Source organism: Mustela putorius, unplaced genomic scaffold (genome assembly GCF_011764305.1).
Source record: "Mustela putorius furo isolate JIRA1106 unplaced genomic scaffold, ASM1176430v1.1 tig00000596_pilon_pilon_pilon, whole genome shotgun sequence".
NCBI lineage: Eukaryota > Metazoa > Chordata > Mammalia > Carnivora > Mustelidae > Mustela > Mustela putorius.
Window position 1 is genome coordinate 8,377,364 of NW_025421428.1, and position 140,926 is coordinate 8,518,289.

A 140,926-nucleotide genomic window follows, 5' to 3' on the forward strand; every position below is an offset into this window, starting at 1 on the left:
CACGTGCAGAGGAATTACTGCATGACTAAAGCCCAGTAATTTTGACTGTCCATCCCTAATAAGATAGTCCCTAAGGGCAAAGCAAAAATAAATAAACGAACTGCAAAAGAAAAAAAAATCCATAATTATATTTGTGGTGGTATTGGTGTTCTTCTCTGAGAATGTTAAGAGGCAGCGGGACTCAGCAAGCAAGTATATCTTTCATTGGGAACTGGAAAAAAAGGACACCCAGCATGTGAGAAAGGATATACAGTTGTAAAATGGATGTGGTTAAGTAGAAACATTGTAGTCTTGGATTTGAAATAGAAGTATCAATATGAGGGGCGCCTGGGTGGCTCAGTTGGTTAAGCATCTGCTTTCTGCTCAGGTCATGATCCCTGGGTCCTGGGATCCCTGGGTCCTGGGATTGAGCCCCCGCATCAGACTCCCTGCTCTGCAGAGAGCCTGCTTCTCCCTTTCCCCCTGTTCCCCCATACACTCACTCTCTTGCCAATAAATAAAATCTTTTTAAAAGAAGTATCAAGATGACCACATGACATATTTTTAATTAAGTAATATTCTTTATTTTTTTTAGCAGTTTTGGTTTACAGGAAGTACAGAGTTCCCCTATCCCCCTTCATCTCCCCTCTCTCCCCCAGTTTCCCCTTTTATTAACATCTTGCATTAGTGGGGCACACTTGTTACAACTGATGAGTCAGCACTGACACATTATTATTAACTAAAGTCCATAGTTTACATCGGGCTTCGCTCTTTGCGTTGTACCTCCTTGGGTTTGCACAAATGCATCAAGGACATGTATCTGCCGCTGTAGCATGGTACAAAATCGTTTCAATGCCCTAAAAATCCTCTGTACTCTGCCTCTTCATCTCTTCCCTTTCCCACCCCCTGGCAGCCACTGATCTTTTTACTGTCTTCACAGTTTTGCCTTTTCCAGAATGTCTTATAGCTAGAATCATACAGCATTTGGCCTTTTCAGATTGGCTTCTTTGACCTAGAAATATGAATTTAAGTTTTCCCTATGTCTTCTCATGGCTTGAGAGTCCATTTCTTTTTAGCGCCAAATACCATTTCACTGTATGGTTGGATCACAGTTTGCCTATTCGCCTACTGAAGGGCATCTTGGTTGCTTTCATATTTTGACAATCATGACTCACAAAACATTCTATCTTTAAAAAAATAAAATGTATTTCCTAGCTCTGTCCCCTAAAAATGCCCAGAAACAGTGACCAACCCAATAGCAATGAGCATCACTTAAACCTCAAGTGTGGTCTCTAAATACCACCCCCCCCCAAAGAAACCAGGGTTTCTTGGAGAAATAGCTGATTCCAGGCAGAAAATAGACAAGGTGAGTCTGGGGCATCTCGCTATTCCAAAAAGCAAGGAAGTTATCAAAGTCTTCTGGGGTCCAAAGGCCTCAGGAGCCAACTAAGAGGCTCTCTCTGGCCACAGGAGCTGATGTGAGCATTAACAAGAATAATTGCAGAGGATTAAAAAAAAAAACAGCAAATAACATTAAATCTGTATGTTCATCATGATACCTTCAAAACTCAGTAACTCCAGAGACGAAGTACGGAGTGATATTCAGGGTATCATGTATCTCAAGTTAAAGACTGGTGAGAAGTTCCTTTTTATAAGTGTTACAGCTAACAAAGGAAGAAGGAAGATAGAATTAGAAGGTCATCATTTTGCCATCCCCAATGAAATAGTGAATCTAGGCAAAGACTATCAACACCTGGTGACATCATAAAGAGAGAGATCGCAGTCATTTATGGACCTCCTGACAGAAGGACACAACACCTCCTGCAAAGGATTATGGTCAAAATTTGAACCTGAGGGGTGCCTGGGTGGCTCAGTGGGTTAAGGCCTCTGCCTTCAGCTCAGGTCATGATCCCAGGGTCCTGGGATCAAGCCCAAAGTCGGGCTCTCTGCTCAGTGGGAAGCCTGCTTCCTCCTCTCTCTCTGCCTACTTGTGATCTCTGTCTGTCAAATAAATAAATAAAATCTTTAAAAAAAAAATTTGAACCTGAATCTGATCAAGCCCTTGGATTTCATTACAGGAAACACAGAGGACAGAGGAACACGTTGAAGGACTCCACAGGGATACAAGCAGCACAACCCACACTGGGGGGGTGGGGGAGGATATATTCCACAGGACAAACAGCCTGAGGGGCTATTTTCTTTGCAACACTCCTGCTTCCTTCTAAGTGCCTGTTGGTGAGTTGGTTCTAACCTGCCTACACAGAGGTGGAGGGACCGTGGGCGATGCCTCCTCCCCACATCAGTGTGCACCCCGGGAATAAGTACCAGTCCTAAGGAAGAGGGAACCAAGCTGGGTTTGGGCTCCAGCACTGCAGCCAACTTTGCATGAGCGAGGTAGGAACATTAGAAACCCAACCTTTCAGGGCAGGCTCCTCTCTGAGTCATGTGTTCCCAGCCAGGTATGAACAAGGTCAGGGGGATACAAGCAAGGTCATGTAATGATTAAGATTCTGGGCTCTGAAAGACACAGGTTCAAATCCTAGCTCCCCCAGCATGGGCCTTTACCTGGATGTGTGTCCATTTCCACACCTGTAGATTGAGAACAGTATGAGCCTCGTGGGGGTTCAGCATGGGAATGTGTCTGAGGCACTAAGCTCGGCGCCAAGCTGGCGTGGTACTCAGCGCACGGTGGTTATTGCTGCTGCTCTTCCTGTTGTTATTTTATATTAATTATTAGATAGCCAGAACATAAAGTAGGACCTTTCCCTGCCAATTGTTCCTTATATTCAGTTCCTTACAGAGTATGTTGTATTATGGGGCACTTTCTCAATTATTTCATTTTGACCAACACAATGCTGTTTGGGAAAGATGCATTATCCTGAAATGACCTCGATTCATGCTCATTTTGGATGTTAATCACAGTAACCTGACAAATGGGCTAAAGGAAATAAAGTAATTTTGCTTTAGAATTTCTCCTGGGAATGTGGCCTTGGACACACAGGGCTGGATGTCATTACAAACAAGCCTTTTACAGTCCAGTTTATCATGCGTTACGGAAGCTGTATAGATTACGAATCTCTGCCGACAAGAAGAGTAAGCATATAATCTCATGGCATAACATTTGGCAAATAGGTATTTGTGGTGTGGGGACAAGTACAACATCATACTTGAACTTGTATGTCAAGCAACTTAGAAGTGGAGACAAGCGCTTTGGGAAATGATGCGGGACATCTTGAAAAGGGAGTTAGTCAAGACAAAGGACACAGATTCAAAACTGCAGGCAAAGCATAGGCAAAAATAAAATAAAGTAAAAGCACAAGCAAAAATAGACAAATTGGATTTGAAGATTAAAAACTTCTGTTCATCTGGGGCGCCTGGGTGGCTCAGTCATTGGGCATCTGTCTGCCTTTGGCTCAGGTCATGATCCCAGAATCCTGCGATCACTGAGCCTCACATCAGGGAGCCTGCTTCTCCCTTTCCAGCTGCCCCCTGCTCGTGTTCCCTCTCTCACTGTCTGTCTCTGTTAAATAAATAAAATCTTTTAAAAAAAAACAACAACTTCTGTTCATCAAAGGACACAATCAACAGAATGAAAAGGCAACTGAACTGCTTGGGAGAAAACATTTGCCAATCATATATCTGATAAGAGGTTAATATCCAGAATATATAAAGAATTCCTACAACTCAACAACACAAAGAACGATGCATGGGCAAAAGACTTGACCAGAGGGGTGCCTGGGCGGCTCAGTGGGTTGAGCCTCTGCCTTCGACTCGGGTCATGATCTCAGGATCCTGGGATCAAGCCCCACATGGGGCTCTCTGCTCAGCGGGGAGCCTGCTTTCCCCTCTCTCTCTCTCTGCCTGCCTCTCTGCCTACTTGTGATCTATTTCTCTCAAATAAATAAATAAAATATTAAAAAAAAAGACTTGACTAGACTTTTCTTCAAAGAAGATACACAAATGGCCAGTGAGCACGTGAAAATATGCACAGCGACACCATTCATCAGGGAAATGCAAATCAAAACTGCAAAGCATTACTTCCTCCTGCTCATTAGGATGCTACTGGCAAAAAAATAAGAGAACATAGAGAAATCAGAACTCCTGTGCCCTGCTAATGGGAATGCGAAATGGTGCAACCACTATGAAACACACCAGGGTGGGTCCTCGGAAAATTGAGCTAGAACTGCCATATTATCCAGTGATCCCACTTCTGGGTATATATTCAAAAGAATGGAAAGCAGGGGTTTGAAGAAATGTTTGTATGCTCGTGCTCATGGTAGCCTTCTTCACCATGGCCAAGGGATGCAAGCAACTCAAGTGTCCACCCACAGATGAATGGAAAAACAGAACGCAGTCCAGATGTATAATGGGATTACGACTCAGTCTTTAAAAATACAGAATTTCCAACAGATGTTGTGACACAGATGAAACTTAAGGACATGATGTTAGGTGAAATAAGCCAGCCAACAGTGAATACATATGTACAACTCCACCTATATGAGATACCAATAGAGACAGAAGTAGGATGGTGGTTGCCAGGGGCTGGGAGGAGGAGAGGGTGGGGAGTGAGTGTTTAATGGGAACAGGGTCTCAGCTTTGCAAGATGCAAAGAGCTCTCAAGATGGGTGGTGCTGATGGCTGCTCAAAAAATGTGACTCTACTTGATGCCACTGAACTGTAGGCTTTGGTTAAGGGCGGGGGGAGCGCCTGGTGTCTCAGCCGGTTGAGTACTGGACTCTTGATCTCAGCTCAGGTCTTGATCTCAGGGTCCTGAGTTCAAGCCCCACTTGAGCTCTGCACTGCATGTGGAGCCTACTTAAAAAGAAAGGTTAATATTAGGCAGCCATCAAAAAAAAAAAAAAAGAAAGAAAGAAAGAAAGAAATCTTGCCATTTAGAATGACATGGATGGAACTAGAGGGTATTATGCTAAGTGAAATGAGTCAATCAGAGAAAGACAATTAACATATGATCTCACTGATAAGAGGAATTTGGGAAAGAAGACACAAGATCATAGGGAAAGGGAGGGAAAAATGAAACAAGATGAAACCAGAGAGGGAGACAAATCACGAGAGACTCTTAATCTCAGGAAACAAACTGAGGGTTGCTGGAGGGGAGGGGTGTGGGAGGGATGGGGTGGCTGGTGATGGACATTGGGGAGGGCATGTGCTATGGGGAGTGCTGTGAAGTGTGTAAGACTGATGAATCACAGTCCTGCACCCCTGCAGCAAATAATACATTATATATTAATTTTTTAAAAAGGTTAAGATAGTAAATATTATGTCATGTGTATCTTATCACAATTAAAAATAATAAAAAGGCAGAAATACAAATAAAGACCTTGAAATTAAACTGTCTCAGAAATTACAAGAAAGATCATTTATTTATATTTATTATCTCTCTCTCTCTCTCTTTTTAGGGGGAGCAGGCAGAGGCAGAGGGAGAGAGAGAGAGAGAGAATCTTAAGCAAGCTTCATGCCCAGTATGGAGCTGTCTCGTGACCCTGAGATCATGACCTGAGCTGAAATCCAGAGTCGGATGCTTAAATGGCCACCCAAGTGCTCCCTGTTTATTACTTCTTTTTAACCCATCTGTGGGGTTACTGTTCTAAACATCCAAAATTAGAATAAAAATTGGGATTATAATTTTGCAGGTAATACCCAACTCATAAATGTAATATTATAAGTAGGCGTGTGACAGTTTCAGCATCTTGAGTTTATGTACTCAAACTGACCAAAAACATTTGGAGGACATCTTTTCACTAGAGAAGTCCAAGGGTGCTTCCCATCCCTTTTCGCGTGTTCAGGGAACATATGGAATCATCTGGCAACAGCACTGTTTCTCCCAGTCAGGCTCTCTTTGGACAGCCCCAGCCCTCTCCAGCCCCTGGACTGTTCCAGGCTCCCCCACAGCCTAGAACCCAGCACTCTGGGCCTCACAACTCCCACAAAGAAGCCTGCCCTACTCACCCTTCCAAATCAGACGGCATTTAGCATCTAAAAGGCTGGTGTTTGTATGCCCCTTTCAGTGTTCTTTTATTAGAAGGAAGGAGCTACTTCAAAAAATGGCTGGAAACAGATTTTTAATTTTTTTAAGTTTATTTTTAATAATCTTTATACCCAACATGGGGCTCAAATTCATGACCTTGAGGTCAAGAGTCACATGCTCTCCCAATTGAGCCAGCTGGGTACCCCAGGAAACAGATTTTTTAAATTGTTCCTGCACCCCAATACCCTGTAAACAGTTTTCCTTTCACAGGGTCCCCTTGGGGCTGTCACCTTCCACTTGGCCCCACAATGAGCTTCCACCAAGGGAAGCTGGCCTGAAGGGCCACTCCTTACCAGTGGCAGACAAGGGGGCCATGAGGGAGGAATTCTGTCACCAGCAGGCCCTGGGAGCTTATGAACAGGACCAGGCCCCTGGCCACATCCACTTGTCTTCCCTTGCACTGAGAGACCATCACAAAGGCCCTAGGAACTGCTGTTACGGTTGCCATCAAGAATCTCCAGAGACCAGCCTCTTCTTTCCTCACCCTCTCTCATCCCCACCTCCAGGCTTCTTTGCTCCTCCCAAGCCCCAAATCCTGGCTGCCTCAGTTTCTCCAGACTGTTCCACGCTCCTCTAGAACCTAGCAGGTGCAAATCTTCCTTTGCATCTTCTCTAGCATGGGCTGTGAATCCAAGCATCTCCAACCCTGTCCTTAGTGCTCCAGGGTAGAAGGGAAGGCCGTGAGGGGAACAAAAGTAATGAGATGATCATTCAGGAAAAATAATCAGACTCATCTTCTGCCATGAGAATCGGTTTCGTGCCTCGAGTCCTCAGCTGTACAAGGGAGAGGCAGATCCCCAACCACCAAGCAATATTTGGTGGATATGTGGACCATGTAATATTTCAAGGGCACAATATGGACCATGTAATATTTCAAGGGCACAATATGGACCATGTAATATTTCAAGGGCACAATATGGACCATGTAATATTTCAAGGGCACTTGTCCTCTCTGCGTCCAGTAGAACCCCTTCCATTGTTTGGCCACTGAGTGGTGCCCTCCCCACCACTCCTTCCTGATCCCTCCTGGGCTTCTCCCTGAGACTGCAGGGTGGGCAGGGGTGGGGGACAGATAATTCCATCTCACTGTGAAGGAGAAACACGTGTTGCTGAAAACGTTAAGGGAAACCTAAGCCGGTCCAGGAGGTGAAAGAAGGCTTCTGGGAGGTGGTGATGTTTACACCTAGGTAGGAAGGATGAATAGGAGGAAGCTAGGAAATGCAGCAGAGAGAACCTTCCAGGCAAAGGGAACAGCCGGTTCAGACCCTACAGGCAGGAGAGAATGTGCACTGCTTGAGAAGCTAAAATAAGCACAGTGCGGTTGGTGAGTGACACAGAGAGTAAGGGGGAAGGAGGTGGACATGGGCCAGGAGGCCTTAGGGGCCACTGGGAGGATTCTAGACTTGGAAGCTTTTCCTGGGTTTGAAAAAGCTCTTCCAGGGAGAGCAACTCTGCCAGGCAGATTGTGTACGCCGAAGGGGAGGTGGAAGCCAGGATGGGAGGGTTGGAATTTTCTGGCTTCTCTGTGCACCGGGAAGAGTTGCAGGGCTGTCCAGGTCCCACAGAGCTCAACACCAGGCCCAGCCCCACTACCCTTCAGAGGCTGCCCAGCACCCACAGGTAGGAGCGTAAGGGCAGTAGCTACGGGCCCAGTTCTGCCACTCGATGACCTTGAGCAAGGCATTTCCCCTGAGCCACACCTTCCCCATCTGCATAATGGGCATCAATGCCAGCTACCTCACAGGCCTGTTTTAGGATTTCATGAGCTCACAGATGTTGCAGGCTTCACAAAGGGTATAGTGAGTCACCGGTAAAGGTGAATTATTATCGTCACTAATATTAGTGTCATTACTGATGCTCACAGCCTGTCCCAATTCCTGAGCGCTGTTCTGTCTGTTGTTTCCTGGACTGTCTCGGGATCAGCCCTGGGACTGCACGCGATGCTCTGCTTCTTTGCACAAATGTGCGTGTTGCACTGAGGAGAGCCCCTCCTTCCGCAGAGGGTCCAGCGGGGTTGCTCGGGGGACACATTCCAGAAAGAATAACTGTGTAACATGAAACCCTGAATCTGGAAACACAACCTCTATGGGAAATTAGAGGATAAGGTCTGCTCTGCGGACCGCCCAACCTCATTCCATACAAAAGGGATATTGAGACCCAAGGGCCTGGTCACTCAGCCTTCTGCCTATGGTCTCACCTCTCACCACAGCCAGAGAGATCTTCCTAAAAGAAATTAAACTTGGCCATGGCATCGTGCTGTTTGAACCCTCCCATGGCTCCCCACGGCCCTCAGGTTCAAGTTTACACTCCTCATCATGACCAACAATGCCATGTGGTCAGGCTCCTGCCCACGCCTGCAGCCACATCCTTGTTCCAACCCAGCCATACATGCTTCCAATGGATCGAGTTCTTTCCTGCCTCAGGATCTTTGCACACCAATGACCCTCTTGCCCTCTCTAACAGCCTACTACCAATCCTTCCAGATTCAAAAGCCCACGGATCTTGTTGAACCTCCATATAGTAATGTGAAGTAGTAATATCATCCCCACTTTCCAACTGAAGAAACTGAGGCCATGGGAACCACCAGGTGGCTCCTGAAACTAAGCCCCAAACCATGCCATCCAGACTCCAGAATCTTTGCTCACCTAAGAGGAAGCACCTGGTTACCCCTCCATCCTAACAGGGGAGTGAAGGTGGTTCAGGTAAGAAGCCCAAGCCAAGGAGCAGAACAGGACCAATGCGGCACAGAGCAAAGACGCTGAAGTCACGATCCATTCAAAACCCCACATAGCCCCTCATACTCCTGTGGTTTAAGGAGAGACACCTGACCTCTCCGAAGCTCAGTTTTCTCATCTGTAAAGTGGGGCGCACTGGGAGTGTTCAGGAGCTACACATGGGAAATGCCCAGCATGTGGTAGATTCCCAATGGAGGGCATGACCGCCTCCCTCCCTGGACGCATCTGGGGAGGCCGGACCAGTCCAGACCAGCCCATCCCAGACGAGACTTGCATCACCCGAGGTTAGGCTGCCGGGGCCTGGGAACCATCCCTGCCCTGTTTTCTGTTTTGGGTTTTGTGTTTCCCAGCGTTTCCTTTGGAAACAGTCCAGCTTCCTCCCTGCTGGAAGGAGGCAGGAGAGGATTGTTCACGCCTGGGCCTGGATGCCCAGGGGAGCTGTGTGGGGAGGTGACAAGAGCCTGGGGTTTGGAGTCCAGCCAGTTCAGGTTTGAATCCAGAATCTGACACTTAAATGCTGTGTGACTCCGGACGAGTGACTTCACCTCTCTGTAGTGCTGATTTCCTCACCTGTTAATAGGTCTCAGGATTTCTACCTCAGCGAGAATTGGATGTGGACGGAGGGACTCAGATGAGAGAAGATTCTGGAGGTATTTGCCCAGTGTATGTACAATGATTCCTTTTGAGGAGGTGTTGAAGGTGGGGAAGGAGCTACAGGCTTACGTGGAGAGTTACCCGCAGAAATGCCCCATGGCAAACAGAAGAGGGTGGGTGTCCCGTGGCAGGAAGGAGGATATATTGGGCGGAAGGAGAAATTTAGCTCTGGATTATCATCACCCTACTGGAATGAGGGTCCGAGGTGATCACACCTCTGGGTTTTCAGGAGAAAAATCTGTATTTTCATCCAAAATCTCATGATCAAGATGGGGTAAGGAGCATATACTATAAGATTCCACTTACACACATTTCAGAAATAAGGCAAAACTCAGGTACAGTGATGGAAACCAGGATGGTGGTGGCTTCCTTGGATGAGAGTTGGGCAGTGCCCCGGGAGGGAGTATATGGAAAGATTCCGGAGAGCTGGAAATATTCTCTTGATCTGGGTGTTGGGGACATGCGTGCGCCCCCTTTGTAACTGCATGCTTTGTGCACTTCTCTAGGTGGATGTTATACTTCAATTAAAATGCTAAAATAATTTTAGAACAAAGCTATCAAGGCTGCAGGTCTGGGAAGAGAGACAGTCAGGAGGGCCAAACCGAGTGCACCTGCAGGCGGTATCCTGCACCCCAGCTGAGACATGGGCACAGGTGCTCTTGGCCCCTGACACCCCAAACTGACCCCTCACCCTTCTGGAGCACCCCTGCTTTCCTAGCCAGCCAGGAGGAGAGAGGATGGGAAGCCCCATGTCCTTTCAACCTGCCCCTTTGGCCAGATTCTGCTGAGCTCCAAGTCTAGAGAAAACAGCATCATCTGCCACTTCCATGATAAAGCAACACCCCCCAAAACACCTTTATTTTTTATCCATCTTACTTTAGGCAGAGTTCTGTTTCCAAAAAAGCCTTTCTAGAATCTGGATGTCACAAAGCCTGCCCCCCAACCCTGAGCAGCTAACCACTGAGTGGCAGCAGACTCTTCTGGCAGCATCCCTGGAGCCCAGGAGCCCCTGCGGTGGTGGCGGGAGAGGGCTGGTGGTTGGCAGGACTGCCCCCGCTTCATCCCTCTGCCTAGTCCGGATATCTTAGTTTTATTTTTATTTTCACTCTTGTTCTTTTCTTTTCTGAGAGCCAACAGAAGACGCACACGCGTCCTATATAAAGCGGCACTCGCCAAAACCAATGCACATCAAATGCATTTGTTTGCACAGACACTCATAAAAACTTTACTAGACACCAAATAATTACAGGAAGGGGCAAACCTCCAACTCCACCTATCCCCAGTGTTTTGAAGTGGATTGAAGATAAGGATCTAGTAGCATGGGCGCTGGCCTCAGCATCACATCCAGCCCCTTCCCCAGCCACGCACCCTCAGGGTGGAGACGCACGAACTTTCTTGCTTTTGCGAATTTGTGTCCAGTTCATATAAAATGTTTTCCTGCAAGTTATTCTTAGTGTCTTAATGGGGCTTTTATGGCTCCAAATACAGTCCCTGGCTTTTTCTTTGTTCTGGCTCAGGTCTTTGGTAGGGGAAGCCCCCGGTTCTAGATGGGTTGCTGAAACAACCCAGCCCATCCATTTGGCAAGAAATGCAAAGATTCTTGAAGAAAGTGCCTTTTAAAAAATAAATATAAATGGCACCTCGAGAGTCCCACACCGTCAGTTTTGATGCACTAGGCTGAGGCCCCTGCTTCTGTTGTCTTCCAAAGCTACTTCCAGACACAGGCTCCACAGCCAGGACAAGTGGAGAAGGCGGACGTTCTCCGGGCAGGACATGTGGGCACTGTCCGGGAACTCTCCTGCACCCAGCCCACAGCTGCCTGGATCTGAGTTTTGCTTGCCCTAAAGGAAGATAAATGCCGGAGCTCAGCATGTCTCTGTTTCTCCGGTCAGGTCCTGGTTGGGAGGGGAGGAGGGAGCTATGTCCCAGGGATGGCTTGTATCCAATTATTCACTGAGTATTTACAGAGGCCTACTCTGCACCAGACACAGTAGTAGGCACTTACATTTCATTCTCTCAGCCATCCTGTGGAATAGATATTATTACTATACCCCCCTTCCAGGAGGAAGCTGAGGTGCAGAGGACAGCACTTTCCAGAGTCCCACAGCCACATCCTGAACCAGACCTGGCCAGGGCCCGGTCCCTCTCCTGTCTTGAGGACTGATAGAAGGCTTCAAATCTGAGCCTGAGCTCCTAACCCACCAGGGAGGAATTCCATGACGCTGGAGCCAAACTTTGCACCGAAAAGCCATGGGCCTGTGGCCAGAGTCCGCCCCCACCCCCCGCCCAGCTGGACGAAGTAGGGCTGGGCTGCATGAGGACAGAAGGACCTCGCTGGGACCACCCTCCGGATCGCAGACAGACATGCACCAGCACACTGCCTCAGAGCCACACACTGTCTCACCAACAAACTCTGCCGAAAACCCTGTCCTCTGCCACCTCCCTCCCACTAGCCTAGAAAACCCCAGAAGGGAAAGAAAGTAAGAACCCACTCTCAGCCCAGAGACTGAGGCACCCCAGCTGGGGCCTTTCTCCCGTCCTTCCTCTTTTTGGACGTCCACCTGACTCTGGGGTTCTGCGAGCTCTCCGCCGGCACAGGAAGACCACAGAAACTTTTCTCTGGGCTGTGGGACGGCCGGTGACTGGGTTACTTATCACACGCATTCTTCTCCCTGCCAGCTGAGAAGGGGCCCAAGCCTTCCTGGCCCAGGACATTTGGGGGTCAAGCACGCTGGGGTTCTCAGAAGAGAGCGTGGTCACCACTGCCTCGGAAAGCCAGGACACTCCACCTCTGGCGTTGCTGTCCTACCCCAGTACCAGAGCTCCTGAATTTCTGGATCCCAGCTGCCACCAGGGAATGGTGGCCCCCAACCCGCAGATCTGAGCACCACGAGGGCCAATGGCGCGAGGGCAGCGTGGGACGGGTCTGAGCACAGCCGGGACTCTCCCGGGCAGGGTGGAATCCGGCATCCACTCAGCCCCTCCTCCGCGCCTTCATGCTCCGCGGCACTCTGCTGCGCATTGCCCAGTACTCCATCCCTGCCCGGGATCCTTGCTTCTCGCTGGGGTTGTAAACTGCGAGGGGACCTGGGTTCGGCTCCGCTCAGAAGCGCAACCCCGGGGAGGATGGACAGGACTCCACTGTGGGGAGGGGTGGTCCCAGGGCTACGTTTGGGAAGAACAGTAGCACAGGCAGGCACAGGGAGTGCAGGGTCCCTAAAGAGTGGAGCAAGAGGGTTACAGGGAAGGGCTCCTCGGAGAGGAGGCATCCGCAGGATTGGGAGAGCCGGGACTGCCGCTGAGCTTCCCTCTCAGTTCTTGCTTCCTTCCAAGCGATTCCAAACAGCCGGCTGGGTCTTTCCTTAGGTGGAGAAAATCTGAAGCTGTTTCTGTGGCTGAAATCCAAGCCACAGAGAATCCCAGATAGGCGGGAGCGCCCGGGTTCGAGCCTCTGGGGGCGTCGTGGGTCCGGGACCACCGAGGGCCGCTGGGGGTGCCGGCGGGTGCCAGATCAGGCGGGCTCCATTGCGCACAGCCAATTGCCGCTAGGCGCCTACGGACGGTACCTGACTCCGGGGGGCCTAGGCCCCCCATTCTACTGTCCAGCTGGCTGTTTCTTCAGCAGGGGAAGTGGTGGGGAGGGCTGGAGCCACGACTGTGCTAGAGACCTGGGTGTTCTGTGCTTCTGTGTGCGAAGGACCCGGGACCTCGGACTCAGCCGCGGAAAGAAGGCCCGGGAGCCGGGACAAAGGGCAAGGAAAAGGACTTATATGGTGATCCGGAGTGTGGGGGTGTGGCGAGGGGGACGAACGGACATGGAGCGGAGAAGATGTGGGGGGGACCGCAGGTTTGTGGACTGAGCTGCCCGGCTCCCAGACCAGAAAGAGCAGCCGGTGCCTGGGTCGGGCATGTACCCGGCAGCCTGCGGTGACTCTGAGCGTCATCCGTGGCCCTCCGAATGTCGGCCCTGGTGGTGCGGGCTGTGACTTGGTCAGGGGTGGGGGGTGAGGGACCAAGATTCTGCGTGCCCCAGCACAGACCAAACCGGAATACCAGAGCCGGGTTGCGGGCACATCCTCTTGCCCTGGGACCTTACCTTTGGGTAGCCCCGGGAACACGACCCTGGGCAGTCTGCTGCCCCGACTCAGCTCTTAGACGCCAGCCTGAGGGTCACAGAAGGCCGGGAGGCCAGGCCACCAGGGCCCCCCCATTTTGGTTGAAGGGGAGAAATGCCAAGAGGAAGAAGCCGGTCACAGGGAAGGTGGGGAGACGGGAGGAGGAGGCTGGAAGGCTGCACCCGGAGTGTGGGGTCTGAGGTGAGTGTGCGGGGCCTGAGACGGGATAGGGTTCCCAAGCGCGCTCTGAAGAAGGCGAGGGTCTGGGCCTGGAATCAGGACCCTCGAGCCCACAGGCAACGTGCAGGGACGCAACGCTGCCAGCAGAGGGCAGAATACGCCCGGTCGGTTTGCCCGTACGGTGCCCGGCTGTGCGCGCCCGAATTTTGCCTGCCGGGCTTCTCCCGCAGCCGCGGCGCCTCCGCCCCAGATGCGGGGGGATGGAGGCCCAGGCCCAGGCCCAGGCGCAGCCTTAGGAGCTCAAGGCCTTCCAGGCTGTGCAAGGACAAGCGACCAAGGGCGTATGAGAGAAGCTACATATCCTCTCATCCACTGTCCTGGATACAGACACACAAAGACGTAGAGAAATACACGGAGTCACAAAACCACGCGCGCACTCGCGCACACACACAGAACCCCAAAAAACTCTGAGAGACAAGCAAGCGCACAGAATCATTCAGAAACCCAAAGATACACTCAGACACAAAGATGACACGAAGACACATAAACAGAAAAGTATCCCAAACACAATAAAGAGGTTGAGAGACACACAAAGACGTTGGCACCCACATACAACGACAGGGACACAAGGACACACACAAAGACCTACAAATGCACAGAAGATACAGAGGCATGTTAAGACCTGCAGATGCACACGCACATGGGCACGGGAAACACACCCAGGTACACAGATTCACATACTCGGAGCCCAGAAAGTCTCAGGCACATAGAAATAATGTATGTGCACAGACACGGGTGCACAGGCATGCAACAGACTCCGAAGCGTGAGCATCGAGGCGCACACGCACACACAGATACCCACCGACACACAAGCAGGTACTGGGATGGGGCGGGAGCCTTCTAATCCTCCACAAAGCCAGGCCCCTCCGCAGGGCCCCGCGGCACAGGGGGCCACTTCTGACCAAGCCTCCGGCAGGCTCCAAATCCGATCCGCCCTCTCGCCTCCAGCGGGGTCAGGGGACCCGCCTCCCGTGCCCTCCGCCCCCGCCCCGCTCCGCGCCGCTGCTCAGGTCCGGGAGGGGCCGGGCCGCCCCGCAGCGGCTCGAGGGGTCAGCCAGCTCCTGCCCCGGGCCCGCACCACCACCACCACCACCACCACCCACCCTCTGCTCCTGGGCGATCCGCGCCTCTGTGGAGACCCGGGACCCGAAGACACAGGCGGCCTAGGCGCGGTGTACCGCAGCCGGACACAGCGGCCTGCGCACGGAGCACGAGTGCGGGTGCCAGGGCGGGTGGGTGCCTGGCCCAGCGGGCGCGAGAGTCTGGGACTCTGTCTTGCCAACCTTTCACTCCCCAGCGTCAAAGCCCACCTTGCCCAGTCTGACCAGGGCGCTGTCCCTGCCAGGTGCGGCCTACAGACCCCTAGCCGGGCCCCTCCGCTACCAAAAGGAGCCTATCCCAGCCACCAATCCCGCTTCCATCGAGCAACTGAACACACATCGTCCTGGGCCGTCAGTTACCGACCCCAGAGCCACCACCCCCTTCCCGTGCATTTACAAATCCTGCGAGGCCAGGTTCTCATCCATTGCCCCCACCTCTGGCCGGGCCCCGTTCTCAGACTGAATCGCCCTCTAAACTCTCCGTGCCTATGCTGGGCCTGACCCTCCTCCTCTGCCCAATGTCCCCCATCCTTGATCCCAGGGCCCTTCCAGGATCTTCGTTCACCCCTCGACCCAATCTCTGCCACGCCTGCTTTTCCGGACCCCTGACCCCAAATCCGGAGCCCAATCCCCTCTCCCAGGGCCAGGACCCCGTTTGGCCAGTCCTGGGCCAACAGCCCTTCCCGCCTGACGGGCCCCGTCCCTCAATCCAGCAGCCAGCCTCTCCGCGGACCAGAAGGGCCCCGGGAAGGCGCCGCCGCCCAGGGGACCGTCAACTCAGCCCGGAGCGACCTACCTTGACCAACAGATGGGGTCCCCGGTCGGCCACTCTCGGCCGGCGCCTTCCCCTGGTGGATCCGCTGCGCTCCCCGCCATCCGCTCAGTCTGGCCTCGCATGGGGCCACTCCTCCTAGCGCCGAAGCTTTACAAAATATTAATAATAAAGAAAGCAAGCAAGAAAAAAGAAAGCCTTCAATCCCCAACTCCCAAATCAATTTTTCAAAGGGGTGGGGCAGAAGGATTTGTTTCGAAGGTGCCCCAAACTTCTACAAGGGGCCAGCCGGCGCTCTGTCTGGCCGGGACGCCGGGGCCTGAGCTCCGGGCCAGGCGCGGAGCGGGGCGCAAGCCGGGGGCGCGGGGAACCCTCCCGCGGGGGGTGGGGGGGAGGCGACGGCACTATTTGACGTGGAGCCGCCGGCTCATCCCGGCGCACGGATACGAGGCGCACCAATGAGTTCAAATGTCAGGAAGTTTGAGGAGGGGTGAGGCGGCTCCCGGCCGGAGTATCCCTCCGCCGCCAGCCCCAGCTCTAAACCCAGCGGCTCCTCGGGCGCACCATGGCACTGGAGTAGTGCGGGGAGCGCGCCTGGAGCCCTGCGGCCCGCTGCGCCCCGCCCGGGACCCCGCTGCGCCGCCCGCGCCCCCCCAGCCCGCGGGGCCGCCCCTGCACCCCCGCCCCCTCCCCCGCCCGCCACCGCCTCCGCCGCCGCTGCCGCCGCCGCCGCCTCCTCCCCGCGGCTCCGTCTGCTGCCGCCGCCGCAGCCCGGCTCCGGGGCTGACAAGCAGGTGACAGAGGAGCCGGCGCGCGTGGCTGCGAGTGCCCGGGAGAACGCGGCGCGGACTGCAGCGCCCCGGCCCGCCCGCACGACGCCGGGGCCCGGGGCCAGCGCGTCGGCGCTCCACGCTCGCCGGGGGCGGCCCGCGGCCCCTGCCGCAGCCCCAACCCCGCGGGGGCCGCGCCTCCCCGGCTCCGGGGACGCGGCGGCGGCGAGCGGGCAGGCGGGCGGGCGGGCGAGCACCCTGGCCGGCGGGGCCCAAGGCGCGCCCCGCGTCCCATGGATATAGCAACAGGTCCCGAGTCGCTGGAGAGGTGCTTCCCCCGCGGGCAAACGGACTGCGCCAAGATGCTGGACGGCATCAAGATGGAGGAGCACGCCCTGCGCCCCGGGCCCGCCACTCTGGGGGTGCTGCTGGGTGAGTGCGGCGTCAGACGCCCAAGTGGTCATGGGCAGGGGACAGGGGCATCCTTCCGAGATGGACTCAGGCGGCCAGACCAACGGAATAGGACATGGTTTGCAGGACGTAGGGGTGCGGGAGGACACAGACTAGTCTCTTGCAGTGATCACTGGAGGGTCAACAGGCACCCCTAAACAGGCATCGTGAGGAGACAGAGCTTTGCAGGGACACCACCTAGGAGGAGGGAGGCCAGGACCGCTCCAGCTGCCACCCACCACCATCCTCACTGGGCCTTGGTGCTAGAGCTGCCACTCCCGAGGGGATAGGAGGTGGGAGGCCGGAGTGATGGAGACCCAAGTAGTCACCTTAGCAAGCTTGCGAGCAGTGCCAGGTCACTTGGTGGGGGGAGCTTTTAAGAGAAAAATGTCCCCTGGGCCACCCAAACTACAGGTTTTGGGGAGACTGGGGACAGAAGACCACGAACGCCGCCGTGGGGCGTGTCAGCCAGCGAGCGCCCCAGCCTCACCTCGCCAGTCTTGGTTCCAGCCGGCTACCCCGCGCCGTGCCGGTTCTCATACGTAGTAACACCAAGCGCCGGATCTCCGGAGAAGGGGAGAGTGCAGCGCCGAGCCAGGGCTCTCGAGACCCGCGGCCTCTCCGCGCGGGAGTCCGTGGACTGGGACCAACCAGCTGAGGCTGCCCGGGCCCTGGTGCGGCGGCCAGGGGAGCGCAGGCGGCGGGCGGCGCTCCCGGCTTGCCCTCGCCCTTGGGGCCCGGGCTGCGGGCAGCGCGCGGCCGGGACGCTGGGGCCACGCTGGTCGGGGCTGACCGCCCGGCTCTCGCCCTGTGCGCTGCAGGCTCCGACTGCCCGCATCCCGCCGTCTGCGAGGGCTGCCAGCGGCCCATCTCCGACCGCTTCCTGATGCGAGTCAATGAGTCGTCCTGGCACGAGGAGTGTTTGCAGTGCGCGGCGTGTCAGCAAGCCCTCACCACCAGCTGCTACTTCCGGGATCGGAAACTGTACTGCAAACAAGACTACCAACAGTAAGCGCCTCTCTCGTTCTCCTCCTTCCCTGCCGCCGCCCGGGCACTCGAGCCCCGCCACCCCCCACTGCCAGGCCCGCGTCTGCCCAACGGCTGGCTCCGCGCACGGCTGGGCCCATCAGTTCTGAGGGCTGTGTGGGCTGTGCGACTCCTGACAGGGGCTAACCATCCCAGCCAGGCTGCCACTGGTGAGGTGGCCGGGAGCCTCTGGCGGTCCCTAGTTGGCCATCTTTTGTCCGGAAACCTGCACTGGTTGGGGTACAGGACAAGGCCCTTGGCCAGTTAGGAGATACCATCCCTCTGTCCAGGGACAGGGCCTGACCTCACTGAGACCTCAACTGGGGACCAGTGATTGATTTCCAAATGAAAACAGTGCTTTAGGGAGCCAGGCCCTGGTGGTGTGCTTCCCCAAAAGTAGAGTTTTATGGAGGTCTGGGATTCCTGGAGCAAGGAAGTGGAGTTTGGGGGGCTGCTGAGTTGCCCGGGCAGCTCAGGATGCCTCCTTCCTGCCATGCTCTCTGTTGTCCTATCAGTCCCTGATAGAAAAGAGTGTCCGTTCTCTCCAGACCGTTCCATGCGGGAATTTTGCACTTAACAGTTTTTGCTGGCTGGAGGAACTGTCTAGGAAGAGGACCTCAAGAGGTGGCAAACCACAGTCTGGGGCTCCTGGGGGTGGGGATGAAGAGCTGCCCAAGTCAGCCTTCCCCAGCAGGCCCTCTTTCTTGCACAGTGTTTGTGTTGGAGTCGGGGTGGCTTGCTTTGCCCTGGTGTAGCCTAAATCTCAAGGTTGAGTCTGGAGACTATGGGTTGAGCCCTACCTGCAAACTTTTGTTTTTAAATGAGACTATAGATTTGTTTGGCAAGGTTCTGGGACAGTTAAGAGCAGATTCGGGCTTTTTCTTTTCATCCTCTGCGTTTTGTGCCTGGCAGTGTGATTGGGGGGGAGGCAGAGAGGAGCAATAGCCAAAAGAAAGGTGTCGGCACCCCCAGGGAGGACAGAACTTTCTAGTGAAGTCCAAAAGACCCTTTTAGATGGGGCTGCAGGATGAGGAGGCTCTCAGGTGTTTGGGGGCTCGGGGGGAGCTGTGTGTGCCCAAGCCTCCAGGAAAAGTGTGGGCCGCCAATGCCTGGTGATGACTGCAGCCTACCTGTCTGCCCAGGGACTGTTCCTAGATCCAGGCCCTGGTGGAAGTGGAGCATCTGGGGTACACCATCTCCATCTCTCTAGCTGCTTGACTGAGGCCTGGAAATGGTGGGACTGTAGGCTAAAGCCCTGGAGAGGGTGTTAGATTCTGCTCTGAAGGGTTCTGGCTGAGGCCCACAACAGCACTTTATCTGACTGTGCTCCCCTGGTCTGGAAGGTCCGATAGGACCTGCTCTCTGCACCTGGCTCTTCCTGCGCACTGGGGGCTCTGCGGGCAGGAATTGGGGTCCATTTCAGAGAGTCAGCTCTTTTGCTGATCCCAGAGTCTTGCTGAGACCTCTCCCTCTGTCTGGAGCACCCCAAATTAGGCACCTTGCCGTTGATAGTATTGGGGCTATGCCCTGGACTGACAGGATTCTAGTTCCAGGAGAAAGTGTGGCCGCCAGTCAGTTCGGCCACAAGCAGGCATAGAGCAGGACAAATAAAATGGGGAAAGTAGTCGGGATAGATGTGGTTGGGGGCTTTGGTCTGGCCAAAGGGCAGGGTTCACCAACTTCCAGTCCACCCATGTCCTGCCGGCCTTGCACCTCTGCCTGCCTGACCCTTAGCTCAGCTCTGGCACTGCCACTTCCAACTTAGCTCAGCCACCGGCCTGGGTGACTCAACATGTGGGGGCGGGAGGCCCAGGAAACTGGAAATGGGCCTCCAAGTTACTGGAGCAGATTTTGGGGGGGGGGGATTTTTTTTACATGTTGGAAGGACCCTTTCCAACCTCTTGCGTGCATCTGCCAGGTCTCTCCCCCTACCCTTCAGTCCTCTATGGAGCTTCTGTTTAAAACTAGGAGAGGATGCTCCCTGGTTCTTCGGAGCACAGAAGTATAAAGTCACAAAATTTGAGCAGATGTTACCACGCGGAGCGGCTAGCTCCCTAATTTTACAAAACAATTAAGCATTAAATGTTTGTGTTGCCTTTGTTGAAAGCCTATTTGTTTTCTAAAAAGAGAAAAAAGGCGCCTCTCGGAGAGCTTGATGCTTCAGTGTAGTTGGGATGTGTCTGCGGGTGAATTCGGGCTCCAGAAGAATCTCGGGTCCCTAGTTCCGAGTCTGGGTCCCGCAAGGCGGCAGGCTTCAGGCGGGCATTATTCACGCCCCTCACGGTGCCCTCCTCCTCCCTCGCCCCCTCTTTCTTCTAATAAGGCCAATTAGGTATCTGCACTAGGCCGGCCGGTTGGGGGCTGAGGAGAGGTTCTTAAGACAGTCCTATGGACAAATACCCCGGCAGGTCTCGCCTCAGCGTTTCGCAGGGAGAGCAGGCGCAGCGAGGCAGGCAGGGGCTCACGGAAGAAGCGATGTTCTTTTTCACAATAAAAGTTTATTTCACGATTTATTTTTTTCTTTGAGGATCGCAGATGCATATTTATTGCATCTGCGCGTAAATGCTTTTCAGACGAGAATCCAGGCTAGTGGGTGCAGAGACGTGCCTTCTCAATTTGGTCGAACCTTTGTGTCCGCGGTACAGGGAAATTAACAACCACCACCCCCCTCCCCGCAATAACTTGTGAAAAATGTGGCCTCGCCCCATCGAGGAGCTTGCGGGGCTTGGTCCTTAGAAAGAGGTTGCTGTTTTTATTAAGCGTCTCTTCTTCCTTTCGATTTGTTTTAAAGATCTGGGACACCCAGAAGCGCAGCGTTATTTTACGCACCATGGGGGATATTAATTGACGATCGGGCACATTTAATAGCATTTGATAAAATCCATCCGCACGTCCTGGACGGACGAAGCGGAGCGCGGGGCCGCAGCATTTGGGTATTTTCACGCACAACTCGAGAAGTTTACTTTTTCTCCTTATATGCTTTTGGGGGGGGGGGGTCCTTCCAAAAAAAAAAAAAAAAAGCGGTCGGATTGTTCTGCGCCTAAGGCTCTGGCCCCTCCGCCGCCAGAGCTCCTCCTCGGACTCACAACCCGGTTAGAAACCGGGAGGAAACGGGGTTTCCTGCAAACGCAAAATCGCGAACACCTTTCTCTCCTTCCTCCACCGGAGAACACATAGAAAAAAGAAAATGACAACATAATTCCCCCCACCCCCGCCCCATTTTTTTTTTTCTTGGTGGCTTGGCCAAATAGAATTATGTAAGTCTTTTTTCTTGCCGTCTGTCGCTCGTCTGGAAAGCGTTTCTATCCTGAGGAGGTGGCGAATTCCTGGAGGAGGCTCCGGAAGGGGGGAGGGTCGGTGGGAGAGTCCAAAAATCTGTCACAAAATGGAGTCTAATCGCTTGTAAGACAGCTCCCAGGCCTGGCGACCCGAGATCCGTTGGTGCACAAGCGGGAGCCTGCGTGCGCCGAAGGACCCGGCGCTCCAGCTCGGGCCGGGCTCCCACCTCGGCATCCCGGGCCGCCGGAGCCCTTCCGCCCGCAGGGCCTGCCCGGGCGGCCTCGCCCCTTCTCGAGCAGAGTTACAGGGCTCCGCTGAGCCTGCGAGGGTCCCCTTGGGCTCGCCTGCCCAGGTAGGATGCGCCCACCCGCGGAAGGGGGGGAGCAGGGAGACTTTGATTGAGTTTCAGGAAAAAAACACTGTCTGAGTCCTGGGGTGATGTTTTTTTCTTTTCTTTTCTTTTCTTTTTTCTTTTCTTTTCCTTTCTTTCTTTTTTTTTTTTTTTTTTTTTTTTGGTGGGGGGGCGTAAATCTACCCCAGCTGGCTCCAGCTCCAGTGGCCCAACCTGGCTCTTCCCAGCACATTCCTTTCCTTCTTTCCTTGGAAGTGTTTACACCGGGAAAGGCCTACCAAGGAGGCTCACCTCTCTCCTCGGAGCACCAGCTCTGGCAGAGTAGGGGTGTGGTGCTCGGAGAGCAAAGCCGGGCTCCAGGCTCTTCTGCCTGCCGTTTCTCCCAGCTTGGAAGGCCTCATCCCATAAGGCCTCCCTGTGGGGTGCCAGTTACCAGCATGCCTCCCCTACCAGTAGGGTATCCCAGCTAGCACTGGCCGCATCTGTCTCATTCAGAACTGCAGACATTCCTGCCCACAGCCTGAGGTAGAGGGTCTGTTCTGGAACTGGATCCGCTTGGAAGGAAAAGCCCGAGCTTGGCTTTATAGAAAGGCCTCGGTAGTGCTCTCCCTGGGGGTTTGAGGGCTGAAGGGCTCTGCTTTGCCAGCCCAAGTCTGGGGACCCTCTGGCTCTTGCAACGGCACCCTCCTTTTAACCCCAGCACCTCGACGGCAGGTAGAAGGTAAGCAAAGGCCTTCCTAAAGCTGCAGTCATCAGCAGCTGAAGGGAGGCATTATTCACAGCTGACTCCTGGCTCACCCTGTATTCCCCAGGCTCTGGGCTAGTGCAGCCTAATTTGTTTGCTGGATTTTTCTAGAGTTGGAGAAGAAGGCTGTGAGGATTTCCTCTGGAGTAGGTGATTGTGCGCCCTCAGCAACCTCCTACCCTGCGCCCTGGAACCAGGCTTAGGCCCTGGCATCTACCTGAGCCTCCTCTGTAAAATGGGGACATAGCCCCCTGGGGGAAAGGATTCTAATATGGATTCAAGATAACATGTCCCCCAAGGACCTGGCATCTCACCTGGCATGTTGTTAATACTTTGGAAATTATTGTTGTTACCATTATCATCAGCAGTGTGGCAAGGAATGTCCTGTCCCCAAGGAGACACCAAACTTCCCATGGGTTCCTTGCCAGAGAAAGGGACAGCTGGCATGGTAGGCTTGCCATGAGCCTCTCTGTGCAGGGAAAATGAGGGGCACCCCTGGGAAAGTCATTCCCTTTGCCTGAGTGGGGCACTGTATGGGCCGTTCCTCCTTCAGTGAGGAGAAGAGCTGTGGACTCTGAGAGCTGGGTTCGCCTCCCAGCCCCATTCAGCAGCCGTCGGATCTTAGCCAACTGACGACCTGTTTCAGAGCCCCAGGTTCTCCAACAGCAAATTAGAGGTGATGATACAATTTACCAGGGTGGTTGTAAGGTTGACACAAGGTATCTGGTGGGGTTTCAGTCCATGTTCCATACTCCGTGGGATCCAGTATCCTCTTAACTACCTTTAGAGAAGCAGAAAAACTTCTGATTATATAGATAAGAACAGTTGCCAACTGTGCATTACCAGGAAGGGCCGGTAGCAGGATGGGCCTGGTGTGCTGGCCTTTTTCTCCTTGGGGGCCGTGAGAGGGAGTTGAATGGGTCCAGAGCAAAGATCTTAACACTGGGGAGCAATTAGACTCTTCAGGGTCTGAGAATAGCTTGGAAAATCCTACTCGATAATATAATTTCATATTTGGAAAAAACTTGGTGCTTGCTGTTTTTGTGATTCAGATGACAAGGGGGAAAAAATCTCAACCCAGCATCTCTAAGGTTCAAGGATAAGGGAGAGATTGGGGTGGGGGGTGATAAGGTAGAGAGATCCAGGGATCTGTTTGTTTCTCCAAAAGCTGGGGTTTAAAAGGTGGAGAAACACAGGCTCCGGTGGTCAGATGAAAGCCCACAGAGGTTTGTCCTGTCCAGGATGGGCTGCCTGTGTGTCCCCCAGGGAATCTCCTCTGTCCTGTGGCTATGAGATTTTTAAAACAGAAAAAGAAAAAAAAAATTCCCAGCCCTACTGCCCTACTTTTTTGGCATTAGTTAGCTGAGGAATGGAGGCGACATTCAACGACATGAGTTATAACTTCCAATTTGTTGGGCACCACCATCAGGCCTCAGCTTCAAGGGAGGAGGAAGAAAGGGATGGTCCACTCATCCCAGGAGCCCGTATGAGCTGTCAGTCAACCCTGGGCTGCAGGAGGACCCAAAGCCCTTGGCTTTCTGGCTGACCCAGCCCTCTCCAACTCTCACAGTCTGTGCTGATGGCAGCAGAGAGCAAAACCAAAATTATATATATTTATTGCTACTGCAGTCAGAAGTGGGGAGGCGGTGGGAGTGAAGGGAGGGTAAGGCTGAAAACCATATTTGAAAAAGTTGATTCACGAAAGCAGAGGAAGCAAAGTGGCAGACGGTTGCCATTTCATCGACCGGCTGGTGTTCTCCATTCATGTCATAAATGTCTCCTGTCATTTGAAGCCAAAAGCAACATGATTTGGTTCCCCGGTGGCCTATAGGGTTTTTCTCTTTTTTTTTGCAGTAAATGTTTATTTGTTAATAATATACTTTAAACAGCCTAGCTTTGACCTCAAGTCTCCTGAAGCATCCATCTTCTCTCAGAAAAATCTTTCAAAGTTTGTGTAATTTTGGGGGGAAGGTGTAACTGACGGGGCAGTGAAGGGTCTGTGTTTGCTTTAACTACCGCTGTGTTGTGGAGTGGTGGGGTATAAGGGGCCACTGTGCTCCGAATGGCAACTTTCTTGGGTTTCAGGCCTGGCTGACAGCACTTCCTCGCTGCCCCTTACCTTTGCTTCGCCTGATCAGAACAAATAAATTTCTGCGTGGGCCCTTCCTTTGTTATTCCCGGGGCAATATTGTATCCATTTCTGTTCAGCTTCTTGACTGACGGCCTTTGGACCTGCCTTGTCGACCCTGGGGCCCCCGAAGGGGGGTTGGGGAGTGTAGGGGTCCCAGGGATATGTGAGTACGTTGAGCGGGGGTGGTGCTTTGTCTCCCTCGGGAGCCTGGCTCAGACTGGCCCGGTCCGAGTGTGCTGGCTGATGGCAGAGCACCAGGCTTGCCCCGGCACTTGGGGAACTGGGGGAAGTATTGCTGAAGGAAAAACCTAGTTCCTGGAGTTTGGTTCCAGAAGAAACAAAGATGTTTGCTTCCTGGCAGGCCCCTGCTTAAGAGGTTTCCCTGGGAACTGGGAGGTGGTTGCCAGGTGGGGAGGGTTCTGAGGGCTGCCCTGAACAACAGAGGTGCCCACCAGGGCTGGCAGGAGTGAGGAGCCCACCGAGCTGCTGGCTGGACGCAGAAAGCTAAGTGAGCATGCTGGAACACAGGACAGCCAGCCGACCCCCAGGCGGCTCTGTTGGGTGCTGCAGCAGCAGGGACAGGAGAGGAGGATAGCAGCCCTGGGTCAGGATGAGCTGGGTGTGACTGCTGTCCCCCCTTCTCCCACCTCCTGCTTTCCTCTGGGACTCAGGGACTGTTGTCATGTGATTCCTGAATTGCCATAGTTACAGGGCTGTCAGGGTATGGGCGCCTGCCCAGGCCTGGAGCTGCCCAGAGCCTGCGGAGATAGAGAGGACCAAGGTGCTCTGGAAACCACCTCCTGCAGACGGATGGCCTCCTGGGCGGGGCACGTTCTCTCAAAGGACAAAGAACAAAACTCCAAGTACAGACCAGGGATCAAGAATGTCTCTGGCTCTTGTGGCACAAGCCACGGGCCTTTAGGGAAGGGCTCGTTGTTCTTCTTGGGTCTCGGTTTCCTCCTCTGTGAAACAGGGATGCTGGTTACAATCTCACAGGATAAAATGACTCGATCTCTAAGGATAAAGTGAAACAAACCCAGAGGTGCCAGCCTGCATTGGGCATTTCGTCAATGGATGTTTCCTTCCTGCCTGCCTGCCTGGGAAGTGAGCTGGAGACACGCTGCCTGGCAGGAATGCATTGTCGGCCTTTCGCACAGGCACGGAACCTGGAACCTCCCAAACGGGCCTCCCCGAGTGCCCTAGCCCACCCCCCTGCTCTGTGCCCTGAGCTGGGGCCTGTGTTCTGAATTTTCCCCTTGGAAGGGGAATGGGGCAGGTCTTGCTGTCAGAAACCGGTCCTCGGAGGCAGGCAGGCAGCAGCCTATAGATGCCCGCCCCCCCATGACTTCTGAGGGACATAGGTCCTGCTGTTATCCAGCCTACTCTTGAGCGTGGCCAGTGCAGACAGGAACTCATAGGAACAGAGTCTTACTGACCCAGAGGGGCGGGCGCAATAGTAGGCCCTCTAGAAAGCAAAGGAATTGACATTTCTGGAGTGTATTGGTCTTTATTGCTTTAGGTCCCTGTATAGGTGAGAAAACGGAGGTGGAGGGAGTTAAGTCACTCCTCTCAGACCCAGAATGACTCCCGCAGATTTCCCTGTAGGTGGGTCTAACTCCTAAAGCAGATGGGATCCCTCAGTCCTCGATTCCTGCTCTTCCCAAAGCCCCAGAGTCTGCTCCCGGGCAGCTGTGATTCACCTGAGTGCCCAGCCTGAAAGGGGTGTGTGTGGTGGGGGTTACTGCCCAGGGTTGGAAGGGGTGGGGGCGGGGGTCACTGCCCTCTTCGCACCAGAATGTTCGTGTAGGGCCAACCCTTGCCAGAAAAGGAAAAAAAGGTTAGAATAACTGCCTTTCCCCCCAGCGGTGAGCTTCCTTCAGGGCTCGAGGGCGCGGGCGGGGCGGCTCGCGGGCGGGGCGGCTCTCGGAGGTCTCCACCCGTGCCCCCGCCAGGCCCACCTCTCCCGTGGTTCCTGCTCCTCGTTCCTTTCCCCTCAGTGGGGCAGCGTGGTGCACAGGCTCCTCGGCTCTGGGGCTCCTCAGCCGCGCCACGGGCGCCGGCAGCGGTTGATGAATTTCGGTGTCACCAGGGGTTTAGCCCGGATTTGGGAACCGCGCGCTCTAATACGCACACACGGTCCTGCCCCTTCTAAAGCGCAGCCCTTTCACCCAGCCGCTGATTTATGAAGGAATCCGATCCCAGGACGGGCTGGGCTGGAGCCGGGAACCGGGGCCCCGCCGCAACCTTCGGACTCCTCTGCGTTGCGGGGGCCCTTGGCGGCTCCCGGTGCAATCCTGGGCCGGACTCGGGGCGCCCTGCTGGGTCGCATCTACTGCGACCCAGGAGGAGTGAGTCCTCTCGGAGCCACTTAAACCTACTGGAAAGGGAGCGAAGCGGAGAGAGGGAATTTTCTTTTGGAATTGAGCAAAGCCTTCGCCCCTCCCCAAGCCCTCCTGCCGACCCCCTCGGGCAGGCCCAAAAGAGGCGCGTTTGGGAGGTTTGTTTATCGAGAGCACAGAAAATTGAAAAAAGAGTCTAAGAGCTTTCTCCCGCCTGAGAAATGTGCACAGTCCCTCGGCTCCTGGAGGCAAAGAGGCGACCCCAATGCAGGGTTCCCGGTGCAGACGCTGGGGCTGACCCCAGCCCCCTCCCTCCTGCGCGGGGCCGGAGCGCGGCGGGAGGGCAGATTTTTTTTCAGATTTGGTTTGTAGGGGGGAAATGTGGTTGTATCAATCCACAAATATTTACTCTTAACAGACTTGTATCTGTGGAGATTTCGAACAAAGACAGTTTAGGGGGATTACAAAAACCCTAAACCCCGTTTTTCTCTCGGACTTGGTGCTTTAAATGCCAATTACAGGCGAGCCATATCCAACAGCAACGGGAGGAGGCGGGCAGGGTCGGGAGGGGCTGGGGGGCGAGTCCAGCCATTAAATGTAACTTTTCATTATGGAAAGGATTTCGCTGGTTTTATCTTCTAATAAGATTATGTCACGAACACAAGTACCTAGGACGGTGCTGAGTGACAGGGCTCTGTCGTTTAATCAGAGACTGTGCCGCTCTGACCGCGGGGCCCTTTGTCCGTCCGAGTGAGCGACGGAAACTTGCCGTCCTAATCCCCTTATTCATGTCAAGCAGAGAAAAGAAGCCAAGCACCTTACAACCGTGTCCCCTCCACCCCTTCCGAGGGCGGCGGGAGGAGGGGAGCTCCGGCCCTGTCGCCCCCCGGGCGACTTTCGTTTGGAGGGCGCTTGGGTCTCCTGAGCCCGCGATGCGTTGCAGCAGGGGTGGGGGAAGGGGTTGCTTTTGGGGAGCCTCAATTGTCAGCTTCTGGAAAATGGGGGCAACGGCCCCACGCCCAGAGGATGCCGATTGGGAGGGGTGGGGGACTTTTCGCCTCCACTGACGGAAAGCACGGCCGCTCTGTCCCCTCTTCCCAGGAAAGGTGGCGCTGGGGGGTGCACACCCACCATCCCCATGAAAGCGGGATTGACAAGAAGGGAGAGGCCAAACGGAGATGCCAGGCTGGGGTCCTGCGCGGGGCGGATTTCGTTGGATCCCTAGGACTGATGTCGCAACGCTTGTACTCCTGCGAGTCTCCGGGGTTGACCATTCCCGGCTGCTCGTTGGGCCCCTTTCTTCTGAGGGCGAATTCCTTTGTTCGACCCCCGCGGAAACCAGCTTCTCCGCCGGGCCCGTGGCGCCTTTATTCTCGCCACTGCTGCTGCCGCCACCCCTGTCCCACAATGTGCAGATCTGTCGTGCGGCCGGCCCCCGCCCCCCCCCGGACTCTCCCCCACTCCCTGTCCGGGCCGCGCAGACCCAGCTGGGTCGGCCGACCGGTCCCCTCGACGTCGCCGCCGTCGCCGCCTTGCCCCTGCCCCCGCCCCGGCCGCCGGCTCCGACCACTAGACCTCCAGCCCGCACAGCGGGCGCCGCGGCGCGGACTTTAGCCGCCGGCGTTCACCTCCGGGCACAGTCGGAAGCCGCGGGCGTCGGAGAAACGGCCAGGCGCGGTTCCGGGTCGCTGCACCGGCTGAAAAAACCAAAAGCAAAACCAACACCTAGCAAATGAAACCTGCGTGCCTCCAGGGCTCCACTCTGCACCGCTGCAGAGGACCAGGCCGGCTACCTCTCGGCCAGTTTCTAGGCTCTCAGGCCGGAGGCCCCAGAGTCAATAGAGCAGGAGAGGACACTTTGGAGGAATCTGTCTCTAATGTACCTGGCTCCTTAGCCTCCTTTTAAAGCTCTTAGTCTGTGCTCTAGGGCAGTCTCCCAGGCACCCCAGTGCGTCCTGGGAACTCTCTGGAGACGCCTGACTGCTCAGTCTCCTCCCTCCAGAGTCCAGGCTCCGGTGCGGTGCGGGGAGGATCGGCCGAGAGCAGGGTGTCACCTCGTAAAAGCGACAGGCAGGGGCTGTTTTATGGGGAGGGAGAAGGGGCAGGAAGTGATGCTTCCATCTGTGGCCCCACAGGGATGGAGAGCCAGGATGGAAAGAGCACTGTCTGGGCAGGGGACCAGGGACAGGGGGACAGAGCTGGGTCAGAGACAGCTGGGTGTGCGACATTAACCACGGGACGCGGACCTACAGAGCTGGGAGCTGGGAGCTCACCTCCCACGGGTTCCCTCCCAGAGCCCCCTCTGCAGTCCCCCACTCAGCCAACAGCTCCGGCCCTTCCTCCCAAGTTGGGGCGGGGGAGAGACTTTCTCCCTCGAAACACTTGATACCAACTTCGGTTTTTTGGCAAGAAAAATAAGCCTTGTTTGGAAAGGGGGGGGGGTGGTCGAGTGAGCAAGGGAAGGAGTGAGCTGGCGGCAGAGCAAACTTTGCGGATTAGGTTTCAGCGCCTCCGCCCCACCCCCAGCCCCGCGGCGGTGATTTGTGTGCGGGGGTCTGTGACCCTACGAGGCATCAAACGGCCCGCGGGAACCGGCCGAGTTCAGAGGGACAGTGGGCAGAGGGGCGGCCTAAGACAACGCAGATGGTTCATATCAGCCCGGCCGGGCCAAGCCCTAGGCCCGCGGGCCTGGGCTGCTCGACAGGGAAGAGGTCTGGGGGTATTCCGGGGAGACGGGGGGCCTGAGCACTAAGAGGAGCCCAGAAATGCGGCTGTAGATGCCCAGTGGGTCCCAGGTGAAGGGGGGTGAGGGGGGCTATGACAGAGTTCCTCCTCCAGGTGGTCCTGACCCCATCCAGGTCAGGGGGGACCTGACCCTCCTCGTCTCCCCAGAGTAGTCTCTGGTCTAGAAGGCAGACCCTTCCGCCTCTGCCAAGTGGCCAGAGCTTACCCCACCGGTGCCCTGCAGGCAGCTGGGGCTCATCCAGGTCCTAATACCCCTTCCCCAGGGACCCCTAGTGGACTTTTTCTTCTGGGAAGGTGCCCTGCCCTCAGCTTGCCTGCTGCAGTGGGCTTGGGAGGCCCTCACCTCCCTCGGACATACATTCATGCTTCCGTTCGTTTGTTCTGCAATCCTTCCTTCCTTCTGCCGCTGTGGTAGAATACCCTTCCCCTTTCTGCCGGCTTCAGCCCTTCTGCCTGGCCTCAGCTAACTCTGAGGGACTCCTCCTTTCCCCAGGGTAAAGCCGAGAGGTAGGCTCATTCATACCTTCACCCAGAGCTTTGCTTCTGCGGGGTGGGGGGAGGTGGGGAGAGTCCTGCTTGGTCAGGCTGGGAGGGGCTCTTGTCTCCCAGGGGCTGCCCCCTCTCCCTAGAGCTGGAGCTTGGCTGGTTGTCAACACCAACAGGCCCAGGCTTCCCTGCCCTATTTCCAGGGCCTGGTTTTCCCTGCGGCCTCCAAGAACCCTCTTCAGTGATCACAGAGAGGGTGCACTGGAAGGACACCCACCACCCAGACCTTGGGCTGCTTTAGCAGGGTCTCAGCTGAAGAGATCCTTGTAGAAACAGGAAAACCGAGGCTCAGGTGTGGCTAGTATTTGCCCTAAAGCTCACTCAGTTGTGGCAGAACGGAGACAGAACCCCCAGTTTACCCATGGTCAAGTTAGGGGCCTATGTGGCAACTCCACAATTCTTTCTAAAACCTGCTCCCAGACTCTGACTTTAGCCCTGGCCTACCCTTTTCTCCTGAGGCTCAGGTCACTGGAGGGGAAGGCCCTTCAGTCCTGGTTCCTGAGGGGTGTAACAGGCTTGTCTCCATGATGGAATGAATTTGAGAACTTTCTGGATAGCATGGAGCCATGTACATTTGGCAATTTTGTCTTCTAAACTGGGACATTGAAAGACAAGAGCCAGGTGACCACATCCCTCTGTCCTTCTTGGGTCTGACTCCCAAACACCCTAGGCTTGGCCCTTCTTCTCTACAGTGGGTCACGGGGAGGCCAGTGGCCTGGCCAGGGCCACAGAGGGCCAGGGGACTGCCAGGACGTCTCGGGGTTTCGTCTCCCAGGATCCCTGCCTCAGGGGAGCAGCCGGCTGGGTCATCTGTACACAGAAGACACATCTGTACTCCACATGTTAGAGGCTGAGCAGAGGACATGTGGTTTGGGATGTGTTATCTTAATCATATTTATTAGTCAATCCTAAAATTTAAAAAAAAAAAAAAGAGTTTGATATTGTTAGCATTGGGAAAAGATCCCCAAATCTACACAGTGACAGATCAGCGGAGGTTGCCGGCAGCAGCCAGCTTTCTTTCAGCTGGGATCAGGATGCAACTTTGGAAGTTCTTAGGGTTGTTCTAGTGTGATGGAGTCTCTATGCCATGAAACAACACTGACTGCTTTCATTTTCCCAAGCAGAGATCTGAAGCAAAATTAATTACCCCGCCTTGACTGATAGTTGTTCTGTTGGAGTATGGTTCTAATCCTTATTAACATTCTCTAAAGTCAGGCATGAAATATGACTTTTACACCACACTCTTTGGCATATGTTTTTCTTTTCCAGGATATTTTTCAGACTATCTCCAAGCCTCACTGCTGTTCATTATTTTTGCCGTAGGTCTAAAGTTGCCAGCCCCAAAACCAGCCCCGCGCAGAGCACAGCCAAGGGGGTGGGGAATGGGAGCGACATCCCCGCTCACGATGCAAATTGCTTCTGATTATTGAGCTTTGAATGTTTTCCTCCATCATGTTTTTATTAAAAACTCCGGCATATTTACGCTTGATGGTGTCTTCAATTAAGTTAAAAAAAAAAAAAAAAAAAAAAAGCAAGGGGTTCCCCTTTCCATAGCAGTATGTAAAGAAAATAGTTGTTATGACCGCAGAATTATCGTCCAAAGCTGGTTCTAGTAAAGCTAGCCCGGCTTTGACAAGCCCAGCAGGCTGGGAGCTTTTTTCTAAGTGTTCCAGCTGCTGGGGAAACAGACCCGAGAGGAAGCCCACAGAAGCCTCCGTTCTGCAGGGTACTCAGGCCGCCTCACAGGAGCTAACACATCCCGAGTTTCCGGGCTGCAGAAGGGGGCCAGGCTGGCTGCAGGGGGCTTGGTGATGGGCAGGTCTGGCCCCCGAGAGAGAATATCACCCCCAGCCCCACCAAGAATCACACAGCTGATGCTTGCTGAGTGAGTGCACATGGTTTGTGAAGCACTTTACAGTGTTTGAAGGTGCTGTGGCTGTGATGTGGGTGTTGTGATCGTTTATGGAGCAGACGAGCAGGGCAGAGAGGTTGAGTAACTTGCCCAAGGTCACACAGCTAGTTAAGTGGAACTGGGTTTGGACCCCAGGCGTTTGGTCAGGAGAAAACTTCCAGGGATCCTTTGCGAGGGCAGAATCTGGCCCTCTGCTGGGTTCAGTGTCAGTGGCCAGGCACCAGAGCTCAGTGTTACTTGTTGAATGAATGCCTCATAATTAATGACCAGTGTTTATTGCACACTGCCTGTGGGTTTGATGGGAATTAGCTCATTGAATCTTCTCACTGCCTGGGGGCAGGCATTCTTATTACTGTTTCCCATTCTGCAACAGTGAAGCTTGACCTGAGAGGTGCCGTGATTTCCCTAAGGTCACACAGCATAAGGTAGCAATGATAAGCTACCATATACTGGGCACACATTACGTCTAAGCTCAGGGCTAAGCCCTCGGCACCCCAGACCTCGGTGAAAGTTCGTAAAAGGACCATTGTTTGTTTACCCAGGCTTCCAAGTGACAGAACTGGGGCTCAGAGAGGTAAAGCCACACACCCAGGATCACACAGCCCGTGGGGAGCTCCACCAGAATGCTTCCTTGCTCTGCAGGTGTGAAGACTTGTCCTCTTGACCACTTCTCAGCCTGGCTGTGTTGGGGGTTGGGAGAAGTCCCTGAATGGTACCTTCTCAGTGGGTCTCACTTGGCCTGAAGGACGATCATGGCAGTAGGTGGGCATAGTCTGGCATTGAGGAGATGGGTGTGTCTGTGGCTATGTGGCATGGATGTGGAAACTAAAGCACAGAGAGTTTAAGTGACTTGCCCGGGGTCACATAACTAGAAACAGCTGATGGGACTCATGCTCAGGTGTTCTGGCTTTGGGGCATTGTTTCTCTGAGAGACTGAGTCATCATCTTTATTGTCAGCATCACGTATGACCGTGCCTGAGTGCCTTCTGAGTGCTCTGCAAATACACAGTGACGGCAGGGATGTTCAGAGAGGGAAGGCAGTTTTCCCAGGATCGCATTGCAAGTTCTAGCCGCTGGTGTGGGGCCTGTTCACGACAGGGCCCTGGGAAGCAGGCCCAGCCCACGGCTGGGAGTTGACCGGCCCTGAGAGGGCCACCTTTACCCCTGCCCTGCGGGTACAGCAGCTCAGGGCAGGCGCTGTCCGCCCTTTGAAGGGGACAGCGCCTGAGTGTGTCACTTTGAACTGCAAAGGGGCCTGTGGTGAGGGCTTGGCCCCCTCCCACAGGCCCCCGCCTGCCCACCCCTCCAGGTCTGGTTCCAGTCGGCAGGCCTGGAGCCGGAGGGGCGGGCAGGGCGGCGGCCCCCCTGTGGGATGTCAGCCTGATAAGTGAGGAGCCGCGGAGCCCTGAAGGAGGACGGAGCTGGCCGCCCACTGGTCCGGCCATCCCACGTGGCAAGAGTTCAGGCCAGTCACCGAAGTGCCAACCTCCCCCAGACATGCCCTTGTGGCTGCAGAGAAACATCTCCCTGAATGTCAGAGGTTTAAATTAAAATAGCAGTAATGATCGTAATAACAAGAACTTGTAAAAGGAAATATCTCGCCCTGGGGCACAGGGAGTATCATGGCACCAAGCATGTGCTCTACTTGGTGCGTGCTCCTGGCACGAGGTCACAAGGGGGGTTCGGTAAGAGACGGGGGCGTCTGTGCAGCTAATTACCAGGAACCCAGCTGGGGGACTTTCAGTTGTTCAGCCAAGTCCTGGCTAAGCCGGCCTAGGACCGGTAGCCCATGGGCAAAGTGAGTGGGGTGACGTGGCAGAGTTAAGCAGAAATCATGTCAGCTCTGTCCCCATACCTGGGCATGTTGACCTCTTCCCTGATTTTTTGACCCCAGAACTGGTTCCTTGGGAGGCCAAGAACCTAACCAGGTTCTTTACCAAGTGGGCAAAGAAAAGACGCCAGTGCTTTGGAACCTGGGGGTTCAGAGTATGATCTAGCTCTGTCACTTCCTGGCTGTGTGACCTTGGGTTTGATGCTTTACCTCTCTGTGGCACAGCTCTCTTTCAGTCTGTTAAGGACCAGCACCTGCCTGAGAGCAGTGATGAGACTGGAAAGAGAAAGCAGATGCAACGTCTTCTGATGAGCTATGTGGCTCTTGCCAATACTGCTGCCGGTGCTCCCACCGTCCTTTGTGTTGGGCCTGAGCAGGTGTCTGGCTTTGGTTACACGCGTCAGGCAGTATTTTCATTACGGTTCTCTGTGTGCGCCACGCCTTGGCGAGTAGGGCATGATACATAGTAGTTGCTCAGTTAGTATTGAAAAGAAAAGTATAGAGGAGTAGCTCAGGAGCCTGACTGGCTGGGCTGGACACCAGGTTCAGCCTCTTTCTAGCTGGGCATCCCTTGGAAAGTTCCTTAGCCTCTCTGAGCCTCTGAGCCTCTGTTCCCTCATTGGTAAAATGGAGGTACTCGAAAAACCTGGCTTCTGGGGTTGTCCTGAGGACTAAATGAAATAGCACACTCCAGGAGCTGTACCAGTTTGTGGGAGCTTTTCTGTTCGTGGGAAGGGCAGCGGGCAGGGGTCTGGTTAATAACATGACAGCAGGAGTCTGTGCTGGGCTCCCAGGGCAGGTACCTGAGAGGTGGGAGGTGGGAGCTAAGAAGATCTGGGGAGGGCATTCCAGGTAGGGGCACAGGAAGCAGGGATATTAGGGGTTAAATTGGTGGGCTGAGAAAGTGGGCTGGGACAGTGAGTCTGGCTGGAGAGGCTGCCTAGGGGCTGCTGGGATGCAGGGCTGTAGAGGGGGGCGGGGGCCGGTCGCTATGCAACGGGCTTTGGCTTTTATTCTGTGGGCAGAAGGGAGCTATCGAAGATTATTGTACAGGTGGGTGACAGGGCAGGAGAGGCACTTTATGGAGCTGACACTGGCAGCCAATGCGTGGGATTGGGGACTGGAGACCCGCAGGAGGGGGCAACTGCCTCCTCAGAGGTGGGGACAGTGGAGGGGCTAGAGAAGGGACAGGGTCAAGGCAAAGTTAGGAGGCAGTTCTGAGGGTTAAGGGGAGGGGATGGGACAGATGGAGAGTCTGAGAGACCTGGGCTTAGAGCTGGGAGGACTGGAAGCCCCAGGCCTGGGCTGCCTGGCTAAAGCCTTGGAGTCCTGAGCTCTCTGGGCTGGTCCCAGCAAGAGTGACCCGCTTGTCTGTGTCATTCACAGGCCTGGTTTCGTGGGCATGTGACCTGGGCAGTCCCACAGGATCTCACACTCAGAAAGGCCCTGTGCTTGGTTTGATGCTCAGCTCTCGCCCTCTTGAAATCCCTAAGATGGTCTGAACGAGCACCCTGCATTTTCATTTTGTCCTGGGCACTTCAAACCACGTAGCCAGCCCCAGTCCCTGAGTCTCTTGCCTGGGGGCCTGGGCTTGGAATGGAGGCCTGGGAGGCTTGAGCTAGAACCAGGTCTGCTGGGATTAAGGAGATCTCCCTGCTCTACTGTTGACCTGAGGCTTGTCCTCAGAAGCTTCTTGCTCCTGGCTCCCAGATTCCTTGGTCAGGGCCTGCCCCCTCCTCCTGTGTGCTCAGCCACCAGCGCACCTGCTGTTCCCCCCACACTCAGACGTTTGTCCATGTCTGGCTCAGGCTGTGACAGTCGTGCAGGACCTGCTCACTGGCCTCCAGCATCCCTCCTTCGTGTAAAGTCGTCTTCCTTTGAAGTTTGGCATAAAAATCATCAGCTCATCAAATCTCTCTGGCTCCGTATTCCCTCCTGCCTGCCCTCTGAGCTTGGGTCTGTCTCACAATGCTTATCAAACACGCAGATTCCTAGCTTTGCAGAAGGTGTGAATCCTCATTCCTCCGCTCCTGGAAGAGCTGCGTACCCTGAGATCTGAGAATTTCTGCCCGGCGTACACCCTGGACTGGCACAGGGCCTTGTACTGGGCCGGTGTTCGGTTGGCTTGAACTGAGTGAAAGAGTGAACCGTGGTTGTCTGTCTGTCTGGGTGCACGCAGCCTCCCTACAGGGGGCCCAGAGCCTGGCATGGCGTGGCATCATTGGGTGGGTGCCGGATGGATGGCAGGTTCTCAGTGCATGAGGACTTGGGGGGGGTGGTCAGTGTTCTTCTGTCCCTGAAACCCCAGGATGTAAGGGCCAGGCTGCCTACAATGGGGGCCAGAATGGGGGATAGGGGGCAAAATTAGTACCCTCTAGGAGGCAGGAAGTGGCCAAAGTGGCACACCCTCTCTCCTGCTTTCTCCCTCTCTTTGCTCATGAGGGGCTGCCTGCTCCAAATGGGGATTTCCCTGAACACAGTTGTAACAGCACAGGGGAAGCAAAGGGTGTTATGTTTTATTTCTTAGACTGTGTAGGCACTGAGTCAAGGAGTTATCTCATTAAGCCCATAGAAGTCTGCGAGGCAGGGTCTGTTATCATCCCCATTTCAGAGATGTGGAAACCGAGGTGCAGGAAGGGGAAGTCAGCTGTCCAAGGTCACATAGCTTAGCTCAGCCACTCCACCAGGTGGCCCCTGAGATGCTCATCCTCCCGTGGCCCCTGCTCATAAGGCCCCAGGTGAGTGTCAGTGTGCTCTGAAGGCAGGAGGGAGGGAATGAGGAAGCCCAGCCCAGCCCTGCGACCAGAAGGACCCCTGCTTCAGGCAGTGCTGGCCGGACACCGACAGGCCAAGATGAGCAGGATTGTTCCAGCCCTCTATGGCTGGGGACGAAGAGCAGGCCGAGGACCTCAGAGGAGAAGCTGCTGACCCTTGCAGAATAGGCTGGGGAGGGGCATCTGGAAAGCTCCATGGTGGAGACCAGGAACGCCTGCAATGATGGAGCTGTCTGAGAATCCTGGAGGGGCCAGTCTCCAAAGGTGACATCCCAGAGTTACGTGGGGAGCGCCCTCTGTCAGGCCCTGTGTGGGCAGTAGGCCTGGGGAACAAGACGGAATGCAGGGAATACAGGCCTTGCCCTCGGGGAGCTCTTGATAACAGCTGCCTGGAGGAAACCCAGCCAGGTGGGCCCTGGGGCGCTGAACCGAGCGGTGTCTAGTCAAGGGAAGCCAGATGCCAGGAGCAGGCCTGGCACATACTAGGGGCTCAGGGACTGTCCCCATCATGGGCTCTAGTTGCCCACCCACTGCAGCACCCCAGAGTGCCAGGCTCTGAGCACAGCCTAATGTTGTCTGTGAGCTGCTCTCTTAGAAGAAGAGTCCCTTGACCTCTCTGATTCTCAGTTTCCTCATCTGTAAAATGGGTACAGCTGTTCCTTCTCTTCAGGTCATTGGAAGGGTTAACAGTAGAAGGACATGAAGAATTTAGCACAAAGCTCATTATTCAAAAAACAACAGAAAGAAATGTGTCCCGTAACAGCTATCATTACTATAGTGTGGTCATTAGTATTTTTGTTATAAAAAGAATTGTTTTTTCTTTTTTAAAGATTTCATTTATTATTTATTTGACAGATGGAGTTCACAAGTAGGCAGAGAGAGAGGAGGAAGCAGACTCCCCAGTGAGCAGAGAGCCCAATGTGGGGCTTGATCCCAGTCCTGGGATCATGACCTGAGCCGAAAGCAGAGGCTTTACCCCACTGAGCCACCCAGGCGCCCTATAAAAAGAACTCTGACAGAATAAACCCTAGACAGCACCCCCAGGCCTCTAGAGCCCAACTTGCCCCTTTTTTTCCCTCTCACCCACCTCCTTGGGGCCAGCCCCCACCTCGACCCTCCTGAACCCACTCCACAGGGAGCGAGGAGCAGAGGCGACTCCACTGGTCCGATCTTGCTGGAGCTTCAGCCTCAGAGGACAGAAGCAGGGAAAGGCCAGGGTGGTGAGGATAATCCTGGGGGAGTAAAGGGTTGTGATGGAGGGAGGGGATGCCTGGGGAAAGGGGTATTGAAGGCGACCTGGGAAGGTTGAAAGGCTTGTATCAGGCAGGGGTTGTTTAGGCAGAGTCAGAGAAGGGAGGAGGAGGGTGCGGCAAGCCCAGAGTCCTGGAAGACAGTGGCCTGCGAGGAGAAAGCGTGTTCCCTCCGTCCCCTTCCCGCCCAGCTCAGTCCCTGCCCATGCTCTCCTCAGGCCACCACAGCTCAGCAGATGTGCTCAATGTCCAAGCACCTGCTACGTGCCAAGCCCTGGCCAAGCTTGTCACGGGCACCGCACCCTGTGAAGCCCCCTGATAGGCCTAAGAATTAGAAGTGATCATCATTCCCATTTTACAGATAGGGAGACTGGGGCTCAGAATTGGGTGCTGCCCAAGGCCACGCAGCCACCTCGCAGCCAGGTCTGACTCGAGCCTGTGTCCCCCGGCCCCCCTGCCACGACTCCTCTTCCAGGCACTTGCTTGTCATCTTCCCACCGCCGGTCGCTCCCGGCAGAGCATCCTAGGGCTCACACAAAAGGCAAGGGAGGGGGTGGATCGCTGAGTCCTGGGGAGACTGGGCAAAGGTACAAGGAGGAGGTGGGCACGAGAAGATTTTGGAAACCCTGGGTAATGGGAGGAGGCGCCCTGGCCGGCACACTCCAGGCTTAGAGGCAGACTCGCCCAGAGGGTCCTAGACATTCTCTACACGTGACTTGTAACTCTGAACACAACACACAGTCACACCCAGGACCTTGGAGGCTCAGAGGAATAAGTGTGTTTCAGAGACTGGTGGTACCAGTCTTGTTTCTATCACTTTCTGCCACTTAACCTCAATTTCTTCCCCTATAAATTGGGCCGTCGAGAAACCCCAACCAAGATCACTAGCAAATGAAGAAATGGAAGCTAGCATTTGTCCTGATTGCTCTTACTGGTATTAAAGCCTCATGAGAGTGCATCTGAGGAACCTGGAGCCCAGAGAGGCTGCTGGGAGGTCACCCAGCTGGGAAGTGGGTGGGTTAGACTCTTTGGGCCTGCCTGCTGGAAGGTCGCAGTGCTGCACTGCTTGGTGCTGTGGGCTGCTGCTCCTGGGGGAAAGGAGAGAGGCTGAGCCTGCCCTGTGGGCTGCCAGCCCTTCAGTGCCGGGTAGCGGGGAGACACCCCACTCCACAGCCCAGGGACAGATACTGGGGATGGTGAGTGATGGAGTGACAGCCACTGCCTGCAGAAGAGCAGCCTCGTGATGGCCCGAGGGTTCTCTGGGTGTCCTTGACGCCAGCCCCTTTCAGCCCCAGCCCTTCTCAGGCCTCAGTCACACACAGGAGTTAGGACCACCCTCGGGGCTTCCTCCCTCCTTTCTGGTGTTTAGTGCAAGTGTCCTGAGGTACTGATGTACTGAGGACACAAGTCAGACACAGTCCTGTTCCCAGAGAGCTCACTGTCCAGTGGGAGACAGGCATGTCCCTGGCGGTACCAATGGAGAAAACCCGGCAGAGCATTGTAGATCACAGAACGGGGCTCCTCTCCCAGACCCAAGGGTGTGGAGGAGGGCTTTCTGGAGGAATAGCTATCCACGCTGAGGGCAGGGGCATTTTCCTGGTAAAGAGGGGGAGTGGAGCAGCTTTTAGGGCACACGGACCAGCATGTGCAAGGCCTGGAAGTGGGCCGTAGTGGGTGTGCAGAGAGAGATCAGATCACGCAAGGTCTTGAACATTCAGCTGGGGAGTCTGGCTTTTACTCCGGGGGGCCACTGGAAGCCAAGGAAGAATTCTAAGCAGGAGAGTGTCAAGGTCAGATTTGAGCCTGAAATTCACTCTGCTGTGTGAATTACAAGAGGAGCAGGGCAGCACCAAAGGGAAAGGGGCCCTGCGAGGCTGGGTTGAGGCGCGTGTACCCGAGCGCAGATGGCTCTTAGTACAGGTGTGCGTGGGTGTGTGTGTGTGTGGCCCACGGTGGAGACTCAGTGAGTATGTATGGGACTTAGGTCAGTGCGCACTGGGCGTATTGTGTCTGTGGCTCTGTTGGGCGCACGTGGGCACGCATCTGCATGGGTCCGTCAGCGATGGTGCTGTGTTTGCCCGTGTGGCTCTCTATTTTCAGGGGTGCGTGTGTGTGCACGCGTCTATGGCACGTTGTGAGGCAGCCCCTCTCTGTCCAGCCGTGCTGCTGAGGAGAAGCCCAGAGAGCCCTGAGCCAGAGTACAGGGACCTGCTGGCCTCAGTGGGACCATCAGGCCTAGTTATTGCCCAGTCTGGCCACCCCGTCTGCCTAGTCCCCACCTCTGCCTAGCATGGGCCATGCTGGCAGGGACTGGGGTGGGGGGGATGTCCCTGCTGTAAATCGTCCCCAATAGTTCAATCACTGTGGTACCTGCCCTGCTCACTGCGTTGGAGCTGATGGCGGTTGGGAGGTGGGCGCCGCACTGGGAACAGGAGGCATCTGGAGAGGCAGGTTCTGCGCCTCCTGTGGGACTGTGGCTTCTCCTGTGGCATCTGAACAGCATCTGGATGCTGGTGCAGCCGCTGGAGGGCTGCTGGTGGGAGGGACGCCTGTGCTGGTCGGTGTGTGGGTCCTGGCGGACGTCACCGTGTGCGTGCTGCACTGTGGGTGTGTCCGCGTGTCTGCCTGTCACCCTTTACCTAAGACAGGGCGCCTGTCTGTCTGTCCCAGAGGTCACATCTTGGTGTACACGCATGTTTGTACCATCTGCCTGTGTCTGTGGGGGGAGTGCTGTGTGTGTGTGTGGACATGGGTAATTGTGTGGTATGTGGTGTGTGCTTGTGTCCCTGGTAGGGTCACCATGTGTGCTCGTGTCAGCCATTGTGCGATGATATGGCTGGGTGGGGAGGGTGCACATGTGTGTGTGGGTGTGTGCGGGCAGGGACCCAGGGGTTGGGTATGACGAGCGGAGCTTCAGATGGCTCCTCCTGGACTGTGACGTGTGTGGCCACAGCTCCAAGAGCCCAGCCCAGGTTCCAGCAGGAATCGCCTCTCACCTTTACTGGAGAATGGGGGGGGGGGGTGGAGGGCAGGCTGGGACCGTTGAAGACTGCTCTCAGGAGCCCCCTCCCCACTCCCTCTCAGAGGTGGGAGCAGGTGACAGTCCCTCCCCCATCTCTCTGTCCCCTTCCCCTCCTCTGCCACCTCCTCTTCTGCCTCTGTCTTTTCAGGTGCTGGGCCCAGGTTTAGTTTTATGGTCAAGGGTGTGGACACTTGGGTACTTAGGACGCCCCCCAGAACCCAGACCCTGGGAAGAGACAGACACCCTCCTCTCATCTTCTGTGGCCCCTACTGGGGGTCTTTTGGGGCCTGCAGTCACGGAGCCTCATCAGTGTGCCCTAGCTGGGGTCTCAGGGGTCTCAGGGCCTGGAAGCTTACAGAGAGGGGCCAAGCTGGCTCAGTGCCGGGTCAGGGGGCAGGTTCCTGAAAGCCGGAGGAGCCCCCAGCCCAGGTGAGCCCCCGCTGGTATCCCTGGCAGGTGGGTCAGGACAGGTGCGTTCCAGTGGGTGTGCCCTGCCTGGGGTGTCCTCACAGGTGCGCCCCAACCCACAGCCCCCAACAGGTGTGCCAGTTTTCCTGGGAGGGATGAGCGGAGCTGGCTCACTGGGCCCAACAGGGGGCGAGTGCCGGGACTCCAGGGTCCCCGCGGGGCTCCCTGCCGGCTGCACGCACCCCTGACCCCCTGGAGGCCAGTGCCCAGTCGCCACCACCCCTGCGCTGCCCGGGGCCCTGCTACCGGAGGGAGCTGACCTCGACCCCACCCGGCCCCCCACATCCCCGCTTGGGGGCTCACAAAGGGAGAGGAGGGAAGAGAAAAATCGCAGAGATTTGTCTTGTCTCGGGCTGACAGCGGAGCGAGTGATTGCCAGGCCCGCTTGGCAGTTTTTAATCATTTTATCTCTGTTCTCGGCTCTCCGGGGAGACAGCCAGTGCTTAGCAGTCTGCTCAGAAAGACCTCGGGGCGCGTGGCGCAGCGGCGGCTCCGAGCTCCCATTATTAGCTGTGCTCTTCGGAGCGCGCTCCGATCTCTCCCGGGGGAGCCGGTGAAAAATTAACACGGGCCGGCGGCGCGGGCGCCCGATGTAACTGTAATTACTCCATTGATATTCCTCACACAATAGCGCTGTCATCAGTCATTTACATAAACTTTCTCTTGCGAAGACGGGTGGAGGTGCCTAATCCTATTGGGTGCTTCCACGGCATGCATTATACATGGCGCGGGGCTCCTAGGTGAGGAGGGAGGGGATGGGGAAGAGTGAGGGGAGGAGGCAGGAGGGAGGGGAGGGGAAGAGGTGGGAAGGGGAATCGGAGAGGGAAGGAGTGAGGGGGAAAGGAGAGGAGCTAAGGGGCGAGCCCGGGACCAGCTGGCTGGGGCAGGGGGCCAGAGCCAGCAGCCACCCTACAGAGAGAGGGTGGGCTACCCCTGGGCTGGGGTCCCACAGAATTGGGGCCAGCTTGCCCCTCCATCCTTGTCTGTCGTCCTGGGGCAGGTGAGCCTGATGCTTGATCCTTGGGATGGGGGTGGGGGTTCCAACAAAGCCTTGCCCCGCCCACTCTGCCCCTTTACCCACGGGGGAGGGAGGGTGGGTGCCAGTCCCTAGCCCCACAGGGCATCTGGGCTCTGGCTTGAGGCTCTTCAGCTGCTAAGGAGTTAAAACCTCTCTGGAAATTACCCCCGTAATGACCTAATTAAAGACTTCAGGGCCACCTACTCCAGGGCGAATGCTAATAACAGCCGCCCAACAATAATAACCCGCTGGAGCCCCCCTGTTATTATAGCAGCCCCCCCTTCCCACCACCCTCCCCTGACCCCCTCCTCCGGCCCTGCCTGCTGCAAGCTGCTGGGGGCTGGGGCAGGCCAGGGTCTGAGCCCCCAGCTGGGCCAAGAAGGGCTCAGGATGGGACCAAGGGGAGAGGCCTGGGATAGTCAAATTTCCGTTGCTGAATATTTAATGAAGCCTGCGCGGTTTATTTGGTTGGCCTGTCGATTTTTATTCCTCTGTCAATAGCTTCTCATATGTGGGGCTGTGATGATCTTTAGCAGGGCCTCTCCAGGGACGGCTGCCACTAAATGCAATTATGGATTTTATACCTCAATGTGTTTGATATTTCCACTGATCTAATTTGCAGCCTGGTAGTTTATTGTTTGGCATTTTAATGGCGTTCAAATGCTATGGGAAATTTGATTTCTTTTTATAATTCCTCCTTAACGCAGTTAATGTGGGTGGCGGGATGGCCCAGATTTCAGAGCCCAATGTATAGAAAGAAGAGGGGGGAAAGAGAACGCACCCTTGTACATATTTAAGGATGTGTCCATTGAAGGATGTGTCCACTGAAGCTCTCCCTCTGTGCCGTGGGGCCCAGGTGCCTATCTGCCTGCCTCCGGGTCAGGGATCTCGGAAGGCTGGTGTTGGAACTGTTGCCAAGGTGTGGGGAAGCTGACTGCGGCACCCAGGGCAAGGCAGAGGGGCCAGCAGACGGTCCGGTCTGTTGCTCCCACTATCTTGAGCTCCGTGGCCTGTAGTCCGAGTCACAGGACCTCTCCAAGTGGCATTTAGGTTCCTGCCATGTCCTGTTTGAGCAGCTGCAGAATCGGGGCGGCCAGCCCTCCCACCGCCCTCTCGTTTTTGTGGCCTGCAGCTGAGGGCGCGGGCAACATCAGATGTGGGCCTTTGAGACTAGGGGTGACTCTGACATGTCTGTCATCGGAGTGACAAGTCTTTGCGGGACCCTCGGCCACATTTACCAAATGTATCCACTTCCAAGTTCCAGGTCAGGGTTAGGGCCCTGCCTGTACGTCTCTTTCCCCTTCTGTCCTACTTGGAAAGGCTAAGCTTGGGGATACGGCCAGGGCAGGCCTTGGCTGTTCCATATCCCAGACCTGGGTTCCTGGAGGCTGTGCTGGTACTTTTCTAGGCCTGACTAGAGAACACAGAGTGACCCGAAGTCCACAGGGTCCCCCACCTGCTTGGGCAGCTGCCCTGAGCTGAGCCACCTCCTTCTCTGACAGCGAGCGCATGGGCCAGGCAGCCAGCCAGGAGTGGCCCTCTGCCCTTGGTTAGCAGGGTGGGCCCACAGAGGACACTGGGAGAGCCTGTTCCCAGGACATCCCTGCCTATGGCAAGACAACCTAGGTCTGACTACCAGCACTTGTTCTGGATTTTCTAAAACATCTTCTGGGGAAAAGGGGTCCAGAAAAGCTCAGGAAAGGGGCACCTGGGTGGCTCAGCGGGTTAAAGCCTCTGCCTTCAGCTCAGGTCATGATCCCAAGGTTCTGGGATCGAGCCCCACATCAGGCTTTCTGCTCTGCAGGGAGCCTGCTTCCTTCTCTCTCTCTCTGCCTGCCTCTCTGCCTACTTGTGATCTCTGTCAAGTAAATAAATAAAATCTTAAAAAAAAAAAAAAGAAAGAAAGAAAAAGAAAAGCTCAGGAAACTCTTCCAAGTGGCCTTCCTGGAAATGAGTAGGGAAAATGGTCCTAGGTCCCAGGGCTCCAACTGGGCAGGCAGCCTGGCATGAGGTACAAAAGGGAGGTCATCCTCAGGCCTTCCAGGGCGGGTCTATCCAGGCTCCCCACGGCCTGCAGACCCCGGGTTCTGGTTTGCAAGTTCACCTCTTCGGAACACGAGGGAGCCTGGAGTCCGGGACTCTGGGGATGCAGAAATAATTCTGACTGCTCTTCCCTGGACCCTCACTATGTGCTCAGCGGCATACCACATGCTTTGAACACACTATCTTGTATTCTCAGGAAGCACGGGTGCATTTTTGTTCCCATTGCACAGGTTGAGGCTCTGAGAGATTGACAGCACTTGCCTTGGGTCAAAGCTAATGGCAGGGCCAAGACATGAACCCAAGTGTGTGTTGTTTCCAAGTTCCTGCTCTTAACCTTGGTCCCTGATAGTATGGTCTTCCTGGAGCTGGGCTGGGCGTGCCTGCTCAGGGAGAGATAGTCACCCCTTAGCTGGGACACCCCCTCCTTCCCCTCCCCTACCCCTCCTCAGTATCACTGGCCCTAGTTTCTGTCCCTGGGCCCGTCCACTGCATAGCTCCCAGGCTGCCGGCTTAGTCGCAATGGGTGGCTTCAGTTTTGGAGGGAATTTCGCTGCTCTTGGGCAGGAATGGCCGGCCTTTCCATCTCCTGGGGGATTTTCACCCTGCCGTGTTTCCCAGCGTGTCCAGTCCGTTTTCCACCGGGCTGCTGTTTTCAGTACAAGTGCCACCAGCTCCTTGCCCCCTGAAATGTCAGCAGTTGTGGTGGCCACTCACACTCCCAGGCCAGGCCCTGGGCGAGCACTGCTCTCCCCAATCTACGAGGTAGGGCGCACAGCCACTATCCCCATTTTACAGATTAGGAAGCTGAGGCTCAGAGAGCGCACATTCTTGCTCGGCTCACAGTGAGACTCTAGAGCTTCCCCTTGACATCCCCCGCTCGCCCTCCGACTCGAGCTGTTCTAGTATCCCTCGTGCCGCCTGTCTCCATGGCAGTGTACGTTCCTGTGTGTCCCCGGCCAGCGCAGGGCGCCCAGCGGGGCAGGGGCTAGGACTGTCCTACTATAGCCCATCTCCTGCTGCAACAGGGCCTGGCACAGTCCGGATCCCAGAAAGACTGTTGAACAAATAATGACTGAGTGAATAAGTGAAGCCCCAAAGACCATGCTTGGGCTGCTCCTTACCGCCATTCTGAGATCTTCTGGCCCCTTCAGGAGAGATCCTGGGCCGGAGGCCAGCTGCACAGGCTGTTCACGGCTTTCCTTCTTTTCCTCTCAAGTCCCATCACCAGACGCCCAGTTTCCCTGATTCACTTTCCCTGGACACTCAGCGGTCTTCCCTGCCTCCCTGTTCCTGTCCACACCGCCCCCTCCACCAAGAATAGCCTTCCCTTCCCTTCACTAGGCAAACTCCGCTCACCCTTGTAGAACCCAGCCCTGGGGTCCATCCCCTGGCAGCCTCTGCCATCACTCTGCGGGACTGGTCCTGCCCGCTCCCCCCCCCGGGTGTCCCAGCCACCCCAGCCCTCCTCACACTGCCTCACCACCATCTCCCCGCCCCTGAGCCCGGCAGTACCTGGAGATGAGCTGTCCTGTTACAGACAGACACTGGGGAGGATCTGTTGGGCGGGTGAACGAGCCAGGGAGTGAAGGAAGGAAACAAGGAGAAGGAACACCCCTCCTGGTCCTCTCAAGGAATTGCCCTGTCCATCCTGGGGGTTTGAGACAAACTGGCCTCTGGCTGATTCAGAAACTCCGACCCGGGGGTGGTAGGGACAACGCAGTGAGACGTTCGGCCCCAGTGCGGACGGGACACTGTCAGCAGGTGATGGATAAGTGGCCCCCTTGGGTGGCCTCACCCTGTCCTGAGAGCTGTCAGAGTATGAAGTGCTCGCCTCACACCCCCCTTGCAATCAGCAGTGAAATCAGACCTGAGTAATCTGATGTTCCACTTAGGAAAGAAAACAGGATTCCCCAGGCTGGGAGGAGGCTGAGGATGTGGCGGGCAGGGGGACAGCCTGCTAGCATTGGTGTCAGCCACCGGGGGCCTGATAAGATCTTCACAGCTTGTTATCCTGGGGAAGGCTGGCTTGTGTGCCCGGCTGTGGGGGAGCTCTCCCGGTAGCGGGGTCTGCTCTCTGGAACCTGCCTGTGCAGAGGTGTGTGTGGAGACAGATGCAGGAGGGACTTTGTTCCCAAGGCTTCTGGCTGCCCCCAGGGGCACCAACTTTCCATCCTTGAGCCTTCCCCTGCATGTCCCAACAGAGCCGAGGAGAACAGATAAATGTGGGCCATAAAGCGGGGCCGCACAGACCTGGGATCAGCCTGAGCCTAGCTCAGACACTTCCTGGCTGTGTACCCTTGGGCAAATCACACACCCTCTCTGAACCTCAGTTGCCTCCTTTGAAACTAGGGAGCACAACCCCTACTCCTGGACTGTTGACAAGATTTAGTGACATCCCATTCGTCCATAAGCAGCTCAACAAGTTAGGTGACCGTGTCATTCACTGTCCAAACCAGGGGTATTTTCAGAGTAAAAGGGGATGTTATTCTTAATTATGCTGGGGTCACAGGTATAAACCAGGATTGTCCCAGGCATCCTGGGATCTTTAGTCACCTGCCTGCAGATCAGGGACAATATGACAAAGTGTTTCGTGGGTGCTCCCTTATCCTTCCCCAGTGCTTGTTGGTAGGCAAGGGCTCCTGGGGACTTAAAAAAGGGATTAGCTAGGGGTGCCTGGGTGGCTCCGATGGTTAAGTGGCTGCATTTGGCTCAGGTCATGATCTCTGGGGCCTGGGATCGAGCCCCGCATCAGGCTCCCACCTCAGCGAGGAGTTTGCTTCTCCCCCTCTCCCTCATGCTCTCTGTCTCTCTCTTGGTCTCAAATGAATTTAAAAAAAAAAAATCTTTTAAAAAAGGGATTGGCTAGAAATAATACGGCATAACAATTATGGAGCATTTACTTCATACCAGTTACTGTGTTTCCTCTTGGAGTCGTCAACAATAGTTCTGTGACATAGACATCACTACACAGTTGAGGAAATACGCTCAGAGGGGACAAGTGACTCGCCAACGTCTCACAGCCAGGAAAGGGCAGAAGTGGGACTCGGAGGCAGGTCTGCTGGACTGCAAAGCAGTGACTGCTGACACACTCTGCCCACTTCCCTCCAGGGCAGGCCAGGCCTGCGGTCCCCACCGCACAGAGGGGACCCGCTCACCTTGCCAGGTCGCAGGGCTGCCGGCTCTTGGGGGGATCCCCCAGACCTGCTGTGTGTCCTGCGTCCCATGGGCAGGGCATCGCACTCAATCAGTCTCCCAGGCTGGAGAGTCTCCCCCATCCGCTCAGCAGCTGTCAGGATTAAAGAATGAGATGGGGAGAGAAATCCATAAACTGCGGGTTTCAAAAAACCTGTTTGTTGGGTGAGCTATTGATTGAAGGCTCCTCCCAAGTTACCATTTAAGCTTAATGGCAGACAGAGGATGGTGAGGTCAGGCATGGAAAAGGGAGCGGGAAGATGTGTGTCTCCCCCCACCACCCCCCCACGACCCCACCCCCACCACCGCCTCCTGCCTCCCGCCCTCCCAGAATTCCCAGAATAACTTGGCTTGGGCCTCCCATGGCAGTTCCCTTCCCCTGTACTTTGCTAATCAGCTTTTCCCTAAACCTGGAACTACCTCCTCATGGCGAGATGGTGGTGTGAAATGCACAGAGTCGTGCCCTTGATGAAGCATGGTGGGGGCGGGGGGGAGTGGCTTTGCCCCCCAGTTGAACAGAGTGAGGCTCCTCCCCTGCCCCTTCCTAGCCATAGGAGCCTGGGCATGCAACTGCCCCTCCCTGAGCTTCCGCTTCCTCTGTAAAATGGGACTACTCACCCCCTTGCAGGGTTGGAAGAGACTCAGATTTCCCCTTGGCTGGCCTTGACACTGAGGGAGGTTCTGGGTGCATCTGAGTCAGGTGCCCATGGGGACGGGCATGTTTCACTTGGGATTCTCTGGAGCAAGACAGGCCCCTTCAGTGATTATGCTGAGTTCCTCAGAATCCCTGCCAAGAGCTGTCAGGTACCCGTGGGGCCTGAGGGCTTCTCCTGCCCTCCCAGCCCACCTGCTGTCAGTCTTACCCCACAGAGGCCCTCTGCTCCCCTCTCCCACCTTGCCGCAGCAGCAGCAAGCATCCTACCTCACTGCGTTCTTCCAGCTCGCTCGTTCATCTGACCGGGTCCCCTGCACCCTGCCAGAGGTCCCCGGTGAGGAGCCTTCCTTAGAGCAAGGAGCCCACCTCTCAAATAGACACCCCCTCCACATCATGTGGGCATTTTTCCCCAGAACTCTGCCTTTGGCCCTTGACAGACCCTTCACGGCACCTCCTCTGGGCCTGCCAGCCCTCTGGAAGGGCACCGGGAGGATTCATACGTGGATCCTGTCTCTCATAAGAGAGACAGATAGGGATACCAGGGATACAAACCCAGGGAGATCCCTACTGTGCTTGAGGGAAGTCCTAGGGCCAAGTGGGGAGTAGAAACACTTTATCTCAGCCCTCCCCACAGGGTACATGGCTTGGCAAGCTGAGCATGGACTGAATTTCAACCTATTTACAGCCTGGAAGGAAGCATGGTCCATGATGAGGACTATCCTGTGGATCGTTTGAGTCAGAGATGGTACTCACAAGGCTGGAGGCAGAAGATCTGCCCTGCAGGGCCCTTGAGCACACAAGGAGAGGGCGGGGGACAATGTCACTGGAGAGTGGCTCCAAGTACAGTTAGAAAGGAAGTGGGGCTTATCCTCAGAATTCTTAAATTCCGTGTTTAAGAGTTTCGAGTGACACTAGAGTCCAAAGGGAGCCACAGCAAGGTTTTAAGCAAGGGAGCAGTGGCACCCCAACTGCTTCTTGGAGGGTGGGTTGGTGGGAAGAAGCTGATGAGGGAGGATGTTTGGGAAACAGTCCTGCTATTCTCTGGGATGGAAGAGCAGGAGAGGTCGGGCCTGCCCTGGCTCCCTCAGCACGCTTAGGACAGTACCTGGTGCCCAGTCGTCACTCAGTTAAATACTTTGTGAGTGGATTATTGACCCAGGGCCCAGAGGGTTAGAATCTTGGCTCAGTTCTCCTTCTTGGAGACCTGAGACCCCTGGCTTCTTACCCAGGGGGCAAAACGTTGGGCTCACCTAGTTTCTTCCTTTTGAGAAGAGAAAGAGACCCTCAGTTTGCTTCCATGTGACATGGGGTGATGCCCCGGAGTAGAATGTGAATGACAGAAGGAATGTCTGAGTGCCTAGAAAGGCAGAGAGGGTGCTGACCCCTCTTACCCATTTATATACCCCCAGTGCCCTTTCCATCCCCCCCATCCACCCGCCCAGTCATCTAGCCATCCGTCTGTCCATGCATCCACTTATCTACCCGTCCATCCGTCTGTCTCTCTGCCACCTGCGACTTACCTACCCTTCATTTGTCCATCCATCTATCCACCTATCCACCCGTCCATCTGTTCAGCTACCACCCGGCCTCCTATCTCCCTCTCCATCTACCCATCCACCTGTGTATCTGTCTGTCCATCCATCCACCCACTCATCCAGCCAGCCAGCTGGTAGTCACTGAGGGTCTCCTCTTTACGAGACCCCATGTTGGACAAATGGAGACCTAATAGTGAAACGTATATAGCCCACCCTCGTGGGCTCACAGCCTGGCACAGGAGACGGACAAGTAGTCAGGTAACTAGGTCCAGTGCAGTCCACTCCAACGGCACCAGGGCCAGTTTGCACATTTGTAAGATAAGCCTCTTAGCTCCTGGGTTCCGTTTTTGAGGGATGAACAGAGTCTAGCTCTTAGAGACAGTGTTCCCAGGTCCTTGCCCTGGGAGGCAGGGTGCCCGCTCACACAGTGTGCTGGCTTTAGAGTTGCTGAGGTGAACTAAGCAAAGTCATGGCCGAAAGGGTAGGGTGGGAGGTGGGAGAGGGAGTAGGGGGATAGACACAGAGCATGGTAGATGCCCTAAAAGCTCTAGAGTCAAGTTCAGGGGTATGCGGAAAGGAAGGACTAACATATTTTGCTTTGGTGGGTCAGGGAAGGTCTTACTTAGGTAAGAGGCAACAAATGAAGCCCTCTTTAAAAAAAAAAAAAAAGATTTTATTTATTTATTTGACAGACGGAGATCACAAGTAGGCAGAGAAGCAGGCAGAGAGGAGGAAGCAGGCTCCCTGCTGAGCAGAGAGCCCCATGCAATGCGGGGCTTGATCCCAGAAACCTGGGATCATGACCTGAGCCAAAGGCAGAGGCTTTAACCCACTGAGCCACCCACCCTGAAGCCCTCTTTTAAATAACTATCCTTTTTATTATTATTATTACCAAAGCAATGCATGCTAGGAAGATTTCAGATGATGGACAATATAAAATGTATAAACTAAAATGGGAAACATCCCTTCCCTCCCCATCCCCCAGCCAGGACCAGTCCCTGGAGCTAGGCTCCTGCAGGGGATGGGATAGATTCCTCCAGACATGGTCCCGCACATTCACTTTCATTTCTCCACGCACAACTTTTGGACAGAATGGGATTATCCCGCACGTGCTGTTTGGCAACTTGCAGTTCCCAGACAGTGCTCTTCATGTCAGGGTATCAGCGCCGCCTCACTGTCCACTGGCCCCGGCCCCCCTTGATGGACAGGGGGTTTTCATCAGATTTTCACTATGACACCCACTTGCACGGTGAACAGCCTTGCACAACAGCTTTGCACAGATGCACCAGAACTGAGTTAGGATGTGGATCGGAAGGAAGCCCACAGGATGGGGAGCAAGGCACTGGTGGTAGACAGCAGACACAAACACCCAGAAATGCGGAGCCCCTTCTGCCTGGTGTGGGGAGCAGTCAGTGGCCCCGGGGGGAGCTGAAGCATTCATTGTGTGCCCGGAGGACCCTCTGGGAAGCCTTGCGGGGGGGGGGGCAGGGGAGGCAGCTCTCCAGCATGTGGCCCTGACTCTATGCAGTATGCATTTATATTTTTTCAGCACGTTGTGAAATTCATAACACTCGGTAATGACTTCCTCACTGTACTGGGTAAAGAGAAGGAAAGGCGAAAAAAAAAAAAAAGGCCCTTGAAGAAAAATGAACCGTGGCGGGCGTGGACTCCATTTGTAACAATATGGAAATTGATTGTTGAGTCCGAGGAATATTTTGTAGTTTGCTTAGCTGTGCTCAGCACTAATAGCAGGGAACATTAGTGAACCCAGGGAATGAGTTATGGGCACATTAAGGAGGCCTCCAGGCAGGCCCCAGCCCCTTGGGTCTGCCTGCCGCGGGCACCAGCCCCTTCCTGCCCGGGGAGAACCGGGTAGGGCTACAGCCCTGCAGCTGGAGAACACAGGTGCCATCCCAGCAGAGTGGTGGGGACAGGACTTGGGTTCAGATCTCAACCCTCTCACGTGCTTACTGAACATCCCCCACCCAGGGGAGTTTGGGAATACTGGGGGAAACAAGGGGTATCAAGTATGGAGCGCAGGGGTGGGCACAGTGGTGCTCAGCGAGCCAGAGGGATCGGTGACCAAACGGACGCGTGGCTGGTTATCTCTCCAGCCAAAGATAGTGGATGGAATCCAGGTGATTGATGCTGGGCTCCGGTGGGAAGCATTAGGACGGAGTAACAAGCTGCCGGGTCACCAGGACCTAGGAGGCTGCAATAGTAGGGACCCTAGATTGGGACCAAGTAACTGGGTGGAGGGAGGCAATGATTCCAGCGTGTCTACACTGGGGCACCTTCCAGACTCCGAGTTCCCCTGGGTGGGGCATCAACTACTGTCTGCCCTGACTGGCTCCTGCAGGGGCTCAGCAGACCCTTTGGGCTCTGCTGCCTGGAAGCCTTGGTCCGCACCCATCCAGAACCGTACTTCTTCTTTGGGGAGAGGCATGCATCATCCTCCTGAGTGTTTAGGTCAGATTCCTCGATGCCTCTCTGTCCCTCACCTCCTACGTCTTGCCTGTTTGACCCCTTGACGGTCACTCAGATCTGTCCCCTCCTCTCCGAACCCTCAGCCATCCCCCAGTCCAGATCTCTCCGTCCTTGCCCTGAACGACTGCACGGACCTGCTCGTACTCTGGGGGGCCAGCCTGCCTGCCAGCAGCCTCTCCCCACGAAAGTCAGAGTGCACTTCGGAAAATGTCAATCTGACCACGTCACTTTCTTGCTCAAAGGCCTCCCAAGTTCTTCAGCACCCTTCAAGGGATTCAAGACCTTCTAGGAGATTCCCAGAGGCAGCTCCCATGCCGACTGTCCTGCATCCTCGAGCCCCCCCCCCCATGGATGCACTAGCCCCAGAGTCCTCAAAGCCAAGCAGCCATGGGAAACCCCAGAGGGCTTGTTAAACTATAGATTGCTACCTCCACTTCCCCAGAGTTCCTGGTTTTGTAAACCTGAGGAAGAGCCCGAGGACTTGCATTTCTAATAAGATTCTTGCTGATGCTGAGGTCACTATTCCAGGGAACCTCACTTTGAGAACCACTGTTCTAAGCGCACAGAATGGTTTTATTATTCTCAAACATCCGTTTTACCCCTGCTTCCAAAGCTTTGCACCCTGCCCTACCTGCGGATAAGAACTTTCTCCCTTCCTTTTCTCAACCTGGGGACCTCCTATTCAGCGTCTCCCCGCGTCCCCAGGCACAGGCCCACCAGGAGCCCTCTGTTACAAGGCACCTTTGTCCCTGTGGGTCCTGCTGTCTGACCACCTCTGCCTCTCCTCGCCCAGACAGCAAACGCAGGTGTCGGATAGAGGGCTTTGGGCAGTCAAGCACGAGCCTGGCTGCCCGCCCGGGGCATGGGCCCTTTGTAGGGATGCAGACCCAGGCAGTGCCGCTGGAGGCCGGAGGGAGCAGAGGCCTCTGGGAAGACACACCAGAGCAGCTCTGACGGGTCAGCTGAAAGACAGGCGGGGCTCTGAGGGGGCAGCCGGGTGTTTTGTTTTAATCACGAGTGAGATGCTGACGTGGGCCTCCCTGGGGATGACGAGGGGGAGACCAGCCCCATGGGACGGTGGAGGCATTTCTGCAAACAGTGAGGAAAGCCCCAGTCAGCAGCCGCGGGGGAGGGGGGCCGGCAGTCTGGGGAAGAGGACCTGCCTTGTGCCAGCAGAGAGCCCCGTGATAGCTTCTGCGGCCCCTCCCTGGCTGCCGGGCCCGCCCCGCACTGCCCTGCCCTGCCCTGCCGGAGGACCGTGTGCCCAGGGCCTCGCAGGAGCCCCATTAGGAGCCTCCCAGCAGCTGGAAGTTGTTGGCCGCAGCAAAACTTCGAGCGCATGCTTTCCGTGGGTGCCCTGGGCGGCCCTCCGTGGGCCGGGAAACTGCTCGCCATACCTATTTTAAACACCAGTGTAATGGTTTATGGCCCATAGAGGGATAATTACGGAGTGCAGAACCCGGCTTTTATGGCCCCTCCTCCCCGGGGCGCACTTAGAGAACAGTATGTGTCATGTAGCCAATTTAGGTAATGATTCTGATAAAGATAAACGGAATTGTTTATTATAAGTAATTGGGTCTGCTAAGGCCCAGATGAGGCAGTGATGGGGAAAGATGCCCTTGGATATGGGGACGTGGGGACAGGGGCCTGGATGGGGCTCCAGGGTGGAGTCAGGCTTGCGGCCTTCTCACTGTGTGTTTGTCTCTCTTCCCTCTCCCCCGTCTCCCTCTCTTCCCTGGGACTGAATGGATCCTCCTCCATCTGCATCCTGGGCAGAGGCTGCTCCTGGGCATAAATAAATCATGGGGTTTTCTGTTGAGTCAGCTGAGTGGCGGGGAGGCACCTGGAAGGAGGGCTGGGAGGAGCTGGAGGGGGTTCTGACTGGCACTGGGCTCCAGGGCAGCCTGGCCTCTCGGCTGCAGACCCCATGCAGGTCCCTAGACCCCTGAGGGCTGCTGTCCTGACAGGCTGCCGGCAGGTGCAAGGGGGTGGGGTGGGGTGCCGGGAACTGGGGCAGCCCAGAGCTCAGAGGCAGAGCAGTCTCAAGGGGGGGGGGGGACAGTGGCCCCCTGTTGGGGGTCTTTGTGAAGGATAAACAATACCTAGGCCCTCAGAACCCACCCCCTCTCCACAACACACACACCTGAGACCTCTAATTATGCCTCAGCCCCAGGCAAGGCCGTGGGAACCCTGCCCCTTTAACCTACCCGCCTGACCCCTCTCCCCCAGGTCCCAGGTCCCTCTTCTGAAGCCTCCTGGGTCTCAGCGCCTGGCTCTTTGGGGAGAAAATGGATCCTGAAGTCCTGGATTCTGAACTCCAGAGCCAGGATCTATAGGGTTCCCCAGAAGCCAGGCCCTCAGCTGGGGATTCAACAAGCAGGGGTGTGCACCCACAGATCCATCCTCTAAACCAGTGCCTTTGAGGGGGGTGGGGACCTACAAGCCAGGATCTTAGATGGAAGCTGCCACATACTGGTTTGAAATGGAGCCCCACAACCAAGGTTTGGGCTCAGGTGATCCCACAAAATAGGGGAAGCCTATAAACCAGGGTTCTTGGGGGTAGAGGACCCCAAATACCGGGGCTATTGAGACTCACTGCCTGAGGTAGGTTAGGTGGATACCCCATGAGGCTCGGGGGTCCACAAGCCAGGACCTTTAAGGCAGTGTCACCACAACAGAGGCCCCCCAGCTGGCCCATCAGACCCAGGTGTAAGGGCTCCAGCTTGGCTGCCTGCAGCTGCAGCTCCCCTGGGTTGAAACCCAAACCGGAGGAGCGACCTGTCACTGTGCCTGTGATCCCCGGTGTGATTGAGAGGGGGCGCGGCAGGGCGGGGCGGGGCGCAGGCCCCCAGGCAGCCCCTCTGCCTGGAGCGGCAACACAGCAGGAGTCTGAGGAGGAGAAAAAGCGGGGATTTTCTCTTTCTTCCTTGCCTGCTTATCTGATCACAGCAGAGGGACGGGCTCCGGTTCAAAGGCAGTGTCCTTATCAGCTGGGATTTGTTTGGGGCGTGATCGCTGCACCTGGCAGGGAAGCCTTCCCGCAGGTGGGGGGCGGGGCTCCAGATCTGTGCCTGCGCGCGCATCTCTGCGCACAGCCACGGTCTCCGCACAGCCACGGTGCGCGCGGGGCTCTGCGCCTGTGTCTGTCCACGTGTGCAGGTCACTGTATCAGCGTGCCAGTCCACGCACAGCGCCCACCCGTGCGTGACTTGGTCCCTTTGGGTGGGCTCAAAACAGAACTGCTCTGTGCGGTGGTGGAGTAGGGGGAGGGACAGGAGGAAAGGACTCAGGTTTGAAGACCTCACTGGCCTGTGGGAACAAGGGGATGGGGATGGTTAAGTGAGGTCACAGGTCACTCGTGGGTACAGCAGGGACAGGGGGAGGAAGATGCGGCAGGACGTTGAGGTAGGACCCTGGTGATGTTTATAGAGAAGAAAGAACCTGTGGGAGAGGCCAAATTAAGTGAGCAAGGCTAGTCCAGTCCAGGGCTGGGCAGCACAGAAGAGGGACACCAGCTAGAGGGCTAGGGTGCCCAAAGGCAGGGACCTGGCAGTGGGCCGCAGAGTGCCACGGGGCCTCTTTTTGTGCTGGGAGTGGCCTTAGCTTAAGACCCTTCCCCTACCCCAAACCCATGCCCCCCCCCCCCCCCCCCCCCGCCAGGGGCTTTTTTCCCCCAAGTAGCTGTTGTTGTTTTAAAGATTTTATTTATTTATTTATTTGAGAGAGAGAGAGTGAGAGAGAGCATGAGAGGGAGAAGTTCAGAGGGAAAAGCCGACTCCACAGGAAGCAGGAAGCCAGATGCGGGATTCGATTCTGGGACTCAGGAATCATGACCTGAGCCGAAGGCAGTCGCTTAACCAACTGAGCCACCCAAGTGCCCCAAGTAGCTGTTTTTTTTTTTTTCATTCAACTTTTTATTTTGAGAGAACTGTAGATTTTTGTGCAGTTGTAAGGCAGGATACAGAAAGATCCCTGTACCACTGACCCGGTTTCTCCCAATGGAAACGTGTCCTATAACTCAAGTACAACATCACAACCAGGACGTCGGCTTCCGTCCTGTGTCCCCGTCGTATTCACGTTCTCCTGCATTACATGCGTGTGCACGTGTACCTGTAGGTCTCCCGCGCGGGCTCCTGTATCCGCCACCGCAGACAGGGAACAGTACTCTCAGATATGCCTCCTGGGGCCCTTTTATAGCCATGCCCCTCTGCCCCCCCCCTCCACGACCCACATCCCTAACTGCTTGGGGTTTTGTTTTCTCTTGTTTAATGTTACTGAATGACACCTTTCTCTACCAGGATCCCAAGCTGAAAGTCAGGACATGGTCCTGGTACCTCTCCTCTCTATTCCTAACTCCCAAGCATTCAATCATCACTTAATTCATTTTTTTTTTTTTCTTTTGAGAGACAGATTGAGAGAGAAAGAGGAAAGGGAGTGGGGAGGGGGAGAGGGAGGGAGAGAATCTCAAGCAGACTCCCTGCTGAGCCCGGAGCCCGATGCCTGTACTGACCTCAGTACAGGCCCTGACATCATGACCTGAGCCAAAATCAAGAGTCAGACACCTAACGAACTGAGTCACCCAGGCATCCCTCCCCTAATCCTAATCATTTCTGGAACTCTCTCCTCTCCCTCCTCCCATCACTGCCCTGGCTCCTGTCTCCATTGTACCTGGGTTCTCCCCATCCAGGCTTGGCCGTTCCAACCCACCCACTGTGCTGGAACCTTCTCAAATGCAGCCTTGGCCACATCACCGCAGACCCCAGCTCCACCGTTAGGACAAGAACACAAAGCATACTGCTGGCTCTGCCTTGCCCACCTCCTTGGCCCCCACTTCCTTTCCCTCTGCACTCCAGCCATTCCGGGCTATATGCTGGCTCTGGGATGCATCTCCATCACTGGGGTCCAGCACCCACTCCTGCTTCTTCCTCTAGGGTAACTCCTGCCCCCCTCCTGCAGGTTTCAGCTGGACTACAGTATCTGGGGGGCCTTCCCCAACCCTCTGTCTGCGTTTGCTGCCTCTTGGCTAGGCTCCCGCAGCCTGCTGTGCTTCCCCCCTCCCAGCCCCTTCTCATGTACTGTCACAGTCTGTTTACTCACTAGTCTTCCCCAGAGACGGCAAATAACTCGAAGGCAGGGGCTGTGTCTGGTTCAGCACTGCGAGCCTTGTGTCTACATGGCAGGAAGCAGGCGCCCAAATCTAGTTTGCATGAATGACGACCACACGGGTGCGTGGGTGCTGGGTACGCAGGTTGGCCTGATGTACCCACTTGGGGTGCTTGACAGACGGCTGGGGACTGGGGCTGGTGGAGAAAGAGATGGCTTCGCTCTTGCCAAACCACAACCACGTGTCCCAGTTTTAGAGCCTTCCCCCTGTGACCTCTGCCTTCTCCCCCATGACCTGAGTGCCAAGGCCTGAGCCGGTGACTCTAGAGAGGGAAACAAAGGAACGACTGTTGGGTGGCTTCTGAAGGCCAGGCCCAGAGCGTGCCATAGGGAACAGGGTGAGCCAGTGGGAAGAGTAGGGACAGATGTGACACAGTCGTGGGTCTGTTTTTTGCCAGCTGTGTGACCTTGGGCAAGTCCCTTTACCCTGCGGAATGGGGATGTGAGGATGGCATTTTCCACATGCAGCTCCTGGGAGGAGACAGGGAAGCAGCGGGTGTGAAAGCGGAAGAGCCGTGGTTCTGTGGTGAGGGAACTACCCTTTGGGGAGGCCTTCCAAGGCGCCCTGGTCTGGAGCTGAAGCCAGAAGGGCCCTCTAGCTCTGTCTTTCGGCCCTCCTGTGGCAGTGCCCTTGGATGAGAATATCTAAGTGTCTTCACTGTGCAGGAGAGTGGGGACATGCTGGTTCTCCTGAGGGGACAAGCCAGATGGGCCGCTGGTGGATGAGGCCGAGGGAGCTCACCAGAGTGCTAGAAGTTGGGGGCCCTGCCCAATGCAGAGTTGTTCTGTCCTAAGAGGGAAGACAGGCAGGCAGCCAGGAGGAGGGGGCCTCAAGATGACTGGTGTCCTCCAGTGGAGTCCTGGCTCTGTCTCCTACCAACTGAGAAGCTCTCCACAAAAGAAGAAGCACAGAGCCAGAGGTCTTTGCTGTGTGTGTCCCCCAGCTCCTGGTTTCAAACAGACAAGGATGCAGGGCCCAGGAGCTGCTTGGGGAAGGCATATCTGGGGTAATATACCGAGGAAGGAAGGGATGTGATGCTCTGGGGACCTAAAGGGACATGGGGGCCGGTAGGACTTAGGAGCCCAGCAGGAGGGAGGTGGCAGGTTGCTCCTGTCCATGCTCCATGTGCCTTCTGCTGCTTAGAGCTGAGCTCTGGCCAGAGTCATCACGGGAGATGGCCGTGTTGCCCCGGCGCTATTGACCTGGCCTGAGTCATCCTGTTCTGTGGGGGGCATCTCAGCGTCTACCCACGAGATACCACTGGCACCCCACCCACACTCAGGACACCCAGAAATGCCTTCCTCTGCTACTGGCGTTCTCCAGGGCTGGGGTGTAGGAGTGTCCCTGGGTGAGAACCACTGAGTTGGGGGGGGGGGGGTGGCGGGGGGGGACGCCAGGCCTCTTCTGACCTTACACTTGAGTGTGGCTGCGTTTGGAGATGTTATGACCCCATCCCCCCCAGACTGTCCTCCATCCTGGAGTCAGCATTTGCCCATCACCCGCTTTCTGAAGAGACACTGGCACTTGCCAGCCCCTCAGCTGGCCCCGCTCTTACCTTTGAAGCGACATGAATGCATGTTTTTGAGTGTTTTGATTACATTTTCTTCTGAGCTTTTAAAAAAGTAAAATAGGGACACCTGGGTGGCTCAGTTGGTTAAGAGGCTGCCTTTGGCTCAGGTCATGATCCCAGCATCCTGGGATGGAGTCCCACATCGGGCTCCTTGCTTGGCAGGGAGCCTGCTTCTCCCTCTGCCTCTGCCTACCACTGTCTGCCTGTGCTTGCTCACTCTCTCTCTCTAACAAATAAATAATTTTCTTTAAATCTTAAAAAAAAAATAAAAAATAAAAAAGTAAAATAAGTGGGAAATCAGTAAGCAAAAGCACTGGAACAAAAGACTCTTCCTGCTGAGGAAAGCATCACCAGCCTGACGAGGTGGAAATAAGACTGTCTCTGGAAAGGAAGATGAGGAAATGGGAAAGCATGAGCATGGTAGTGTGCAAAAAACACTTGGGGGGGGTCATTTTTAGAGACAGGTTGGGTGTTTTCTATGACACACAAAATACACAGAACAGTCAAAGCATTTTTGGGAATCTGATCATACTTTTAGTTCTCTGCAAACAGAACTCTGCTTATAATGTATAAGTTGCTACCCCAAAGTGACTTATTTCCAGGTTTGCCTTTGCCTAAGCAAGGCTTAGCCCACCTGCACTGGGGGTAGGGGGAGGGAAAGGCCTATGGGCTTTGGATCCCAGAAGCCCCCGGAGAAAGGATGGCAGGGCATCCTTACCACAGAGCCTTTGACACTGCTACAATGACATGAATGCCCTAGTCCTGCCGTTCCCAGGACAGAGTTTTTGAAATGGGGCGATCTTGATGCTTTTGTCCATTCAATCAGGCAAGCATTCAGCAAGCAAATAGTGAGGATGTACTGTGGACCAGCCACCTTATCAGGCAGGGAACATACAAAGGTAAGTAAGGGAACCCCAGGGAGCTTCCAGTTTTGTGAGGGCACCTACGACTGTTTGTGTACTGTTGTTCAGGTTGTTCACTGCACAAGGGCACCCAACCAAGGGAGTGAGTAGGAGGCTGAAATCTAGCTTGTATTTTGTTCACCTGGTGCAGAGTTATGTCTGGGTCAGAAGGGATGCTGCCTTCATTTAGCATCAAGGTCCAGCATGGGCTAGCAATCCGGCGGCGAAGGGATGAACAAGGGGCCTTGGGGCCTCACTTGGGGGAAGTAGCAGTAAGATGGGAGACGTCTTCTCAAAAGAGGGGCTAAGTTGGAGATTCCTAGTTACGGAGGGCAGAGAGAATTCTCAGGGAGGCATGGAAAAGGATGCCGTTTTTTGGAAGGAGTAGTGCCTGAGATGTAGATTTGGGAGAGAGATAAGAGATAAGACCAGTGAGGCAGGAGGGATTGAGCCTGCAAAGGGTACCAACTGCCAGGTTTGGAGTTTGGGAGACGAGAGTGAGGAAGAACCTACAGCCAGGGAAGGACTTGTCAGCTCTAGATCTCCCTGGCTAGGGCACGGGAAGTGGGCCAGAAGCCATCCGGTCTCCCAGTTTGGGCTGCCTCCTCACCCAGGCAGCCCGGCCTCCAGGGGCCTGGGGGCACCCCGCCTGCTGACCCTCTGCCCTCCGTGCTGCCTGCCAGCCCCTCCCTCTGGTCCAAATTCCCACCTCCTGATTAGATTTGGGAAGGTCTAATTAGATATAATTCATTATCCTCAAAAATGAGATCAGAAATCAGGAGCTCTCCTCAGAAGAAGGTGGCCTCGCCCCTCATCCATCATGCCTCTAAGTAACCAATTTAAAGTCAGGCGGACGCGCACAGCAGCATTATTACCTTGTCATAAATAGTTAGGAGAAGGCCCCCGAACGAGGCAGCTTTATAAATGGTTTTTATCACATTAGTTTGCGGTTATTTGTCATCTACTTTGCTTAAGATAAATGCCGAACAAATAATCAAATTATCAAGCCAAAACCTTGGAAAATCATTTGCATTAATTGCAGCAGAAGAGGCCAGGCGTTCCCGTCCAAAGAGCCCCGTGCCCACTTCAGGCCTTGGTTTGGTGGGTGGGGAGAGAGGACTTCCTGGCAGAGGTGGGAGGTCTGTCCTGGGGGCCAGAGGCATTCAGAAGCCTCACCATGGGATGAGCCAGGCCAGACCTGGGGCTGGGGGGCAGGATGGGGAGGACCTTTCCAGAGGCTAAGAGGCTGTGCCTTCCTGGGGCTGGGACCGGCATGTTTGAGGGAGGGTCTGCTGGGGCCTCTTCTTCCTTCTATGCACACAGACAGACACACAGAGATGCACGCAAGATACACATACACACACACACACTTACTCACTCACAGAGGCACACTCCTTACTCTCTGTTGCTGGGAGCTGGTACCTTTTGTCTGCCCCAGAAGGGCCCTGTCACAGGCCTGAATGGACCCCCTGCCCCACAGAGCATGACAGTTTTAGGCAACTCATGCCTCAGGCTGGTCTGGTTCCTGTGCTGGCCACCAGTGCTGGGCAGGTGGTGAGGAGGGTCCTGGGCCTGGGCTGAACATGTCCAGGGGCGCCCACTGAGCCCCCTCCCAGCTGGGCCCGGAAGCCTCCCTCCAGCAGCAGCCCCTCAGTAGAGAATGGCAATTTCACGCCTCCCCCAGGAGGCCCTCCTCTGCCCCAGCTGGGCCAAGGATGGGCCAGCCCTGCAGGCTCTTACCCCCCTTCTCACCAGCAGGACTGGCCCTGACCCATCCAACCCCCTCCACATCCAGGTCAGGATAGGGTCTCTGCGCCATCTTCTAGCTGTGGACACTGGCCTGCTTTCAGAGATTGTCCTGTATGTCTACACTGACCTTAGAGGTTGTCCTAGAAGGAAGGGGCTATTGATATTGGCTGCACCAGTTGTCCTATGGGGGGTGGTCTACACTAGCTTCAGAGGCTGTTCCATGTGTGTCTCCACTAACCTTAGAGGTTGTCCTGGTATAGCCAAGGCAATATAAGCTTTCTGGGGCCAGTGTAGACCCTCTTGGCACTGCCTAAGAAGTTAATTTCTGAGGCCAGTGTAATAGTGCAGCAATTAGTGTGGACATAGGAGACAGGTGGCCTGGGTCAAACCCAAACTCTCCCACTGAGACTTTGGGCAACTAGTGTAATTTCGAAACACAGTAGGTCAGCTCGATCGCAGGGGTGCTGTGAGACGGGGGACGCTCACTCAACCGTACTGTCTGTTCCTTCCTTCTTCGGACGCTAGTGTCTCCGAAGCACCTGTACCCCAGTCAGCCCCAGTCCATGCCTGCTGTGGCTCTTTGGGAGGACTGAGGACTCAAACAACAAAACGGTGGCCGTTGGGGCCTTCGGTAGGCCCTTCATCACGATGAGGGACCCACGGGCAGCTGGTGGAGAGGCAGAGCCAGGGCGTTTAACCCGCAGAAGGTGTCCCCAGAAAACCAGGATCTAAGATCCAGGACGAGAAAGAGGTAGCCTGGGGGAGAAGCGTGGAAGAACTTGTCCACGCAGACCCTCCGAGGCCACGGGGTGGACAGCCCACACAGGGCGACCTGGGAGGGCAGTGTGGACACACCAGTGGAGGGCGACCTGAGGCCAGTGTAGAAGACACCGATGCAGCCGTGCCTCCAGGCCCCTTTGGCCCCTCAGCGGGAGCTTGTGAGCAGCACAGGAGAGACAGCCCGGGCAGCTGCTCCTGGTGGTGGTGGGCGGAGGGCTGGCGTGTGGGGGGCACTGAAGCTGAGCCGAAGCACATGGTTGCTGTCTATTTATTGGGCAGTGGGGCAGGCTTAATGGGCCAGCCCCAAGGCCATGGAGAGGCAGCCCTCAGAGGAGCCCTAGACCAGGGAGGCCCCTCCCCCCCATTCCAACTGCGCCGCTCAGCTGGGCAGGCCAGAAGCCTGGGGCTCTGTGGGGCCGGGTGGGGTCCCGGCCTGCCCCTCCCCACCCACCAGCCCGCCGGGGAGCTGTGGCCCCAGCCTCGTCTGGCAGACACCTGGAAATGCCAGCCCCCCCACTCCCCGCCGCAGAGGGTCTGGGCCTGCCCCTCACTGTCCTCGGAGCCCCCGGGGGTCCCTGCAAGGTGCAGCCATCATGGCAGGGAGGGAGGACACCTGGCCAGGCATGACCTTTGGCCCAGCCCGGGCAGGCTGCGGCGCCCCCTGCCCAGTGGCCCCCACAGCCCCCCTCACGGCCTCAATCAGTCATCTCCCCACCCTCCGAACAGCTGGTGCTTCCAGGGAAATTACCTAATGAATCAACAATGCGGGGGTTGTGGAGGCGGAATGGCTGCGGAGCGGGCTTTTCTCCCAGCGCTAGGCCCACCGGGCACAGAGGGCACCTGTGGGGCAGCAGAGCCCCCTGCTCGCCTCCTCCTCCCACAGGCTCATACCCCCAGCACCCTGAGGGTTAAAGAAACCTGCAGTCCAAAGACCTGGGTGACTGCCAGCCCCTGCCTGCTCTGGCACTTGCCAGCTGTGTGGCCTTACAAAAGTCACTTTTCCTCCCCTGGCTGGCGTTTTTCTTATCTGAATAAATGGGTGAATATGGCACCTGTCCTCAGAGATTGTGCTGCCTGAGTGATGGCCCGGATGCAGTGCTTCGCGTGGGCCTGGCACATGTGACCGCTCAGTACCTGGAAGCCAGGAGTTCCCTTCCAGCCTCAGTTGCCCTTGCTGTAAAATGGGGCCAGGAGCCTCTTTGCTTGAGGGCGATGGCAGAGACTGAAATGTCACAGCCTGTGCATGGCATCCGGCCTGGTTCCTGCCCCTGGAGACCTCCTGGCTCCCTGCCTGGGAGCACAGCCCAGGGAACTCTGCAGAACCAGTTCCCTGGTCTAGCTGCGTGTGACTCCCACGCCCTGCCCTCGGGGGGACGGGGAAGGATGCCTGCTCCCAGGGTGGGCACAGGAGCCTGGGGAGGTATGGCGGAAATGTGTGGGGCTGGCTGGGGCTGGGGCTGGCCTGGGAACTGGTGGGCGGCCTGTTGAAGCAGGCCCCGAGCTGGGCACAGAGGGCCCATTGTTGCCAGGCCCAGCCAAGCCGGGCCCTTGAGAGCGGCCGGGTTTCGAGAAGTGTCTAGACAGGGCAGCCCCAGGCCCTGGCCTGGCCTTCCTCTGGGCGGGGCTCTGCCACAGGGGACAGGCAGGGAGGCTGGTACCCTCAGTTCAGACAGACAGACAGAGGAGGCTGGAGTGGGGGCAGGGCTGCCAAGTGGAAAGAACAAAAGGGCACAGTCCAGACACTTTTGGCGAGGAGGATGGCATCTGCTGTGGTGACTCACTAGGGACCTGGAGAGGGGCCTAGGACCTGAAAGTCAGAAAACCCTGGGTTCCAGTCCTTGCTTCATTGCTGTGTGACCTGGGGCAGGTGAATATCCCTCTCTGAGCCTTGCCAGCCTCAGCTAAACAGCCTAAGGTTTAAAAATAACTCTGGAGTCAGAGAGACTTGACTTCAAATCCCAGCTCTGCCACTTCCCAGAGCTGTGTGACTTTGACAAGGGACCTCTGTGAGCCTCAGTTTCCTCATCTGGGAAGTGAGGGTGATTATCATTTCTTCCCCATTTCTGAAACGAGATGGAACGCGTGAGATGTTTAGAATGGTACCTGGCAGAGGACGAGTGTGCAGTAAGCCTTCACAACTGTAGCTATTGTTACTACCAGAGTCATCATCCCCATCCGTTTTGGAAGAAACTAAAGCTGCTTTTCATGCGCCAAGCGGTACCTGGCTTGGAGCCGGCCCGCGCGCTTGAGAGTGCCTTTTCCGACACAGCCTGTGAGTGCCCTTGCCCTGTCCTTGGCCTCGGTTGCCCTGCCCATGAGATGGGCTCATCCCTGAGAGGGCCACCCATGGCGCAGGGGCAGCAGGGGCAGCGGGCCAGCTTTCGGTGGGGAATCCCCACCCCTCCCAGCACGGGGCTATTTTTAGCACGGTGGGTAGGAGCTGCCGCTCTTATCTCTGCCTGGTATTTTTGGCGTGTCCTGACCGACAGGGCTCCCCTGCTCTCCTGTGCCAACAGTGTGCACGGAGCCCGGCCCAAGCTTTGTGCCAGGGTCTTGCCTCCCACCCCAACCCAGGGAGACACCAGGTGGAAGGGACGCCTGTCCAGCCACCCTTCATTCGCCTCCAGTGGCCTCCAGGCCACCCACAGCCGGCCCCAGGTCTGAGGCTCTGGGGGTCTTACATCTGTAAAGGGGAGCCTAGCACCAGGCTCCCCTCCCCCCCCACGCTCTGTGTGGTTTCCATGGCAATGAGCACAAATCCCCCAGCCCTTCACAGAGGAGCCTTGTTTGTTTTGCCTGCATAACTCCGGAGACCAAGTCACAGGCCCTGGCCCCCCAAGTCCCCCTGAGCAGCCCAGCACACTGCCCAACCTGATCAGATGGACAGGCTTGGGGCAGGGAATGGCACCCTCCCCCTTCTCTGGCCCCGGCCCAGGGGCCATCAACAGGGAGCCGGGATAGACCCCTGATCCAGCCTTGTACGAGGCGCTTAATAAATGCCCAAGTTGTGCAAAATCCCTCCTGTCCTTGACGAAAGCAGTGCCCCTCCCGGCTCCTCGGGTCCTCTGCCTGCAAAATGGGGATCAAGGTCTCTACCTGAGAGGAGGAAACGTTAAATAAGATGTCGGGGCGCAGTACTTAGCCCCGTGCTTGGCACCAAGCACGTGCCCATTCAGCGGGGACTGCTTTCTCCTTCCGGCTAGTGTCACTGTTGTTATAGCTGTTGTCCTTGGTGTTGTCCCCACGTGGGGGTGGGCTGTTCCCACCATGCCCGCCTGTCTCTCTGGCTTTCTCTGGCTCCAGGGAGCTGTGGGCTGAGTCCAGCCCCCCCAACCCCCACCGGTAACCTGATTTGGGGGGAGGGGTGGCGCAGCCTGGCATGGCCCTTTGTTCCGCCTCCCCCTTTGAGCTGGGGCTGGGGCCACGGGGGCGGGGCTGCCAGCTGTGCGGTGACATTCCGCAGCCCTGCTAACCGCTGCTCCTGACTCTGGTGGCTAAATTGAGTCTCGGTTTCCTTAAAATGACTATTTATTGCTTTAATGCAGTATTGAGTATTTACTGAGTGTTGGCAAAGAGGCTCGTCCAGCGTGGGGCTTGCAGTGGCCGCCGGCCAGCAGGGCTGCTGCAGGAGGGCTCCTCCAGGGAAGGGAGGCAGCCCCTCTTTTCCAGAGAAACAAAGGCCCCTCCAGCACTTCCAGTGCTGGGCCACGGGGTGGAGGTGGGGGGGGGTCACGGTGTCTCTGATCAGACCACCTCCCTCCCCTGGGTGGTGAGTGTTTGGGAGGAGGGAGCCTTTCTGACCCCCTACCCGCCCTTCGCCAGCCGTGGAGAATTGCTGGCCTTTGAACAGAGCAGGCACCAGCTGCCCCTCACCCGCCCCCGGGGATGCCAGCCTGGGGCATCTCAGCTGTGTCCCCCTGCACAGACACCCCCCTCCCTAAGGAGGGGAGCACAGGCCCTCCCTGAGGGCTGCACCATTGTCTCCAGGGTTAATGCAAAAGCTGACCAAAACCCAGAGAGAACTTGCCTTGAGAGGCTGCCTCGTGCCCCAGGTCTGGCTGCTCGGCTCCCTACCTTCCGGGGCCCAGGAATGGCAGCCCACAGGGAGATAGCGGGCGTAGGCAGGCTCCGTAGAGGAAGCACATGGTTGAATCTAGCCCCTGAAGGATGGAAAGCGTTCACAGACAGCCCTTTGGGGTGGGAGGGAGGAGGCCTGGGTGGGAACAGAGGCGCAGAGTAGCTGAGCCCTTGTGTGAGGCCGATCAGCCGTGGGGCCAGATCAGGGGGAGCCTGCCTTTGTGTGGCTGGAGACTCAGATGCACCTCTGGAAAGAGGGAGGGAGGCGCCAAGAGAGAAAGGGGGTATTGAGGGGAGAGCGAGAAGGCAGCTGGTAGGGGCTGTCAAGGTACCAGGCCTAATGACAGCAGACGTGTCTGGGTCCCTCCCCTGGCTGGCACCCTCTCGGGGCTTTCGGCAGACACAACTGTGAAAGGGAGGCTCTGGCTAGAGGACTGTGAGCCCGCATAGAAGACGGCCCAGAGGACATACTCTGTCATTCCCAGAGAGCCAGGAAGCAGGCAGAGGGGCCAGGAGGCCAGAGGAAGGGCCCCCAGGGAAGGGGGTGCCACGTGGGGAGAGCAGGAGAGGAAGCCGGTGGGGAGCAGGCCTGCATTTCAGCCTGGGGGCACAGCACAGGGATTGTCACGTCCAGAAAAGCTGGTCACAAGGAGCTCAGCTGAGGGAAGTGACAAACCGAGGTTGGGCCATTCTCTCTCTCTCTTTTTATTATAGAAGTCACTCTTGCTCGTGGTGAGATAAATTCAGACGCAGCAGAAGTAAGACATGCAAAATGGGACAGTCCTCACCCCTTCCCCTAACTCCTTCCTAGAGGCAGTCTGTGGGCCGAGGGATAACCTTCCAGACCTTTCTTACATGTATGTGAATGTGTTCTGCGCACATGCAATCAATTTTTGTTTTTATGGGATCCGTGTTTGCTCGGCTCCACCCTGCACATGCTTGCCCCTCTGAGCCACACGCTGGGGACATCTGCCCATGGCCACGCCCGTGGATCTCGCTCTGTGTCTGCAGCCGCGGTGTAGCGGTCCAGGAAATGGGCGAGCTGTGTTTTATTAACCCCTCCACACTTACCCCCCACTGACAGCCCTTTGAGTGGGAGCTAGGGCCTCACTGTCACATGCACACACCACCTCAGCAAATGTCCCATATGTACACATATATCTCTGTGTACATGTGCTGAGGGACCTGAACAGGGCCGTGAGCACGCTGGGCTGCGCTGCCCAGGCGGCGCCCACTCAGAACAGCCCAGGAAGCAGGTGGGTGAAGGGGTCTGGAGCCCAGGAGAGGAAGACGAGGGCAACAGAACAACAGAATGGGACGGAGGTGGCATGAGAGGACAGAGCCCTGGGGAGTCCTGGCGTTTAAGAGGTAGAGAACCTGGAACGTGTGAATATGCCAGGGCAGAGGCCAAGACCACGTCCCTTCACAGTTTCCAGAAGGGAGGGATGGCTGAATGTGGCGAATGGCCAAGGAGGGTCTGAGCTTAAACGTCCAGCCCCTTCCACAGTCCTGGCATGTAGTAGCTGCTCAGAAAAACTGGGATGGTTGAATGGATGGATGGGTGGGTGGGTGGGTGGTAGCCTTGCGTCTGGAAGGTGCTGGATACTTTCAGCTGAATGGTGGTTTGGGGAAGTAAAGGAAACACAGATGAACATGTGGCAGCAGTGGGTAAGGACAGAGTCTCCTCAGCATGGCTGGCCAGAAGGCCAGGGGTGGGCAAGCTGAGGAGGTGAAGGGGAGCTCAATGTGCTAGCAGGTTAGGGGACGGAGGGGGGTGGGAGCTCCCCCAAGGAAGGGGTCCTGAGGGAATACTTTGGAGTCTGGGGTTCAGGGACAGAACTTCATGGGCCAAGAGCCTGCAGGGACCTCAGTATTGGGGGATGCTCAGGCTTTGGAGGGCAGATGAGAATCGCCCTCCGCGGTCGCCACATTCACTTCTCATCGGATCTTCACCAGAGCCCTGCAGACGCAGAGAGTAACCTCCCATTTTTTTAAAAAAGATTTCATTTATTTCTTTGACACAGAGAGAGAGATCACAAGCAGGCGGAGAGGCAGGCAGAGAGAGAGAGAGAGAGAGGAGAAGAGGAAGCAGGCTCCCCACTGAGCAGAGAGCCCGACGCGGGGCTCGATCCGGGGACCCTGGGGTCAAGACCTGAGCCAAAGGCAGAGGCCTTAACCCACTGAGCCACCCAGGCGCCCACCTCTCATTTTACAGATGACAAAACTGAGGCTCAGGAAGTGAAGTCATGGGCCTGCCGTCACAACCCTGAGATGAATCCACATCTTCCAGACACCTAAGAAGCCCCACCACTCTGGGTACTTAGCAAGGGGGGAGCCTCAAACAGGTGGCCAGAAGCCTGCAGGTGGCTGGATCCTTTTGCTCAGTGTGGGGAAAGCATTTCCTTACTTCCTTCTCTGTTAAACCGCCACTGATGCTTCACTGGGTTAGGACACCGAGATGTGGTCAGACTTGTGCCGCCACTTAGAATGGGACATGGAGACTGTGAGGCCTGGGTCCAGCCCAGTCAAGGGCCTCTCTGAACACTGGAGCTCTGAGCAGCCCTGGTCCCGGCAACCAGAGGTGGAGAGGAAGGGCAGGCGGGCAGTGGGGGTGGGGGGGGGGGCGGTAGGGAGTTAGAATCTGGTTTGCACTAGCAGTGAAGATGGGAGGGTATTGCAGAGGGCAGACCTGCGGGAGTAAAGAGGGACAGTGTCCATGCCTTTGTTTTCCTGGGTGAGTAGATGGCATTGCCGTCATCTTATACATGTGTCACATGTGTGTCCACAGGTAGACATGTGTTACAGGCACATCCCTGTGTCTGTGTGCTTGTGAGGCCATGTGGCTCTGGGGCTAGAGGTCAGTTGTATTTCTGGCAGGGTGGAAAGGAATGTCATTGGAGCCCAAACTCCCTTCAAATCCAGGGATCCCACTCCCTGCCCCTGTCCCAGGATGACTCCCCACCCAGGCATCCTAGGCCATGAGGCCGGATGGGAACCACAGTGACCATGGAACAGGTTGGGGGAGGGGGCACTAGGAGAGTGAGGATTCCTTCAGAGGAAGCTAAAGGCCGGGCTCCTGGGCCAGGGATTGAGGAAACCTGGGGGCGGAGTGGCCAGGCCCCCAGCCATGCCCTGGACCTCAGCCTGGCAGCTTTTCTAGAAACTCGGCTCTGAGAGGTCTCCCAAATCTGAGTTCCCGAGAGTATCTCTGGCCGTGGGAGCCTTAGCCTCCCAAGATGTAGGCCACCAGGACTGGGTTCCCCAAACAGTCACCTGCCCCTGGATCTGGGTGACATCCCTCTAAGGGGCGGGCCATGACCTCGCCCCAGCAGCCTCCCAAGCCCAGATACATGCCTATGTGAGTAGGGGCAGTGGGTGTCCTCCCCAGGTGGAAACGTTTGTGACTGTGTGTGTGCTCATGGGTAGGTCAGCTGTCCTATGTGGGTATAAATGTGGGAACTTGCTGCGAATGAGCCTGTAGATAAGGTTCTACCCATGCGCAGTCGGTGGCATGTGTTAGTGTGCACGTGAGAGTGTGGACAGCGTGTGCGCGCACGGATGCAGCCCTCACATTTGTATGTTTGTGTCAACAGTGGGTACAGCAGAAACAGGCGTTCAGGTAGGTATGAGGGGCTACCCGTGTATGTGTGGGTGGTGTGTCCCCATACAGGGCCAACATGCTCGTAAGTATTGACAGGCATGCGTGGGTGGCTGTGGGGGGGCCTGGAGACTGTTGGCATGTGCAGTCCAGGGGTACACGCAGGCATGTGTAGAGAGGTGTTGATGGGCGGTGTCTGTGTACCGTGGTGGAAGTCACGCTTGTGAGCACAGGTGAACTCACATGCGGGGTGAGTAGGCAAGACAACCAGGAAGCTGGTACACACAGACCTCTTCTCCCTAACCGCTGGCTGCTCCCATTCAGGTTGCGCGAAGGGGTGTGTGCGGGACAGCCAGCCAGAAGCCATGGGAGGTGGCAGAGTGGGGGGCCAGGGAAGCATGAGGTGAGGGGACCTGCTCAGCTGTCCTAGCTCACCCATACCATCCGCAGGATCCAGTCCCACACCCAGTGAACCCAGCCCTGCTCCGCCATGCCACGGCTGCCTGCCCTGAGCTGGGGGGAGGGGCCTTGCTCGGAAATCGGCCATAAATTTCTTGAGATGCTTTAATTTTTTAAAAGCCCCACGTAGATGCTTTGCATTGCAAAAACCCACAAATATTGGCTAAATGAGGTGCGCCAGCAGAAGGCCTGGCCAGGCCCGCAGCCCTCCCCTTCCAGCAGCTGGGCCCGGGCTCAGCTGGGGCCCCTGGCCTGGCCAGTGGGGCCGAGGGGCCCATCTTTGTTCCGAGCAGGCTCAGACTGCAGAGTGCTTGGGTAAATAGTCGTCGCGGTAATCGCAGGCTGATTCCAACTAATTAAATCCTGCGCCAAGAGCCCACTCCAGCCAGTATCCCGAGAGGCCAGGAAAACACAGACACCCCAGACGGGGCTTTGCTCCAGGTCGGGTCTGGCTCTCTAATCCCGTATCTTTTGAAAGATAGGCGCGTCCCAGGATGAGGGGTCAGCGGGCCTGCCCTGCACCGAGCGGTGGAATTTTTCAATAACCAGCAGCTGGGTCACCAGGCACACAAAGGCAGTGTAATATCCTGTGGGCTTACGTGGGGAGAGAGCGCAGGCCGTGCAGAGCCAGCTCCCTCCAGGCCTGGGGCGGTGGCCCCCCACAGCCCAGGCCCCCAGCAGCCAGCGGAGAGGCCACTGGGCCAGGCCTCTGCTCCACTCCCACCAGAGGGGCAGAGAGAGCCTGTCAGGCAGCCTCTGCAGCCCCCTCACATACACACCCCCTGCCGAACCAGGGGCTTCCAAGAAAATTCGTCTTCCTTATTAAAAACCAGACTTGGTACTCTCGGGGCCCAGCTGTGCTGGTGGGGGGACCTGCCCAGGGCGGGGCTGCTGGGGCCAGGCCCCTTGCAAGGAGCAGCGGATGGTCCTCTCATGGGGGAGGCCACACTGCATAGGGCAAAGGCCTCCAGCTGTGGAGTCAGAAGGGCTGGGGTTCAAATCCCACAGGGCCTATGTGCCCCAGGAGATCCTGGCTGGTGACCCTGAGCAAGGCACTCACTTGTCCCCTCTGTGAAATGGAATCATCAGTCAGTGTGAGGTGATGGGGGAAGTAAATGAGACGCGGTGTCTGGCATGAAATGGGTGGGGGACCAGGGCATGTAGCTCTCCATTCTCTCCCCCCAGCCTCAGTATCTTTCTCTGTATAATGGGGATCCGGGGCCTCCTTCCCAGGCTCTGGGGAGAAGCAGGGCCTGTGCCCAGGAGGGGCTCCTACACTGTAGAGGGCTGTCCTCGGGGGAACCACACAGCACATGTGAGAGTGATTAGAAGTTGCAGAGACCCGGTTTATTTTATTTTATTTTATTTTTTTCCCAGAGAAACAATAGTTGCCCCCTCTCCCAAGTCTGGAATGCTTTACGCCCAGGGTCTGGGACCCCTCATTTAAATTGACTGCGAAGGGACAGGCGCTGTGAGCCCCGAGAGGAGGTTGTTAGGGATGGAAAACCGGGGCCCAGGAATTTACAATCCGTTACTTGAGAGGTGTCCTGCCTCCCCCTCACCCCATCCAGGCCTTCACAGACCCAGCATGTGCCGTAAAGATGTCACATTGGGTGGGGGTTGCTGAGGAGAGGTCCAAGACCTGGCCTCCAGGGCTGGGGGTGGGAGTACACAGCCCAGGACAGAATCCTGGCTGCGCTGTGTCCCCCCGGGTGAGTGTGGACAGAGCTGCCCTCTCTGAGCCCCAGTACCCCTACGTAAAGCAGGACACAGAAAGCCCCAGGGAATGGGGAGCGGTTGTTTCTGTTGCCTCCTCCCCAGTAATGCCAGCCGCTCCCTGAGGCAGGTGATGGCCTGGTCTTGGTGAGGTCCACAGATCCGTGGGACACTTTGCAACAGGGACTCCATCAAACTTGTGCCCCTCCCACTGCCCACCTGTGTGAGGCACCACACTGGGAACTCCGCTCACGTACCAAGCAAGAGGCTCTGTTCCTTGACCAAATCACACAAGGCCCTTCTCTCTTATTTGGGGTTCTGACACTTCGTAGCTGTGAGGCATGACACAAGACATGGGGCCTCTCGGAGCCTCAGTTTTCTCATCTGTGAAATGGCTCATCATTTCCCCTGCTTTACAGGGCTGAGGGGAAAAAAGGTAGACAATGCGTGAGCTCTGCCCAGAGCCAGGCACACAGCCGTCGCTCACTGCACAGTACCAGAGCTGGTGGAGAGCCTGACTTGGATGGGGAGTTCTCCCAAGGGAAGGGGCATCTGAAGGCACCTGGGGAAGTGAGTAGGGACACTGATAAAGGGGAAGGGCACCATGGGCACCTCACACACCCCAGCCCCCAGGCATCTCCACCATTGGGGACGGTCAGATCTGAGAGCTGCTTAGAAGCCTGATGATGGGTCAAATGTGAGGACAGGTGTCAAGGGAGAGGGGGACCGCGGCCTCACTCAGGCAGAGGGGAGGGTGGTTATTGGTGGCCTCAGGCAGATGGAGACAGAGGAGGAGACACCTGTCTGGAGGCCGGTTGAGGTCAGCTTCTCTTGAGGCAGGAGTATGGGCCCGCGGATGTGGAGCTGTCCCGGGGGGTCTGGCACAGGGCCTTGAAGCCCTGAGAGTCCCCCACCGGGAGCCATGTCCTCCCTGAACAGACCTTCCTGGGATGTGATTTTGAGGTGGTGATGCTCCAGGTGCCCCAATTTCACCAGGTCCCCCAGCTTCAAGGTGCTCAGTTCTTGCTCTTCGCAGGGAGTGGCTTGGGGAAGCACTGCCCGCCGGCCTGCCACCATCTCAGCCCCCAACCCTTAGAGACCACCCAAGCCCAGAGCCCTGAGCAAGGACGTTTCCTAGTCTCCCAGAGGAGCATTTAGGAACCTTCTGACTCAGGAGTGGAGGGTACATCCTCAAGGCAAGATTGCAGGGAAGTGCCCTGCCGGGGGGGGGGGGGGGGGGGGGGGGGGGGGGGGGGGGGGGGGGGGGGGCTTGCGAGCCTGCCAGCGTGTGACAGTGGGGGAGGGGAGCAGAGTAAACAGCCACTGCCCTGTCCTCTCTGCGCCTGTGGCCAGGTACACAGGCCTGTTTGGACAGCTGCCTTGTCTGTCCGTCTGTTTGGGAGATGCCGGCTGATAGATGGGGGTGGGCGGGCTGTTAACCCCTCCCTGCCCGCGGCGCCGCGTGCACACTGCCTCCCGCAACAGAGTCAGGGTGCTCCTCTCTGGGAGGACACCTCTAGCTCTGAGCCAGGGGAGGTGGCTAAGTGACAAGGTGAGGGGAGTTCAGGGCATGGACAGTCCGCTCCCCACCCCCACCAGGGAACTGGGGAGCCAAGAGCAGCGAAGGGCATCTGTTTCGGTGGTGACCAGGAGCAAAATCTGTCCCTCTATCCAGAGCCATCCTCCTCACCCCAACATCCATGCCCCGGGGAGCCTCCTCTATATTTATTAAAGAGCCAGCTGCCAGCGTTTCTCGGGGTTGCCCCTCTTCACAAACACCAGCTCAGCCTGGAGAGAAGGAAGGGAGGTTCGGCGCCACTGGCCGTGGGCCCCTCTGAAGAGTGACCGGGCGGAGATGGGGCTTGGGGCCAGCTGGGGCAGAGCAAGGCTCAGATCCGGAGAGCCTGACTTGGGGGGAGATCCCAGACCCAGTGATGAGCTAGATGGCCGCGCAGGCTGAAGTGCAGTGGGATGGGGCTTCCCGGGGACCTGGAGTCTCCACGTGGTCCCCAGCCCCCCAGCTGCTACCGTGTGTCCTCATCTCCGTCACTGCTCGCCCATCCGGCACCCACCCAGGGCTCCCGCCACCCACCCCAGTGCTCCGACCATCGACCATCACTACTCCGCTCCCAGATAACCCACCCCTTCTCCCACTCCTGCAGCCCCTCCCAGCCCCTCTGCCCCCCTCCCCGCCTCTCCCCTGCAGGGCACCACCCGAGATCCGCTTATCTGGTCCCGCTTAGCTGGTCTTCCAGATTCGGCTCGGTGCTTCCCCCACCCCCGGTCCCGGCTCTGCAGCCAAAGTGATCTTTTAAAAATGTAAATCGCTCAAGCTACTCCCCACTTAAAACGTTTCAATGGCTTCCCATGGCTCTTGAGATTAAGACAAAAATCCTTTAAACGGCCCACAAGGCTATCAACAGGGCACGGGTTAAATAAATTAGGGTTCACCCGTACAATAGAATGTCGGGCTGCTGGAAAAGGAGGTGGTCCAGGCCAAGATGTGGAACCCTCTCCCCCAGTTATGCGGTGGGAAGGGGGTGCATGCAGAACAGTTTTAGAGTAAATGTGTGTTTCTGCAAAAAAAAAAAAATGGATAAAACCCCAACTAGTTCTTATTTAAAAGAAAAGTCGGGGGGAGGGCATTCCGATATACACGCGGGTCATGGGTTCCCATATGTGTTACGTAGGTATCGCGTGCCTGTAGGGGGCTCCCATGGAAGACACTGGTTGTCCTGGGTCGGGGCCGGAACGGCTAGGGATGGGACTGGGGAGACCGAAGCCAACACCTTTGGGTACATTTGAATATTAAACCATGCAGTGCATTACCTATTCAAAAATAATTCAATTATTTTCTTTAAAATAACACACTTTTTAAGTAGGTGGTCTGGAAGGAGACCCTGTGCTGTCAAGCTGGTTCGTGCCCTTCTTCAGCCTCCTGTTCCACACACACACACACACACACACCCTCTGCATCTTTTATTTCTGATTAATTCTGATCCCGTCTCTGGGCCTTTGCGTTCACCGTGTCCCCCGCTGCCTGTGGTCTGTCCCCCACTTCCCAGCCCAGCCTGGCTGATTATCCCTCCTCTGTCTAGGCCCAAACCTGTCTTCAGGAAAGTCTTCCCAGATGCGCCCTGCAGCCTGACCTATCTTCACCTTCACATGTCCGCACCTAAGTCCCTGTGCGCGGCGCCTGTTTTCTGGCTTGGGCGCTGCTTCCCCAGGGCCCAGCCCTGAGCCTGACATAGAGTATTTGGGGCATGGGTGCATCCACAGGGAGGAGAGGAAATGCCCTGAGAATGCCCAAGGGGTTGTTGCCTTGGGCAGGGAGGTACCCACCTGGGTCTTGAAGCGCAAGGAGGATTTTGCCCCCTCACAGGGTGGACAGTGCTCCAAGCAGAGCTCAAGCAGCTGGATTTCTCTAGCAATGTGTCTGCCAACCCCTGCTCCCCATGCTCAAGCCGTGCGTCTCGGGCAAGTTACCTCCCCTCTCTGTGCCTCAGTTTGCTCCTCGGCAAAGTGGAGGCAGGAGCAGAGACCTCTCCAGGTTGCCAGAGGCGGGGTCTGCAAAGCCACAGGGCAGGCACGCACACCGTCGGCGCTGGATAAATGCTGGGGGAACTGCTGCGGGCGCCGGAAAGGGTTAAAGCCGGGCGCTTTTTAATTGTCAAATGACTGCGGGCGATTAGCGCTGGCAGCTTCCTCAATAATCGCTCTTCTCTGTACCTGCTGGGAGCTTAATTAAAAAACAAAGAGGCTCAATTTAAAGGCCATTACTATGCTAATGCGGCCGGGCGGGCGGTGATTAAGCGGCTCCGGCGGGCGGCGGGTGGCTGGGGCGGGGCGCGGGGCGATCAGTTACCCACTAAACGGCCGGGCGGGCGGGCGGCGGTGGCCCCGAGACTGGCGGTGCGCGGCAGTGCCCAGCCTGGGTGCCGGGCCCCGATCTGCCCGGCTCGTCCCTTTCCCGCCCTCCGCTGGCGCAGCCCAGGGCAGAGACCCCGGGAGGCGGTCTCCCAGAGCCTCTTCTTCCTCCCGAGCAAAGGGTCAGGCTGTGGGTAGGAAATCATGCCAGCCACACCTCAAGGGGCTTCCTCCAGAAATTCCCTCCTGCCTCCACCGGCACTGAGTCCTGTTGGCTCTGGTGCCCCCACTTGTCGGCTTACTGTCCCAGACCCCTCAGCTGGGAAACGTGTTCTGCCCATGCAGTCTGAGTCCTGGCACCCACAGGTCTCAGGCTCCCACACCCCTGGAGCATTTGCTCCCCTGTCCCCAACCACCTTCACAACCTCCAGGAAGGCAGGAGACGTGGTGGTCGCCAGCCAGGCTCACCTGGGTTGAGGCCTGGCTCTGCCTGACCTGCTGCGGGACCTGTGTAAGGAAGGGACTCCTACCTGCTAGGTTGGTCATGAAATCCACCTACCTGTGAGGCCCCTACAGGTGGGGAGGGGGTACATGAGAAGCCCTGAGTAGAGGGCTAGTCTGGTTCCTGTGAGTTTGACATTTAGTATCAAAATCTGCCAGGGTGGGGCTCAAAAACTTGACAACAAGAGCACAGATTGGGGGTGGGTTGGGGAGGGGTACTTAGTCCAGATCTCACTAGAAGACTGGGCGGTGAGGTCCTCACTGTTGGGCTGACAAAGTTAATGTTATCTCTGGTTACATTAAGAGGAGTATAGGGTGGAGAATAAGGGAGGAGATGGCTCTTCTTGTCCCTGGAGGCCCAAGCTGCTGGATGCCAGGCTGTCAGGACTGTTTGGACAAACCCAGGCTTGTAACTGGAGTATGGAAAACCAGCACCAGAACCTGGGGGAGGGGCAGAGGTAACCATGAGAGGGAGATGTCAGTGGAGGGGTCACTGTCTTGCCTCTGAAGGGCAAGAAGAGTACACTTACCCTACAGCATCCCAGCAGAGGCTGGACATTTGCACCCAACCTAGGACACCCAAAGGCTGTCTTGACCCCATGGTTCTGACCCTGAGCATGTTTTCATCGACTGCCTGATAAAATGTGTGATCATGAACCTTGGTGACTTCGTTGGTAACACGGGAAATCCACCCACCCTACCTGGGGGATAGTTTAACTTGGTAAACTAACCAGTACTAAATACAGTTGACAACTGGGAAACTACCCTTGGTAAAGCCTGTGCAAATTAACTCTAGAGTCAGATCTCTGTAATTGGTAAGATGCAATTCAAACACAGACGTGATGGTAGAGCAAAACTTTATTGAAAATTTTTCATAGAAAATAATTTATCTCAATGAAAATAATTTCAGTAAAATAAAAATGGAAATGGAAAAAAGTTGTAAATTATTTAACTGCACTAGAAAGAAAATTGATCAAAAAATTAAATTGCCTTAATGGAGGTTGTTCCAGAAAACACTTACTCAAAGGAAGTGTATCACTGTCACTATAACCCTAATTAAAATGCTGTGGTCTGTCTAGGGAGTTTAGATCCTTGGGGTCAGAATGATGAGGCCAAAATGTCAGCTGGTCAGCGTTAGGCTCTCTAGTGCTGCCTTGGGGTTCTCCTTCTGAGACCTCCTTTCTCCTGGAAAACCTTCTTCCCAGTCATACCAGGAGCTCATGAAGGAGAAGTGACCCAGTGTCTTGTCCCCCACGGATTCCTCATCACCTAGCACAGTGCATGGTCATGGCGGGTGTCTGGTCAATGCCTACAAAATCAACAAGTCTTATAGCCAAAGCCTTAAAAGGCAGTTTCTGCCTTTTTTTAAAGATTTTATTTATTTGACAGAGAGAGAGATCACAAGTAGGCAGAGAGGCAGGCAGAGAGAGGGGGAAGCAGACTCCCCACTGAACAGAGAGCCCAATGTGGGGCTCAATCCCAGGTCCCTGGGATGATGACCTGAGCCTAAGGCAGAGGCTTAATCCACTGAGCCACCCAGGTGCCCCAGGCAGTTTCTGCTTTTAAGAGGAGTCCTGGCACAGGGTTTGGCACTGAGCGAGTGCCTGAGTGCCTGAGTGTGAGTGCAGGGGATGGACGGGTGTGTGGCTGAGAGGGTGGCTGTGTGGACGGTGGGTGGATAGTGGGGCAGGGGCTGGCTGGCTGGATAGGCGGATAGACAGAGGGTAGCAGGCCGAGTGGGTGCGTGGGTGGATGGACAAGTAGGTGGAAACAAAAGAAACTGGATTTGTCTTCTTTAGCCCAGCATTCAAGGCTTCCAGCCTGACCCTTCCCCTTTCTCACTTCCAACATGACTGACCCACTGTCTCCCTATGCCTGAAAATGGCCTCTCTGCTTCTCTGGCCCTCCACAGAGCCCAGACTCCGGAATCAGACCCCCCCCCCCCACTCAGTTCCTATCCCAGCCCTACCACTACCCCCTTTCAATCCTTTGCCCTCTTTACGACCCCTTCCTCCAGGAAGTCTTCCAAGACTCCTCCCCACCCCTCCCTACCCCAGTGCACTTTGTACCTCAGCAGGCCCTGCCCTGGATCTGGCAGCCCTTCTTGGACACACAGGTGTGGGTCTGGCCCATTCTGACCAGTCAGGACCCTGGAGAGAAAACCAGAGGCCTCTGCTTCCTGTGGCATAAGAGTTTCTCCTCCAGCACCTGCAGGTCAGCCCCTCACCACTTTGTAACCTCCCAGCCAGGTCACGGGCCCAACAGCTCTGAGCTGACAGCAAATGCACTCCAAGTGGTGGGCAGGGGAGGAGGAGGCTGGGGCAGGAAAGGGCTTCAAGCACAGGGAGGTCCAGGAAACGGTGTGGCAAGGCAGCGAGAACATGCAGGAGCTCTGGAGCCCAACATGCCAGCTGTGACACCAGCTCTGACGCTGAGTGGTTGTGTCACCCTCTCTGAGCACCACTTTCCTCCTGTCTGAGAAGAGAGGGGCAGTGCCTACCTGGGAGGGGTCTTATGGTAGAAGGGTCTGTGTGCAAATAAGGCACAGGGCCTGCTATGTAAGAGACAGTACATTTTAGTAAGTAATAATAACAGGAACAGTGGCTGCTGGACTTGGCCACCAGGAGCTGGTGACTCAGTGAGAATGGGGGACAGGAACCTGGGATCAGCTCAGAGCAGTCCGATGAGCCGGTGGGAGGAGAAGGCTCCTACTGTGAGCTCAGCATAGGGCCTGGCGCATAGTAGGTACCCAATGAATGCTAGGTGGATGAACGATTAAAAGCATCCTCAAATGAATTCATCAATGAAGGGCAGAAAAAAGAGGGAAGAACTTCACCCCAAGGGTTAATAAAGTAATACAGGGAGAGCCCTTAGTTTGGGGCCTGGCCTGGAACCCACAGTCCCTCTGATTGCTGCCCAGGCTAGAGGGCAGGAAGGAGCCTGTGGGAGCATGCTTGGAGGTGATGCCCCGCCCTCCACCTGCCCCGTCGTCTCTCCCTGATGTCACTGGGCAAGGTCTGATCCCCAGAGAAACCCCAGTATCCTCCCCCCTAAAAGAGCCTCCTGAGGCAGAGGCTGGGCCTTGCCTACACCCACTGCAGGGGTCATAGCCCCAAAGAGGAGAGGCTACTTATCAGGTGCCAAGCTGTGTGCACACAGCAGCTTGCTCTTAGGAGTATGTTTGTGTATGTGTGTGTATGTCCTGGCAGCTCTTAGTGTCTCCAGCCTGGGTCTCTCTCTCACTGCAGACTCCCATATGCAGCTGCCCCTGCACGCATCCCCATGGCTAGTGAAGGCACCTCACACATCATGTGCACAACCGCACCCCATTCTCTCCCCTCCTCCACCTGGCCTTGCTCTCTGTTTCATTGAATGGCAGCTCTATCCTGCCCCCTGTCCAGGCCCCCAAATCACGTGTCTAGCCTCTGTCTGGCATCCCCTGGTTTCCCTGTCCGCCTGCAAAACGCGTCCCTGCTCGGACCTCTTCTCAGCACCTCCCTGGGTCTGAGCAGACAGTATCTTTTGCCTGGATTATTGAGATAATCTCCCAACCCAACTCCCTGCTCCCACCCTCACTGCTACCCAGCTGCCTGAGGAGCCCCGTTAAGATGTCAGATCAGGGGCACCCAGGTGGCTCAGTGGGTTAAAGCCTCTGCCTTCGGCTCAGGTCATGATCCCAGAGTTCTGGGATTGAGCCCCCTATTGGGCCCTCTGCTCAGTGGGGAGCCTGCTTCCCCCTCTCTATCTGCCTGCCTCTCTGCCTACTTGTGATCTCTGTCTGTCAAATAAATAAATAAAATCTTTAAAAAAAAAAAAAAAAGATGTCAGATCAGATACCCCCTCTGCCCAGAACCCTTCCACAAAGCGGAAGCCCCACAAGACCTGCCCCCTCCTTCTATTTGCACACCCTACACCCCTCTACCTGGTCCGTGCTGCTCACCTGCTTTAGCAACAAGGGGCTGCAACACCCCAGATCCACTTGGCCTCAGGCCCTTTGCACTTGCTGTTCCCTCAGTGGAGAACCTCCTCCCCATCATAGATCTCAGTAAGGCCTCTGACTGTTCTTTATAAAACCCTTGGCCACCCACATCGTGCTTCCCCTCCATTTTTCTTTATCACATGTCATCAGTTTTTACCCTCTGTGTGCTAGGGATTTAATTTGCCTGTCCTCTCACCCTATTAGAATGGAAGGTGGGGGGTGGGGGTGGGCGGGACTGTCCATTTGCCTCACTGCTCTATCCCCAGCCTCCAGACAGGGCCTGGCACATAGTAGGCACTTGCTAAATGTGTAGAGTCACCGAAAGTGCGCCTGCCAAGCCAGGCTGGCCCCTGGATGGTACCCGGGGCTCCCGGCTGTGCCCGTCCCTCCCTGCCCCTGGCGCGTGACCTCCAGCCCCGGCCACGGGCTCCCGACAGCGCCCCCGGGCCGGGATCAAAGGGCCTCGGAGCCGGCGGCCCCGCACAGCTGGGTCTGTGCGCCCGCAGGAAGCTCCGGGGCAGCCCTCGCTGCAGGCCCGGCCCCGGCACGGCGAGGCGGCGGAGAGGCCCTGCGAGGCCCGCGCTCTGGCTGCCGCGGTTCGAGCGCCCGGCCACGCCGCGCATTCCAGCCGCGTGATTGACGCGCGCACCGGGGCCCCCGCCTGCGGCTCCCGCCGCCCGCCTGGCCCGCCGCCGCCGCCGCATCAAAGCAGATGTTTGCAGCTGGTTTGAGTTGGATCCCCATCAACAGGCCCCTTTTTGTCTCAAAATAAAAAACAGCTACGCCCGGAATGATAAGGACGCGGCAGGCACGTGGGGGAGATGTCAGCGAGTCTCGGGGAGGGAGGAGGCCGGGCAGCTCCCTCTGCCTGCCCTCACCCCATCGGCTCCTCCAAGTGACAGGCAAACTCTCACAGCAGCAGCTGGACCCCCAGGGGTGTCCAGGGTCCTGTCCCCTGGGCCCCTGTGAACTCCAGCTCATCTCTCACTGGCATCGTCACAGACAGCTGGGCCCCCTAGACAGTAATAGTGTCGGCTGCCGGGGAGCCTGCCTCAAGTGCTCTGCGGCCATGCCCTCCTGGGCTCCTGGGCTCCTGGCCACCAGCCTAGGAAAGCTGGGGCCGGAGAGGCTCAGCACATCACAGTGAATACCTGTACCTGGGGGACAGTGGTCCTAGCCCCGAGGTCGGTTAGTGAGCCGCGGAGCCAGGATGGCACTCTTAACACTGTTCTTTCTGGCTCCAGAACCAGCTTCGGAATTACGTGTCCTGTCAGCTTCCCCAGCAAGTCCCCAGCTCTCTTCCAGACTGACTGTCATGGTTTTCCGTGTCCCCCAGGTGTAGCCTCTCAAAGCACATGTCATGCATTTCCAGTCCTCGTGGGGCCAGATGATGTGACCTCACTCTCGGGCACCTTGCACGAGCCTGTTCCAGTCCGCCTCTCTGGGTGTTGGCTGTGTGAACAGGGGAAGGTATAGCCAGTGGGACGGAGGGCTTCGGTTCCCTCCCCATGGAGGGAGTGTTTCTAAGAACTGAGAGACTTGGGCCTAGAGAGACCCAAATCTGCCTCGTCCCCAGTGTGGCCCGGAAACTTGTGCCTCCGAGGCACAGCCAGACCCCGTGATGTTGACTGGAGGCTTCATACTGAAACTGGAGGTGAGGAGAGAAGGTTCCAGAGCCTGTGTCCCAGCACCATGGTGAGACTCAGACTGCAGAGAGACTGGGATGCACACCCGCCAAGGTGCCCTCTGCGCCAGGCAGTGGGCTAGACCCTCTCACACAGGTTAAAACTCCCCAGCGGATTCTCAATCACCAGGTGAGGGAGGGTCAACACCCCCTTTTTACGGAAGAGGAAACCGAGGCTCAAAAAAAGGATGTGAGGGGCGCCTGGGTGGCTCAGTTGCTTGAGCAGCCAACTCTTGATTTCAGCTCAGGTCATGATCTCAGGGTCCTGGGATCGAGCCCCACGTCAGGCTCTGGGCTCATCGGGAAATCTGCTTGAGATTCTCTCTCTTCTTCTCCCTCCGCCCACTCACTCACAAATAAATAAATCTTTAAAAGGGGGGGATGTCAATGACCCAGGGCTACATAGCTGGTGTTGGAGATGCGGAAAGTGCCTCTCTAAGCACAGGGGGCTGACAAAAAGCTCTCGATGAGCGGGAGAAAGGACAGAGGATGGACTGGTCCACCTTGAGGCAGGTGTCCAGGCCTGACCCAACCACATGTGCCCAGGGAGTCACTGAATACCAGCGAGGCCCTCCTACCCCAGGGCCTTTCCCCGGGTACTAGAGATGAGGGTACAATTGGAGCCCAGCCCGACAGGAGGGGTGTAAAGACTGTAGGTGATGTAAGAAGTTAGGAATCGGCCTCCAGGTTGTATCGCCGTGAAGGCCGAGAGCAGTGAGTTCACTTACCTTGCTACCTGGTGGCATTCGCAAACTCCCAGAAGCAGAGTGGCCAATGTTCTTTTGTCCAACCCGGCCGCCTATTTCATTTAGCACAAGGTTATTCACTCATTCATCGGACACTCACTGGCCACCTCCTCAATGCCAGAACCCCGCGTGGGAGGGGTGTGTGTGAATCAGACCCAGTTTCTGATTTCTAGGTCAGTGAGGGCTTCAGACACACAAACATCTGGGTGTCACGGAAGGCTTCGCGGAGGAGGTTCCGCTTGAATCGGGTCTGGAAGGATGAAGAGTAGTCCAACAAGAAGCAAAAGGAAGGGGGCGAGAGGACAGCCTTTCAGGGCAGGTGAAATTTTTTTTTAAAAGAGGATTTTATTTATTTATTTGACAGACGGAGATCACAAGCAGGCAGAGCGGCAGGCAGAGAGAGAGGAGGAAGCAGGCTCCTTGCTGAGCAGAGAGCCCGATGCGGCGCTTGATCCCAGGACCCTGGGATCATGACCTGAGCCCAAGGCAGAAGCTTTAACCTGTCACCCAGGTGCCCCGGCAGGTGGAATTTTAAGGAAGAAGGCAGGAAGGGCTGGCGGTTTTCCGGGAGCAGTGAGGAGCCTGGCGGCTGGTGTTGGGGGATCTGAGGCTGGGTGTGTCGGCGCTGGTGTAAGTGACATGATGAGGTCTTTGGGCTTATCCTGAAATTGGTGGGCACCCTTGGGCTGAGGCCCCAGTGAGTGGCTACATGAACTGTAAGATGCTGCCGTGGGGTATGGGAATCGCAGTACAGTGAGGAGGAGATACCGGAGCTTCCACTCAACGAGGATAGGGAACAGGTGCCAGAAATCTTAAAGAGATGGTGACAGCAATCACGGTGCCTCCTTACTGAGCCTGCCTCCTGGTGCCCAGCCATTATCCCCACTGAACAGATGGGGCCACTGAGGCCCAGAAAGAAGGGACCTGTGTATGGTTCCTGTGCCAGGAAGGGACAGAGCAAAGATTCCAAGCCTAGTGCATGCTTATGGTCTCGAAGACCTGGGGTGAAATCCCACAGGGAGAGGCTGGAGGGTCCCCAGGATGTTACGAAGCTAATTTTATTGGAGGTAAAAGAATCAGACCTACAGCATTGCCTCTCCGCAGTTGTCAGTGGCTTAAGAGAAAGTAATTAATCAGATTTGTAATCCATGTTCAAATGCTCCAGAAAAAAATTGGTTTTCAGAGTTTTGTTTATTAGCTTTATGAGTTTAATAAATTGAGCGTTTAACAAATAAACCAGTAAAAACTCAGAGGAGACAGAGATGTGTTCTCATAGACAGGAACTCTTCACGGGAGGGACGTCCCTAAAAAAAGGGAATTTCTTACTCTGAAATCACAGATGATCCTGGGGGAGGATGGATATGTTTGTGACAGGGACATATTCAGTTTTGTTTAAGAAAAATAGCTCAGCTACACCTGCTGGGTGCTGGGCTTATGCTGAGTGATCAGAACTTGGGTGTTCAGAGCCTGGACGGCAAACAGACCTGGGCATGGTACCCCCAGCAAAGGACAAGGGGGACTGGTGGGCAGAGAAGTATTTGGAGGCACAGAGCAGGGAGGGAGTATAGAGTAGTGCTGCCAGATGACCTTGACCCTGCCTTCTGAGCCTTGGTGTCCTCATCTGTAAAAAGGGGATGGAAACAGTGTCTTTTCTTAAGGGTTCTTAGAGGACTTAATGAAGTGACGCAAGCGATGATAATTGAGCTCAGTAACGTTAGTTAGACAGACAGACAAATACACACAGAGCTGAGCCAGGAGTGCTTTGTCTAGCTCAAGCCAGATCGAAGCTAGAAGGACCCAGAACCCAGGGTGGTCATGAGGGGGAAGTTTGGTTGGGACTTGTAAACCTGAAGTCAGGAAGGCCACTCCCCGGAGTGATGGAGATCCCATTGAGGGTGACCAAGAAGGACAACAAGAGAACAAAAGAAAGGCAGCTCTTTGGGGTGCCTTCTTCATGCCTGGCACTGTGCCAAGGGCTTTGCATGCAGTAGCCCCTTCCAACAGCCCTGTAGGAAGGTACCACCAGTCCCATTTCATAGATGAAGAAACTGAGCTTCGGAGAGGTTAAATGTCTTGAGCAAAGTCACCCAGGGACAAAGTTAGAGTCAGGCTGGAACCCTGGGCTGCCGGCTCCATCACCCCCCCACCCCCACACTGCTCTCCTGCAGGCAGCTCGTCTTCTCAGGGCAGGTGGTGGGTGCTCGCACCAGACCAGGCTCGGGGTCGGACCCACCCGCCCTACCTCACAGGCAGAATGGGACTGTATTGGTTCATTCAGCATTCATTGCATAAATATTTGCCCCTCACCTTCATGTGTCTGGGGTCTTGTATTCAGCTCCAAAGAGAGGGGTGACCCCGGGAAAAGTGGACCCGGAAGTAGGGAAAGTGGATTCCTTCTAGTAAATACCATAGTGGGGAGGAGCCGTGAGGATGGGAAACTCAGCAAGGAAGACATCTACGACTGGAGAGGAGAAGGGGGGCTTCCTGGAGGAAGGGATATCCAAGCTGAATCCTTCAGAATAAGCAGGTGTTTGGCTGTCAAAGGGTAGGAGAAGTGGTGTTCTGGACGTTAAAGATAGCAGGGGGAAAGGCTTGGCGGTTTACATGGAGAATGGGGGTGGGTTGTGTGGGTTGCTGCAAGTCTGGGTGCCTGTGCTGTGGTCATGAAGCTGCCCTCTGGCTTGGAGCTCCTGGACTGGGGAGGAGCCTGGGCCAGGGGACTGGCACCGAGAGGCAGGTGTCACAGGTGGCCTCCCCGCCCACCATCCCTCCACCCCAAGTGTGGGAAGCAGAAACACACACATCTGGAACCCCCAGCACAATTCTGGAGAGTCTGGACTCTTGTCCCCATCTCACAGATGAGGACCCAGACTCAGACTTGCCCAAGGTTACATAGGCGGTGAGTGGCTAAGTCAAGATTGAGATCATGACCTGGGCGTCAAATCCAGTGCCTTGGATGCTGGCAGGGCTTTTTGCCCTCAGGTTCCAGGGCCCCCACTGGGCGGGAAGGCTCAGAGTTCCTCAGCCTGAGCAACTTTGTCTCTGGTTAGTATGTGTGGCTTCTGCGCACCGTTCCTGGAGAGGCTCATTCCAGGCCTCAAAAGGCCTGCCCAGCCCTCTGACCTCTCCCTCTGTGCTCACTGCTCGACACTGACAACTCACTGCACCTTCACATGAAGAAGCTGGCAGTGTTGTTGAGCCCATTATACAGATCAGTAAGCTGAGGCTCAGAAAGACGAAATCACTTGTCCAGTCACTGGCCAGGAAGTGGTGGAACCAGGCATTGAATGCACGTCCATCCAGTCCCAGTGCCACTCGCCTGCCTGCTTGCTTCTCAGCAGCCGGTTCCACCACCCCTTCACGATGGGAGGGGTTGAGGGAGGGAGGGGGTCCAGGGAAAGGAGGGGACCCCGCTGGCACCCCAGCCCCTCCCGCACGTGCGTTAGTCGTGCTCACCCTGGCTCCGTAGACAAAGGCAGCCCCATAATTGGGAGTGAGTATTTCATGCATTCCCCCCCGATGTTTTATTGGGTGGAGAGATGCTTGGAGACCAAGCGGATGGCACATTCCGTTTATAAAGTGTGCGCAGTTTGTTTTATATCCCGAGTTTTTGCAATCTAGATAACAGATGACGCCCCGAGTGGCTGGCGCTGCCTCGGTAATGGCGGCACGGAGCCTTTGGAGAAGTATTAATAATAGATTGTGTTGATGAGTTTGGAGAAAGTAGCAATCGACCCCCTGCTGCCAAGGCATTAGCACGGCTGTTTTGAATGCAGCCTGCATGGTGGTGGTGCCTGCAAATGCGGGTCACCCCTCCTGCTGCCACCCTCCCCTACCTAAGAGGGCCTCCTCTCCAGGAGCCGCAGCCCCTAGGCTGACCCCAGCCTGGGCCCCTGGCCCCACCAGGCCAGCCCAGAGATGCAACCAGTGCCTGTCTGCTCATGGGCTGCTGAGGCCGGGCTGCAGACCTTAGCGTGGTGCCTAGATCAGGAGGTATAAGTGTGGGAAGGAGACAGAGGGGTGATGGGGGTGGGGTGGGGTTGGGGGACAGGGCAGAATCAGCCCCCACGTCAGAGCATCAAGTTCTGGCAGCCTGGTTCCTCTCCCTTGGAAGAGCCGGACAGCCAGCCAGATTCCTAGGGGCCTCTGCCAAAGATGACCATGGACAGTTGGGTAGGTTGTGCCTTGAACAAAACTATCCAGCCCAAGGGCCAAATCGGAGCTGAAATCTATCCCATGTTCCCCTCCCAAAGCCACGCACTCTGTGGGTTAGCAGGGTCCTATATGCCTGAACCTCAGCCCACCCCAAGCCTTCACTCACCCGCTTTGCAAACACTCATCAAGGCCTTTTTGAGGATGGGGTAGAGCCAGGCCCACCTTGTGGAACCCCTGCTGACAGAGCGAAGCTGACAGAGGCATGTGCTGTCCCTGATGTGATTCTTACATACCAAGTTACAAGCTCAGTATCATCGAATCCCCACAACAGCCCTTTGAGGAAGGTCCTGTTGACATCCCCATTTCACAGCAGAAGGAGGGCCGAGGGAAGCTCAGGTGAGCATACGGGGGGGGGGGGCACTCCCCAACAGGGGCATCAAAGAAGGCTCTCCAGAGGAGGTGGCATTGGAGTGGGGCACTGCAGGATGAGTAGGAGCCTGTTCAGTCGAATAGCGGCGGATGGCAGGGGTTGCTGGGGATGCCCCTACCCATTTGAGTGCCCCCGCCCATGCCAGGGCAGCAGGCAGAGCACAGATCGGCCCCATCCACCACACCCCGCTAGCTCGTCGTGGGCGGCGCTGACGGCAGCCCCGGGAAGGGAGGCAGGCCGAGTGCCTCGCATTTATGGCCATTTCTGTTCCGGAACCGATTAGTAGAGAATTGCTGCTGTAATCTGCGCCTGTGATGGCGGGCCATAAAGAGAGATGGGATGCGCACAGCGCTCCCAAGGTGGCGCCCGCAGACGTGGCCCAGGGACGTGGGGAATGAAAAATGGTTTTAATTCCCTCCCAGCAGCAATAATTTGATTCTTCATAAATTTTTCCATCAAAGTGTTGTTGAGGCTGAGTTCCCACAGAGCAGGCCACGTGACTGGGATGGGGGGAGCCGGGAGGAGCGGTCAGTGGGTGAGGGCAGAGGAGCGGCCACACAGCGCGGACCCTCCTGCAAACGCACGCAGGAGGCGGGGGACACCCCCGCCCGGCTTTGTCTCCAGAGATGGGAGATGGATCCGGTTTGTCATGGAGGGGCTGGGGCAGGCCCAGGCTCCCGGTGGGCCTCGTCCCTTATGACCATGTGACCCCCAAGCCAGCGACGCCCCCTCTGGGCACCCCGGTTTCCTGATCTCTGAGATGGGGCTAATGTGCATTCTTGCCTCATCGGGTTGCAGATTGCATGCATTTCTGTGTGCAGAGCGCTTAGAGCAGCAGCCGCCACACTGGGCTCAGTAGACATCTGCACGTGGTGAAGATGCTCAAGCCAAAATGAGGGATAGGCAGGGGTTAGCCCAGCCGAGAACCAAGAAAGAACATGCTGACAGGCCAGTGGGAAGGTGCCCTGGAGAAGCCGCAGATTGTTCCATCGGGGCCGCAGAAAGAGGCAGGGTGTGAAGGGCCTTGAGGCCCCAGGGAGTCCCGGAAGAGTCTGGAGCAGGGAAGCAGCAGGAGCAGATGTGGGTTTTAGACAGCTTTCTCTGGCTGTCATCCTGGAGGGTGTATCGAAGGGTTTGGAGGAGCCTGGAGCCCAGGAAGGGGACTGAGGCAGGCACTCGGGCAGGAGAGGAGCAGCCCAGCCTGGGTGGTGGGCCGGACAGGGCTCAGGATCTCATGGATGTGGGAGAGAGAGGGGAGATCAGAGAGGAGGCAGAGCAGGTCCCGGAGTGAGGGGACAGGGGACCAGGAGGCTGCCCGCCCTTCTCAGGCGCAGAACCCGCCTGGCTCTTGAGGAAGGTTGAGGCTGACCATGTGCTCTGCCCTCTAGTGGCCATGGTGTCTCGGAGCAAGCAGGGCCCTGAGCTGATATGCCCAGGAGAGGGCACCTCAGGGCAGGATGCCCAGAGCCCACCCTTAGGCCACCCAGGGCCCTGGGGAGCCAGAAGAATGGGGCCACGGGGCCCTCCCACTGTCTGGCTCTGTGCCCGGGTGGGGCCTCTCCTATCTGGGGTGGGGGGAGTCAGGGTGGCAGGAGGGAGAGGCCCTGGTGGACAGCAGCCTCGGGGAGGGCCCCCAACCCCAAGCCAAATCAGTGAGCCCACCCTGTGCACCTGCAGGCTCTTCGCAGCCAAGTGCAGCGGCTGCATGGAGAAGATCGCCCCCACGGAGTTTGTGATGCGGGCGCTGGAATGCGTGTACCACCTGGGCTGCTTCTGCTGCTGCGTGTGTGAGCGGCAGCTGCGCAAGGGCGACGAGTTTGTGCTCAAGGAGGGCCAGCTGCTGTGCAAGGGGGACTACGAGAAGGAGAAGGACCTGCTCAGCTCCGTGAGTCCCGACGAGTCCGACTCTGGTGAGCCGTGGCTGGAGCTGGTGGGGGAGGGGGGCAGCTGGGGAGAAGCTGTGATGGGGGCGCTGCCGGAGAAGCCCAATCCTGACCCCAGGACCCGAGCTACGTACAGACAGTGCGCCCCCATCAGACGCCCGTGGACACCGGTGTGCATGCCCCCAGGCCCACAAACGCATGTGCGGACACTACCACTGGGGCACACGTGCTCATGCACCGGCATACCTGCATGGGACCACACGTGTCCACACACACGTGCATTCGATGCCGAGGGGCACATAAGCACGGACACAGGAACATCTGTAGATGTGCGCTGAGATGCCCAAGCACGTGCAAACCTGCACCCAGGAACACGCACTGTGCGTCCACTTAAACACACCCATGTGCACACATGACCCAGCTCACACGTCACCCGTGCACGGAGCAGTGACGCATACGGCTGCACACACATTTGTCCACCCGCTTACCCGGACTGCGGTTTAGACACAAGCACACGCACACATACCCTGCTCTCTGAACCCCCTTCCTGTTCCTCCCTTTCCCTTGCTGTGGCCCCCACCGTGGCACGGCACCACAGGTGTCCCTGCCTGCCCCGGTCTGCAGGCTGCTGGTGGCCACGAAGCAGGGCTCTGACACAGCCTTCAGCAGCGGGGGGCAGCAGCCTGAGCTCTTCAGTTTCCTGGCTGGGTGGGGGGACAGGGGCATTCTATGGTGGAAGCAAAGACCCCCTTTCTCAGGATGAAGGCACCTCTTTATTCTGTTCCAGCCCTCAGAAGGGCTGTGCCAGCTTAGAGCCCTCCTGCCAGAAGGGCGGGTACAACCAGGAGTGAGTTTTGGAAGGGAAGAGCCAGAGAGAAGGCTGGGGCCCTGTCACTCCCAGGGAGTGGGAAGGACGGCAGCCGAGGGCTTGGCGAGGAGATGGCCTGGTCTTCAGAGCCCTTAGGGGTAACTTAGAGCCCTCAGTCACAGGGCCTTCCGGAAGAGCTTTGTCCTGTCGGTGTCCTTGGAGGAAGTAGTGAGCTCCCCATCCATCTGTCCCTCTGTCCACCCATGGGCAGGGCACCGTGGTGGCTTCCTGGGCTCTTAGAGCAGAGCAGACACTAGCCAGGAGCCGTTGGCCCATTCCTATCAGGCCTGGGCTGGGGGTCTTGGAGGGAGACGACCCAGCCCCGGGGCTCATGGTCTGAGGAAGGTGGGCCTGGAAATAAGAGACCAGCTTAGACTTGGGGACAGTGGGAGGCGCATGGTGTCCGCCTGGGGCTGGCATCTCTGAGACCCACAATTCTGGGACATGGAAGTGGCCGTGTGTGCATGGTGGGTATGGGTGTGTCTCTGGGTGAACACACAGGCTTCTGTGTGCGTGCATGCGTGTGTGTGTGTGTGTGTGTGTGTGTTCGGGTGTGTGCTTACCTGTATGTCTCCACCTGTGAGCACAGGCCTGTGTGTGTGTGTGTGTGTGTCCGTGAGCTGTGTATGCCCCGTGCTCTGTGGACCCACGTGCCAGTGTGCGTGCGCACACGTCAGTGGTTGAGTGTGTAACTGTGTGTGTGGCGTGCGTGCTGTCGTCATGAATACTTGGATGTGACCATGTCTGGGGTATGGCTTTGCCTGACAGTTCTTAGTCTCTGGAAGCTTCCAAGAAAGAAGGCTCCCCGGAGTCTCCTCGCTGGGTTGTGGGACCCACTGGCCCTGGGCTGGGACAGTGGGAACCAGTTTTTCAGAGGTTGACCAGCTGCCGTGGGGTCTCCAGAGTACAGGGGGCTGGTGTTGGCGGTCCCGCCAGGCGACAGATGGCCTCCGGGTACCAATCTGAGACCCTCGTACAAGACTGATGGGCTGGTTGTGTCCCCCACAGTGAAGAGCGAGGACGAGGACGGGGACATGAAGCCAGCCAAGGGGCAGGGCAGCCAGAGTAAAGGCAGTGGGGACGACGGGAAAGACCCCCGGAGGCCCAAGCGACCCCGGACCATCCTCACCACGCAGCAGCGAAGAGCCTTCAAGGCCTCCTTCGAGGTGTCCTCCAAGCCCTGCCGAAAGGTGAGGGGCTGCTGGGGTGGGGCGGGGCCGACACCCCACACCCGCCGCCTTCCCAGACAGTGGCCTACCACTCCTGCCGGGGATGGGGACGTCCCTCCACCTCCCCTGCCCGTCCCTCAGGTCCCCCAAACCACCGCCTCCCTGGCCTGCTGCCCCGGCCCCCCCGCCCCCAGGCCTGATCCTTGTCCCTCCCCCCGGGCAGGTCCGAGAGACGCTGGCGGCAGAGACAGGCCTCAGCGTGCGTGTGGTCCAGGTGTGGTTTCAGAACCAAAGAGCCAAGGTGAGAGGCCACCTGTTGCCCCCACTGGGCAGGGCCGGAGTGGGGGTGCAGGCAGAAGACACGGTCCTGCTGGGAGGGGCCGGGACTGAACGGGGACGGGGAGGTGGGGACTGGCACGACCTGTGTCCCCTGCAGATGAAGAAGTTGGCGCGGCGGCACCAGCAGCAGCAGGAGCAGCAGAACTCGCAGCGGCTGGGCCAAGGTGAGCCGGGACCAGGGCGACAGGGCCCAGGCTCAGCCTCTGGTAACAGCACTCTTCCCTCACCCCCTGGATCCTGGACCCCGGACCCCTTCCACCAGGGCCGTGAGGGCTGTGGGAGCTGGCGCCCCGGAACCTGCTGGGATCGAGAGAGCCGGTGGGGACCACGGGGGCCCCCAGGAGAGATGGCAGCATGGGCTGCGCCAAGGGGTAGCAGAATTTTTGCCCCTGGGACACCGGGCTGGCTCAGTCCGTGGAAGGTGTGACTCTCGATCTCAGAGTCATGAGTTCAAGCCTGTGTCTGGCCTAGAGCTTACTTAAAAATGAACAAAACCCCCAAAATACCTGCAACCATCTCCCACCCTCAGCGTGTGCTAGGCACAGCTGTCACCACTGGCCATGCTCAGCCTCTCGGAATGCCCCCCGATCCCGGAGGGGAAGGGCACTGTCACAGCCCATGTCACAGCCGAGGAGGCGGAGACGCAGACCAGAGGACTTACTGGGATCGCTCAGTGAGTGAGGGGCAAAGCTGGCCTTGGCCCCACATGTGGCATCCCAAAGCTGTGGTTTTCACGTGACCATACACCCCACGACCCACGACAGAATTCAGCAGAAATCTCAAGAGAGACTCTGCGGGGTGTTGAGTTCAGTGTGGGTTCCTGCTGGGTGGTAAGGAGCCAGCTGGAGGGGCAGCGGCCAGACCCCCGAACACTGGGCTTTGCCAAAATGTTACCACTTCTTGGACTGGGGTGGGGGCGGTGGCCTCCCCAGCCATGGGGACATTGAACCTTGTAGGGACTGCCCAAGAGGAGTGGGGGCCCCAGGGCTGCCTGCTCCCAGGTGAGACGGAGGCTTTGGGGCAGATGCCAGGGCACTGATGGACGGCCCCTGCTGTCAGGGCTCAGGGCCAGGCCCTGATCCCCAGCTGCACTGGAGCCTTGGAACCCAGTTCTTGCTCTCTGCCCCTGCCTCCCCCCTCCCCCAAGACAGCCTGGCCTCCTTGGGGCTGTGGCCACTGGCTCCGGTCTCCCGGCCACCACCTCCTGTGTTCCCAGCTGCCTCTGAGAGGCAGCTTCCCCCAGATTGTTCCATGGTCCCGCTTGAGCTCCTCAGGGCCCCTGCTGCACTGCACACAGCAGCCCCTGCCGCCACATTCGCACGGACCCTCTGCCCCTCCTCACCCCACCTCAGCAGACAGCACCACCCTCCACCCAGTGCCCACACCAGGAACCTGGGAGTCGCCCCTGACCGTCCTGTCCACGCCCCACATCCACTGGGTTGCCAGGCAGGGCCATGGAGGCTGCTCCTGGGGCCCTCCCGCCCCCTTCACACCCACCTTGACAGGAGCCCAGCCCCTCCCTCAATTGCCTCAGTGGTCCCGGCCTCCAGCCTCCACCCTGCCAGGCTTTCTCCGCAGCCCCTCCCACAGCAGACTTCCTACAGCCTCAGGGGGCACACTGAGCTCTGGGGTTGATGGGGGGGCGCCCCGAAGACCATCTTCCTCCCCACTCCTGGCCTCTCTCCTCCTGGCACTATCGCCCCATGCACAGGGCCCTCTGCTCCCACTGGCTAGTTTCTCCCCTCCCTGCCTTTGCTGCCTGCCCCTGGCATGGTTGAACCCCTGCTGATTCTTTAAGTGAGGTGGAGTTAGGGGTCCCTTCCTCCAGGAAGCCTTCCCTGAGCTCCTTTGGCCTGGGCCCCACCTTGATGCTCCCAGATGCAGGGCGCTCACGCACCCACATGTTGAATCGTGACTGCCTGCGTAGTGTCTGTGTCCCCCAAGCGGTGAGCTGCTTCTGGAGGGCAGGGCCACTGGAGGAAGGGGAGGAGGTGGGGAGGGGAGATCCCTGGCTTGCGATAAACCGATTCCTGTGTTTATCTATGTGTTTATTCCTATGTGTCTGGGGAGAAGGGGTCAGGGGTCAGATACCTGGGTTCAGTGGCCCTGGGTCACCAGGGCAACCCGGGGAAGTGCAGAAGAGGTCAGAGTCAGGGGGACTGCAGTGGGCCCCGTGGCCTTGGGGAGTCATATGGGAGGTCAGTGGGAAGGCCTGAGGTGTATCTGGGAGGGCTCCCCCGGGGCGGCGTGGGCTCTGGGATGAGGTGGACAGGGCGGGTGGGTGAAAGTGTGCTCTCTCCCCAGAGGTCCTGTCCAGTCGCATGGAGGGCATGATGGCCTCCTACACGCCATTGGCCCCACCCCAGCAGCAGATTGTGGCCATGGAGCAGAGTCCCTACGGCAGCAGCGACCCCTTCCAGCAGGGCCTCACGCCGCCCCAAATGCCAGGTGACCACATGAACCCCTATGGTAAGCCGCCCCGCCCCCTGCCCACCCCAGCACCGCCCCCGCCCACCACCCCCGGGCCGGCAGGCCCCCGCCGACACAGCCTGCCTGCCTGCCGCCTCCCATCGGAAGGGGGTGCCCGCGAGGCCCCACCTGCGGCCCTCGGCGCCTCAGGCCCCCCGCCGCCGCCACAGGTCACCCCGTCCCTCCTCACCTCTGGCCACACAGGCTGCAGGGCCGAAAGGGCCCCCGGGAGCTCACGCCTGCCCGGCTCCTGACGCCCCCTCTGCCCCCAGGGAACGACTCCATCTTCCATGACATCGACAGCGATACCTCCTTAACCAGCCTCAGCGACTGCTTCCTCGGCTCCTCGGACGTGGGCTCCCTGCAGGCCCGCGTGGGGAACCCCATCGACCGGCTCTACTCCATGCAGAGTTCCTACTTCGCCTCCTGAGAGCCAGCCGGCCGCTTGGACGCTTGGGCCAGGGCCTGGGAGGGGGGGGCCTGCGGCCGCCAGGGCCAGCCCCACCGCCCGCACAGACTCTACACACAGCCATACGGTGCCCTTCCCCGGGCCGGCCGGGCAGGCAGACGGGCGCAGCCTGGGCAGAGACCGTGTCGCCCCAGGGACCCAGAGTCTCGGAAAGTCGCTCGCCTCCCAGCCCCACCTCGGCCTCCATCGCCTCCTTCCCCATACCCATCTCTTTTTTGGGAAGCTTAAATTCTCTCTATTTTTTTAAACGTCCTCTCTGTGTCCAGCCAACTTCCAGGGGCCGGGCCTAGGTCCAGGCAAGCCCCCCCTACCCCCCTGCCACCGCCCCAGCATGCCCCAAGGCGACCATGTTGTGTGCGGCGCGTGTCACCTGCGAGGGCGTGTCCCTGTGCGCGGGGGTCATGCCCAGCTCCCCCACCTCCGAGAGCCAGCCCGCCAGCCTGGGTTCACCCGTCCCAGTCCGAATCTGGAACAGGAGTGGGGAAGAGCCTGGCAGGTGTGCGCAGCCCACCTCGGCTCCGCCCTGAGGGGGAGTCCCCGGGGAGGGTAGATGAGCCTCACTTGCAGACGTGCACACAGCCCCGACGGCCATGCGGATCCGTGCGCGCAGGTACACAGACAAGCTCAAGAGACACAGAGGCTCTCTGGGGGCCAGCCCTGCCACGTCAGGAAGGGGACAGAGGCCAGACCGGGGCAGGGACCCCATCTTCTTACAGCAATAGGGGGGAAGGAAGGCGGGTGTGGGAGGGAGGGGGGAGTTTGGGGCTTGAAACACGCAGACGCAGGTGTATCCTAGCCTCAGCCTACACGGGGGGCTGCCTGGGCAGGCAGGGCAGAGACGGGGCCCCCAGAAGCAGGTGGGACAAATGGCAGAACCTCCAGGCGGAAAGGGACCTCCTGAGTCACCCACTTGGCCCATCATCTACCCGAAGCTTGGCTCCCTCTGCCTCTCACATACCTCCCGAGGCAGAGAGCCCGCTGCTTCATCCCGCCCCGGGCCAGCTGCCCTTCTCTGTGGCTTTGGCCTCTGCCTCTTTGAGCCCCAAGTCTTCACTTCTCAAAGCCAGGCTCTCCCAGTCTCTCCGGCTCTCTCTCCTAAAACTGTACCCTCAACTGGGCTCCAGCTTTCAATCTAAAGGTGGAACAGATGTAACCCAATCTCCTCACAGTATCAGCCAGCTACCTCCCCCACTTTAGGTGCCCTGCCTCCGTTAATGTGGCCCCAAATGAGACCACATTACCTGGAAACTCACTGTAACTGGATCCCTGACCCTCACACACACGACTGAAGGGCCACAGGGCCCTCCGGTGTGTATGTGGGGGAGCGGCACTTCTTGTTTAGATCCCGCAAAGGACCTTGGCTTTTTCACTTGCCACATTTCTTCTTCCTTAATTCAGTCTGGCCTGTGGAGTTTCTCTGCACCCCCAGCTCTGTGACCCTGGCTTTCTGTCCCTGTCATGTCAGGAGTTAGCCCTGCGCTTCGCACCCAAGGCACATGACTGCCTGCACCTCTCCTGTCCGGTGTGGGCCCGTGAACCAGTCCTCCTTGGAGGCCACGTCCTAGGGCACATCCAGCCCCATTTTGTCAGATGCCCCGCGGGAAGCCAGACGGGCTGCCTCAGCCCCCAGCCCGGATCCACTCAGCTCCGACCCTGCCAAAAGAGGGAGTGAGGTCGGGCTGATGGGTCCTGTTCTCGATGACCCCTCTCTGGCCTCTGGTGGCCGCTGTGTCCTCCACCAGGTGCTCAGAGCCCTGCCTGTAATTCTGACACCAAGCCCTAGGCCGCCACCCTGAGATCTGCCTGGCCCAGTTTCTGAGCGAATAGGACAGTGGGCATCTCTCTCCGCCTTTGGTCCCCTCCGCCCGGCCCCCTCTGGGTTTCTCCACGCTCGCCAGCCTGCTCCGTGCGTTGGCTCCTCTGTCTAGTGGAGAGCCCGAGGCTGCCCCAAAGTGTCCTGTGCTCTTCCCCAGGGCTGTCAGCGGGGCGAGGCGGCTCAGCCTGGCCCTGCCTCCGTGTACCACACGAAGTCCCACAGGGATCTCAGCCGCTGTTCTCGGTTTTCTGCAACCTTAGCCCACCTGGGCGCTGTACCATCTCTTGTCCTGGGCCACCAGGGGTCCCTTAAGCAGCCACGCTGGTGTCTTGAGAGATGCTCCCCTTCCTCCTCTTGTGCTCACATGGTCCAAGTCATTCTGGGGGTGCTTGGGGCGGGCCTGGGGCAGCACCCACCCCCCAGCCACCAGGGGCCCTGGTCCTTCTCTATCAGACTCTTTCAGTCAGAAGGAAGCTCAGAAATGGGCATCTGGTCCACTCTCTTTATCCCAGCCTGGAAAGCCCGGCCTAGGGAGGAGAGGGAGAAGGGACACCATGCCACCCCCTCATCTTCTTGGTCTGGTGAATGGCCTCGAGGTCGGGGGGCATCATCTGTCTTGCCAGCCCACCTGGGGCCTCACAACCTCCCAAGTCCAGCCCAGGCTCTGCCCTCACTGTGCACTGCTCCTTGCGGGGCGCTGGTTCATAGACGCCCACACTCATGTCCCACGGATGGTCAAAGCCGGAGAGACTTCGGAGTGTCCGGTCGGCCAGAGACGCCCCATCAGCCGTGGTCAGGTGACGGCCGTGTGCTGCGGCTCACTGTCCTCTGTTCCCTCAGGCTCCCCCAAACATCCGCTGTCCACCCTGCCCAGCCCCGGATGGGCCGTGGAGACACAGTTGAACAAGATGTAGGGCTCACCCTGGAGGGGCTTTCCTCTAGAAGGAGAGACATTCACACTCTGACCCAGCTCTGTCCAAATGTTAGTGGGGACCCATTTCTCCGATGAGGAACCCGAGGCTCAGAGAGAGGTGGCCAGCGGTCAGGGTCGCCCCGCAGAAGCGTGCGGAGGCAAGCGGGCTCGCTGGAGTCTGGGGTGAGGTGGGGTAAGCAGGCTCTTCCGGTGTGGGGGGTGAGGAGTGCAGCCTTGACCGGGGCGGGGGGGCGCAGTGAGCAGCCAGGAGCACTCCCCACCCTGACCGTCATCACCCGTGGTGGCAGGGATGGGAAGCCCAAGGGAGGAGGGAGGTCAAGTTCTGGTCCGGAGGAAGAGGCAGACCGCGTGAGGTGGGCATGGGGAGGGCTAGAGAAAACCGAGTTCCGTTTCCCTGCTGCGGAGGGCGAGGCTCAGAGGGAGGAAGGATTCTGCCCCAAGTGACACGGCAAAGAGGGCAGAGGAGGGACAAGAAGGTGGGGTCCTGCCCCCAGCCAGAGCCTCATCTGCCTGCTCCACGGAGCCTCCTGGGGGGCCGCACAGACAAAGGGACCCTATGGTCCCAAAGGCCCCACTGTAGGGCAGGCAGAGCCTGTCGGGAAAGAGGTCAGGGCAAGCGGGCTGGGCATGTGGGGAGGAATCCCAGGACGGGCAGGCGAGGAGTCCACTGTCTCCGGGCGAGCAGGGCGCAAGCGAGGTCAGGCCCCTGTCGCAGGGCTGGGGGGAGGCCTCTTCTCCTTTAGGGGGCTCCGCTGCCCCCCAGCAGCGAGGCTGCCTCACCCACCCCTGTGGGGCCTGCATCCCTCTCTCCACTCCCGGGGAGGGCAAACCGGCTGACCCCTGCTTGGCCTGAGCTCTGGGCACCGCCTGAGCTCTGGGAGAACCTGCAGCTCTGGGGCTTGCTCTGTCCTGCGGGGAAGAGGGTCCACACGCACACGCACAGACACACACTCACGCCGGACGCACACGGAGGCTCACGTACCTACTCACACTCCCGGGCACACGAGGCCTGAGGGCTGGGGGAGCAGGAAGGACCCTCCACCATTTGGCCCTTGGAAGGTGCGGTTTGCCACGAGCCTGTCTGCCGGTGCCCAACCCCCACCCCGACCCAGGGCCCCACGGGAGCCCGGCCCAGCTGGGCGTGGGCACCGGCCATCGGCCATTCCTCTGTTTTCCTTGTACAGACTCTCACTGCCCACCCGCCATCCCCAGACACATTTTATTTAATAACTTGTCATTGTTAAATTATTTATTAGCGTCTACCACATCACTCCCCCCGCCCTGCCCTCCACGCTCACCTTCTGCCTCTTCCCACAAAAGCAGAAAATGGAAACACCAACAAAAGATGAGACATCAGTATATTTGTAAATAAATCAACCTGTACACGCCTGTGCTGCCTCTCCTTGGGCGGAGGGGGGGGGGAGGGCGGCCGGAGCCAGTCCTGCGCGAGGCGTGGTGGGGGGGGGCTTCTCCATGGGCGCCAGGGACAGCAGGTCAAGGAGGAAAGAGAGCTCGGGGTCCCCGTTCTCAGCCCAGCCCATTCCTTGTCGCATCCCATAATCCCCACCGCCGTATCCTTGGTCCACCCCAACCCCGAACCACCTCCATGCTTAAGACAGATGCATCCATCCCATCCGACTCTCTCCTGTTTCCCAACACATTCTTTCATTCAACCAACCAGCATGAGGGGACCTTTAAGTGGCAGCTACCAGGCTGAGAACCAGGCCTCAGTGGTCTGTGCCTCAAGGACGTAGACTGTGGCATAAGCTCAGCTGAGGTTCAGAGAGGCCTTGTGGCGGGCGTACCCAACCTCACCTGGAGGGGTGAAGCATCATGGAAGGCTTCCTGGAAGAGGCTACATATTAAGCCAAGATCAGAAGTCCGCTAGCATGGAGAAAACTAGGTGGGGAGGAGTGTCTGCCAGTGCTTCAGTCTTGTGCAAAATCTCAGGGGCAGGCAAAATCCTGCTACACTCCTAAACTTGAAGCGCTCAGTCTGGGGGTGGGGAAAAAGCAGTGAGACTGGGGGCAGGGCCTCACATCCACAGATCGGATGTTCTAATGCCCCCCCTTTCCCCAGCCTCTCTGGTTGCTCCTTCTCAGCCTCCTGTCCCCACTCCTGTGGCAGGGGTTACCTGGAAGCCACTTCCAGCCGCTCTCCCAGGCACTAGCGCCCCCTAGGGGGCATGCGCCACCCCGCACCCTCTTCTGCAGCCTCTGGGTGATTCTCACCCTGGAGGTTTCCTGAAGTCTAGACAAGTTGAGGCACTCCTGCTCATTTCTTCCTCTGCACCCCACAACACCCGGAGCAGCAAGTACTAAGGTCTCATTTTTCAGAAGAGAACCTAAGGCTCAGAAGGAGGTAGTGACCGGCTTGATATGATAAAGGTAACAAGGGGCGGCAGAACCAAGGTTCAAAATCAGCTTTGGCCGCAAATCCATGGTCTCGCCAGCACCCCAGCTGTCCCCTCTAGCCCACCCTCTCTGGCCCTATGATCTGGTCCTCCAAGGTGAAGCTCAGGGACCCAGGGATCAAGGAGACTCTCCTACCTTCAGAGTGGCCTCATGGAGGCCCAGAGAAATTAAGTCACTCACCCCAGCTGCACAGCACGGAGACAGGACTCAACCGAGTCTTCACGTCCAAGCCCCAGGCCCAGGATCCTGAAAGAGGGGCCTCCAAGCTCCACCCCCCCACCTCCAGCAGTGGGCTGCCAACTCTCTTGCCTACAGCAACCATTTAAAATCCTGTCACTAAAAAATGTGTGGGAGGTGGAGAGGAGAGGCTGTGCTCATCCAGGGCTCCCCTGTCTCCTGTCTTCTCCCCCCAGCCCAGAAGGTGAAGGCACTGGAGGTGGGGGAAACACAGGCTGGGTTCCTGGGGAGAAAGACGGCATGGAAGGAGGGATCCCTCTAGGCCTCCCTTTCTGGGGACAGATTCAAACAGCATAAACACCAGCCATTGCCACCACTGCCGGTCACAGACTTCAGCCCACTGATCTTCACAACCCAGAACCGCTCTCATCCCACTGCACAGATGAGAAAACCAAGGCTTAGAGAGAAGCAACGAGCTCCGGGGTGATTTCTCCCAGGAACCTGGGGTGGGAGGGGTCCTTGAGAAGGGGGTGGTCTCAGGAGAACGTGATCGTGAACCCATCCTAAAAACCTTGTCCTCAAGGTGTCTGAGCCCCTGTGCCGTCCTGCCTCCGGAATTCCCCACGACTCCCCGGCCCCTATTTCCTCGAAAATCCTGCCGGGCTATGAGCCCTGGACTGGAGAAGGCGAGGGATGAGCGCTGCTACACGGAACGAGCAACCTCCAGGACAGACGGGCAGTTGGGTGGGTGGTCCAGCAGGCATTAAGAGGGAGCCTCAGATGCCCTCTTTGCCTCTAGTGTCCTGGGACCCCCATACCAGGCAGATCTTGATCCCGGGCACTGTCAGACAGACACGGGGATTCTATTTATGGCTTTGACTTCAGAGCAAGCCCTGGGGCTTGACAGGAGAAGGGGGCTAGCCCCCTGATTGCTCCTTCCTTTTGATCTTCATCTCTCACCTGGCAGGTCTCTCGGGACGCATGTCCGTCTGGGCAGAGCGAAAGCAGGAGCTACATGGAGAGGCATCAAGCGGGGATGGGCGGGCGCAGGAAGGGTGGTGGTGGGGTGCTTGTCAGCTGTAGCTGAAAATTTAGGGAAAACCTCGCAGGGGAGGGAACAGCCAGAGCAAGCGCTCAGAGGCGGGAGTGGCAGGGCACCAGGGAGGTGGGGCACACTCAGGTTGAATTCAGGATCCAGAAGCCTGAGATGGTAGGAGCCGAGATACCTGGTGCTGGACATGCTGACGGCTGTCACTTGGGCCCTTGGCGTTGGAAGAACACCCAACACAAACCGTTCTCTGCCTTAGCTGAGAAGTCAACACAATGAGATTTTGAATAACACAGAAGAGTATATGCAACGTATCAATTTGTGGCCTAAAGAGAAGTAATAAAAAAAAACCCTGTACCCACCCTACAGATAAAGCCACGTTGATGTCGAAGCACATGTCGATGCCTTGGAACCTTTGATGTGACCACGGTGACTCCAGGAACCTTTATTTGTTCCTTTGGAAAACTCTGATCCAAACCAGAGCCCGATCAGTAACAACATGATGCACAGAAAGTTCTTAGCACAGACTCTAGTTGGAATGGGCCCAGTGGTAGGCAGCCCCTCGTGCATCTTTCCTCTGGGACAGAACACCTAGGACCTTTCTGCAAGAGAAGAAAGCTGGGGCTCTTTTGCTTTTAAATCTGGGAAACCAGAAGCTAGTTTGAATTTCACTTCTGAACGTGCAGTCACCTGTCAGGCCACAAGGTGGCGGTCGGGAGTCAGGCAGGTGCGAGCCGATGCAGCGGCTTGGCTGGGTGGTGATGTGGGGATGGCTTCAGATTAAGGCCAGAAAATAAAGAAGGAAGGAAGAAATCCTCCACCTCGGAGGCTCCTATGTGCCAGCCTTGTGTGGGAGCTTTACAGGGATGACGCCCTGGATTCTTCATCACAACCCTGAGAAGCAGGTGGGAGCGTTCCCATCTTACAGAACAGCAACATGAGCTCAGAGATGTCAAGTAACCTGCCTGAGGCCACACAGCTAGGAAATAGCAGATCTGGGATTTGAACTAGAGCTGGGGCAGCGGCAAAGACACAGGAGGAGGAAAACAAGGAAAGGTGGAAAGGCGTAAAAATATCAACGTCTTCCTGGGTGCTTTAGCCACTCCCAGCCGTGCTGTGCCCATCTCACCGACTCCTCACACTGACCCGTGAGGCAGGTACTGTTACTACCCCCATTTTATGGATAAGGAAACAAAGGCTCAGGGAGGCTAAAAAAAGAGAAAGACTACTCACTGTCAGTGCCCTAGGTCCCAGGGAATCAGCCCTCCCTGAACCCTGCAGGAGAATCACAGGGGTGAGTGCAGAGCTTCGGAGCTCCCCTGCCCGCCCCCCATATGCACAGCCCGTCCCTTCTCTTCCTCTCCTCCTCACAGAAGCAGAGGGGGCTCAGGCCCTGCCCAGGACCCAGGGCAGCCTCAGCTTCTTCAGGGACAAGAGGGGTGCTCCCTCACTGGGCAGGATCCAGGTCTACCCCGATAGAGCTCTGGTCCCTATGGGTGTTTCCAGAACAGGGGATTCGAATCCTAGTTGGAAGGCTCTGATTAGGAGCTAGTGGTTCATTTTGATCATTTCAGTCACTAGGGCTCTGGGGTGTGGAGGTGCTCTGTCCTCTTCCAGCTTCGGGGGTAAACAGCACAGTGGTATCAAACTCCAATCCCAACTGCTCTTCACGGGCCATGTGACCTTGGGCAAGTCACTTAACCATCCCAAGCCTTGGTTTCTTTATAAACTGAGGGGTGAGCCCAGGGCCATCATGAGGGCCACACGAGCAAGTGAGCCAGTCACAGGGTTCAGCCAAACCCAGGCATTCAAATAATGGGGCTAAGATTATTTGTGGGTGCCCCTCATTTCTGCTTACCCAGGAAGCTGACTCTCAGCCCAGAACATTGAGCCAGGAGGAGCCCAAGAGCCCTGGAGGGAGTGTTCGGGGCTGTCCTTGGCACTGGCAATGACAACTCTTTCAGGCCAGGGAAGCTTCTGGGAGCTGTGTTCCCTGAGACACCAGCTTGCTTTCTCCGTGCTCTGAGGCTGACAGGCTCCTGGCCTTCCCAGGACCTCAGGGGCCGTGTCAGAAGGAGGTATCGTAGCATGGGCAGTGGGAGCTTGTCTCTGCCAGTCAGCCTGAGTCTTGTGGCCTAGGCCTCCAGGCCAGGGTACTCCATTACCTGTGACTGGACCAGCCATGATCTTGGGGCACCTTCTTGGATCCCAAGTTACAGGGACCCTGGCAGCTCTGCTTCGTACCACTTGGGGGAGCCCTAGAGACTGTGGCCAGTTCACAGACCAGGTAAAAGACCTGGGGCAAGACCCACAGAGCAAGACCCACCAAGGCTTCAGTTACAGAGGCATTAAGGGGTTAACAAATAAATGGTTAATAGAGCCCTTTACTGCTCGAACTAGTTTGAGTGACATCTCTGTCACCTGCCACCAAAGAGTCCCAACTAAAACCCATACCATCTCACAGGGTCCTTGGGCAAATCAAGGAGGTCACGTTTCCAAGTTTTCCAAGTTTCTGGCATGAAAGTCAGTGCTCAAAAATAAAGAGCTAAGATGATTCGCAACAGGACACAAGAAGGACCCCCGGACCTCCTCCACGCCCAGGTTTGCACGTTGTCCCACTTGGTTTATACAAATATAGTTCGTGAGAACTCCCTACATGTGCACTGATTGTGACATTTAGGAGGAGACATTGTTTGGGGGGCATTTTTTTCCTGCAGATTCTGTCCAACTGGACATCGTCCGAGGTTCCTGAGAACAAATGAAACCGATCGTCGTTGGCATAAAATACACAGATGGTTGCAGTGAGAGCTGTTCCGCCATCAGGGTTCTTGTGGCCGTGAGCACCTGCCGGGTGTGGGTCCCCTTGGGCTCCTCCACACATGGAACTTGGGGCAGGGTGGTGGGGCACACTGGAAGCCACAGAGCTCACCTGGAAAACCGAATGACTGGTGCTGAGCTGCTAATGAGGTTAGACTCATGAGGGTAGATCCACCCCCAAAATGTCCAGCAACAGAGTGCTAGTGACAACAGCAGAAAACTGCAGTCATGCTCTGTTGAAACAAAGGGAAGCAGCAGCTCCAGAAGGGGTCAGCTCCCTGCAAAGGATCTTTTGGTTTGTAAAATGCCTGGCCAACACCTAGACCAGGACAGTTATAAAAAATAGCTGCTCCTCACGGGGCCTTACGCCAGGCCAGCGCCTGTAGGCATGACCTCATGTCCTTGTCACTCGAAGTGTTATTATCATCCCCATTCCACAGGTGAGAACACTGAGGCTCTGAGGGGTAAAGGAGCTTGTTCAGTGAGTGGCAGATCCCGAGGGAGCTGGTTACCAGTATAAACAAGCGGCTCTGCCCAGAAGGAAGGTTGGGACAGACAGGAAAATCTCCCAATTTTTTGCAACTCTGCCCTTCTGAGGGGTGGAGCCGGCTTCACCAGACTAGGCTCCAGGCCAAGGAGGGAGTTGGAATGGCCCAAGGGACCAAGGCTGGCCTCTTCCCCTGGGGAGGAGCCAGGCTTCAAAGGCAAGGCGGAGGGGTGCGGTCTATCCTAAGCTGCCTTCCAGGCTTGGACCAGCAGGTCGGCTTCTCAGAACAAGAGAAGCAGAGAAAGGGAGACTGAGGGCCAGAAAGCCACCCTCCCTCTCCCGAGCCAGCCCAGCCCTCTGGCAGGCACCACCTGCGCCCCTCCCATCATTGCCTGGCGCTGTCTGGAGGGGAAGGCAGAGTTCAGAGTGGTTAGCGGCTTGCCAAGTTCACACAGCCAGTCGGTCCCAATGAAAACATGGGAAACAGGGCGGAGGAGAATGGGTTCATTTTCCCACATTAGAGCCCCCCCTCACCTCCACCACATCCCCTCCCCCACACCCCCACCTAGAAGAAATCAGTAGATTAGAAACCCAGAATGTTGAGAAAGCGCGCCCAGGAAAGGATGAGCTCAGGGAGGCTGATCTAGGAGCAGGTGCGGAAGCTGCGGCTCGGAGACTGGACAAGGCCAGACTGGGACGCCTGGGAGCCCAGCCACACCCCCTGAGCCCTTTCCAAGTCACCGGAGAAGGTGGGTGCCAGTGGTGACCCCCTAAAGCCAGGGCAGTGCTCAGGAGGCGGCCCGGCCAGCAGCACCCTCGTGGGGGAGGACTGTCAGAGCACCGCTGGGGAGGAGTTGGGCAAGTGATTGTGTTTCTCCTGGAGTTTTTGCTTTATTACAGGTGGCTGCTGTGCTGTTGGGTACGGACGGTTTATGACTGTTCTAGCCTCCTCGGGGAACGTGCCTTCCTTCATTAAGTAAGGTTCCTCTTTGTCCCGTGTCATGCTTTTAGACTTGAATTCTACTTGGATGGCAAGGTTGCTACTCCCATATCCTGTTTCGTTTTGCCTTTGCCCTATTATCTTTATCTTTGTCAGGCCTTTTATTTTCCTGTCTTTCCTTTTTGGTTATTTCTTGTTTTTTGGTTTTTTTTTAATTTTAATTTTTATTTATTTATTTTAAAGATTTTATTTATTTATTTGACAGAGATAGCAAGAGAGCACAAGCAGGGAGAGCAGAAGAGGGAGAGGGAGAAGCAGGCTCTCCGCTGAGCAGGGAGCCCCATGTGGGGCTCAATCCCAGGACCCCGGGATCATGACTTGAGCCGAAGACATACGCTTAACCAACCGAGCTACCCAGGTGCCCCATTTCTTGTTTTTTAAAAAAGCATGTAAGTGGGACTCGTTTTTATGTTCATTATGTTTCATTTGCTACATACACCCGGCGAACGTATGACTGATCAAACTTACGCAGCACAAGATGAACGCCGATGAACGTGACCCAAGATAAGAACTAGAACATTACCAAAACCCCTGAATCTTCTTCTGTATTCTACCCCATGCCCCTCCCCTACCTCACTCCTGAAGATAACCACTATCTTGTATTTTGTGTTTGTTACTGCTTTACTTAAAAAAAAAAAATCTTAGGCGTGCCCAGGCGGCTCAGTTGGTTGAACTTCGGACTTTTGATTTCAGCTCAGATCACGATCTTGGGGTCCTGGGATCCAGCCCCCAGGGGGGTGGCGTCCCCCGACCCTGCACTCAGCAGGGGGTCAGCTTGAGGAATCCCTCAGCCTCTCCCCTCGCTGCCCCACCCCGTTCACGCTCAATCCCTCTCTCAAATAAATAAATAAATATATATTTTTTTAAAAAATCCCAATTCCCCAAATTATGTATCCTTCCATTTTTGCTTGTTTTTGAGCTTTTTACAAGAGCTATCATACCATGCGTAGCCTTCTACTAGTTTCTTTATAAAAATCGTTATCATTGTCAGCCTTCATCCGTGGTGTTGCACAGAAACACTGCTGGTTGCAATATAACAGTCCATTTATGTATTAATTGCGGATATTTGGGTTTTGTCAGCTTTTCACCAAAATGAACGACGCTGCAGTGAGTGTCCAGCCACAGGGCTGCTCATACTCACATGCCAGGCAGAGTCTTTCCAGAACATAAGCAGCTAGGGGTGCGGCTGGGTTGGTGGGATATGCGCAGAGTCCGCTTTACAAGACGAAGCCGGTGTTTTCCAAAGAGAATTTACTATTCACATTCCTACCAGCCGTGAACTAGAGTTCCTGTTACTCTCTACCCTTGACAGCACTTGCCAATTTTGACTTGCCCCAAAGGACTTGAATTTGCTACTTACTCCCTTACTGCTAATGAGATGGACCATCTTTCCATATGTATATTCTCCAATGGTGAATCCTCTTTTGGGAAATGCTTATTTATTGTGTCTTTTGCTCATGTTTCTTTCGGGGTTTTTTTGTCTTTTTCTCATTTACTTTTAGGGTTGTTACTTTTTTTTTTTTTTTTTTTGGTATGTTCTGGATACAAATCCTTTGTTAATTATATGTGTTATAGTAATTTCTTCCAGTATATGAAATACAAGTTCTTCATTTTAATGTAGACTAATTTAATATATATTTTATGGTTTGACTTTTTTTGTTTTTTGTCTTATTTACAAAATCCTTCCCTACCCAAGTCATTAAAAATATTCCCTTATGTATTTCATCTTAAATTTTTAACTTCTCGGGGCACCTGGGTGGCTCAGTGAGTTAAAGCCTCTGCCTTTGGCTTGGGTCATGATCTTGTGGTCCTGGGATCGAGCCCCACATCAGGCTCTCTGCTCAGCGGAGAGCCTGCTTCCTCCTCTCTCTCTCTGCCTGCTGCTCTGCCTACTTGTGATCTCTTGTCTGTCAAATAAATAAATAAAATCTAAAAAAAAAAAATTTTTTTTTGAACTTCTCACTTTCACATTTAGAATTTTTAATCCATTAAGAATTTATTTTGGAGAGGGTTCCTGGGTGGCTCAGCCATTAAGCAGCTGCCTTTGGCTCAGGTCATGCCCAGAGCCCTGGGATCGAGCCCTGCATCCAGCTCCCTGCTCAGTGGTGGATCGGCTTCTCCCTGTCCCTGCTCCTTCTTTCTCTCTCTCGCTCACTCTCAATCTCTCTCTCGATCATTCTCAATCTCTCTCAAATACATAAATAAAAGCTTTAAGAAAAAATTTTTAGAAATGAAAAATCTTTAAAAAATTTATTTTGGGTACAGGTGGGATAAAGGTCCAATTTCATACTTTCTCATATGGGTAACCAATTATTCAGGCACTTGCCTTGAATAGTTAGTTAATCCTTTCCCAGTGGTCTGAAGAGCTGGGTCTATTGTATGTCAGGTTTTCGTGTGTGTGAGCGTTTATTAATGTCACATTGTTCTGTTGGGCTAATCTTACCAGGACTGCGCTATCTTAAGGACGAATACTTTGTGTTAGTCTGTATTGCATTTAGGACATGTTTTACCACCACTTCCTCTTCAAGATTGTATGAGTTTTTCTTGGCCTTTTGTTATTGCACATAGATTTTAGAATCAGCTTGCAAAGTACTTTTCAAAGTCTCGTTGGGATTTTTACTAGAATTATAATCATATAGATTAATATAGGGAGAATTGATAAAATACAGATAATGTGTCTTTCCCTCCTTGAACAGGACCAACCTCCCTGTTTATTTAGGTCTTCTTTAATATCTTTCAACACAGCTGTAGGACTTTCTGAGTATCAGGTCGTAGACACCTTTTATTAGCTTTAGTTTTAGAGTCCTTACTTTCTGTCAATTACCTAAATGTTGTCTTTTTCTGAATCGTTTTATAAGCAAGCATAGAGAAGGCAATTTAGTTTTAAATATTATCCTATATCTTGCCATCTTGATAAGCTCTTACTAATTCTAATAATCTCTCAGTATATTATTTTGGTTTTTGTTCTGTTTTGTGTTTTCAGAGATTTTATTTATTTGACAGAGAGAAAAAGGGAGAGAGCGCACAAGCAGGGGGAACAGCAATCAGAAGGAGGGGGAGGGGGCGCCTGGGTGGTTCAGTGGGTTGAAGCCTTTGCATTTGGCTCAGGTCGTGATCTCAGGGTCCTGGGATGGAGCCCTGCATCGGGGAGCCTGCTTCCTCCAATCTCTCTCTCTGCCTACTTGTGATTTCTGTCTGTCAAATAAATAAATAAAAATCTTTAAACAAAAAAAAAAGGGGGGGGGAGAAGCAGACTCCCCTCAGAGCAGGGAACTGCAATGAGTGTCCAGCTGGCAGCTGGGCTCGATCCCAGGACCCTGAGATCATGACCTGACCTGAAGGCAGATGCCTAACTGACTGAGCCACCCAGGAGCCCCTTATTTTGGTTTTTTAATGTAAATAAATGTATCTGGAAATGATGTTTCATCTCTTCCTAATAACAATATATGATATTCTGATGGGTAATATAAGATATATATATATATAATTATTATATATGGTATTATAAAATTTATTAATGATACCGGTATTATATTCATATATATATTCATGTTAAACCACCCTTGCATTCATGGTATAAAGCCAGTTTGGTCATGATTTTAAATATTTTGTTGGATTCAGTTTTCTCCTATTCTTTTTTGTTGTTGTTAAGATTTTACTTATTATTTGACACACAGAGAGAGAGCACAAGCAGGAGGAGCTGACAGGCAGAAGCAGACGCCCCACTGGGGAGGGAGCCTGATGTGGGGCTTGATCCCAGGACCCTGAGATCATGACCTGAGCTGAAGGCAGCTGTTTAACCAACTGAGCCACCCAGGTGCACCCAGTCTTCTATTCTTTCTTGATTTTTGAATGTAGGCACATCAAATTGTCCTGATTTGGGTATTAAAGTTAGACGGGATTCTCAAAGTGAGATGAGTAGGGCTTCCTCTTTTCTGTCCTCTGGGTGAGTTTGTATAAAATTATAATATCTGTTCTTTGGATGTTTGGAATCATTTGGGCTTGATATTTTCTATGTGGAACTATTTCAGCTGTATATTCAATTATGTATGGTAGTTATGGGATTATTCAAGGTTTTTATTTCTTCTTGAGTCATTTCTTATTAGTTCTGTGTTTCAAGGAATTTGTGCACTTTGCCTGTTTTAAAATTTATTACTAAAGGACAAATTAGTAATTTATTATTAATAGAACATTCTCTTTTTTATCTTTTTTTTTAACTTTCATTTATGCAATCTCCATACCCCACCTGGGACTCAAACTCACGACCCTGAGATCAAGAATCACATGCTCTTCTGACTAAGCCAACCAGGTGCCCCTCATTTTTATCTTTTTAATTTCTGCTTATTGCTAAATTCTGTAGCAATATTTCCTTTCTCAGTCTTAATATGACTGATTTATGCCCGTGTCTTTTTACTTCTTACATTTTGCCAATATTTATCTGTGTTATTAGTCTTTCAAAGAACCAATTTGGTCCTTGTTGCTTCTATGTATCTTTATTTTTCCAATTTATTAATTTATGGTATTCTTCACTTTCACCAAATTCTGTTCTTGTTTTCCTAACTTTGTGAGATGGATGCTTAACTCAATGTCAGCCTTTTTTTTATTCTAACATAAGTATTTTGGGCTCTACATTTCCGTCAAACTAGCACTTTTGCTGCATTCCACATGTATGGATATGTAATTTTTTCATTCAGTTCTAAGTACTTTAAAAAGTACCTTAGGTGGGGGCACCTGGGTGACTCAGTCATTAAGCATCTGCCTTCAGTTCAGGTCATGATCCCAGGGTCCTAGGATCAAGCCCCACATCCAAGTAGGCTCCCTGCTCAATGGGAAGCCTGCTTCTCCCTCTCCCACTCCCCCTGCTTGTGTTCCCTCTCTCCCTGCACCTCTCCCTGTCAAATCAATAAATAAAATAGTTAAAAAAAAAAGATATTTGGGGCACCTAGGTGGCTCAGTGGGTTAAGCTTCTGCCTTCAGCTCAGGTCCTGGTCTCAAGGTCCTGGGATCAAGTCCCACATCGGGCTCTCTGCTCAGCAGGAAGCCTGCTTCCCCTCTCTCTCTGTGCCTGCCTCTCTGCCTACTTGTGATCTCTCTCTGTCAAATAAATAAATAAAATCTTTAAAAAAAAAAAAAAAGTAAGAAAGGAGAAATGAGAACCATGGAAAAGATGGTGAGTCAAACTTGCTCAGGTTTGTTAATTGTTTAAATCCTCTATATTGGGGTGCCTGGGTGGCTCAGTGGGTTAAAGCCTCTGCCTTTGGCTCAGGTCATATCTCCGAGTCCTGGGATCAAGCTCCTTATTGGGCTCTCTGCTCAGCAGGGAGCCTGCTTCCTCCTCTCTCTGCCTGCCTCTCTGCCTACTTGTGGTCTCTGTCTGTCAAATAAATAAATAAAGTCTTTTTAAAAATACTAATTAATAATTATTTTAAAATCCTGTATATCTTACTGTTTTTCATTACTTGACATTCCAATAATTGCAAGAGATTTGTTGAAATCTTTCATAAAAATCACAGATTTATCAATTTTTCTCTGTAGTTCTTCCATTCTGGCTTTGTATATTTTGAGGCTGTTTTATTCATTCAATTGTTTTATCATCCAGATGCATTAAAACCTTTATTATCTTTATCTCTTACAATAATATTTAATTTAATCTCTATTTTTTTATACTAATAAAGCCACTCCAACTTTCCTTTGGTTGGTATTTTTCTGCTGTATCATTATGAATACTTTTACTTTCAGCCTTTCAGTGTCCTCATGTTTTAGGAGTGGGTCTTGTAGACCACACATGGCTGGTTTAAATATTCAATGTGGGGGGTGCCTGGGTGGCTCTGTGAGAAGAGCATGTTGTTGATCTGTGGGTCATGAGTCTGAGCTCCATGTTGAGTGTAGAGATTACTTTAAAATAAATACATACATAAACTTTAAAAAATAAAAAATATTTCTGATAATTTCTAGTCTTTTAACTAGAGAATGTAGCACATTTGCATTTTTTAAAGATCAGTGATAAATTTGAACTTGTATCTGCCATCTAATTTTGTGCTTTTTTTGACTCACCATCTTTTCCATGGTTCTCATTTCTCCTTTCTTACTTTTTTAAAAATTGAGGATTTTCCCCCTTTCTTTCATTTCCTTTCCTCTACAGTTGGTAAATGCATTCTCCTTTTCTATTCTTTCAATAATTGCCCTTAAAATTATATCTTTCAAACTTAAAAAAGTCTAAAGTTAATAATTATCTTATTCCACCACCCCCCAAATGATTCAAGGACCTTCAACCACATTAATTCCAATTACTTCTCCGAACTGTATACAACTGATGTTCAGTATTTGAGATTTGCCCTTTTTCTGTCCACAAAGGAGACACATGGGGCTCCTTGATCAGCGGGGAGCCTGCTTCTCCCTCTCTCTCTGCCACTCCCCCTGCTTGTGCTCTCTCTCTCTCTCTCTCTGCCAAATAAATAAGTAATAGAAATAAAAATTAAAAAACATTGCTTAAAATTCTGCCCTGTTTATATTCAGGAAGTTGTAAGCTTTAAAAACAAATAAATAATAGCCAAAGTATTTAGGAAAGGTATCTAAGTATAGGGTTTATAATATTGCTGACTCTCACTCATAGTGGCTTGTTTCCTTGTAGTTTGATAATCGCTGATTGGGAGCTCATGCTTGTTAATTAATTTATTTGAGAGAGAGAGAGAGAGCACGCATGCAAACAGGGAGGGATATGGCAACAGTGGGGAGTAGAGGGAGGCAAAGAGAGAATCTTAAGCAGGCTCTGTGGTCAGCACAGAGCCAGAGGTGGGGCTTGATCTCAATCAAGACCCTGAGATCATAACCCAAGCAGAAACCAGGAGTCAGATGCTTAACTGACTGAGCCTCCCAGGTGCCCCATGTTTTGTTGATCTGAATCTGAGAGAATCCTGGGGGCCTAAGTTGAAGGTGCCTTCCTCCTGAGACACACTTATTTCTGCTGGGAGCCTGGGGCTGATATTAACCTGGAGCTACTTCAACCACCTGTAAGGGACCCTGACTCAGTGTACGAGTCTCATGCTGAGTTTTCTCACCTTGCCTCTGGCTGTGACTTAATTTGCCTATCATGGCACTTATTTCAACATTCAGCATAATTTCCCCATTAACCTGTTATTCACCACTCTAATGCTTTAGTTTCAGTTCCACCTTGTGTTTTTCCTGGCAGAAGATGTTGAGTGGAGATTTTCCTTACTTCCTAACAAACCCAGCAATGCATTAAAAAGGCTAGTTTATTCATTTTGTTTTAATAATTCATGCAGAATCTTGTTGAATTTTAATGGGAGGGCCTTTCAGAGCACTAGTTCACCATCTCGCCAAAAGTGGAAATCCCAGGATGCTACTATTATCCCCATTTTATAAATGAGGAAACTGAGGCTCAGAACATGGAATGTCTTGCTCAAGAATACACAGCCATCCAGTGGCAGAGTCCAGACTAGAAGCCATCCTCTCTGACTCCAGACCCCAAGCGTGAGTATTTGACCAGAGGGTTGCTGGTTCCCCAAAGGAAAAGAAATGTATTTACAGGGTTGTCACCTTGGAGCAGGAGGTGCAGGCCAGGCCAACACTCTGGGATGAGCTCCCAAGCTTCTGCTGGGGAAAGAATGAAGAGACCCAGTCTCGCTCAGAGTGGGTGGGCCCCAGCCATCCAGCACCATCCAGCACCAGGTGAGCCTGGCTCACCCAGGGCCTTTGTAATGGGGCACTCAGCCTGCTGCTCCCATCCTGGGAAGGGAGCCAGCAGGCACTTCCTGCACTTTGGTTGCCATGACAACCGGTCATCCTAGGAGATGCGAAAGCCATAGGCAGCAAGTGAACGGGTTTCTGAATCTTGAGACCTCATTACAGGTAGATCCTCTGCAGCCTTGAGAGCCAGTGTGAGGGGGGCTCGGAGGAAAGATCATTTGTGTGGAACAGTAATGTTCAAACAAGCCATTCACCAGCCCACACCCCCGTTATGGGGGCCGCAGAGCCCCAAGCCCAAGCAAGTCTAGAAACAGGCTGGGGTCCCAAACAATATCAGGTTCCCCTTTCTCACTCAACAGCAGTCATCTCATACACTCCTCAGCCAGACACTCGGGCCCCTGCGATAAACGAGGACTCCTGCCCTCAGTGAGCCATCTGTCTAGTGGCCTAGTGCAAGGGCCAGACAAGCCTTAACAGTGCATCATAACCAGGGGACAAGGGAGCACCGCGGTCACAAGAGTACAGGAAAGGGCTTCATTCTAGGAACGCGTCCCTGAGCAGAAGGATGCATTTGAGCCGGGCCTCAAATGGTGATGAGAAGCCAAGCCCTGGAGAGAGAGGAGGGAACGACACATGGCGGGCAGAGGAAATCACGTGCAATGGTTTCAGAAGCACGCAAGAGCAAAGTGACTTTGGGGAAGCCAGGCGAGGAAAGCAGGGAAGGCGGCCGGAGAGGGGGGACAGGCCAGAGCCTGAAGACCTTGAGCGAGATGCTATGGACTCTGGCTTTATCCTGGGAGCAGCCGGCGGCCCTTAAAGAGTTTTATGAGGCTATGACGGGGCCCAACTGTCATCACAGTATGGAGGATGGATAGGAGCTGCGGACCAGACTGCAGGGATGAGGGGGAAGGGGACAGATCTGAGAGATGTTTAGAAGGGTAAATCAACAGGATACAGTGAGAGATTGTACGTGAGGAGCGTGAAAAGATGGGAGCATTAACCAGGAGAAGGAGGGAACGCAGGAGCAGGGGTGGGAACAGGGGAGGGGCGGCCATAGCGGGCCTTGGCTGGGTCATGTGGAGGTGACCAATTTTCCTCATAAAAATGCCGGTGGTTGAGCTCCCTAGAGTGTGATATCCAGGACATTTCCTCTCCAGGTCAATGGAGAGAAAAAAAAAAATGTTTCGGGGCCTTCTTCAGGCTGGAGGCTTCCAGCAGACTTTAGCCACAAGGTGGGGAGCTCCAGCTGCTGTTCTGCCCCCACTGTCTTCCCCACACACCCTTGCTCTGAACTACAGCAGTCCTGGTGTCCCCCAGTCCTGGCAAGGGGCTTTCTGGGGAGCTGGTGTCTCCCACTGCTGCGCCAAAGGGCGCATCTCCCAGGCCGGTGGGGCCAAATTTCTGTTTTGTGCCTTGTTTCCTTCTGGTTATGTACTTGTCACAGTTGTGTGGGTGGCGGCTTGGTGGTGCAGACCGGGGATCTGTTAATAAGGAGTGAGTTGTCAAGAAGTCAAGGTGATGACTGCAGGTCTGAGAAAGGCGGCTCTGGAGTCAGACAGAACTATGGGTAAATCCTGGCTGTACCCGAATTGACTGTTTCTGTGGGCAGTGTCTCCCCCACTTAATGGGATCCACAGATACTCCACGTCCTCACACATCCTGCTCACACTTCTCTCTCCCTCGCACCCCCTCACAGGTTCACAGTCACCTGCTGTTCATGCTCCCCTCTCAGGGCAAGGCCACACTCCCTCCCCGTCCCTCCGAATGATCTCGGTAGGGAGTCCTCTCAGGCTCCTGAGGGAATCCTTTGGGGGCCAGTGGCCTCTTCCCTCTTCTCCCTTCATCTCCAGCCCCCAGTTTGATCTCCAAGCAGGTGCCAGGCCTGGCCATCAGCGACCGGAGGTTTCTGTACCTGACCCTGCCTCTGGACTTGAGGGCACCACCCCGCCTCCAGGGGAAGCTGACCGAGGCGAGGGGGGTGGGTTTGGCAACGCGACTGGGTCCCCAAGACTGGTATCTGTCTCTGCTGCTCTTATTCCCTCTTCCAGCAGTGCCCCCACCACACCGCCCCGCAACACTCCCGGAGCAGGAGGAGGGAGGTGCGGCGCGCCCTGGAGTCTGGGAAAGGGGCGGGGCCGGGCGCGCCGAAGCAAACCCCGCCCTTTGGGCCGGGACAGCCCAGAACCCCTTCCCGCAAGGTCCCGCGGGTCGGGGGGGTTCGCAGGCCGGGCGCCCTTGCAGACTCTGGGCGCCCCGGGCCTGACCCGCGCCCTGCCTGCTGGGGCCACCCCTCGGCCGGGGCAGGCTCCCAGACCCCAGCACCCGCTTCCTCCCCGGGGCGGAGCCCGGCGGCCGCAAGCCAAGCGCCGTAAAATTTAAAGAGGTGAGAGAGACACTGCGCAGAAACCTCAGCGGCGCGGGGAAATGAAATAAGGCCTCCCTTCGGGGAGCCCGCCCCCGCCCGCGCGGCCCGGGCCCCGGGTCGCCCCGCGGGGTCCAGGTGCGGGCCCCGCGCCCAGCAGACCCTCCTCGGGCCTGGGGTACAGACAAGCTCCCCACGTTGCCCACCCCCCACCCAGCGTGGGGGAGAGAGTCCAGGCACCCAGGGATCCGGACCCCAACAACCTGCCGAGGGTCCCAGGTTAGGGCCCCGGCTGGTTCCTGCCCTTCGTCCGCCCCGGGGCAGAGAGCGTCCCCTCCCCCACGTGAAAGAGCGAACTCCGAAGTACCCCCCCCCCCAGTCCCCACTTGTCCTTCCTCAGGTGTCGGGCGGTGCTTCTGGTTCCCGCTGCCCCTCCCTCACCGCGCCGTCTGAGTCCCCCCCCAAGCCCGTGCAACCCCCCGCGTTCCCCCATGATGGATGGAGCCTTCGGGGAGCCGGCGCGGGCGGGCTGGGCTCAGGCGGAAATGAAGAGGATAAGATCTGCGAGCCGAGTCGCCCGTGACACCGTGATATCCGCCTTGCTCGCTGCTCTCCGGGTGATGGATGGGGCGGAGCACCCCCACCCCCAGCCGCGCGGGCGGTGCGGCCAAGGGTCCCCGCCCCGCGGCCCCGGAACCCCGCCCCCCACGACCGAGCTCCGGCGCGCGCGGAGAGACACACACACACACACACACACACACACACACACACACACACACCACCCCACCCCCCGCGTCGCTCCTCCCCAAAACACCGCACTGCGGCCACACTCTAGACGGACCGATCCCTTCCCTCCCTACACACCACGCCCACGTCTCTGGCGCTGCCCCACACTCATGCAGGGGCTGTCCCTCTTCCCCTAATACACTTGGAGCGACCCTTCCCCTGCACTCGCAAGAACAAGACTAGCTTGAGCGCGAACTACACCTTACACATTTGCCCATCCAGCTGCCTCTTGCCTGCGCTCATATACACACATGCAGGCAGACTGTACCCACTGGTCCCCAACACGGTTTTCCAGGAGTCTCCTGAACCACTCAGAAAAAAGATAGGACCACTTTGAGACTCAGCCCTTGGGTGGTGGGGGGAGTCTCGGGGTCAGGACAGCAGTTGCTGCTTGCGTCCATCATCTTGTTTGGCCACTGATCAGGTCAGGCTCGGCATGGACAGGCAGTGGGCAGCGCTAGTACGGTCCAAACAGGCCTCACTGTCTGTGTTGCCATGGTTACCAACCTCTAGCACTATCACACAGCAACATCATTACCATGGTTACAGGCACGCATCCCCCTCCACCAAGTGCCATTTGCTTGTTGTGCCCATTACCTTTTATTCGTTCAGTCATTCGTGTATTCACCCATCCCCTGGCTTTGCTCATCACTGGGGGTTCAGAGATGAGCGAGTCGAAGCCTGCTGTGGGGAGTGCACAGCGAGTGGGGGACAGAGGTAAGCAACCATTGGCGTTGTACATTCCGCAGAGCCCTGAAGAACAATTACGACTTGCCTCATAGATGTTTTGGTGGAAGGGATACTCGGGGGACACCAGGCAGGAAAGCAACAATAAGAACATGAGGGCAGATGTTGGCGAGGATGTGGAGAAAGGGGAACCCTCCTATATTGGTGGGAATGCAAGCTGGTGCAGCCACTCTGGAAAACAGCATGGAGGTTCCTCAAAAAGTTGAAAATAGAGCTACCCTACAACCCAGCATTCGCACTACTGGGTATTTACTCTAAAGATCCCAATGTAGTGATCTGAAGGGGTACGTGCACCCCAATGTTTATAGCAGCAATGTCCACAATAGCCAAACTATGGAAAGAGCCCAAATGTCCATCAAAAGATGAATGGATAAAGAAGATGTGGTGTATACACACAATGGAATACTATGCAGCCATCAAAATAAATGAAATCTTGCCATTTGCAACGAAGTGGATGGAACTAGAGGGTATTATGTGGAATGAAATAAGTCAATCAGAGAAAGACAATTACCACATGATCTCTCTGATATGAGGAATTTGAGAGGCAGGGCACGGGGTTGTGGAGAGTAAGGAAGGAAAAAAACAAGATGTGATCGGGAGGGAGACAAACCATAAGAGACTCTTAATCTCTCGAAACAAATTGAGGGTTGCTGGGGGATGAGGGATAGGGATGGGGTGTCTGGGTGATGGACATTGGGGAGGGCATGTGCTATGGTGAGTGCTGTGAAGTGTGTAAGCCTGACAATTCACAGACCTGTACCCCTGGGACAAATAATACATTATATGTTAAAAACAAAAACAAAAACAAAAACCACCAAACCATGAGGGTGCCAACAGCATCACCGCCCCCACGTGGTGCTCCGTGTGCTTGGATAAGAGTAGAGGCTAGGGTGTCACTAAGGCAGGTGTAAGGGCTGGTTGCTGCCACACTACTGAGGATCTTTAATGACCCAAGATTTCCCATGCTACAGCTCTGGGAGTCTGACAGACCTGGGTTCGAATCCTGAATTTGCCACCCGCTAGTTTAGGTACTTTAAGCACACCACTTCTCCACAGTGTCTGGCATTTATTTAGTAAGTGCCGGGGAAGCAGTTTTTGTTTTTGTTTTTGTTTTTTTGTTTTTTTAAATTGTTATTTTTAACCCCGCAAGAGCTTTGGAGAGTCATCAACATTAACACTTTTGGCCTCTAGGGGGAGCTCAAGCTCCTCTCTTCCTGATGTGCCTCCTAATGCTAAATTCCAGAAGAACCAGGGTGGCTGGTTAAGGCCAAGGGTATCATTGGAGGATGAAGTCTGGAAATGGGGCGCTCCTAGAAACTAGTCCCCCTATGTGTGTCCTTTCCTTTGTCCACAGGCTGTCTCTCAAAGGGAAGGAGTCCCTACCCAGGCATATGGCAGGTGGGTATAAGCTTGGGTCTTGCTCACCTGAGCTAGGGATTCAACACAGTGGTTTGAACCCAAGGCCTTAGATGATTATGCTTTAACTAGGGTTTCCCATCAGAACCAACCAGCAGGCTTTTTTGAAATGTGAATGGCTGGAAAATTCTGACTCAGCAGGTTTGGGTTTGATTCCTGAAGGAAGCTCCTTGGGGATTCTAATGGGCTCCCTGGTTAATTTCCCAGATATCCTGGCTGCGTATGCCCTGGGGACCAGCTCAGAGTACACACCTTTGGTACTGTCTGTGCTACTTCTCTTCCTTCTCAAGGACACTGCATCCCCAGAATTCTGCATATGTATAGCTATGGCCAGAGCTGCCATTTTCTTCCAACTGACGGCTTCGTAAATGAGCAACTGACCCAGGATATGCCAACTGGAATCCTTCCCTAAGATGTTTAGAAATTAGTTTATTAAAATTTTAAACATAAAATATTTCACATGTATGGAAGAATAGGGGATAATATAATAAAATCCTTCTGCTCATCACCCTTATTTAAGCAACTGTGAACATTTTGCCATATTACTTCTGTCTGATTTTGCTCTCATCCTGATTCCTTTTCATTACTCTCTTCTCTAAACTGGTGTGTGTCCTGCCCATCCACATTTTGATATGCTCACTATGTAGCTATCCATAAAAATTTAGTATTATTTTGTACATGTTTAATTTTTAAATGTTCATGTTGCTACATGTAGCCCAGGTTCATTCCTTTTACCTGAGGAGGAGTAGCCCATTGCACAAAAACACCACACTGTCTTTCTGTCTTTTTTTTTTTTTTTTTAAAGATTTTATTTTTTTATTTGACAGAGAGAAATTACAAGTACACTGAGAGGCAGGCAGAGAGAGAGAGAAGGAAGCAGGCTCCCTGCTGAGCAGAGAGCCCGATGCGGGACTCGATCCCAGGACCCTGAGATCATGACCTGAGCCGAAGGCAGCGGCTTAACCCACTGAGCCACCCAGGCGCCCAACACACTGTCTTAATTTCCTCTGCTATTGGTAGACAAACAGATTGTTGCTGAATTTTGTTGCAACTGTAGATAAGCCTCCAGTGAGCTGCTTCCAGCCTGTCTCCTTATGTCTAGAAGCAAAATGTTTCTGGGGCATAATACCAAGGGGAGGAATTGCTGGGTCCCGGGATGTGTATATTGTCAAGCTGTATTTCCAAATTGGTCTCCAAAGTATTTGCACTAATTTGCCCTCCCACCAGCAATGTGCAAGAGTCTTCATTTCTCCACATTCTTGCTAATAATACTTGGTACTGCCAGACTTTTAAATTTTTGCCCATTTGGTTGGTGTGATCTGGTATCTTATTGTTGACTGTGTGTGTGTGTGTGTGTGTGTGTGTGTGTTTCCACAATTATGAGTGAAGCTGGGCATCTTTTTAATTTTGCATAGGAAATTCCATTTCCTCTCTTGCGTATTTGTTGTTCAGATCCTTTGTTCACTCTTCTGCTGGTGGTTTGCCTTTAACTTATTGAAGTTCATTACGTAATCTGAATATTAATCTTTTTTTTTTAAGATTTTATTTATTTATTTGTCAGAGAGAGAGAGAGAGCAAGAGCGAGCACAGGCAGAGTGGCAGGCAGAGTCAGAGGGAGAAGCAGGCTCCCTGCGGAGCAAGGAGCCCGATGTGGGACTCGATCCCAGGACGCTGGGATCATGACTTGAGCCGAAGGCAGCTGCTTAACCAACTGAGCCACCCAGGCGTCCCCTGAATATTAATCTTTTACAGCTTTTTACTTTGAGAATGTTTTCTCTTATTTGTGGTTTTAGAATTTTTACATTGAGGACGTCTTTCTTTACTGTGCTTTGGGCACAGTAATAGACAAAATAATGAAGCAGAAAGGAGAGTCAAATGTATCAGTCTTTTCCTTCATGGTTGGTGTTTCCTCTCTTCTTTCTCTCTGTTTTTCCCATGTTCAAGAAATCTTTCCCTAAACAAAAAACATAAGATATTCTCTATAATAATTCTTCTAATTATTTTAAAGTGTTTGCTCTTTTACATTTAAGACCTCAAGTCACCTAGGTTTTTATATATGGGCTTCCATATATGTTATTTTTTTAAGATTATTTATTTATTTGACAGACAAAGATCACAGGTAGGCAGAGAGGCAGACAGAGAGAGAGGGCAAAGCAGGCTCCCCAGGGAGCAGAGAGCTCCCCCGACGTGGGGCTCAACCCCGGGACCCTAGGATCATGACCTGAGCTGAAGGCACAGGCTTTAACCCACTGAGCCACCTAGGTGCCCCATATATATTATTTTATATTGGCTCCCACAGAGATGGCCAGTTGTCCCAGCGCCATATGCTACATAGTTCCCCACTGCCCTCACTGACTTGTGAAGCTATCCTTGTCTTATAGGGACTTCCAATATTTGTATAATTCTGTGTCTGGTCTATGTTTCTTGTTCTGGTGATCTATTCGTTTATCCCTGTGCCACTCCACACAGTTTAGGTGATCATGTCTATATAAGAAATCTTGCCATATGGCAGATACGACTGAGACTGGCTAGCTTTTCACAATACCTGCTTCCTCTTGTTCTTGGGACCACAGCTGGGCTCTGTCTCCCAGCCTCCCTGGCAGTAGGCATGGCCCCATGAGTGAGTTCTGGCCAGTGATGTGAATGGAAACAATGTATACCATGTCTAAGCATTGCCTACAAAAACTTCCACGCATGATTCTTCACTCTCTTTCCTTTCCCATCAGCTTGATGCAAACATGCATGGTGCCTTGAAAGGTGGGAACCAAAAATGGAAGAAGACGGGGTCTACACCTTGCCGCTCGAAGGAGAGATGCCCACTGGTCAGGAACACCCATTTGGGATTTATAGAAGCCAGAAATAAACTTTTATCGTGTTTGAGTCATAAAGATGTTGAGGTTTCTTTGTTTCAGCTACTACTGATCACCCTTATACAGTAGGGCTAAGTATCTCCATATCCTCTTGTTCCTCTCCAAAATAGTCTCAGATATTCCTGACCCTTATCATCATAGGAATTTTAAGATTAGTTTACCAAGTTTCTTCAGAAAACTTCACTGTGCCTTTGGTTGGAATTCCATTTAATTTCTTCTTCTTCTTCTCTTCTTCTTCTTCTTCTTCTTCTTCTTCTTCTTCTTCTTCTTCTTTCTTCTTCTTCTTCTTCTTCTTCTTCTTCTTCTTTTTAAGATTTTTTATTTATTTGACAGAGCAAGAAAGGACAAGCAGGGGGAGCAGCCGGTAGAGAAAGAGAGAGAAGCAGGCTTCCTGCTGAACAAGGAGCCCAACGTGGAACTCAATCCCAGGACCCTGGGATCACGACCTGAGCCAAAGGCAGACACTTAACCGATGGAGCCACCCAGGTGCCCTCCATTTAATTTCTATATTAATATGTGGAGGCTCACTCTCTCTTTTTTTTTTTTTAAACAGCTGTAACTTATTTATTTATTTATTTATTTATTTATTTGACAGATAGATCACAAGTAGGCAGAGAGGCAGGCGGGGTGGGGGGAGCAGGCTCCCCGCTGAGCAGAGAGCCCAATGTGGGGCTCGATCCCAGGACCCTGAGATCATGACCTGAGCCAAAGGCAGAAGCTTTAACCCACTGAGCCACCCAGGCGCCCTGGAGGCTCACTCTCTCTACAACACTGAGCCTTTCAATTGATAAACATAACTGATTTATTTCCATATTATTTTAGATGGTATTAGATCTTATTTGATTCAATTTTATTAGATCAATAAAGATACAGAATTCATTTTTACATAGATCCTGTGAATCATCTGTTACATTTAATCACAGTTATGTTGATTTTGTTGCCGTCGTAAATGAAATCTTTTTCTTTTTCATACTCTGTGTCCTAATTTGTTGCTGCCGTTACATAGAAGCCCCAGTGGTTTTTGAATATTTATCTTGTATCTGGCAACCTTGATAAATTCTCTTTTAGTTCTAATGTTGTCTATTTTTTGGATTTTCTGTGTAAACTTTGCACAGTGGCAGTATCGAAGCCAATGAGGTTTATCTGAGGCGCAATTATTGCTAAATGGATTTTCTACATAAAAGATCATATAAAAGATGTTTTTACTTGCTATTCCCACTGCCTAGAACTACTTTATCCCCACTGGTTCACTCCTTCATGACCTTCAGGCCCTTTTCAAATATCATTGAATCAGTGAGACCTTCCGTAACCTGTATAAAATCACAAGCGTACACATACACACAGCTTTCTTTACCCCGCATTCCCTACATTATTTATTTATTTTTAGGACAGACATATGATAAATTATTGGTTCGTTTGTGTCTGCCTCTTCGACTATAATATAAGCCCCATAAGAGCAGGAACTTTGTTTTGCTTGCTTCTGTATCATCCAGTGCTTAGCTAAATAGATACATTTTTATTTTTATTATTCAAAAAAATTAGAGAAAGGTTTTAAGATTGTATTTATTTTTAGGGGTGCCTGGGTGGCTCAGTGGGTTAAAGCATCTGCCTTCGGCTCAGGTCATGATCTCAGGGTCCTGGGATCGAGCCCCGCATTGGGCTCTCTGCTCAGCGGGGAGCCTGCTCCCCCCACCCCGCCTGCCTCTCTGCCTACTTGTGATCTCTGTCAAATAAATAAATAAAATCTTTTTTTTTAATTGTATTTATTTTTAGAAGAGTTTATTTATTTATTTAATTTTTTTTTAATTTACTTGAGAGAGAGCACGAGTGAGCAGGAGAAGAGGGAGAGGTGGTTTTTTTAGATGTTTTATTTATTTATTTGAGAGAGAGAGAGAGAGCGAGTAGAGGGAGGAGCAGAGGGAGAAGGACAAGTAGAGCCTGACATGGGGCTCGACCTTACTACGTTGCGTTGATGACCTGAGCTGAACCCAAAAGTTGGACCCTTAACTTACTGAGTCATCCAGGTGCCCCTAGATTTTATTTTATTTTTTTAAGATTTTATTTATTTATTTGACAGAGAGAAAGAAATCACAAGTAAGCAGAGAAGCAGACAGAGAGATAGAGGGAAGCAGGCTCCCTGCAGAGCAGAGAGCCTGATGCGGAGCTCGATCCCAGGACGCTGAGACACCTGGAGCATTGGTGGTGTAGTGGTTAGCACAGCTGCCTTCCAGGACCTTGAGATCATGACCTGAGATGAAGGCAGAGGCTTAACCCACTGAATCACCAAGGAGCCCCTAGATTTTTTTTTTTTTTAAGTAAGATCTACACCCAATGTGGGGCTCGAACCTACAACCCTGAGACTGAGAGTCACATGTTCTACTGACTGAGCCAGCCAGATCCTCCTTAATAGATATATTTTGTAAAAAATAAGTAGTGTCAAATCTATTCTTACCTTTGTTATCATTCTTCCATGTGGTTTTTTTTCTTTTTTTTCTTTTCTTTTTTAAAGATTTTATTTATTTATTTTTTTATAAAGAGAGTGAGAGGGAGAGTGGGCACAAGCCAGGGGAGAGGCTGAAGGAGAGAGAGAAGCAAGCTCCCCACTGAGCAGGGAGCCCAATGTGGGGCTCAATTCCAAGACCCTGAGTTCATGACCTGAGCCAAAGGCAGAGGCTTAACCAACTGAGCCACCTAGCCACCCCTTCTTTTTTTTTAAAGCCAATATTTTTTAAAAGGCAAATTCTTTTTTTAATTGCAATTTTGTCTAGTTTACTTTATTTTTTTAAAGATTTTATTTATTTATTTGATAGAGACACAGTGAGAGAGGGAACACAAGCAGGGGGATTGGGAGAGGGAGAAGCAGGCTTCCCGAGGAGCAGGAGGCCCAATGCAGGGCTCCATCCCAGGACCCTGACCTGAGATCATGACCTGAGCTGAAGGGAGAGGCTTAACCCACTGAGCCACCCAGGCACCCCAAAAGGCAAATTCTTTAGAGTGGTTTTGTGTTCACAACAAAATTAGGAGTAAGGTACAGAGATTTTCCTTATGCTCCTTCCCCCCACACATAGAAAGCCTCCCCTTATTAATATTTATTCACGAGGATGGTACCTTTTTTTTAACCAAAGGTGAAACTACTTTGACACATTATAGTCATCCAAAGTCTGTAGATTACCTTAGGGCTCACTGTTGGCATTGGACATTCTGTGGGTTTGGACCAATGTAGAATGACCTATGGCCATTATTATAATAGTGTACAGAGTATTTTCACTGCCCTAAAAATCTCTCCACCCCACCCCTGGAATCCACTCTTGTTTTTTTTTTTTTTTTTTAATTGTCTACCTAGTTTTCTCTTTCCAGAATTTCACATAATTGGAATCAAAGAGTATGTAACCTTCTCAGATTGGCTTCTTTTACTTAACAATATGCATTTACACTTTCTCCATGATGTTTCATGGTTTGATAATTCATTTCCTTTTAGTGCTGGATATTGTTCCATTGTCTGGATGTATCTTTGTTTTTTTGGGGTTTTTTTTTAATGAAGATTTTATTTATTTACAGGTTTTTTTGGTTTGTTTTTTTTTAATTTATTTGTCAGGGAGAGAGTGCACATGCGCACAATCAGGGCAGCAGCAGACAGAGGGAGAAGCAGGCTCCCCACTGAGCAAAGAGCCTGATTCAGGACTCCACCCCAGGACCACTGAGATCATGAGCCACCAAAGGCAGGTGCTCAACCAACTGAGCCACCTAGGTGCCCCTTGCTACATTTTATAAAGGAGTTTTGCATCTATGTTCTTAAGTGAAGCTGGCTTATCACTTTTCCTTCTCATACTCTTTTTTCTAATTCTAGTACCAAAGTTATCTTGGCCACAGAAAAGGAGAGAGAGGTGAAGCTTTATTCTCTTTCTATGCATGAAACAGTTCAAGACAGGCATTACCTGTTTCTTGAAATTTTGGTAAAACTCATCTGGAAAATATCCAAGTTCTGATGTTTTATTTTAGGTCAAATTCTTAAGTGGTTATAGGTCTATTTGTGTTTTCTGTTTTTTTCTGAAGCTAATATTGATCAGTTTTAGGTTTATAAAGCAGTTGTCTATTCCATACAAGTTTAAAATGTATTAGCACAGAATCATTCAAAGCATTCCTTTATGATCCTTTTCCTCTCCATTGTGTCTGTACTTATGTCTCTCTTTAAAATTTTCTTTTTTCCCTTCATAAACCCTAACATTATCTATTAGTCTTTTCAAAGAGTTAACTTTTGATTTTGTTGTGAACTTCTGTTTTTTTGTTCTAGTTAATTTTTTTAAGTCTACTTGAGTTGAAAATTTGGTTCAAGTTATTTTGAGGCTGTAATTTTCTCTCCAATATCCACTTTGACACTATCTACAAATTTTGGCATGTAGAGTTTTCTTTGTTCCTTTATAAATATTTGGGTTTTTTTTTCAGTTATAAATATGTAAAGTTGATGTTATAAACTCTTCTTTAATCCATTAATTATTTAGAGATGTTTTCCCACTCCAGCTCTCCTTTATTATTAAATTCTAATTTCACGAGGTCTGTGGAATAGTATTTCTTCATTATTTTTTGAGTCTTCTTTTATGTGATAGAATAGGTTGAGGGCACCTGGGTGGCTCAGTGGGTTAAAGCCTCTGCCTTCAGCTCAGGTCATGATCCCGGGGTCCTGGAATCAAGTCCCAAATTGGGCTCTCTGCTCAGCAGGGAGCCTGCTTCCTTCTCTCTCTCTCTCTCTCTGCCTACTGTGATCTCCACCTGTCAAATAAATAAATAAAATCTTAAAAAAAGAATAGGTTGATATTTATAAGCATTCCATATATACATGAGGAGAATATATCTTCTCCATTTGCTACATACAGAATTCTACAGGGGTTCTTTATATAACTAATAGTTAATACTGTAGTCTCTGATGTCTTCTTTATCCTTACTAGTTTTTTTTTTTTCTTATTCCATCTCAAACATGTTAAAATCTAGTATAACTGGGGGGTTGTCAATTTCTGCTTAATGCATTCTAGGCTATATCAAGTTCAGTGTTATCTTCTGGGAAGTTCACCCACTTTTCTTAATCCTCTTTTCTTTAAAGCTTACTTCATTTACTATGAACATTGTTATACCAGCTGCTTTTTGGTTGGTATCTACTTATTACTGTATATTTCTGTCTATGCATTTACTATTACCTATTTCATTTTTTAAGGTATAAATAGGATATGTAGCTGAATTTGTTTAAAGATTTTTTTTTTCATTTTAGAGAAAACACATGTGAGTGGGGAGAGGGGCAGAAGGAGAGAGAATCCCAAGCAGACTCTGAGCTTGGTGCTGAGCTTGCAAGGGGGCTTGATCTCACTCCCCTGAGATCATGACCTGAGCAGAAATCAAAAGTCAGACACTTAACCAACTGAGCCACCCAGGTGTTCTAGATATGTAGCTGAATTTTCAAACAAATGTGAAAAACTGTATCTTTTAATGGATGAATTTAATGTATTTACATTTATTGTGATTATCATTTTATTTATAATTATTTCTAACATCTATTTTGTATGCTCTCTTCAGCAGCACATACACTAAAACATCTATTTTGTGTCTGTATGTTTCTCTTCACTGAGTTTTTTTCTTTGTTCTTTCCTTTCTTCCTGCCTTCCATTGAATTAATCATTTTCTGTTTTCCTTTTAACTAGCTCATAAGTTATTATATTCTCTTTCTCTTACCTGAGTAGTTATCCTTATATCTTTTTTTTTAAGATTTTATTTATTTATTTGACAGAGAGAGATCACAAGTAGACGGAGAGAGAGGCAGGCAGAGAGAGAGAGAGGGAAGCAGGCTCCCTGCTGAGCAGAGAGCCCGATGCGGGACTCAATCCCAGGACCCTGAGATCATGACCTGAGCCGAAGGCAGCGGCTTAACCCACTGAGCCACCCAGGTGCCTTCCTTATATCTTTTTTTAAAAGATTTTTATTTATTTATTTGACAGACAGAGAGAGATCACAAGTAGGCAGAGCAGCAGGCAGAGGTGGGGTGGGAAGCAGGCTCCCTGCTGAGCAGAGAGCCCAATGCAGGGCTCGATCTAGGACCCTGAGATCATGACCTGAGCTGAGGGCAGAGACTCAACCCACTGAATCACCCAGGCGCCCCTATCCCTACATCTTAACATAAGTAATTGATGTAACAAAGTCAGGAGCTAATAATCAATATTTCTACCATTGTTCATAACAATGTAAGGACTAAGATATTTAATTTATATATCAACCCCATTGTCTATTTTTTTATTGTCTAGCATTTAATGTCACCTTATTCTTAACTCTCCCATTAGTTAGTTAGCTGTGTTTTACAGCTAAGGCTTACTATATTTTATCAAATCTAAGATGTCATCAATTTTAAGAAACACTATTATTTTATGTACCTCTAAGAAAAAGGAGGAATGACATCAGCAAAAATGGCGATTTTAAGGACCTCTGAAAATTCCCTCCTCCATAAAAGTAATGAAAACACTGGCAAAAATTGTCAGAAACAACTTTTTTCAGAACTTTGGAAATTAACCAAAGACTTGCAGCAATCTGGGAAACATTTATTATTATTTTCTTAAGCCAACGGCTACGTCGCAGTAAGAACAGCAAGCTTTATGGCATTTTAACTTTTGCTGCTATCATCTCCCTGGCCCTGCTCTAGCTAGCCCTTTCCCTCTGACTATGGTAAATGCCCCTTCAAAGTCCCATTCCCAGAGAAGACTCAAATTACTACACTCAGAAATTAGAGCGAGCTCCACTGACCTTGCCGAAATAAAAAAGATTATAAAGGAATGCTACAAATTAAATAATCTAGAAGAAATGGGCACATTTCTAGAAACATATAAATTATTGAAACTGGCTTTTTGTTTTTGTTTCTTTAGTGAGGGAGAGAGGGAATCTTAAGCACGCTCCAAGCCCAGCACAGAACCCAATGCAAACCTCCATTTCACAACCCTGAGATCATGACCAGAGCCAAAATCCAGAGTCAGACATTTAACCGGCTGAACCACCCCTGTGCCACAGGCTTTTTCGTTTGTTTGTTTTTTAAGTTGAATAACTGAATAGACCTATAACAAGTAAACAGGCTGAATTAGTAATCAGAAACTTTCCACAAAGAAAAGCCTAGGAGCAGATGGTGTTACCAGTGAATTCCAACCGAAAATTTTTAAAATATTTATTTATTTATTTGACAGAGATCACAGGTAGACAGAGAAGCAGGCAGAGAGAGGAGGAAGCAGGGTCCCTTCTGAGCAGAGAGCCCGATGCAGGGCTCGATCCCAGGGTCCTAGGATCATGATCTGAGCTGAAGGCAGAGGCTTAACCCACTGAGCCACCCAGGCACCCTTCAACCAAATTTTTATTTATTTTTATTTTTATTTTTTAAAAGATTTTATTTATTTGACAGAGAGAGACACAGCGAGAGAGGGAACACAAGCAGGGGACCAGCAGAGGGAGAGGGAGAAGCAGGCTTTCTGCCAAGCAAGGAACCCAATGCGGGGCTCAATCTCAGGACTCTGGGACCATGACCTGAGCTGAAGGCAGACGCTTAACAACTGAGCCACCCAGGTACCCCTCAACCAAATTTTTAAAGAAAAGTTATCATAAATCCTTCATAAACTTTTCAAAAAAAAAAAAGAGAGAGAGAGAGAGAGAGAAAGAGAGAAAATGTTTCTTGCTCATTCTGTGAAGCTAGTGTTATCGTGGTATCAAAACCAAATAAAAACACCACATGAAAAGAAAAGCTATAGACAAATATCCCTTATGCATATACATATAAAAATCCTTAATAAAATGCTAGGAGACCAAATTCATCAACTTGAAAATTATGTATGCCATGACCAAATAGGATTTGTTGTAGGAATACAGTCAGGTTCAACATATGAAAACCAGTGTTACAGTCCATGTTAATGGAGTTAAGGACAAAAGCCACAAGATCCTCTGGACATCTTGGCCTCTGTCATCACCATATTTGACCACAAAGACCATCACAGAATAAGTGCAGCTAACACATCCCCACCTCCACATTCCTCTTTTAGACAACTCTACTCAGGGAAGAGATTCTGTGATAGGTAGTTCTTAACTTAACCAAGTTAACAACAGAACGTTCCAGCACAGGGAATGCACCGGCTCTGCAGCTTGTAAGTTTACAAGTTATAATTTCTTTTACTTTTTAATTTAAATTCAATTAGCCAAGACATAATACACCCTTAGTTTCAGATGTGGCGTTCAGTAATCTATCAGTTGCATAGAACACCCAGTGCTCATCGCATCACGTGCCCTCCTTCGTGCCCGTCACCCAGGGACCCCATGGCGCTACCCACCTCCCCTCCAGCAACCCTCAGTTTGTTGCCTAGAGTTAAGAGTCTCTTGTGGCTTTTCTCCACCAGAAAGGACTTCCCTTTCTGTTTTCCCTTTCTTCCCCTGTGGTCCTCTGCCCTGTTTCTTTTCTTTTTTTTTTTTTTTTTTAAGGATTTTATTTGTTTGTTTGTTTGACACACAGAGAGAGAGAGAGAGAGAGAGAGATCACAAGTAGGCAGAGGGAGGAAGGAGAGGGGGAAGCAGGCTCCCCGCTGAGCAGAGAGCCCGATGTGGGGCTCGATCCCAGGACCCTGAGACCATGATCCGAGCCAAGGGCAGAGGCTTAACCCACTGAGCCACCCAGGTGCCCCCTCTGCCCTGTTTCTTATATTCCACATACGAGTGAAACCATATACTGTCTTTCTCTGATTGACTTTACAAGTTATCATTTCAGCCATTGATTAAGACTCCTTTGCTCTGTGAAAAATCCCAGCTTGGGTCAAAGGGCACAAGACCTCCTGGTAAAACAGCTAGTGCCTTCCAGGGGCATTCGTCGGAGAAGGGAGTTCATGCAAAGCATCAGGCACAAAACTCCCTCAGCTGGTTTTGTGCCAGTCGGGGACCTTGGAGAGTTGTTCTCTGCTGGTTAGAAGCACCTTGTTCACAGAGAGAGTTAAGTCCCTTCCACGGAAGGAGCGTGGCTGCTCCACTCTTGGGTGCCAGGATGGCAGGAACTAAAGTGGGAAATGGAAATCCTTGTCACCCGCTCTGTAGATTTTCACCATGTGCCACTCACTGCTTTCGGCTTCAGCACTAGCTTGAAGTCCGCTTTCCGGGAGCTTGCACATTGGAAGGTTTTAATGGTCCCCAAAGGAAGAAAGGATCAGAAAAGAAATGCAGGCTCCTGGTACCCACAAGACAAGTAGCTTTTCGGCTCACCAGACCTAACAGTCACCAGCGGGGTGCTCGTCGCTGAGCCAGCCTCCTGGGCACCCTACACCGTTACCCTACAGACTCCCTCGGTTCACTCAGAAAAGATTTCCTGTCTGTTGCCGCATGAAGAGATTGCTCTGTATTCTTCTAGGTGACGGTCAGCCAGGGACAGCTGCAAGAGTGTGCCAAGGAGAGGCTTAGGAAAACGAAGCGTAAGATACGCATGGGTCCTAGAGAGATAAAGCCCGGGGGACCAGGCTCAGCCGAGCACGTGGGGAGTCAAGACAGCAAGGACCAGCAGTGCCTTTGTTCATGGTGGGTCCAAAGGAAAAGGGACAAGGGGACGTCGCGGGTCCGGTCCGAACGTGCATTTTCATTGTCGAGGGCATTTCTTTCGTGCATTTGAAGCTCAGGGTTTGGGGGAGGGCAAAGGGGAACTTGTGATCCAGACAACCTTATTACACTTGGTCCCCTGGGACCACACCTGTGCTCACCTGGGTCAAGTGCTTCCTTACAACCTGTAGGGGATGTAGAAGCGGCACTGGGGCGTGGGGAACGGGGTGGAGGGGTGGTGGAATATGAGGTTTCAAGTTGAGGATGCGGAGTCAGAGAGAGGGCTGGGGAGGCAGAGCTGAATCTCTACAGTGGTTGGAACTCAGGCGAACGCAGCCGACCCAAACCTTCCCACTCCTTTCCCGCTTTCCTTGCTCCCTGTGTCCGTCTCCAGGAGAGATGAGGAAGCTGGGCGGGCTGTGGCTCCGTGGTTAGCCGTTATAGATTACTGGTCACATATTTTACACTCGGCAGCATGAAAAAAGGGCATAAAACTGCAATTAAATGTCTGAACTGTTGCTATTTTGGAAATTAAAACAGCCTACATTATCCTCGGTGCAACTCCGATTACAGACTCGGGGCTGAGGAGCCGTTATTCCCACCACTTTAGCCGACTTCTTTCCCATAAAAACCCGTTGTTAATGGGTCCCCAGGGACCTCTGAAAATAACAAGATCTGTAATAAAGAAATTAATAACATGCAGAGCAGGCCACAGCTAAAAAGCTTTTTAGAATACATTAATGGTTCTGTTCAGAATGAGGAATGCTTGCACCCGAAACCCTCCTGTCTTTGGTTTCTTGGTACCACGGGGTGGGGGGTAGTGGGGCTTCCCAGATGCAGGGGCGGACCTCCAGGGTCCCTGAGGACCGCAGAGGCAGAGCTAGGCACTCCCCAAAGTAGGTGTCCTCCGCTGGCTGCCTCTCACTCCCCTCTGGCCTCTGCCTTGGTCCCCTCCTGTCATTCTTCCCTCCAGCCTCCTCTCTCTCTCTCTCTCTCTCTCCCTCTCCCTCTCCTCTCTCTCTCTCTCTCTCTCTCTCTCTCTCTCTCCCCCCGTCCTCCTACCCCTCTCCCTCTGTCTCCCTCCTTCTCCTTCTCCCTCTGCCTCTCTCTCTCCCTCTTCCTCTGTCTACATCACTTTTGGTCTCCATCTCTTCTTTCTCATTGTGACTTCTTCTTTCTTTCCCTCCCCATCTCTCTTCGTTTCTCGCTGTCTCTCTCTCCGTTATTCAGCTCTGTGCCTTTATGTGAAATTCCTTCTCTCCATCCATTAATGGCTGCTTCTGTATTTCTGTATCTCTGCTTCTTACTGTGTTTCTCTTCTCGCTTTTTTTCCCCATTTTCTCTCTCAGTTCACACTCTATCCCTTCCTCAACTTCTATCTTCAGTTAAATGCTTCTGTGACTCGACATCCTATCTGCCTCCCCATCTGTCATCTACCTATCACCTAGCTAGCTTGCTTTGTCTCATCACCCTTCTTCCTTGGTCTCCCCCCACTCCCCCCACCACGTCCCTTTGCTCATTCCTTTTGGCCCTGACTGTCCTGTGCCCTCTTTCCTTTGCCTGGCCTGCACCACTCAAAGCGCCACACGTGCTCTGTATTAATTTAGGATTTTCCTAAAGAGATTTTATGTGGGAATTAGTGGCCACAAAGAAAACACAGCTGCCTGGGAAGGGTCAGGTTCCCCTGGAATTCTGTGTCACCACTCCATGTGGGGGCCAGGGGGGTCTTTGGCAAGGGCACAAGATCAGCCTCAAGATGGATGAGGTGATTGTCCACACCTTGCCGTCCACTAGTGTCGAGGACAAGAGCTTTGGAATTAGACAGGCTACGTTCCAGCCCCATGTCCTTACCCATTTCCTCACTGGCTGTGGGACCCAGAGGAAATCAGTGAAACTCTCTGAATCTCAGTTTCCTCATCCATGTAATGGGGATAAGAATAAGGAGGCGGGCGCCTGGCTGGCTCAGTGGGTTAAGCCGCTGCCTTCGGCTCAGGTCACGATCTCAGGGTCCTGGGATCGAGTCCCGCATCGGGCTCTCTGCTCAGCAGGGAGCCTGCTTCCTCCCTCTCTCTCTCTCTGCCTGCCTCTCTGCCTACTTGTGATCTCTCTCTCTGTCAAATAAATAAATAAAATCTTTAAAAAAAAAAAAAAAAGAATAGGGAGGCAACTAATTTGAGCAATCTACCGGTTTTGCAATCTACCATGGTGTGGCCAGTGGAAAACAAACCAAAAAAACAGGAGGGCAGCAATCTTTGGCAAGCGACTTTGCAGTTTGTCCCATCCTTGTGACGGCCTGTCTAGGGGTGTCCTTGCAACTTGCTATGAACGAAGGAATCCGGTGGAGTGAATCCAGGTTCTATGGCTTAGAACATTCTCTTCCTTGCTTTTAAGTACACTTCTTTTTCAATGAACTTATTTTATAGACCTTTTTCTGCCAGCTCCAGGGTCCGATGAAAGGTGCTCAGTTAAGTCTCTGCCAGAGGAGTGCATTTCCTGGCCCACTGGTAACTGAGCGCGCAGCGACGGGTGGCCCTGAAGGCTCAAGTGGGGAGAGCCCTTGAAAGTCTCTGGTACAGTCCCATCTGCACCTTCACCTGTCAGCACCCGGAATCCAGGAAGGATCATCCACAGGCTGGGCAAGGTCACGATGAATCCCAAGAGATGCCCGTAGTGGAGAAGGGCTGCCTTCAGCCACAGCTCGTCCCACATTCTCCTTCTGACCCTCTTGTCTCTCCTGCGCTGCTTCTTCCTCTTCCTCCAGCCCTTGCAAATCCTCCCCATGTTGGTTGAAAGTCCGAGTTACAGTGATTTTTGTAAACGACTAGTTTAAACCAAAGGGGAGATTTATTGGCAGAATCTTGGAGAAGAAGCTGGTGAACCGCCAGGCTGGGAAGGGCAGGGGGCAGCTAACCCTTAACAACCGGCACCGGGAACGGAGCCGTGGTGGGCTTCTCTCCATCTCCCCGCTGCTTGTCTCTGTACCCCTGCTTCACCCTCCTCTCCCGCCACACACCTGCCGCCCCTGTCCCTCAGCCCATAGGTCCATGCGACAGAACACGACCACCAAAGGCTCCAGAGTGGGCCACGTCACAGCTCTCGTTGTCCAGAGACTGACTCGGGTCTAGATCCGAGATCCTCCGTGTGGCTGGGAGTCACCCGCTGAGCGTGGGCGGACAGCTGCAGACACTGGGTCACGTCCCCATCAGAGCCCCCTCCAAGGAAGAACGTGTTGCCCCCCTGCAGAGAGGTAACTTAGCTGCCGGCCTCTAGCTGTTAATTCTTTCGGGTCTGCCTCAGTCTTTGAGCCAAGGTCATGTTCTTGAGGTGGCGCCAGCCAATGATGGTGGCCCTGCAAGGTTGTGGTGGAAGGATCCGGCATGGGACTCCTCCCATTGAGCCTTGGTCCTGGACCTTTGGGCGGGGTCAGCACAGCCTTTATCAGGCCACCGTCACACTCTGTGGGCCCCTCACCCACACCTTCTTCCTCCTCCTATCTCCCTTCCTGGAGCTTACCCCTCAAAGGACCATCTGCATTCCTAACCTCCTCAGTTCCTGCCTCCCTGAAGACCCAAGTGACACAGCACCCACCACTGGCATTCCCCGAGCACCCCGCAGAGCTGCCCTCACAGAGACCACCCGCCAGGGAGGCCAGATTGCCCAGAAGAGCACATGCCCAGGACCCTCCTTGTCCCCTGATCTCTAGTTCTCGATTTTTAAAAATTAATTAATTAATGTTAAATTCTGATAAAATGCACCTCGCATAAAAGGTACCATCTTACTTATTTCTAAGTGTGCCGTTCAGTGGTACTAACCACAGTCCCGCTGTGCAACCCTCACCACCATCCCCCTGCAGAGCGCTTTCATCTTGCAAAAACGAAACTCTGTCCCTATTAAACACTAAAGTTCCATCCCACGTACCACCCCCGACACCCCTGCCAGCCTCTGAACGCCACCATCCTACTTTCTGACTCCGAACTTGATGCCTCTAGGGTCCTCCTATAAGCAGAATCATGCAGTGCCTGTCCTTTTGCGAGGGGCTAATTTCACTTCATGCAATGGCCTCCGGGTACCTCCACATTGTCACTTCTTTTCCTTTTTAAGATTGAATAATGTCCTGTGACCCACCTGCTGTCCACTCATCCGTCAGCGGACACGAGCATTGCTTCTGCGTCCTGGCTGCTGTGACTAATGCCGCTACGAGCATGGGTGTGTATCTTTAGAGTCCCTGCTTCCAGTCCGTTTGGGTAAACACTTAGAAGTCGAATTGCTAGATGGGTAGATCGTATGGTGATTCTATCGTAATTCTTGGAGGAACCGCCAGACTGGTTCCCTTAACAGCTGCACCATTTCACGTTTCCACCAACTACCACCTTTTCACGCAGCAGATATAACGACACTGCTGTGCTTTACAAATTATTAAGACGATAAAGCTTACGTTATGTGTATTTTTGCCATGATTCCTCCACATTTCCAGCAACACATGCTAGTTTTCTGGTTCTGTGTGTGGCAGAAACCCTAATGTATACAAAGTGGCAGGTCTGTATTTCCGTCAGAAGGGGCCCCCCGTCATTCCCACCGTCCCCCCACCACAGGCTGAGAGCCGGGGGTCCTCGAGGCTGTGCTAAGCTGCCAAGATCCCCGCCAGGACCAGGAGTGTTGCCTGCTGACGGCTCACAGTCAGCCTCACGCCCAGCAATCCCCCTTAGCCGCTGGGACCTCCTTCGGGACGGCCGATGTCCAGTGACTTCTCCGTGCAGAAGATCAAGGCCTGGTCTCCTTGCCTCGACCCAGTGGGACTCTGGAAGGGCCTTCCCAGCTCCAGAGCTCCTGCTAAATTCAGCTGAAGTCTCGCTTGTACCCAGATGGCCGTTCAGCACCACCTCTGCCCGATCTTGTCTCCCTTACTCCACCTCCTGGGGCCCGAGAAGACCAGGGAAAGGTCTGTATCAACTCGCTAGGAAACCAAGTTTGAGAGCCGCGGCACTAGACGCCGAGGTGGTGCCAGTCAGATGGTCGAGGCTCGAGCCAAGGGTGAGATCAGCCCGCAGCGGTGTCCAAGCTGCCCGGCCTCACACCTCTGCGCTGTGGGCTCTGTGTTCAAAGTGGCCCCCACCTCAGTGGACACTTGTCCCATCATGTCCCCAGGCTCTGCGAGGCCCTGACCGACTCCTGGCTACCCTTCAGTTTCCTGAGGACCCGCACCTCTACCTCGACCACCAAAAGCTTCACGGAACAGGCTTCCTCACCCAGACGCTGACCTCCAGTCTTGGTGCCTGGGAATCATGCATGTCACACCGTGATTGGCTCATGCTGCCTCTCTGGAAGGAATGCCCTTCCCACTGAGGCCAACTCCTCCTCCTAGCATCCTTCTTGATCCTACTCAGAAGACCCCCTTCCAGAAGCCTCTGCTGACTCATCTCACATCCTCACCAGGAGAAGCCCCTCCTCTTTTGTGTGCCCGCCACAGCCCCTGATTCCCACCCACACCTGCCTGTGTCCGGAGTCACCGGGCATGCCGGGAGGGTCGAGCTCAGGTCTGACTTGCCCAGCAAGTACCTGGCACAGAGCAGGCATCGGTGAGAAACAGCTGAAAGCCCCAGCCACGCTTGACCCTGGGAACACCAAAATTCGTTGAACTCCCTCCCAGCAATGGCTAGACCTCTAGGAGGCATTGCTTCCTCCGACAGTGAACACTGCTCCCACTGCCCGCATCCTGGGCTCGCTTTTGTTCAGCCGTCTGCACACCTGCCGACAGAAAAAAAGAGAGTCTGGCAGCAGGGCCAGGGCTAGGGGAGGCAAGGGAGGCGCCCAGCCCACACCGGTAGGCCTCGGAGAGCCAGGCCTCATTGCATTTTGCTCCTTGGGCACCTGCCGCCTTGCCCCCGTCACTGCCTTGCCTGTAACCATGACAACAAGAGCCACACTTGACCCTTGTGAAGTTAGGATGTGCGGGGTACAGAACTCGTCATTTTGCAGGCATGAAGTCATTAATCTGCCCAACTCAGCTCTGAGACACGAACCTCAGTGTCTCCGTGGCATAAATCAGGACACCATGGCATAGAAAGGTGACTGAATGCAGAGCCGGCTCAGGCATTTTCTCCCAGCTTGGCCTGGCACCTCGCCGTCCTGCCCTGGAGAAGGAGCCCTTTTCCTCTGCTGTTCCTACCACTGGGCCTTGGCACATGCTGTGGCCAACCCCCAGCTAGTCCTCCTGGTGCCCCCTGCCCCTGGATCATCACAACAGCCCTATCCCATGGGTGCTATAGTTCTCCCAACTGTACAGGTGAAGAAGCTGAGTCTCAGAGAAGAATGGTGCCCCCCCCAACCCCCCACCTCCATCTCAGGCCACCCACGGTGTCTGGGGCAGACCGGGAGACAGTTCTCTTCTCCAGTCTCCCCCTAGACCTTCTGTGAGACCTTCTACCAACCCTCACCTCATCAGGTATTTATAGTTTTGCCCGTAAAAGGACAAGCCATCCCGATAAGATAGAAACGTTTTATGGGGCAACAAAAATATAGATAAAATTTTATAGTGCAAATCAGGAGGAGGAAAGTATTAAGTTCCACAAACACCTTTAAATTTTAAACAGCCCCCATTGCAGGGTCCCTGGAGCCAAACTTAAATAATGGATCAGAAAGGGGATAAATCTCCCTAGTCCCCTGTGTGGCAGTGGGAGAGACCTGATCGACAAACAGACAGGAAGGGGGGTGCGGGTGGCCGCCCGGTGCAGCGCTGGGGCCTGGCGGGCCGCAGTGCGGGCAGAGAGCCTTGTCTTTATTGTACTTATAAAATATACATGGCCCTTTATTGAATTGCCTGCTGTCGAAATCTGCAAGAATGTTATTGCCTTTTACTGTCCTGGAGAGAAGCAGAGCAGCAACATCTGTGTAATTTCATAAGATGCAGGAGCCATAAATCTGATTGTGCCGGATATAAGATCGATCGTAAAAAATCACGCATTGAACAGAGATCAGGGATGCCGGGAAGCAGCAGGGGCTGGTGCAGCTTTGTGGGGGGGGGGGGGCAGGGCGCGCTGCTCCACACCCGCCACGTGCGGTCACAAGCGGGGCCTGACCAGCAGGTGCTTTGGAGGAACCAGACCCTCCCTGTGGGGTCAGGGTCTCATCGGGTCCTTGCCCTCTGCAGGGAAAGGAGGTGGGGTCCAAAGCCGCCCAAAGAAGGGAAGCAAGAGCCGGAAGGGGGAACCCAGGATTCACTGTCCCTGATACATAAGAAGGACAGATGGATGTAGACACACTTAACTCAGTCACCCCCATATCAGGGACACAGGTACAAGCAAGACACGCTCCAACCTCTGTCCCAACCTGCCTCGCGCACCACTACCCACAGTGACCCAGCTGTCGGATCCATCCCTTGTATAAATCTTGTTTTTTTTTTTTAATCTTCATAAAAAGTGCAAGTTCTTTTGGATATATGTATGCATATATTGTCAAGTCGATGGAGGCCGTGGCGGAGATGAGCCACCCACTGGGCTCTCTCATATGCTCACTCTGATCCGAACTGAACTTTCCATCTGCGGGCTGTCCCTACAGGGCAGAGCCTTCTGGGAAGTGACACCACCCCCTGCCCTCTCTCTGCAGGCAGGCCTACGGAGCCAAGAAAGCCCAGAAGAAGCTGGGTGAGGCGTGCTCGGTTCCTGTCCCCCAAGGCACCGATCAAGTGTCACCTCCCTTGGAGCAGAATCAGGGAGGGGTACAGAGAAGCCGGGAGTGTTCCTCACGGAAACCTGCATCCACAAAGCAATGACAGTGTCTCCATCCCTGGCTTCTCTTCTGAGATGAAGTCCCAAGAGACTCTCAGAAAGTGTGAAAACATGGGAAAGGTTTGCCCAAGGCTTCTCTGGTGTCTGAATGCTTGTAAACTACCTTTTCCCAACCACAGTTGCCTTCACCCTACGCATGAGTGAGAAGGGGTGAGTTTTTGAAGGGCAAGAAAATGATACAGAGGTGGGAGTTGGTTGCTACCAAAGAGATGGACTTCCAGCAGCACTCCATCAGTTATCGGTTGCTGCATAACAAAACACCCCAAATCTTAGGGGTTTGAAACAAGAACGTTTGTTATCTCATAACTTCTTGAAGGTCTGGAATCCTACAAATTGTGGATGGGTGAGGAGTAGCTAGTGTCACCTACCACTACCTCCTTCCTTCCTGGGACACAGACATTCTCTCTGGAGTGGTGGCAGCCACTTTGTGACCATAAGATGACAACCATAAGGAAAGAAAAGCCCACCGGCTGAGAATATTAAATTAGAAAGACAGAAAGAATTTTGAAGGTTTCATTGATCATGGGGTCAACCACCACAAGCAGCCAGCTTGTTCCAGACTTCTTTTTACGAGAAAAAACGTGATTTACTTGAGCCAATGTTCACTGGGTTCTCTTTTTTTTTTTAATTTTTATTTATTTATTTATTTGACAGACGGAGATCACAAGTAAGCAGAGAGGCAGGCAGAGAAAGGGGGGGAAGCAGGCTCCCCGCTGAGCTGAGAGCCCGATGCAGGGTTCAATCCCAGGACCCCAAAACCATGACCTGAGCCAAAGGAAGAGGCTTAACCTACTGAGTCACCCAGGTGCCCTAAAACTATCAGGTTCTCTTTTACCTACGTAGCCGAATGCATCCTTTGTGCGGCTGACAGTGGCAGCCAATAGAAAAAAAATCCAGCTTTGAAACGGGTCTTCCCTGCAGGATGTGATGCAGTTGTTGACGTACAGATGCAAAAGGGCAGAGAGAAATGAAAATTCTTTTAAAAAGGAATGCTATCCAATTTGGCAGGAGTGTGGGGAAATGATCATTCTTATGTACTGTTAGTGGAAGTATAAACTGGTTTAGCCTTATTAGAGAGTAATTTAGCTATATCTATTATACCATAAAATGCATAAACTCTCTGACCTAGAAGCCTCACTTCTATAAATCTATCCTACAGAAATAATCACATGCGTGTGTAACGTGATAAGCATAAGAATGCTCAGTGTAACATTGCTTCTAAAATAGCGAACATTGGAAGCACTCTCTATCTCCATCAGCAGGCACACAGTTAAATAAATTATGGTTTAAGTCTGTGCCATCCCGTATGATAGTCACGGGTCACATGTGTTTCCCTGGCACTTGAAATGCGACTAGTTCACAGGTCCATTAGTGTAAAATACAGGCTGGATTTCAGAGAATATTTTTTCCTTTAAAGAGAGTATCATTATTCTTTTTTTTAAAGATTGTTTTTATTTATTTATTTATTTATTTATTTATTTATTTGATAGACAGAGATCACAAGAGACAGGCAGAGAGAGAGGAGGAAGCAGGCTCCCCACTGAGCAGAGAGCCTGATGTGGGGGGCTTGATCCCAGGACCCTGGGATCATGACCTGAGCCGAAGGCAGAGGCTTTAACCCACTGAGCTACTCAGGCACCCCTCAGAGAATATTTTAAAGAGATTTTATTTATTTATTTGACAGAGAGAGAGAGAACACAAGTAGGGGGAGCAGCAGGCAGAGGGAGAGGGAGAGGGAGAAGCAGGCTCCCCAGTGAGCAGGGAGCCTGATGCAGGACTTGATCCCTCGATCCTGGGAACATGACCTGAGCCGAAGGCAGACGCTTAACTGACTGAGCCACCCAGATGCCACCATGAATATTTTTAAATAGGGTAAAAAAATCTCAATAGTAATATATTGTTTACATGTTGAAATTATAATATTTTGGACCCATTGGATTAAGTAAAATATATTATCAAAATGAATTCCACTTGTTCAACTTCCTTTATTTCAATGTGGCTAATAGAAAATTGAGGGGGATCCCCGGTGACTCAGTCGGTTAAGCATCCAACTCTTGGTTTTGGCTCAGGTCATGATCTCGGGGTGGTGAGATCGAGCCTCAGGCTGGGCTTCACACCCTGAGTGAGGCTCCGTGCTCAGGACGGAGTCTGCTCGAGATTCTTTCTCTCCGCCTCTTCCCCTCTCCATCACTCATGC

At 54.1% G+C, this 140,926-nt stretch overlaps 1 protein-coding gene and 2 long non-coding RNA genes across 4 annotated transcripts; all 3 read left to right on the top strand.

Moving 5' to 3' along the window:
• The first annotated feature begins 16,174 nt into the window (after window positions 1-16,174).
• On the top strand, window positions 16,175-98,924 carry LMX1B (LIM homeobox transcription factor 1 beta). Of its 2 annotated transcripts, none has more exons than XM_004757301.3 (8): window positions 16,175-16,843; window positions 17,683-17,869; window positions 89,266-89,498; window positions 91,348-91,529; window positions 91,732-91,809; window positions 91,945-92,011; window positions 94,152-94,316; window positions 94,589-98,924. In XM_004757301.3, exons 1-8 carry the CDS (start codon window positions 16,705-16,707, stop codon window positions 94,744-94,746), a joined length of 1,209 nt encoding a protein of 402 aa, XP_004757358.1. In that variant the 5' UTR covers window positions 16,175-16,704; the 3' UTR covers window positions 94,747-98,924. The 2 variants fall into 2 exon arrangements, with proteins under 2 accessions (XP_004757358.1, XP_004757359.1); XM_004757302.3 differs by having other exon boundaries at window positions 94,152-94,295.
• LOC101685998 lies at window positions 27,700-31,502 on the top strand. The gene is made up of 2 exons (XR_199793.3): window positions 27,700-29,985; window positions 31,348-31,502. It is a non-coding gene; the product is annotated as an uncharacterized LOC101685998 (long non-coding RNA).
• A 16,454-nt stretch (window positions 98,925-115,378) lies between the features above and the next one.
• Window positions 115,379-121,372, top strand: LOC123392811. Its single transcript, XR_006607509.1, has 3 exons — window positions 115,379-115,568; window positions 118,435-118,478; window positions 121,223-121,372. It is a non-coding gene; the product is annotated as an uncharacterized LOC123392811 (long non-coding RNA).
• The last annotated feature ends 19,554 nt before the right edge of the window (window positions 121,373-140,926 follow it).

Bases quoted from the DNA above. Each gene is read 5' to 3' on its own strand.
- LMX1B (XM_004757301.3), top strand. From the start codon at position 16,705: ATGGATATAGCAACAGGTCCCGAGTCGCTGGAGAGGTGCTTCCCCCGC. The intron at 16,844-17,682 runs GTGAGTGCGGCG...TGTGCGCTGCAG, and splicing joins CACTCTGGGGGTGCTGCTGG to GCTCCGACTGCCCGCATCCC. The intron at 17,870-89,265 runs GTAAGCGCCTCT...GTGCACCTGCAG, and splicing joins TGCAAACAAGACTACCAACA to GCTCTTCGCAGCCAAGTGCA.